The sequence below is a fragment of the Rosa rugosa genome, chromosome 2 (genome assembly GCF_958449725.1).
Source record: "Rosa rugosa chromosome 2, drRosRugo1.1, whole genome shotgun sequence".
NCBI lineage: Eukaryota > Viridiplantae > Streptophyta > Magnoliopsida > Rosales > Rosaceae > Rosa > Rosa rugosa.
In genome coordinates, this window is record NC_084821.1 from 5,177,543 (window position 1) to 5,307,580 (window position 130,038).

At 39.7% G+C, this 130,038-nt stretch overlaps 9 protein-coding genes and 4 long non-coding RNA genes across 21 annotated transcripts in view; 5 read left to right on the forward strand and 8 right to left on the reverse strand.

The window, feature by feature from the left end:
• Nucleotides 1–1,704, reverse strand: part of LOC133733197 (uncharacterized) — a 5,534-nt gene extending 3,830 nt beyond the window's left edge. Inside the window, exons 1-3 of the mRNA XM_062160826.1 lie at nucleotides 881–1,704; nucleotides 230–432; nucleotides 1–137 (exon numbers count right to left, since the gene is read on the reverse strand). The exon at nucleotides 1–137 is cut by the window's left edge and continues 61 nt beyond it. Coding sequence (XP_062016810.1) covers nucleotides 1–137; nucleotides 230–432; nucleotides 881–1,394 — 854 coding nt within the window. The 5' untranslated portion in view covers nucleotides 1,395–1,704. The remainder of the gene's footprint in view (nucleotides 138–229; nucleotides 433–880) is intronic.
• Nucleotides 1,705–14,064: 12,360 nt separating this feature from the next.
• Nucleotides 14,065–19,127, forward strand: LOC133734432 (uncharacterized). Of its 5 annotated transcripts, XR_009858269.1 has the most exons (7): nucleotides 14,065–14,790; nucleotides 15,238–15,315; nucleotides 15,986–16,235; nucleotides 16,730–16,882; nucleotides 17,669–17,725; nucleotides 18,551–18,607; nucleotides 18,856–19,127. It is a non-coding gene; the product is annotated as an uncharacterized LOC133734432 (long non-coding RNA). The 5 variants fall into 5 exon arrangements; XR_009858268.1 differs by having other exon boundaries at nucleotides 15,238–16,235; XR_009858266.1 differs by having other exon boundaries at nucleotides 14,065–14,566; nucleotides 14,649–16,235.
• Nucleotides 19,128–22,307: 3,180 nt separating this feature from the next.
• Nucleotides 22,308–25,931, forward strand: LOC133727916 (uncharacterized). 3 transcript variants are annotated; one of them, XR_009855435.1, is made up of 6 exons: nucleotides 22,308–23,005; nucleotides 23,079–23,150; nucleotides 24,005–24,087; nucleotides 24,253–24,555; nucleotides 24,769–24,853; nucleotides 25,527–25,931. It is a non-coding gene; the product is annotated as an uncharacterized LOC133727916 (long non-coding RNA). The 3 variants fall into 3 exon arrangements; XR_009855434.1 differs by lacking the exon at nucleotides 24,253–24,555 and having other exon boundaries at nucleotides 22,308–22,837; nucleotides 22,930–23,005; XR_009855433.1 differs by lacking the exon at nucleotides 24,253–24,555.
• An 840-nt stretch (nucleotides 25,932–26,771) lies between these two features.
• LOC133731516 (uncharacterized) lies at nucleotides 26,772–27,524 on the reverse strand. The gene is made up of 2 exons (XR_009856699.1): nucleotides 27,313–27,524; nucleotides 26,772–27,183 (listed from the first exon to the last, which is right to left on the reverse strand). It is a non-coding gene; the product is annotated as an uncharacterized LOC133731516 (long non-coding RNA).
• Nucleotides 27,525–31,127: 3,603 nt separating this feature from the next.
• LOC133729748 (uncharacterized) lies at nucleotides 31,128–37,379 on the reverse strand. The gene is made up of 12 exons (XM_062157311.1): nucleotides 36,144–37,379; nucleotides 35,488–35,690; nucleotides 35,197–35,394; nucleotides 34,994–35,065; nucleotides 34,523–34,618; nucleotides 34,109–34,188; nucleotides 33,842–33,917; nucleotides 33,346–33,556; nucleotides 32,934–33,130; nucleotides 32,572–32,677; nucleotides 32,364–32,453; nucleotides 31,128–32,249 (listed from the first exon to the last, which is right to left on the reverse strand). The coding sequence occupies exons 1-12, from the start codon at nucleotides 36,694–36,696 to the stop codon at nucleotides 31,495–31,497; spliced, it is 2,637 nt and encodes an 878-aa protein (XP_062013295.1). The 5' UTR covers nucleotides 36,697–37,379; the 3' UTR covers nucleotides 31,128–31,494.
• Nucleotides 37,380–42,446: 5,067 nt separating this feature from the next.
• On the reverse strand, nucleotides 42,447–47,462 carry LOC133729916 (uncharacterized). Its single transcript, XM_062157543.1, has 8 exons — nucleotides 47,322–47,462; nucleotides 45,331–46,700; nucleotides 44,940–45,129; nucleotides 44,717–44,820; nucleotides 44,514–44,616; nucleotides 44,111–44,421; nucleotides 43,126–43,431; nucleotides 42,447–43,027 (listed from the first exon to the last, which is right to left on the reverse strand). The coding sequence occupies exons 2-8, from the start codon at nucleotides 46,594–46,596 to the stop codon at nucleotides 42,659–42,661; spliced, it is 2,649 nt and encodes an 882-aa protein (XP_062013527.1). The 5' UTR covers nucleotides 46,597–46,700; nucleotides 47,322–47,462; the 3' UTR covers nucleotides 42,447–42,658.
• A 615-nt stretch (nucleotides 47,463–48,077) lies between these two features.
• LOC133733470 (uncharacterized) lies at nucleotides 48,078–52,301 on the reverse strand. Of its 3 annotated transcripts, none has more exons than XM_062161095.1 (8): nucleotides 52,047–52,299; nucleotides 50,733–51,921; nucleotides 50,391–50,580; nucleotides 50,176–50,279; nucleotides 49,983–50,085; nucleotides 49,608–49,897; nucleotides 48,640–48,945; nucleotides 48,078–48,552 (listed from the first exon to the last, which is right to left on the reverse strand). In XM_062161095.1, the coding sequence occupies exons 2-8, from the start codon at nucleotides 51,675–51,677 to the stop codon at nucleotides 48,193–48,195; spliced, it is 2,298 nt and encodes a 765-aa protein (XP_062017079.1). In that variant the 5' UTR covers nucleotides 51,678–51,921; nucleotides 52,047–52,299; the 3' UTR covers nucleotides 48,078–48,192. The 3 variants fall into 3 exon arrangements, with proteins under 3 accessions (XP_062017079.1, XP_062017080.1, XP_062017081.1); XM_062161096.1 differs by having other exon boundaries at nucleotides 52,039–52,299; XM_062161097.1 differs by lacking the exon at nucleotides 48,078–48,552 and adding an exon at nucleotides 49,152–49,263 and having other exon boundaries at nucleotides 48,693–48,945; nucleotides 52,047–52,301.
• A 10,778-nt stretch (nucleotides 52,302–63,079) lies between these two features.
• On the reverse strand, nucleotides 63,080–64,799 carry LOC133730210 (uncharacterized). The gene is made up of 3 exons (XM_062157841.1): nucleotides 64,308–64,799; nucleotides 63,919–64,098; nucleotides 63,080–63,835 (listed from the first exon to the last, which is right to left on the reverse strand). The coding sequence occupies exons 1-3, from the start codon at nucleotides 64,797–64,799 to the stop codon at nucleotides 63,080–63,082; spliced, it is 1,428 nt and encodes a 475-aa protein (XP_062013825.1).
• An 837-nt stretch (nucleotides 64,800–65,636) lies between these two features.
• Nucleotides 65,637–66,699, forward strand: LOC133729147 (uncharacterized). The gene is made up of 3 exons (XR_009856251.1): nucleotides 65,637–65,759; nucleotides 66,202–66,297; nucleotides 66,395–66,699. It is a non-coding gene; the product is annotated as an uncharacterized LOC133729147 (long non-coding RNA).
• A 411-nt stretch (nucleotides 66,700–67,110) lies between these two features.
• On the forward strand, nucleotides 67,111–67,722 carry LOC133730211 (uncharacterized). The gene has a single exon (XM_062157842.1). The coding sequence runs from the start codon at nucleotides 67,111–67,113 to the stop codon at nucleotides 67,720–67,722; it is 612 nt and encodes a 203-aa protein (XP_062013826.1).
• A 6,617-nt stretch (nucleotides 67,723–74,339) lies between these two features.
• Nucleotides 74,340–77,023, forward strand: LOC133730212 (uncharacterized). The gene is made up of 4 exons (XM_062157843.1): nucleotides 74,340–75,207; nucleotides 75,757–75,809; nucleotides 76,009–76,094; nucleotides 76,696–77,023. Exons 1-4 carry the CDS (start codon nucleotides 74,340–74,342, stop codon nucleotides 77,021–77,023), a joined length of 1,335 nt encoding a protein of 444 aa, XP_062013827.1.
• Nucleotides 77,024–92,801: 15,778 nt separating this feature from the next.
• On the reverse strand, nucleotides 92,802–94,237 carry LOC133731644 (serine/threonine-protein kinase UCNL). Its single transcript, XM_062159032.1, has one exon. The coding sequence runs from the start codon at nucleotides 94,190–94,192 to the stop codon at nucleotides 92,972–92,974; it is 1,221 nt and encodes a 406-aa protein (XP_062015016.1). The 5' UTR covers nucleotides 94,193–94,237; the 3' UTR covers nucleotides 92,802–92,971.
• A 19,499-nt stretch (nucleotides 94,238–113,736) lies between these two features.
• Nucleotides 113,737–114,681, reverse strand: LOC133729254 (protein INCREASED RESISTANCE TO MYZUS PERSICAE 1-like). The gene is made up of 2 exons (XM_062156751.1): nucleotides 114,280–114,681; nucleotides 113,737–114,150 (listed from the first exon to the last, which is right to left on the reverse strand). Exons 1-2 carry the CDS (start codon nucleotides 114,549–114,551, stop codon nucleotides 114,003–114,005), a joined length of 420 nt encoding a protein of 139 aa, XP_062012735.1. The 5' UTR covers nucleotides 114,552–114,681; the 3' UTR covers nucleotides 113,737–114,002.
• Between the last annotated feature and the right edge of the window lie 15,357 nt (nucleotides 114,682–130,038).

Sequence of the window (130,038 nt, forward strand, 5' to 3'; positions counted from 1 at the left end):
AGATAATGTTTTGCTATACTGTACTTCGATATCACATTCTGAACACGTTTGTAAAAGTACTCAACCATCCATTTCATCATACTAAAAGCTTGATCACTACCAGCAAGTGTATACTGATCCAACAGGCCTGCCAAGATCTGTCAAAGTAGACAAGTTGAAAATCTAAACATATGACTCTCTGAATCAAACTGAAGTATTTACTCTAGTGAAACAAACCATTAGATTCTACCTTGTGAATGGTATAATAAGGAACCCAGACAGGTGTATGAGCTTCAACGCGATCAAATTCCTCAGTTGGAAAAGCCGAAAGATATCCACTGCCAATTTCCTTCTGACAAAGAGAAAGACTCGACACAATCCCGGACATCTTCTCTTTGAGAGTATCATTATGAGTGCTGGCCCACATCATTGCTGAAGCACTCAAATAATGCCCTTCAAGATACAAAAGCAAGTTCCTTGGTATACACTATACAATATGATTTTCAGAAACTAAAAATGGAAATTTAATAATCCAAAAGGCACATAACCATTTTATCTTTGATGGTATCATTATGAGAGTCTGTTGCATATTATTCATTCTCTCCATAATAATCCCAAAAAAAAAAAAAAAAAAAAACCACCATTCTCCAAAGTAAAGTGGACGTACTCAGAAGTACGTAGCTCCCTTTCTTAAATTGTATACAACATATGGAATCTAATGAAGCTTGACACAAAATTGAAAGCAGCTCTAATAAAATCACAATCAGAGTATGAGAACACAAGGTCAATGAAGAAGACCAATTAACATGTAATGAAATGAAAATTACAGAAAAGCTGTAATGAGCCATGCAAATAATGTTAACGGAGAAAACAAAACAATGAGTTAGCAAGTATGACTAACCTACAAAATGACCCCGCAGTTCACTAGTTGACGCCTCCCACGAACTTGTAGCATCATATGGTTCCCCAGGGGTTTCTAAACCAGCTGTCTTTCGAAAGTTCCAAAGTAAATTATCCGAATCCAACATCAACAGGTACTCTAGATTTGTTTGCTGTGCCTTCCCATGTTGTGAAGTTGGATCCAACCTCACATCATGCAATGACACTTCCTTGAGAAGACCTCCAGGGGCCCCAGGACCACCACCGGAGGTTTTCATCTTCCGGTACATCACTGACCACTCATATCCATCTTCCTCCCTCAACATCTTTCTTGGGTGCAACTTCAACCGAGCAGAATCATCACTTGGTGTCAAGTGATAGTGTGAGAGCACCATATTCTTCAAAGTTTCGTTTTTGGAAGCATAAACAGCGTTTGTACACTCCCTAGCCTCAGCCAAACCACATCCACATACACATACCAGAAAAATCACAAACACAGATGACATATTAATAAACCCAAAACCCTTCATTTCCATAAAAAAAATACTCCAAATTCCCAAATGTGATTGAAAACAGGCAAAACAAGTACAAAGACAACAACTTTATAGCCAAATATTGTTCAAATCCAACTCCCAACAATCAATTATTCAACTTTAACAAAAACCCAGAAAGCGTAATCTCTTGACACTCGAAAAGACATCAACTTAATTTGAGTTCAATGTGTCTGAGCAAAACCCAGAAGACAGTGAAGTGACGTCCAAGTACAGTGAACTAGGGAGAAAAGCACTACAAAACCCACAAGAATTGAACTGAAACGAGTATAAGAGAAAAATGAAAGACTATGAATAAGTTAAAAGTAGAAGCACATGTGAGAGTGAGAGTGAGGGCTTATATATATACATGCATACCTACATAAAAGCACAGAGAATGGGATAAGCTAAAATCAAAGATAGCAACTTATCCGAAATCAGTTAAGTATGGTTTATCGTGTAAACTAGAATTTATCCACAATTTTGTTTGAAGTTATTTACTGCATCTATATGGAGATCACAGAGACAGAAAGATATGTGAGAATCCGTATACGTCATCTTTTGAGGGAGCTGACCAACAGAGATTTCGTGGTTGAAGGAAGATGATGAGAAGGAAGAGACAAAGCGCGGTGACATCGCTCTTTGTTTTCGCTCCTCTTTTAACTGAAATTTGTCTTTTTTTTTTTTTTTTGGGTGGCTAGTGTATGTCGATAGGTGTTAAAAAAAATGATAAAACTTTTACTTGACCCAAAAAAAAAGTGATGAAAACTGATTGCATTCTTCAATTATGTGTCTTTCTCTTTGTATTGGGGGTTGTTAAAAGGAGCTTCAATTTCATGGTCACGATGTAAAAATTTAACAGTATTTTGCTCAGATAGATAATCACTAAGAGAAGAAGAGTGGATCTCAAAATTTTCATCAAAATGTGGATCACAAAATTTTAATCAGAATAAATATTTGTTACTTGGTCCATGTAAGAGTCTCATTTACCTACTCAATCTGTTATACTCAATTGTATCCAACAGTAGATAATAGTAAGGAAAATTAATAGATTAAAACTGTTTTTTCATTATCCATTATTCCATTATGTGATTTAAAATAAATGGCAGTTGAGCTTATGTAAGATAATTCAAACTGTTTTTTCATTATCTACTATGTGATTTAAAACAAATGGTAGTTGAACATAACTGATCAAGATAATTCATTGAGTATGTTAAGATAATTGGTCTACGAAGAGCTTATAATTTTCAAATCTCACTTACTAATCTGGTTAATTTGGTGCACAACAGCTGAAAAAATGGATTCCGTACACTTGCAACATCAACAAATTACAATCTCCTTAAAGAAAACCTAACGAGTTTAGACAAATAATTAGAAGGTTTTAAGAAATCAGTTACAATATAACAGTATAAGTAAAGTTGCAACCTATATTTAACATCCTAAAAGTTGGATTAACCAAAACTATAACATACCTTGACCTGTGGGATTTATGTATTTTTGGTAAAGCAACTTTCTCTTATTTCTATAATATGTCCCATCCATTAAGATGTATAGTCCATTCAGTTGCACAAATGCGAGCTATGTATCAAAATATCAAACTATAACATACCTTGTCCTGCATGCGGGATTTGAGTTGCGCTTTTTGTAATTGCGCGTTTGAGGAAGACCTTCATACCAGCAGTCTTTGGGTTTGAAAGTGAAAAGGGTGGCTGGAAGTAGTTTGGGGTGGTGGGTGCCGAACGTTATTGATATGCTGCATGGTGGTCAATGTGAGATCTTCCTCGTGCAATTGTGGGTATGCTTGGGATTTCATAGTCTCTTGATGCATGCTTATTACGTACTTGTTAATGCTCAAAGTTTGGCGGTAGCCAAACCTTCGTTTAACGCGGGTCCGATGGGCGGACCCCTACTCTGTGGACTTGGTGATCTTCGCTAACTGTCAAACGAAGGACAGGGCGTCAGAGGGAGACCGCGTTGTGCGGTCTTCACTTCTCCGATGCCTAAGTCAGTCAATGCATATAGACAACATAACAATAAATGAGTAGTAAATGCGTAATTAATGAGGAGAGAGGAGAGAACATTTTATAGGTGAGGAGGAGGCTGATCTTCTCCTTGTTTTCAATATGGGACTGATGTGCTTCAGTCCCCAGCGTCAGGAGCTTCTGATGCTATCTTGGCACGGCGCGTGGCGGCGCGTCGGCTGTGATCTGGGGGTGATCCGAGGCTCAGGCTGTAGCTCGCCTGGCTATGTATCCGTACGCTATTCCTTTGGCGGGAATCAGTACCTCTGGCGGTACCATGAGCATAGCTCATTATAGCTAATTATGCTTGTAAATGCACATGTATGTACAGTACTCATACTCTTGCATGACTTTCGGGGTACTCATATCTCAAAACACACTCAAGAGGCTAGGTGAGTGTTGTGGAGATCCACACAAGGCACATATATAGTTGAAAGGCATGTGACTTTGGGTATTAGGCTCACATTGTTGATAAGTTCACTCCGACTAGACACCCTTCTACTGTCGGACCAGACACCCATCTACCGTCGGACTGGATTTTGGGCCCGAAAAGCCTGAAGACCGAACCGACCCGTTTAGGATCGGTTTCCACTTTTGAAAAAGCCCGAACTAGCCTGGACAGATTGTTTCGGGCTCGGTCTCAATCTTACCAAATTTAGGGCCCGGCCAGACCCGAGCCCATGCCTACTCTAGACTGCATCCAATACAGATGAATCTTTTTTGTTAATTGCAATACTATGACTCCCCTGCCACATAATTTCTTTCCTTTTCAGGTTTTGTCTAATTGATTGTATAGTTTTTCTTCCTATTATACTCTTTCGTGAGGCAATCCGTCTGCATCAAAAAGTCTATTATACCCTCACATTCCTTTTTTTTTTTTTCCTTAATTTCTTTTTTCTTTTTTTTCTCTATTTTTTTATTTTATTTTTTTTCTTTCACTTATCGAGACTTCTCTCTCAACCCCTCAAATCTCGCTGCCCCAAACTCTAAGCCACTGATTGATCTCACCTCCCCTTGAAGCCCAAGGAACCCGCCTAGCTTCAACCTTATCTCCATCTATCCCACCTCTTTCAAGCTCAACCTCCGGATCCTCGACGCCGACAACTTCGAATTGGTGAGACGAAGAACATGGATGCAAGGAAAGGTCAGAGAAGTAGAAAAATTACCAGGAGATTTCCAGATTTTACGAATTTGTAGACTTGGTGTTTTTGCAGAAGCACTCGAAGATCGAGACCCATATCAATCTTCTTGATCAAAAACATAGATTGAAACGCAGCCGGTTGGGACTTGATGGCTTGCGCTCAGATCGAGTCTAGAAATACGGAGGCGTTTTGCTTCTCGATTTGCAACAACGTCTCTGACGAGTTCTTCAAGGTTGGCGCCTCGATTCTCTGGTGAGTTCTTATGCAATGTGTGATTTTCTTTTGTTGTTTGATTGTGATTTGAGTGGTCAAGTTTTAATCTTGATTAGAAGTTGGATTGTCGTCGCTGCGTTGGAGGAGGAGGAGAGAGTGGATGCCGAAATGGGTGAGCTCGGGCTTCTTCTCACATGAAGAACAGAGGTGGGTTTGTTGTTGACGAAGCCGTTTTTGAAGAACAGTGGTGGGTTTGTTGCTGAAGCTGTCGTGCTTTGACCTTGTCCTCTGGCAATGTCCCGTTGCGCTTGTACTCGATAATCTCGTCCATCCAGCTGGGATTGACCTCAATGCTGAAGATCTCCGCCAAGGTGTTTGTAATCCTATCAAGACACTCCACTCTTGTGTCCGCTGGACTTTGATGTGGCTGGGCGGTTGCCAGTCTCGCCAGTGAATCAGCCTTGGTGTTCTTTTCCCTGGGGATTTGTGTGATGGTGTGAAATTTGAATTTTTTGAGCAGTGTCTTGACGTACCCCAAGTATGCCGCTAACTGTTGGTCCTTGGCCTGAAAGCTGTCATTGACCTGGTTAACGACTAACTGAGAATCGCTGAAGATGTTGACACTGTCAGCCCCTGAATCGATGGCGAGGAGTAAGCCGGCAATGCGTGCTTCGTACTCCGCCATATTGTTTGAGGCTTTGAAGTTGAATTTCAACGCGTATTCCACGCTCAGCCCCCCTGGTCCTGTCAAGATGACCCCGGCGCCGCTGGCCTTGGCACTAGCGGAGCCGTCCACATGCAGGTTCCAATCTGACTGTAGGGGAGCTGGTTCTTCAGCGGTTACCATTTCCGTTCCGGGCTCTGTCTCCATGCCGGGTTCTGGCTGACGCTCGGTGAGTTCAGCAATGAAGTCCGCCACCGCCTGACCCTTCATGGCTGTTCTTGGTTTGTAATCAATGTCGAACTCGCTGAGCTCAATGGCCCACTTGCTGAGGCGCCCCGAATGTTCAGGGTTCTGCATTACCTGCCTCAGCGGTTGATTGGTTAACACATGGATTGTATGGGCCTGAAAGTATTGGCGGAGGCGTCTAGCGGCAACGATGAGTGCGAGAGCGAGTTGCTCCAAGGGAGGGTATCTTGTTTATGCCCCGTTCATGCCTCTGCCGGCGTAGAACACTGGGAGTTTCTCCTGGCCTTCACGCCGGACAATGGCGCAGCTTACCGCTGACACTGATACCGCTAGGTTTATGTACAGTGTTTCTCCTTGCACAGGAATGGAAAGGAGTGGTACTGCCGCCAGGTATTCTTTCAAGCCTTGGAACGCCGCCTGACACTCTGGGTTCCAATTGATGACTTTCTTGTGAGTCGTTTTGAGGACTTTGAAAAATAGGGCACACTTGTCAATGAGTCTGGAGATGAATCAAGAAAGGGCGGTTAACTTGCCCTGGAGGCACTGGACGTGTATTTTCCACTCAGAGTCCTTCATGTCGAGGATGGCTTGTACCTTCTCCGGGTTAGCCTCGATGCCTCGCTCGCTGACGATATAACCCAGAAACTTGCTGGCGGTGACACCAAAGAAACATTTTTCTAGGTTGAGGCGCATACCATATGCCAAGAGAATGGTTACTATGATCTTGAGGTTTGCCACATGTCCGCTGGCTTTTATGCTCTTGACCAACATGTCGTCCACGTAGACCTCGATTATTTTTTCGAGATGTTCCGCGAACATGGCATTCATCAATCGCTGATAAGTTGCGCCGGCGTTCTTCAGACCGAAAGGCATAACATTGTAGCAGTAGAGGCCCTTGTCGGTGGTGAAGGTGGTGCACTCCTGGTCGCCGGGATGCATCTTCATTTGATTATAGCCGGAGAAAGCGTCCATCATGCTAAGGAGCTCATGTCCGGCGGTTGCGTCAACCAGTTGATCAATGCGGGGTAGCGGGAAGCTATCCTTTGGGCATGCCTTGTTAAGATTTTTGAAGTCAACACACATTCTCCACTTTCCGCTGGGCTTTTTGACCATAACCAGGTTGGAAATCCATTGGGGATAGATGACTTGGCGGATAAACCCAATGCCCTGGAGCTTGGCAACCTCCTCTCCTATTGCACGGTACTTTTCTTCATCAAAGGCCCTCCGCTTCTGTTTGATAGGATAAAAAGATGGTTTGATGCTCAACTTGTGCGTGATGATTTCAGGGGAGATACCTGGCATGTCCGCGTACGACCATGCAAAGACGGCAGCGTTATCACGTAGAAATTGAGTGAGTTCCGCCGCTACCTCTGGGTCCAATTGGGCTCCTATGCGGACTGTCCGCTCAGGGTGCTCGTCCGAGATGCAGACAACTTTCAACGATGTTTCTGGGTTGACTGGCTCCTTCTTTACATACTTCTTCTCGTCATCTCTAGGGTCCTCGAAGATATTTGGTGGCGGTGCCTGATTTCCCACCGTCAAGATTTCATGGCTGCGCGTTGACCGTGCTATAGTCGTTGAATAACATTCTCGTGCCAACTGCTGACTTCCTCTCACACAGCCCGTGCCGTTGGGTGTGGGGAATTTCATAAGAAGCATGTATCCGGCGATGATGCATTTGAGCTTGTTGAGTGCCGGTCGTCTGATGATGGCGTTATACGAGCTGAAACAATCGACGACTATGAATTCCGTATTTATCTCCGCCATGCATGGACTAGTGCCAATAGTCAGCCGCATGTAGTCAGAACCCAGCGGTTGCATGACGTCACCAGAGAAGCTGAGCAGTGGCTCATGATCCTGGAGTAATTTCCTGTTCCGCTTGAGGTGGTTGTAGCAACCGCTAAATATGACGTTGACAGTGGAGCCACTATCCACCAGGATTCTCCCCACTGAAAATATGCCAAGAATGGCGTCGACCAAGAATGGGTCGTCGTGGGGTAGATGCACTCCGCGTTCCTCCTCCTCTGAGAAGGTAATGGGCTCCCAACCAGACTTTGGGAGTTTGGCGGATCTCTCATAGCGGATGTTGCAGACTTCTTTTGGGTGATTAGTGCGTGCATAGCGCTTCCTTGCCCTGTGAGACATGTTGGTGATTGGAGCACGGCCGTCGATGGTGTTGATGCGGCCCAAGGTCTCAATGTTGGCGATCACAGGTGGCGGTTGGCGCACCTTGAATTGCTCCATCTTGCCGTCACGGTACAAGGTCTCAATGGCCGTTTTGAGACCATTACAGCTGTTGGTATTGTGACCGCTGTCCTCGTGGTATTTACACCACCTGCCGGTGTTTCTTGGTTTTCCCGTTTTTGGGTATCTTGCTGGGGGTGGCGGTGGGATCTGATCCTTGCACTGATTGTATATTTCCTCATACGAAGCTGTGAGGACTGTAAACACTGCATACCGCTGAGAAGATTCCGTTTGATTGCTGCGGTTATCCCCATGGGATGGGCGGTTGCCCTTGTTGTAGTGTTGGTCCTTCTGCCGCTTGTTCTGGTAGTGGCCCTGTTGCCACTCCCTCTTCTTGTCAGTTGGTGGCGCTGCAGGGGTCTTGTTAGCGGTCTCTTGATGACTGGAGGAAGGTTGTGTTGACTTTTTTGGTGTCGCTGGTGGCGGTGGGGTTTCTCCGTATGTGATGAATTCTGCCTGGGCATGAATGACCGCCTCACTCCTGACGTGGTCATATACCGCATTTGGATGGTTGTAGTTGAGGTGATAGAGGAATGGCCCCTTGAGGAGTCCCTGCTTGAAAGCCGCTGATGCCATTGTTTTGTCTAGATCGCTGCACTGAGATGCTGCCGCTCGCCATCTTGTGACGAATGCCTTCAGTGATTCGTCCGCCCCTTGCTTGACGCTGAACAGCTGACTTGTGTTGTGATGTCCGGCAGATAATAAGATGAACCGAGAGAGGAAGGCGTGTGATAGTGCATGGAATGAATCAATGGATCCCGGCGGACACTCGAAGAACCAGTTCATTGCCTCATCGTCCAACGTTTCGCTGAACAAGTGGCACAAGGTGGCGTCGTCAAATCCTTTGTTGTTGGTGACCTTCTTGAAGGTGTCCATATGGACGAAGGGGTCAGACATGCCGCTGTAATGTGACATCTTTGGGGTTTTTGCGTACGCTGGTCTGATAGCCTGCAGAATCGCAGCGGTGAATGGCCCTGGTCTGGACGCGAAAAGCGGGTTTGGAGTTGGTGCCGGGGCGCCCGACTCCGCCCGGATTAATCTCTGCTCCAACTGATGCATCTTTTCCAGTATTTGGGCTGTTGCGTTGCCGGTAGGACCTGCCTGGATATTCCGCTGAACATGTCTGCGCCTTGGGGCAGGCGGATTGCCCTCAGTCCTTGCCCTGGCTTCCGAGCGGTTGGTGTGCGGTAGTGACTCCGCCTCCTACTCCAACATTAGTTGGGGGACTGGCGGTGGTCCCATCCCTAATAGTTCAGGTGGGTTCAGCGGTACCTGCATCTGTATTATTGGTCCCGGTACCAATGTTCCAGTGTTGGGCCGACTACGCCCGGTGCTCCGTGACTGCTCGCTCTGCGCTAGATTGGCGTTTGCCTCCAGCGTCCTCTTTAGTTCATCAAAACGTGACATCAGCGTAGCCACTTGTTTTTGGGCCTCGGCCTTCTCTCTGCGCTCCTCTTCACGCTCTCTGTTTGCCTTATGCAGGTCCGCCAGTGCCAGCTCGTACAGAGCGGTGAGATCCTGGCCCGATGGGCGGCTGCTACTTGAATTTGCCTCACCTCCGGGGTTGTCTGGGGTGCTGAATAGTGCGCGGTTAATGCCTACCGCTGGGTTGGTAGGTTGGGGAATGGTGAATTGGTCCGCATACTCTTCAGCGTTTCCCCCTTACCGTTAGTCATGGTAGTTGTGGTGGGATGACCTTTTGTTCAAGGGTTCCCACAGACGGCGCCAATGTTAATGCTCAAAGTTCGGCGGTAGCCAAACCTTCGTTTAACGCGGGTCCGATGGGCGGACCGCTACTCTGTGGACTTGGTGATCTTCGCTAGCTGTCAAACGAAGGACAGGGCGTCAGAGGGAGACCGCGTTGGGCGGTCTTCACTTCTCCGATGCCTAAGTCAGTCAATGCGTATAGACAGCATAACAATAAATGAGTAGTAAATGCGTAATTAATGAGGAGAGATGAGAGAACCTTTTATAGGTGAGGAGGAGTCTGATCTTCTCCTTGTTTTCGATGTGGGACTGATGTGCTTCAGTCCCCAGCGTCAGGAGCTTCTGATGCTATCTTGGCACGGCGCGTGGCGGCGCGTCGGCGGTGATCTGGGGGTGATCCGAGGCTCAGGTTGTAGCTCTCCTGGCTGTGTATCCGTAGGCTATTCCTTTGGCGGGAATCAGTACCTCTGGCGGTACCATGAGCTAGCGTAGCTCATTATAGCTAATTATGCTTGTAAATGCACATGTATGTACAGTACTCATACTCTTGCATGACTTTCGGGGTACTCAAATCTCGAAACACACTCAAGAGGCTAGGTGAGTGTTGTGGAGATCCACACAAGGCACATATATAGTTGAAAGGCATGTGACTTTGGGTATTAGGCTCACATTGTTGATAAGTTCACTCCGACTAGACACCCTTCTACCGTCGGACCAGACACCCATCTACCGTCGGACTGGATTTTGGGCCTGAAAAGCCTGAAGACCGAACCGACCCGTTTAGGATCGGTTTCCACTTTTGAAAAAGCCCGAACTAGCCTGGACAGATTGTTTCGGGCTCGGTCTCAATCTTACCAAATTTAGGGCCCGGCCAGACCCGAGCCCATGCCTACTCTAGACTGCATCCAATACAGATGAATCTTTTTTGTTAATTGCAATACTATGACTCCCCTGCCACATAATTTCTTTCCTTTTCAGGTTTTGTCTAATTGATTGTATAGTTTTTCTTCCTATTATACTCTTTCGTGAGGCAATCCGTCTGCATCAAAAAGTCTATTATACCCTCACATTCCTTTTTTTTTTTTTCCTTAATTTCTTTTTTCTTTTTTTTTCTCTGTTTTTTTTTATTTTATTTTTTTCTTTCACTTATCGAGACTTCTCTCTCAACCCCTCAAATCTCGCTGCCCCAAACTCTAAGCCACTGATTGATCTCACCTCCCCTTGAAGCCCAAGGAACCCGCCTAGCTTCGACCTTATCTCCATCTATCCCACCTCTTTGAAGCTCCACCTCCGGATCCTCGACGCCGACCGGTTCGAATTGGTGAGACGAAGAACATGGATGCAAGGAAAGGTCAGAGAAGTAGAAAAATTACCAAGAGATTTCCAGATTTTACGAATTTGTAGACTTGGTGTTTTTGCAGAAGCACTCGAAGATCGAGACCCATATCAATCTTCTTGATCAAAAACATAGATTGAAACGCAGCCGGTTGGGACTTGATGGCTTGCGCTCAGATCGAGTCTAGAAATACGGCGGCGTTTTGCTTCTCGATTTGCAGCAACGTCTCCGACGAGTTCTTCGAGGTTGGCGCCTCGATTCTCTGGTGAGTTCTTATGCAATGTGTGATTTGGTTTTGTTGTTTGATTGTGATTTGAGTGGTCAAGTTTTAATCTTGATTAGAAGTTGGATTGCCGTCGCCGCGTTGGAGGAGGTAGAGAGAGTGGATGCCGAAATGGGTGAGCTCGGGCTTCTTCTCACATGAAGAACAGAGGTGGGTTTGTTGCTGACGAAGCCGTTTTTGATGAAAAGCTCCTCGTCTTTCTCTCTTCTATTTCTTGGTTCAACTTTCTTCAAGCTTGGTTCAAATTGCATCTGTTTTGCCTTGTATATGAGATGAAGTATGTTTTGCATTTGTCTCATATCTTTCTGCAATGCTCTTTCAGTTATTTGTCTTGTATCAATTGGAATTTTTGATTGTGAGTGGAGACGATTCTGCTCCTGAACGTCATCTGGGTAGGAGACGATGAGGCGGAGGTAGATGTAGATTGGGGAGGAGATGCCGAATTGAGTTTGAAGTTGTGGAACTTGACGGCGAAGATTTCATGGAGTTGGAAGAAGAAGAGATAAAAAGAAAGAAAAAAAAAAAAGAGAAAAAAAATTATTAAAAAAAAAGAACTGAGGGCATAATAGACATTTTGGTGTCGAAGAATTGCTACGTCAACTACTTAACAGAGGTTTTCGATGGAGAGTAATGGAAATGACCTATTGGTCCGAAATTTTGAAGTACAAGGACTAAACATGTGAAATTAGAAGGGATGAGACAGTATTTAATCCTTAACATAATTAAACAAAAGTCAAACAAGATTTCATAGAATAATAAACTTAGTTTATTTTCTAAACAAGATTTCCTAAAATTATTATTTTTAATCAAAATTAATTATTACTGCATCACCTTTTATAAACTTCTTATACACTGGTTTAAGCGCCCAACAATCTTAATGTTTCTTTCTTTTTCCTACTAAAACCGAATCATTTCTTTCTTCCTCTCATTCTTCCATGGTTATTTTTTTTCCAACACATACTTCTCATTTCTTTGTTTCTTTCTTTTTCTCTCGTGTATTTTTTGTGTGGCTTCTCCCTTTTTAGTTCATTTTTGGATTTAATTCAGTTTAGTTCCTTGAACTTTAGGGTTAGAATCTGTTTGGTCCCTGATTTTTTTTTTTTATAATCACGATGGTCCCTGCTCTTCTAAATTGCATCACCCTCGTCCAAAATCTGAATTTGGCTCAAAACATGACGTTATGTGCTGAGTTGGAACCGATATGCGGATCCACTTTTCAGCCTTTGACCCTGTAAGAAGGGTAAATTCCCAAAATGACCTTTCAGGCTAAATTAATAAAAAAAATTAATAAAAAAATTGAGTTATGCCCAATACCATTTGGTCTAGTGGCATAGTCGTCCCTTCGTAAGTGAGAGGTTGTGAGTTCGACTCACAAAAAACTAGTTGTAGCATTTGAGTTGTTTATCTGATAAAAAAAAAAAAAAAATTGAGCTCTCTCTTTCTCTAACTCTCGGACAGAAACCCATAAAGCCCCTCCTCCAGTCCTCCTTGACCACTTCATCCCCACCGCTGATTCCTCTTCACCTTCAAGTAGTAGTGGGTATTATCGAAGCTGTTTTCAACGTCGGCTGTGACGGTGCTGAATTGGGCTGCGATGGTCAGCAATCTCCATAGAACCCATCTTTAGCTAGCTTCCCATCAATTTTCAATCACCCACATCAAAATCAGAGGCTCTTTCTTCAAACCTAGATCAAGAATCAAAAACCTAATACAAGAAACAATGCTGCTGACATAGTGAACTAATTGAAAACTTGAGTCTTTTTCAGGATAGAGTGAGATCCAACTCCTTCTCCTCCTTCTCATCTTCTTCCTTCACTTTTTCTTTGTCACTCTTTTGTCTTCCGCCCTTGTCCTTTGAACTTAAAAGACTAGCCCCAAAACGGAAAACACCAACTAGTTATGACCACTTTTCACAAGAAACAGAGAAACCCATTACAACAAAACCATAATTAAAGCTTCTTGCTTTATGAACCTGCAGAGGGGCAAAATGAAAGAAACCCAGTTGGGGAATTGGAACAGAATGACAGAAAGTGAAAGAATTTGTGGTGCTTTCAGAAAACCCAAGAATAAAGAGGCAGAGACGGTAAAGAAGAAGAAGCAGATTGAATTGAAGGTTTGGATGAGGTGATACTGGACCTGGGTGGAAGAAAATTGAAGAAGTAGTGGGAGTGATCAAGCTTCACAGCTGCTTCGTCCTTGGCCAACGGCCACTGAATCTCATCTTTGACACGCGCGAACACCGCGACTATGTTATTGCCTTGCCGGGGACAGACTATGGTGAGTTCGCCGCGTGCCAATTCAATGTTGCAGTCCTTCTCGATGCTCGTGGTTTGGGTCAATGGGTAGTCCGCCGTGGCGGGAATGGGTTGGCGGAGGCCGTGATGTTTGGGTTTGAGCCGAGATGGATTTTGAGGCAGGGCAACACCTTTGCAGTATGTTGGAGGAAAAGGTGAAAACAGTCCATCTCATCTCTGTTATTTGTATCTTTATATATGTCATTTTATCCTTTTTGGTGTTGGTGATGGCTTTGGTGATGGGGGAGGAGGAAGTAGTGTTCCTTGAGATACGTTGAATCACAAGAGGATGGCGGTGGTATGGAGGAGATACGGAAGAGGATGGCGGTTTCTGCCTTTGAGTTCTTGGGTTTGGAATTGGGCTAGATTTAGCGTTTGGAATTGACAGATGTCCATTTTACCCTTGTTAGGGAGTCAATGGCTGAAAAGTGGGCCCTCATGTCAGCTCCAACTCAGCACATGACCAAGTCAAATTCAAATTTTAGACGAGGGTGAAGCAATTTGGAAGTACAGGGACCATCACTACAAAAAAGAATTCCAACGGCTTCGCTTGATTGCAACGGCGTGGTTTTGCTGTCGCTAAAAACTGGCAATTCCCTTCGGCAAAGTTATGCCGTCGCAAGATTTGCAACCGAGTTGATGCGCCGTTGCAATGGGGGTAGCCAAACACTATGATTCTACTTCAGCGAAGGATAGCCGTCGCAAAATAATGAAAGTTTGCCACTGACTCTACATGCCGTCGCACGAATAAGCAACTATGCTACCCCATTCTTCTACTAGATCTGTTTTCTAATTTAAAAGCCCTATTTCCCTCAACCCTTTTCCCCCACAACCCCTCTTTCTCTTTCTCTCTGATCTCGATGTCACCCACCAAATTGAGCTTCGATGAACTTGGTGGCCACTGGGTTGACTTGGATTCGGGAATTATTCTTTTTGGGTATCTCAATTCAGTTCCCTCTCTTGTCGAACCCGATTCAATGCCCGTTTGAGTGTGACCCGGCCGTTTTGTGGTTGGAGTTGTGGTATAGGTAGAGGAGCTTTCTGGGTTTGGTATGATTTTTGTTTTTCTGATTTGGTGGTTCTATGATTTCGATCTTGGTGGTTCTGTAGGGGAGAATAAATCAAGAACTGTGGAGGAACGATGATATGGGCGGCTGTTTCTGCTCTTACTCCTTATAGACCAAACCAAACCATCTTCCTTGCTCGTCAAAACGAGGGTCGGCCGTCGGCCGAAGATCAAGATCAGAAATTGGTTCGTCTTTCATTTCATATCTCACATTCAAATGGGTTCTCTTGCCATATGTATTCCATTCGTTTTTCTCTTTGATTTATGTACCATGGTCAATCCAAGTTTAGCTCATACTACGTGCTCAACCTAGTTTTCTATGTACTTGGATGGAACAAATCTTACGAACCTAGTTCTACTGCTCTTTATGGTTCTAAAATTTTCAGCCTGTTGAAGTAATAAAATTGCTAAAGCATACTGATTGTTATTGTTGGTGGGAAATCTGAAACAACTTTTTGCATTGTTGGAGACCTGATTATGCTGTCAAGTGTTTATAGTATCATGCTGTCATTTTTTATTTTGATGGGTGTGTGGTATAATTGTAGTCTTCAAGTGGGGTGATTTAGTTTGTGGATTTTATTGTGCTGTGTTTACGTAGCTTTGTTGTTATATTTTGTTTCTTGGTGGCTACAGGCCCAAGGACTGAAGAATCATTTTACATATGCTTCTTGTTGGAGCTTCATTCCCTTCTTGATCTTTTATATACTCAAGGTTTGCAGCTTTTCCAAAGTGACCAGTGTTTGCTATCCTCGACCATTACTTCTTGCTTTTCAATAAGTAATCTTGAATGATAAGTAATTCCTACAAACTAGTAGAAGCTATTGCTAATTGATTATTTACTTTGCTATCGAATCTTTTACATTGTTACAAAACTAGCTCTTGATTTTTGATTGCTGGAAATTTTAAGGTGCACATGAGAAACCATATTGGTAGTCTTGCTCTCCTTCCAAAGTTTTGGTTGCTGCAACGAAGCTACATATATATTATAGATGTTTATATCATGTGCAGCTTTGCTATCGAAATCTGATTTTCTTTCTTTACATGCATGCTATTAAGTTTTGAAACTACTTTTCAATTATGAGGTTACTTGGAAGCAAGGTTCCACTTTTTGATTACTCAGTCGTTTCATCTATGAGTTAATGAATTCAGACTTATACACCAATTTGATGGTGTATTTCTGGGAATATATTTAAACTGTTGTTATGATTTCAATTTAATCTTTATATATATGGCTGTTGAGTCCACTTCTTATCACTTGATTGTTGTTTAATGGTGTTCATAATTCCTTGACATTTCTTTCAAAAAGCTACAAGTTTTACTGTACTTCCAAGGTATTGGATTATGATTTTAATGAACTTTTCTGCTGCTGATTCATTGTTAGTCCAATTTTTCTCCATTGGTCATTGGTATGATAATTGAAAAATGGCTATGTCCTGCACGGATGGTAAAGGAGTAATGAATAATGGCAAGTATGTGAGGTACAAACCTGAGCAGGTTGTTGAAGCCCTTGAGAGGTTTTATCATGAATGCCCCAAACCCAGTTCGATTCGTCGCCAACAGCTCATTAAGGAGTACCCAATTCTCTCTAACATTGAGCCTAGCCAAATCAAAGTTTGGTTCCAGAACAGAAGGTATTCTTGTTTCATAGATAATTGCCTTTTCTTCATCTATAGGCTTTGTACTCTATTTCATTTGTGGCTCAGAGAATCTAAGCGAAAGAAAAATGAATTTTTTGGTTTGGATCTTGAGTCTATGATTCTATGAGCATGATGAAAGTGTACAGGTTTGGTGTGAAGATCAATAAATCTGGATTTCAATTTTCTTCTTTTATTAATTTTTATTAATTTTTGGAGAATGTTTGGTTGGGAAGAAAATAGAACTGGAAACAGATTGTTTTCAACCCACGATATATGTGAAGCATGGTATATATAGGTGGTGGAAATTGCCTTTGTATTGTGTTTTGTGAAAGATGTTGACAAGTATTCTTGTATTGCATCTTTCAAGCTCATTCTTTTGTAAAAGATGCATAGGCATATGAACCAAATCAGTGTCTTTTTCCTAGTATTTAGAAACAGACATCTTTCTCGTAGTATTTAGAAAATTGATTACTATAATACTGCTGCAGATGCAAAGAAACTAACATGGAGGGATCCACTTTGAAGTGTTTGGCAATTATTTTTGTTCATTACAAGTGTTTGGCTTGTTGATTACTTTGGTGTGATTATCAAATTTATTCCTGTATGTATATCAAAGCTAACCTGGAGATATCCACTTGAAGGTAAATATGTGTTTATCAAATTTATTCTTGTATGTGTATATATATATTTTTCCTCTTGCACTACTGTCTTTGTTCCTAAGATTGAAAAATGTTTATCAAATTTCTTCTTCCACTGCTGCCTTTGCACTAGTAATTAAGCTAGAATCTATATCAACAAGGTATCTATTGTTGTATGTATTTATATTGACTGCTGCCTGTGTGCATCTTTCTTAGCCAAATTCTAAATCCAAATTCTAAATCGTTTTCGTGATATAACCAGCAAGGCATCAGTTATATATATCATAGTGTCCCTTAGTTGCAGTTCACAACTCATGCTTAGTGGAAGTTTTCCTTTGGGTACTATAAAGTGCTAAATATCATCTCTGAATGTAAATGTCTACAGAATTTTAAGCTCTTCTCCTTATACTCTGACAGCATTGGTCTCTATTCGTCTTTTTTTTTTTTTTTTTTGTTCTCCGGCTGTAAAAACCATGCTCGGATGATGTGGTATTTAATCAATCTTTTAATCATTTGCCTCATTAAATGGCATGTCTCATTATCAGCCTTTGGGCTTCTTTTCAACAGCTTGGATTCAAATCCAAGCACAGCCAAGCAATGCCTCTTTTTAAGCTTAGCATCCATGTCCTTTGTTAATATACCACAATGTTGAATTTATTTTGAATATGTTATAAGAATATTGACTATATATCAATGATAGTTACTCATATAACAGTGGCTAATTTAGTTTGTGTGTATCCTGTAATATTGAAAAACCTGCTTACTTTCCCGGTTGTTACTGTCTTGCAGGTGCATGTGTACATCAAGTGGTGTGCGACTAAAAAAGACATCGACCAATTTGCTCAGGTTGTGCTATAAAACTGATTCTTTGCCTATAGTACTTGTGTCTATGTATCTTATTATGTCAAGATAATTTATTGATGACTTGTGCATCTATTGTTTTTAGTTGAGTTGAATTGGGAAGTAAGCTAGGACAATGTATTAGCATATTCAATGGATTTCCGCATGGATTTTTATAGGATTCAATAATTTTAGACTGGTAATTTTCATCCCAAGAAGACTTAATAAAAATGAGAAGGAGTATCCATCGAGTAATCATTTTAAAGTCAGAACTAGTTGCAATTTCCCCATAGGTAGTTAGTAATTGTCTGTTTATGGTATTTTTTTCTGACTTTTTCTATGATAGTTATGTGAACAAAATGAGACCATCATTATGGGTTTTCCCTTCATCTATAGTCTACCCTTATATTATCTGAACTCTTCATATGATTTCTGGATAGTAGTGAGGAACTGCTCAATCAATGGTTCAATCCCCAAAATGCATTGGTCAAATGACATCTCTAAAGTACTTGTAATTTCACTTTGTTTCACCTGTTTGTTTTTCCTTTTCCCTTCCTTTGTTTGAGTTGCCATGTTAAGGATTGATACTAGGCACAGCAGGTCTATTCCCTTTAAAGAACATTAAATCATCTAGCTTGAACTACCGCAAGTGTCTTCCATTACCTCAAAGCACCTTCTAAACTGCCTTACTTAAAATGGTCTGTTTACTAGGATATTGTTTTAGACTGCTCTTCCTTTGTAGTGTTTAAACTGCTCTTCCTCATGAACTTGGGTGTCATTCATTCATTTTTCATGTTCCTTCAGGATTACTCACAGCTGCCCATTGTGCAGGAACTAATTGCAACGGTCTTCATGATAATGAACGGAAATTCAGACATATATTTCGAGGTAAGTATGGATTTAGCATTCTTCAAATCAACTACTCTATCTTTAATGTCGACGAAGTAAGACCAGCTAGTGAACTACTTCTTACTCTTCCTGGCACAAAATGTCAAAAAGTTAAAAAAGAGTTTGAGTGAAATATTGTATTTCCTGGTATGAAGTAATATATGTGTCATGCATGTACATCTCCCAATGATTTTCTAGCTTTTTGTTTCCTTAATGAGTGCTTGAAGATTTTTGACTTTCTGTTGTAGGAGACTTGTAGCAACACTAAAGTAATTGGTACGTGAAGTAGATCAAGGAAGATCCGTGCAAAGTTTATCTTGAAGTAGAGGAAGATAACTACCTTGTAAAAGTTAATTATCTTGTAAACTTTGGTAGAAGCATCATTCCTTTGTGACATCCATGACAAAAATTAAAATGTAACACTTTTTTTATATAAGCTTCATTCCTTTTTGTATAGCTTGTATTAAAAAAACAAAACAAAAAAAATTGGCATGCATATTTGCATGCCAGATTTTTTTTATTCATAAATAACACTTTTGCGACGGCATTTTTGCCGTAGCAAATGACTTTTGGCGACGGCAAAAAACTTCAGTAGCGGTTGGTGGCGTCGCCATTGGTATTTGCGACGGCATTTTTCAGTCGCAAAATTCTTGCGACGGCAAACGTTTGCCGTCGCTAATAGTCTTGCGACGGGGAATTGCCGTGGCAAATAACATTGGCGACGCCACCAACGGCGTCGGAAGCATTGCCGTCGCAGAGCCGTCGCCAATGCTCTTTTGCGACGGCAAAAGAGGCTTTTTGCGACGGCATTGCGCCGTGGCCATTGCAATTTTTTTTTGTAGTGCATCGTGATTAAAGCTGATCGGATGATACTGACTTATTCTGCTATTCATGAAAAAGCTGGCTGCCTGCTTGAACGTATTGTTTGACGATTCTGAACTGCAGCCAAGCATCAAGGTTGCATTAACCTTAAACTCCGAACTTCACTTCAATCTGTACTTTTAATTTAGTCAGAAACATCCCTGCACTTTCAGTTTTGATCCAATATGTCCAATCCGTTAGTCTTCTATTAAGTCAGTCCATTAATTTGCTGACGTGGCTCACATGAGGCCCATGCTTTATGATATGACAATGAGGTGGCATGCATGCCTAGTCAACTTAGGAGTTTACATGAACTTGATGAGCTCATTTTTGATGACATGTCACCTTATGATTGAGTGAGTTGGTCACACAACAAATAAAGTTGCCTAACAAATAACCCAACCATTACTTGAACCTGTGACCCCTTCAATACAAGTCACACAACAAACCACCATTCTACCATTGCATTGTTATAAATTATCCTTAATTTTTATATTTATACCACGTCCCTTTAATTTTCTCTTGGTCAAACTATATCTTTTGAAATTTCAAACAAAAATTCCTTAATCATTTTTATATATTTATGAGAATAAAATAATTATTTTTTAACAATAGATAAAATATTCATTAAATATATTGGGTTTATTTTTGGCTCAAGTATTCATTTATCTTTTTTTTTTTTTTTGAATCTGGACGACAATGTAACTCCCCACCCCACCCCATCCCTAATGTCAGTGAGATTTGAACCCGTGACCTCCACAGTGTTAGTTAGGCTGGCTAACCAACAGGTCACGGCTCACCGACTAGTATTCATTTATCTTCATCCAAAGTACTTAGAAATAAAACAAAACAAAAACCTTAATGATAAAAATTTTCAACTACTTGAGTTTTTTTCAAGGAATATATTAGTATAAAAACTAAAGGTTAAAGGTTATCATAATTAAAAAAAATTGTTTGAAATTCTAAGAAATATAGCATAAATATAAAAACTGAGGATGATTTATAATATTGCAAGGTTAGCATGATGACTTGTTATGTGACTTGTATTTAAGAGATTGTGAGTTTGAGCTATGGTTAGGTTCTTTGTTGGAAAAAAAAATTATTTGATAGATTTCTAATAGTGGTACCCACTCTTAAGCTGACTAGGCATATCATCTCATCACCACATCATAAAACATGGGTCCTGCATGAGCCATGTCATCTAGTTAACGGACTCGCTTAACAGAAGACTAACTGATTAGACCTATTGTATCAAATTTGAAAGTGCATGCATATGGATGTTTATGATGAAATTAGAAGTGCAGGGACTGAAGTGATTTTACATCTAAAGTTCATGGTAATAACCAATATTTAGCCTTTGACTTTAATTCCTAAAGTTGAGGATGTTAAGGAGGCACATCATTAGGTCTATTGCTTTGTGCAATGTGCTCTTCAGAATCAACTCAAAAGTGATAGCTATTAGGCTCAAACGCATACTATCTAAAATTATCTCACCTCTTCAAAGTGCTTGTGTCCTTGGTAGGCTAATTTTAGACAACATACTAAATGCTACTAAGGCTACACATTTTATGCACAACCTTAGAAACCAAGAATGGAGTTTTTTTGGAGGTAATGCTACTTAAACTTGGCTTTTCACACAAATGAATTTACATTGTTATGCAGTGTATTACTTCTGTGAAATACTGAAATATGCAATTTCAATAAATGGTGAGATTATTGATTGTTTCACTCCAACTAGAGGCGTAAGATAGGGTGACCTTTTGTCACCTATTTAATTGTTTATTCTTTGTGCTGAGGTTTTCTCCTCTTTATTCTCCAAGGCACTTGAGACTCATCAGTTGAATAGTTTGAAAATGTGCCCTGAAGCTCCCACTTTGCATCACCTTTTCTTTGCAGATGATAGCTTCCTTTTTAGAGTTTCTATAGAAGATGAGTATTAGACATATAGAGCTATTCTCAATCTGTATGAAAAAACTTTTGGACGGAAAGTTAACTTTCAGAAAAGTAGTGTGTTTTGTTTCAACAGAAATGTCACTCAGGAATTGCAATAAAAATTGGCTGGCGTGCTTGAATTCAAGTTGGAGACTGAACATGACAGATACTTAGGGCTCCCTCTCAGAGTTGGTAGATCAAAAACAAAAATCTGTGCTTATATTAAGAAAAAAAATGACAAAGAGACTGCTAGGCTGGAAATCAAAAATACTAAGTGCTGCAGGCTAGAAATTGTTCGTCAAGGCAGTAGCACAAACTATTCCCCTCTATGCCATGAATTTTTATTTACTGGCTAAATCTCTATGTGATGACCTGCACCAGTTGTGTGCACAATTCTTTTGGGGTGACACAAAATAAAAAGAAGATTCACTAAAGGACGTACATGAGATAGACTGTGTTTAACCAAATAGAAAGGAGGAATGTGTGAAGCCCCAGAAATTTTATTTAATTTTCGAAGGTAAATTTTCGAAAATAAGATTTTTGCACAAGGTGATTTTAGTGAAGGAATCGATTTTGGACATTTTTAGGTACCGAGACTACCAATTGGGCTATTTGAATTAAGTTTGGGGCAATGTCCTTCCTATTGGGCCTAAAGAATTACTAAGGTTTATTGAAGCAAAAGATTGTCGGGATTATTATGAAAAGACACAAATTGAATTTTTAGTAATTCGAGTTCTGAGCCCGACGGGGTCGACTAAGAACATTAGTGACAAAAAACGAATAAAGAAGCAAGCTCAAAACCCGACTCAATTATTGGTTGAATTTGTTGCAGGGGTAGACTTGTCATTTCACATGTACAAGTATAAATAGGAACAAAAAAACCCTAAAATCCCAAAACACTCTCGGCCGTACTCTTCTCTCCCCCTCTCCCCGTGTTCTCTCTCTTCCTCTCTGCCATCCCCACAAAACACAGTTTCCGACCACCACTTCACGTCACCACCACCAACCGATCCAACACCCAAAACCGACCAAAGCCCAAGAGAAATCGCTGCCATGCACCGCCTATAGCCACCACAAGCGACCACCACAGTCCCCGTCGCCTTGTCTAGCCGAAACTTCTATTTTTCGGCAGTCTCTTCAACACACAACCACCATCGCTTAGTCCAGCTGACATCGATCATCCTATTCTAGAAATTCCGTCTCCGATCGACGCTGTACGCTCATCGTCGGAGCCCACGGCTCTGCATGTCTTTGCTTTCCAATCTCCAGTCAATCTCAGGCTACACGACTGTCATAGATGAAAACAGCACGCCTTCTTCTACCAAAAACTCCATGGTTCAGACCTCTAACTCCTGCCAGAACCACCGCAGGCGCCACCGCCAGTGCGTGAGCTACCCAGCGCCGCTGTGGGCGCAACCGGCTTACTCCTTTCATCTGGTAAGCTGGATTTCTCGTCACCCGCTTCATTGTCAAGGCTCCATTTTTATTTGGATTGAGAACCCTAATTCTATCGAATTGGACTGTGTGAGGTTTTTGAATCTGTGATTGGAAGCTTTGGAATAGAGAGAGAGCTATTGGGACAGTTTCGATTGATATCGAGGAAAGGTAAGAACCTCGAATCCTACTTTGGATATGAAATCTGTTGAGAGTTGAGTATTGATCATGTTTTGTCTGCTAGGGAGTTCGAATGGTCAGTGATGTTGAAATGCTGCTATGACAAAATGATCTCTACTTTGGGGAAAGAAGAATGGTAAGGGCCCGGTTACTCTGATTTGTGAAATTGATGGTGCTATGTCTCTAATTGTCGTAAATGGGTGATTGGAGTTATTTTGGTGGTTGAAGTTGTTAAAATCACCTGAAAGTTGTTTGTAGTCTCATGAATGGGAAAGTGTTAAAATGGTGATATTGATATGTTGTTGAATGGAATAGGTTAGATACGAAACTGTCCTTGGTTAATTTGATTAATGAAAGAGATTAGTGTTGGATTGGTGATGAATAAGAGTAGTTTGCTCAAGAGGGTAAACAATGACAATGTCTATAACTATCATTCCGGATACCACAAAAAAAGTGAGTTGGTTATTGTTAACAAAAATGTAAATTGCTCAAGTTCATAAGGAATGGGTATCCGAAATGAAGTTATATTCGCTAATGATCATTCGGCCGAACTTAATAAGAAGTTCGTTTAGTAAATACTTTGACGATTTAAAGGGAATTAAGGAAGCTAAGGTATACCAAGAAAATAGAAAGGTTTAACGAGTTGACCTAAAATTCAATTACGGATCATTGCTTTGCTAAATTATCCATGACCCTAAAATTGAGATAAATTTATTTAATGGAATGTTCGGGAATGGAAATTGTCAATTTTTTTGTTAAAGTAAAAAGGTTAAAGAAGTGAAGGTCAAAGTGTTAAGTATAATTGTCATATCTTAAATGGTTTAAAACTTCAAATGTCATATCATTTGAATTATTTGGGAATGGATACTATATTTTATCTATTAAAGGGGAATTTGTTAGACTTCAAAGAAATTAAATGAAAGTTGTGGTTGTTCGGTTAGTACGCTATGATAATGTGAGGTTACTTATTAGTTTGAATTTATTTCAAAGGACTCGAGCGTGTGCACATGGAATTAGACGAAGTATCCAAAGTCGGAAACGAAACTAAGTTTGGGCGAGAACTCCATATCCAGGTAGGGTGAGCTGTCCCTTCCTTGTTAGAGGCTTTTCTATATGTGGAATGCTCTAGTATAATAATATGTTGCCTGCAAGTACGTTTTTGGTTGTTCATTAGTCGATACCTCGTGATATCCGTGTTTCCATAACTGATGATTGCTGATTGTGAAAACCGAGGCTAGACTTGCATGTTGAGATACTGTACCCATTGTATGTTTGTGCTTGTGACCTAAAAGTGAATGGGACCTAGACGCGTTGATTCCTAGGGATCCCACGGTGTCGATAACTGTGAACTTCCGGAGGGGGCTGTGCTCCTATGTTTGTCGAGAAATGGTGAGTACCGACAGTGAACCAGTCATATGACACTCAGGGCTATGAAATGGACACTTTCGCTACTTGTAGTCACAAGGACTACAGAGTAGTTGGCCGATTCTCAAAGGATGACGAACCGGGTCGGTCACCGATTGTTTTAGAGTAGCAGGCAGGTAAGTATCTCGAAGCTCCAAGTTGTGTGAAGCATGCTGTATATGTTTTATAAAAGAGAACAAATGTTTGTGGTTGCCTCTTTTTAATGTATTTTCGATAAACGTGCACAATATTATGTAGTAAATATTTTCAAGTTTATTATTTTTCAAACCTAGCATGGTTGGGTCCGCCCTTACTGTGCATGCAAGGACGAAAGCTCACTCCTACAACAGTGTGCAGGTTTCGAGCATGTGGTTGGGGAGCGTACAGAGGAGGCACATGGCCCGACTTGGCGCATTTGGTCCTGGCTTTTTATAGGTTTGTTTCTTTTCCTTCATCCTTTTGTGAAGTGATCAAAGTCAAAATCTTTGAGTCATGCACACACCTAAGGTGTATCACAGTCGTCAATCAATGTTATGTAGGCACCCTCAGAGAGTAATTAGTATGGATTCTTCAAAAGAATATGGTGATGCTGCCTCTGGTTTGGAGATATAGTCCCTAGTTACCATCATCATGAAATCTTTTGCTGCAACAGCGGGTGGTTAGGTTGTTGATAGGTTGAAGCAGTGGGAAGAAAGGATCTAATAAGAATTTTTTTTTCAAATCAGTGAAGATTTTTTTTTTCTCTGGACTAAATCAAGAGAAAGTTTCGTAGTTAAATCTCTTCTGGACTCTGTAAATATGTCAACTGCTTCTTCTCACATTTTCAACTGGATGGTGTGACCTCAAGCCACTAGTTAAAGGAAAAACAAATAATGTGGTATTGGAAGCTAGTTCATTCTACATTTATACCATGTGAATTGCAAACCAAAAAACTCGAGTTCTAGGAATCTGAAAGTTAGAGGGAGGTTTTAATCTCTCACTTTTTGTGGTCCTTCTTGTTTTCTGTATATGTGGGATGTATACTAGTTATAATTTTGTTCATCATGGTCCTCTATTTTTGTTTCCATTGGATGATTTTTATTTGACTAATTTCATTTTGTTTATGTAGGTCAGGGTACAGTTCCTGTCTGCTGAAGGCAAAACCCTTGCCAGTTTGAGCCATCCATGCATGTTATATTTTAAAAGTGAGCCATCCGTGCAGAATACAATCCTAGCGTATTCCCTAAATATACGATGCATCCATGACCCTTGAATCAGAACTTCCCCTGTTTAAAAGGATTATATGGAACTGGAGGAGAACTTTATTTGTTTGCTGTAAAAGTAGGAGAGATACTAATTCAACCAGTTACTTGAACAAGTTGATTAGTTAGCTTAAATTCTTTTCTGATATTTGTGTTGGATGTACCTGTTGGGAAATATGAAATTCTTATTAAATTGATCGTCTTATCCTGATTAGATGAAACTTGATAGTTTGTACTGAGGAGAAGAAATAATAAAGTTTGTTTTTGTAGTTTGTACTGAGGAGAAGAAACTTGATAGATTTCAGAACTTGTTAGTCGCATAAAAATAGACTAGCTTAGTGGGATTTGAGGCAACTGCTATGTACATACATGTACATTTGCAAGCATAATTAGCTCTAATGGGCTACGCTCATTATACCGCCAAAGGTACTAATTCCAACCAAAGGAATGACATGCAGACACACCGCCAGGCGGGCTACAGCCCCAACGTCGGACCACCTCCAGATCGGCGGCGACGCGCCGCCACGCGCCACGCCAAGATGGCATCAGAAGCTTCCATTACTGGGAACTGAAGCATATCTGTCCCACATCGAAAACAAAGAGAAGATCAACCTCTTCCTCACCTATAAAAGGTTCTCTCCTCTCTCCTCATTAATTACGCATTCAATACTTACCCACTGTTACTTTGTCAACATAAATACATTGACTAACTTAGGCTTCGGAGAGTCGAAGACCGCCCAACGCGGTCTCCCTCTAACGCCCTTTGTATTTTACTTGACAGGTAACGGAGGCTTTGGAAATATCACAAGTATCGATCCGCTCACCGAATCAGCGTTAACTAAGGTTCAGCTACCGCCGGACTTTTAGACATTAACATGCTACTTCATAACTCCTCGGCCACATTTCTGATCATGTATGAGCTGGTTGAGACCAGTTTACTCATCTTTTATCAGTTATAGTGGCTTCAGGATGGAGAGGATTAGTTCATTCTTCCCTCAGTAGTTAGAGACGAAATCTTCTGATTCGCCTTACAATGAATCAAAATATCTTTTTGCTTCATCTTTGCTTGGTTCTGAGTTGACACGTAAGAAACTTGTAGGAGGAAGTAAGGATCAATCTAAACGCCAATGACAAGGCAATTTTATTATCTACGTGGCCCCTAAACGTATAGCATATCAAAATTAGAGAACAGAAAATAAAAGATAAAGTAAACTAGGTACAAATATGATTTAAGAATAGAATCTGTTCTAATTAGAATACAAATTTTCCTCCACTGCAGAAGCAGTGGGAGGTCTCAGAGCTATGCCACCAAAAACAGCAAATTTGTAGATGTCGAGGTACTGTTGCTCATTCATTACTATACTCTGATGCACTTAGATACTCACCATGCTCCTTAAAGTACTCTATCAATCGCTTCAAGAATGCATCATTACTCACTGTCTCAGTGTCACAGACAAGACAACATTGCCTTGTTGCTCGTGTTACAGCCATGTTCATTCGCCTGTGATCGCTCAGAAACCCAACCTGAGTATATATTTTGAAAAAAAATCCCAAATTCAGTTCGTTTAGGTTATAGAATTCAGTTATAAATTGAGACATCTACCATCTAACTTTTTTTATGCATTAGCAATGGAACCAGAGACATATGTATACCTCTTTCTTTGAGTTTGATCGAACCATTGAAATAATGATGGCTTTCTTTTCCCGGCCCTGGAAGCCATCTACTGTTGAGATTTCCAAATCCTTTAGCTTTTCTTCATTGCTTTTCAACTTCTTCAGTATGAAAACTTGCAATACTAGATCAGATATAGTAAAGAGAAGAGAAACATCTATTCTACTATAGTATTTGCATAACGTAAACGACCCGGAGCTATTGGAGCATCCTCCTCCACAGGCCTCCCAAAACAATTTCAACTCAGTATAGAGTCCAGGGCTTAGCTAATTCCCAGGGTAGCAGCACCTGCCCCAATCTGCCCTTACAAACTAATTACCATACCATCCTAAACAGATTGGAAAGTGCCAATACTAAAGTTACAATTTCTAAAATGGTATATAGAAGGTTTAGTTCAACAGTGAATAGACCGAGACAATTTGAAAAGAATAATAAAGCATAAAAAGCAATTTCAAATTGCTTATCAATTTCAAGTGTTAAACTCAAACGCTACATCCCAGCACTAATTTAATTATAAGGACTACTTCACTTCCCCAAAGTTTCAATCACACATTCCACAAAAGAAAAAACAAAAAAAAAAGGAGCTTCTTAGTTATAACCGTATAGCTTATGGGCCCATGTAACCTGAACTGAAAACTCATCAAAACAACACCAAATTATCATACTCTGCCCATTCATCCCAGCAAATACGAGTTAAGCAATCAACTACAATCACCAAAATCATTCTTGACTTCCTAAACAAAAAGCATACCCATTTAAGCTCAAAATTAAGAAAATGAAACCAGGACAAAGAGTATTGACCTTTTTGGATCAATGAGGCTTCCTATTCAATGATTCAATCCATTCCATGGACAAAAAGTCGGGAAAAAAATTATTGACCTTTTTTCAATTTCTTTTGACCAACTCTATATCCCAGCAAAATCAATACTTGCAAAAGAATACCAAAATTTCGACAATCAAATCAGAACACCAGCAATGAAATCATCAAACAAAATACGATGGCTCCATGATTCACCAAACTACAAAAGGATTGAATCATTGAAAAAAAAAAAAAAAACCCTAAAATCGAGAGAGAGTAAAATCTAAGAACAATACCTTCAAGATAGACCAATCCTATGATGATGAGGATGAATCAAGAATGGTATATGGGAGGCTCTGAGGGATCCGTAGAAGGATTGAGAGTTGAGACGAGGGAGGGAGGAGGAACCGAGGAAGAACCCAAGACTGAACGTGGAGTCTTGGTTGAGACTAAACGGGATTGGGTAATGAGTTAAAAAAAAATTTATTTTAATGGTTTTCTATTCTATCCGTTGGATCAACTCAATTAACATCTAACGGCTGGGATGATTTCGTCCCGTTTTGTCCCTTTAATTTCGTCCCGCAGGTGAGTGGGCCTGGTGTAGTAATAAGGTGCAGGAGTCACAGAAAGAAAGTATTGGAAGCCTCCTATACATAACATGCTAAAATTGAATGTAGATGGAGCTTTCTTGACATCTTCAATCTCTGGAGGTGTTGGAGGTGTACTGCGGAATGCATCCACAAGATTTGCTGGTTTCTCACATCATTTGGACTGTGTTGCCTCCACACAGCAGGTTGAGCTATTGGTAATCAAAATGGGAGTGGAGCTACTACAACAGATGCAAATTTCCCATGTCGATCTGGATATGATTATTTGCTAGTGGTACAAGCTACTGCCATTGAGTTGGTTGTTTCTGAACACATGAGCTTGATCTTTGATATTCAAGCATGTTCAACTATCTCAAGAATTAGAAGTTGCTTATACTCCTAGGGATACAAATTGTGTTGCAAATTAGCTAGCATATATAGCTTATGAGTCCAAATGTCCAATATGAACAATTTTTGGCATAATAATGCTCCAACTATTGTGTTGGATGCAATTAGGGGAGTCAAATCTGCACACCTCATTTTACAATCCACACTTATTTTTTTTAGGTAACTTAAATTTTGTCTTTTATAAGAATTTTGACCAAATAAAGGAAGGGGTGGTTCTAGTTGGACCTCCAAATTTGCTACCTCCAAATTTGCTATTTGGACCTCCTATACTTAGTACACCTCTAATTTACTTTTTAGAATACTTGAAAAGCTAAGTGGACAAATACCAAAACACTCTTGAACAGGATATACAATAATTTATTACTCTACTTTTTATCTCTTTCTTTAATCACGAGAAGCAGAATAAATCAAAATCACATGATATTGCTCTCTTATGAGTAGGTCTCTCCTCCACCAAAATTAATCAGAGTGGTTCTCAATCTTGATATGTTGCTTCCCTTTGAATTTGCTAAAAGAAGGATTTCAAGGGTTTTGGGTTGGAAGATCAAGTAATAACTATATCATAATATTCAATTAATTTAGTTTAAGGAAATTTCAAATCAGATTGTTTTGAATTTATTTTGTATTAAATTATAGGCCATGTATAGAAATTATTATTTTTACTTAATTGTTTTAGGTAAATTATAAAACTATATGACAATATAAGGAAATTCCGGAAAAAAAAAACAATTTAATTGAATGTTATATTTAGGGGAGGTAAGAAGAGTTTTTTTTTTTTTTTTTTTTTTTTCATTTTTCTCATTTTGTCCTTATTTGTCTTTTCATATTGACAATTGAAAAAAAACTGGAGGTTAAAATATCAAATTTGAAGGTCCAACTAGAACCACCCTACAGGAAGAGAGTGTGGATTACAAATTAGGGAGTGGGAATTTCACTCTCTTGCAATTATCTATGTTTATAATCATCTAGCTTGATCAGTACAACTTTCACTTTTACTCAAAAAAGAAGAAGATATATTTATGTAGTTTTAAATGCATAGTTTGTTATAATTATTTTCCTTGAGTCGCGTACTCCGTTGTTGCAAAGTTGGTCTCGTCCAGCGGCGCCCGGAAGTTCGGGTGGCCTCCAGCCTCGCCGTCGTCTTGGGGTTTGCTGTCGGACGATGGATCCATATCTACTGCTCATAAGGCTCTGTCGGAGAGGGTTCCCCCGGTTTTTGTCAGTTTGGTTCAGCTGGGCTGGTGGCAAAGGCGATGATTGTGCTGTTACAAGCCTGTAATCGATCCCTGTGAATGGTTTCTTGGACCGGCGACGCCAACATGGGTATCGATTGGTGGTGGTGCGGGGTTGTGAAGATCCGAATTGGGGATGGTGTTGTTTGGTGGTGACGCAGGTCGGCGGCATGGCTCGGGACGATTGGATCGCTGCCATGATGATGTGGATCGCGACGAGGCGGGTTGGTGGCATGGGTCGGGCCGAACTCGGCCGGAATGTGACGTACAACGAAGGTTGGGAGAGAAGATGGTGGACTGGGCCCGAACCAGGATGATGGGCCTGGGGGATCTTCTTGGCTAACTACCCTACTGGGCTTTAGGTTGTTGGGTTGGGGTTTCTACCCTAGTCCATTAGCTTCTAAATTTGGGCTAGGGTTTTGGTCCTTGGCCTAACTCTATATATGTTTTTAGCTTTTTTGTCTAATTACAATAAGTTTCCTTGTATTAGGAACCTAGATCTCTAGCATCTCTGACGTAGTACCAAAGGAGGATCTCCGCTATCTCTATGGTCTAAAATGTATAATGAGTAAGTCTATTTCTAGGTACCACTGTGGATACTATCACCACCTTCTTGTCTGTCTATTAAGGCAATGACAGCGGAAAGATATGTAACGACTTATTCTGGCTTGTGATGGATATACTATTTCACCCCGTGGGCTTTCAAAAAAAAAATTATTTTCCTTGAGTAGATATGAGGAATTTGAAATTCAAAATTTAAATATTTAAACTGAAAAATAAACCCCAAATTATGGGATTTTGATTTGTTTCTTTTATTTACCTTGAGGGGCGAACAACAAAGAAAATGATTGGACCGCAATTAATAATAAAAAAGTGGCGGGACTACAATCAAAATTAATGTAGCAAATAGGACTTGATTAAAATATCTCTATACAAAATGAATAATACTACTAGTAATAGAAGAAAACATTTAATTCAGGAACTTGATCGACTCCTCAATGAGATAGGCCAGGAAAAAAAGACTCAGATTGATCCCCATATAGTGCCAAAGAAATCAAGGTAGTTGATGACTGTAGCCACAATGAGAAAGCCACCATAAATAATTTGTTCCCAATTCATTAGCTCTAGTCTCCAAAATCATGCTCGAACTTGAACAGTTGTAATGTTAAGATAGACAGTATAAAATTCATCCATGAAGCTTGACAACGGTTGTAGAAGAAAATTCCTATGCTCCCCTTGGGCAACAAAGCTAATAGGATGATACTGACTTATTCCACTCTTCATTACAAAGCTGGCTGCCTGTTTGAATCCATCGTTTGACGATTCTGAATTGCAACCGAGCTTCAAGGTTGCATTAACCTCCAACTCCGAGCTATACACAAAGCAACCATTGTCACTTTCTGACTCCAAGGAGGTCGATGCATTCTTTCCATCCAAACCTGGAACCAAGCGAAAAACTATGTTGTCCTTGCTACTTGAAGAATCTGCTATCACAAGGTTCTTGTCTTTCCCTTGATGCCCAAGAACCTTCCCAGGAAGATCAAACAGTTCTAGCATGACTGATTTACCAATAGCATCTTGCGCTTTGGGAACTTTTATTGACAAGTCATCTAAAATGAGTCTGAAAGTGGCATGAACAGCAGCAGCAGTGCCTGATTCCGGAAAGTTGTCTAGTTCAATCGACTGGTCTAAATTGGCCAAGGCAAAAGTAGAGTTTTTGTACTCTTGGGAGAAAGAAACCAAATAGTTATTGTACGAGGAAGGGATTGGAGTTATCCAGTCTGAAAGGGAGTTGGACTTGGTTTGGAGGTCCCAGTTACCACTAGTATGAGCCGCAAGCAGAACTGGACCATAAAGAATTGCTTGGAGTGAAGCATACTCTGTCCGATCATCTGGGTTTATTCAAAGGATATGGTCAGTTCTACATCATTTATGAGAGAATCTTTTGTTGCTAAAAGAAATATACTACAAAAAGTTTGTGTAGGAATGGATTTTATTAAGGGTACCTTTAATAGCTTCTGTTCTCAGAGTAATGGGTAGCTGAAGAGTTACTGTGTCACCATGGCTCCATTCATTTGGGATTGGTAAGAAACTACCTGCATCCCACAAATAGATAAAATCGATTATGTCTATAATATATACCTAAAAGTTGAAATGAAAATGAGCGTGAAGAGGATCAGAAATTAAAGAGGATATTATTATAGTATCTCATGCCTGGAGCTGATGGCTGCAGACTTCGACCATTCAATGCTGCCTTTGCACCATCTGAATCAGTCCAAATTGGCATTCGCAAGTTCAAGGTAGATGATTTGCCAGTCCCCTGCATCATTTAGTCCAACATAAGAACATGTTTTGCAGAAAAAAAACACCTGAGATTTTCTTTTTTGGATGGGACAGGCCACCAACATCTAGAGACCAAAATCAATCACACAGATGTAAATGAGGATTGAATCTAACCAATACAAAATATACAACACCTGTGCATGATTATTTTGTGGGCAAAATGATGAATTTCAACAATCGAAGATATGAACCATGCGAGTGTTACTGTTGAGGCCATAGTCAATGTGATGTACCTTCGTTGAAGAAAATGTTAACGTGATTCTAAGGTAAGGATCCCAGGAATTGATGTTATCAACTGTCTGATCAAGTACGACTTGCCCAGATTTCCAATCAAGCAAGCTTGATATATACTGGATAATGTAAAGACCAGGAGTTTCTCCTTCCTCTTCAAAATAAATGGAATCTCCCAACTTAGAGAACGATTCAATCCCTACAAAAGCATCAAGCAGTAATACAGTACTGATAGTTATTAGGCTGTACCTACTACAGCAGAAATGGAATAGCAGCCTAAATTGCTTCAATCAGAACAAGTTGGAAACGAGAACGCATATGAGGAGGATGTAAAGATCATGAAACTTTTAAAGCAAGTTGTTAGAATCTGAAATCCCTGAAAGAAAATGTTAGAAGGAACAAGTGATCTCATACCAGTGCCATAACAACACCAGAAATTGCCAAATGGTGATCCCCAACCATGATAACTCTTGGCCTTGGACTGTCCACGACCTAGTGGGAGCATGTAGATCATGACTCCAGGCTCAGTTCCTCTTTGGATACCTAGCACACCATTTGTTAGAGCTCGCTCGTAATAATCCGCATATGCTGTTTCTTTGGTCCATCTAAACAGGTTGCGAGAGACCTACAAGATGATTGCAAAGTGCCAAAGTTAAGAAGCAGTGTTCCTTTATGATAAATAACTTGAAAACTATAAAGTGGATGGAGAATGCACAAATTTTCCTCCCAGAATTTTTCCTTCATTGATAAACTAAAATCTGCTAGAGAATATCATGTAACGTATCAGAGAAGCCTTTGCATTAGTAGGGGGAACACACACCACAGCCAAGGTCTTTCTTTGTAGAAAGAATAGATAATTAAAGCAATCAGCCAAGGTCTTTCTTTGATTGATAATTGCAAAAATGCATACCTTCAGCATGTTATAAGTTGTGCACGATTCCTCATTCTCTGATTGTAGAGTGGCCGCCAATCTTTTAGGGTCTGACCTGCTCACAATTTCAGGAAAGCAAATCAGAACAATTCGGGAATAAAAACCTAGTCTGAAAGAAACAAGCATCCCTCGATAAAAGGATGCATCTAGACTTTCTAACTACTTGTCCTCAGGTTAGCATTGGAGATTCAAGCACAAGGAAGAGCTTATGATGAATCGAAACTTTAATTTGCTGAATTTTAGTACCAAAACTCGCTCACTGATGTCCCTCCTGTTGCATAGCTGTGAGAAGAGTTAACCATGTCCATAAAGAAAATCCCCATTTCCTGAAAATTTCAGATTTTTGAGAAGTGTTAGCATTAAAGTCATCCCTAATAAGCTAAAATATGTTCTGACATACGAATGGACAAGAGGAAATTTTTTATTTATTTATTTATTTTATTTTTTTGTTCTCTTTCTTGGTCAAGAGACATGATGGTAGTGTAAAGTTGAAGAACGCAAGTGAAATGCCATACCCAAAAGAGAAGTAACACACCTACAAACACACATGGAATGTGAGGGGAACCAATTTGCAAGCACAAATATAAACAGTACATAGGTACTCAGTTGTTTGTTGAGAACTGTAATTCATATACTCCACAATATAAATAAAGCATTTACCTTATAAAGTGGATCACCAGTGACTTCATACCGCTTTTGAGCACCAATGACAACTGGAATATGCGTGTTGGTGTGAAAACCAGATATGTCATCAGCCTACAAGTATAAAAGCTACTTGATGAGAGGCATTACAAGAGATGAGTTTTCTCTTTGATTGTCCTAGATATAGCAAGAGACAGAAAAGCCAGAACCAGTGAATCCTCTTCCAACTTTTTCAGATCATAATCATTCTCCAAAAGTCCCAAAAGTATTTCCAAGGAAATATAGATGAATTACATGTAAAAAATTTACCACTTTGATTCTTTGTATATCTATTATATAACTTTGTCAGGACTTAGGAGCCTTATTAGTTTCTCTTTGGTGCAAAAACTGAATTCCTCATTGTGTTTGTTCTCTGCTTACTAAATGAAGACAAAATATTTAAACTTTCTAAGGGATACCTAGAGATATTGAAAAGAAAACAATGGTTACCTGCACTGCCAACACTCCTAGAAAGCAGGGTTTGTCAAAAAGATGAGCCAACAATAAATGCTTTGTATCTCCCTGAGCATAGCAACATGAAAGGTTGACACAACCCAACATTCACATATTAGAAGTAATTAACAGCAATGAATTGTGTGCTATCAAAACGAAGATCTGAATTCGAGAAAAGGTGCTTGATAGTAATTACTTACCGTGATAGCATATAACTTATAAAGAATGTCATTCATGCCACCAGTTTCTTCATTTTGTGACAGATAATGGTGTGCTATACTGTACTTCGATATCACATTCTGAACACGTTTGTAAAAGTAATCAACCATCCATTTCATCATATCAAAAGCTTGATCACTACCAGCAAGTGTATACTGATCAAACAGGCCTGCCAACATCTGTCAAAGTAGACAAGTTGAAAATTTAAACATATGACTCTCTGAATCAAACTTAAGTATTTACTCTAGTGAAACAACCCAATTTGATCCTACCTTGTGAATGGTATAATAAGGAGCCCAGACAGGTGTAATAGCTTCAAAGCGATCAAATTCCTCAGTTGGAAAAGCCGAAAGATATCCACTGCCAATTTCCTTCTGACAAAGAGAGAGACTTGACACAATCCCAGACATCTTCTCTTTGAGAGTATCATTATGAGTGCTAGCCCACATCATTGCTGAAGCACTCAAATAATGCCCTTCAAGACATAAAAGCAAGTTACTTGGTATACAACTATACACTATACAAGATGATTATTAAAAACTAATTGGAAATCTAAAAATCCAAAAGGCACAGAACCATTATATATCTTACTTCATGAGTATTTTTTGCATATTATTCATTCTCTCCATTAATAATATCAAAGAAAAGAAAAAAGAAAAAAAACACACACACAACCATTTCTCCAAACTAAGGTGGACTCAGAAGTAGCTCCCTTTCTTAAACTGTATACAATACACAGAATCTAAGGAAGCTTGACACAACATTGAAAGCAGCTTTAATAAAATCACAATTAGAGTATGACAGCATAATGTCAATGAAGAAGACCAATAAACATATGACAAAATGAAAATTACAGAAAAGCTGAAATGAGCAATGCAAATTATGTTAACGGAGAAAACAAAACAATGAGTTAGCAAGTATGACTAACCTACAAAATGACCCCGCAGTTCACCAGTCGATGCCTCCCATGAACCTTCAGCATCATATGGTGCCCCAGGGGTTTCTAAACCAGCTGTCTTTCGAAAGCTCCAAACTAAACTATCCGAATCCAACATCAACAGGTACTCTAGATTTGTTTGCTGTGCCTTCCCATGTTGTGAAGTTGGATCCAACCTCACATCATGCAATGACACTTCCTTGAGAAAACCTCCGGGGGCCTCAGAACCACCAGCGGAGATTTTCATCTTCCGGTACAGCACTGACCACTCATATTCATCTTCCTCCTTCAATATCTTTCTTGGGAGCAAATTCAACCAAGCAATATCATCACTTGGTGTCACGTGGTAGTGTGAGAACATCTCCTTCTTCAAACTTTCATTATTGGAAGATAAAAGCGCAAACCGTAAAGTATGTGATGCCATCCCAGGATGAACAGTGTTTGTACACTCCTTACCCTCAGCCAAACCACATCCACATACACATAACAGAAAAATCACAAACACAGATGACATATCAATCGACCCAAAACCCTTCATTTCCATCAAAACAATACCCCAAATTCCCAAATGTGATTGGAAACAGGCAAATTAAGTACCAAAACAACAACTTTACAGCCAAATTGTGTTCAAATCCAACTCCCAACAATCAAGTATTCAACTTTAACAAAAACAAAGAACGCATAATCTCTTGAAAACTCTAAAAGAATTCAACTTTGAGCTCAATGTGTCTATCTGAGCAAAACCCAGAAGAGAGTGACCTCCTAAGTTCAGTGAACTAGGGAGAAAAGCACAGCAAAACCCATGATCCAAGTACAAGAATTGAATTGAAAACAGTACAAGAGAACAATGAAAGACTATGAATAAGTTAAAGTAGAAGCACGAGTGAGGGCCTATATATGCACATGTATACATACGCAAGCAAAGAGAATAGAATAGGATAAGCTATAGTCCAAGATAGCAACTTATTATCCGTAATCATCTCGTGGAAGCTAAGAATGGTTTATCTGTAAAGAATACCAAGTAGAATTTTTCCACAAACCCAATAATTTTGTTTGAAAGATTTTTATTTACTGCAGCTACATGGAGATTACAGAGAGAGAAAAGAGAGGTGAGAATCACGGACGGCGTCGTCTTTTAAGGGGAGTTGACCAACAGAGAGATTTGGGGGTTGAAGGAAGATGATGAGAAGCAAGACACAGCTCAACAACTACTGAAGACGACATCGTTGTTCTATTCAATTGCTCTTTCTTTTCGCTCCTTTTTCAACTGAAATTTGTCTTCTTTTTTTTTTACACGTCTAGTGTATATTGATAAAGGGAAATTTTATTCGCACATCCGTAAATACTTAAACTACCTGAATTTTATTCGCACATCCGTAAATACTTAATACACATCTCTTACTTAATACATCATCCTTTTGATTTATTATTCTATCATTTTATTAAATACACCACTCAAACTACCTGAATTATCCTCAAATCTCAAAATTCTATATGAAATCACTATATATAAATTAATATGAAAATCATCATGCCAATCTTTATCATAATCACAACATTCTATATATATCATAATGAATTTAAATGCGTTTAATTATCAAAATCATCATAATAATTTTAATTTTCTTTCAATTATTATCATGACACTCGTACAATCTTAACAATTTTGTTATTCAAAATTGCTGGTAGTCAAGATTGTTGAAAATAATCAACAACACATGATGAGGATCTCAACTAGGTTTATAACTACATTGTTGTTATTTTCTCTCCATTAGTTATCATGAAACAACATATACAATCATAAGGATTTTGTAATGCAAAATTGCTAGTAGTTGTTGGTGAGGAAAAATTCCGTAGAGGAGTTTGACGGGAACAATTGAGAAGTTTCCTTCGAGCGTTGACCTGGAGTTTGACCTTCGGCTCGAGGAGAAGAGGGGGGGCACCTGCAGAAAACCCTCTGATGCCTAAGTCAGTACGTTTCTTAGTATTTTGGAGTAAAACAAGTTGGAATCAGATATCTTACCTGGTCAGTATGCCCCCTATTTATAGTTATAGATGAGGGAGATCTTGCACCACAAGTCGCGTTTAATATCGTTTAGATCACTGTGCTTATTATCGCCATAATTCCACGTTATTGAATAACGTCATCACTCCGCATTATGGCGTTATTGAATAGCGCCATCACTCCGCGTTATGGCGTTATTGACTAGCGCCATCACTCCGTGTTATGGCGTTAATGTCATTATTCCGCGTTATTGAATAACGCCATTACTCCGCGTTATCACGACCGCGCCGCTTTATAGCCTTCTTCATTGTGGCATTAATAACGGTAATTGCCACCGCATTTATGATTGTCATTGTCTGCGTACTTATGGCGAGGGTCAATTGGCATAATAGTGGGTCAAAATCGTCGATTACCCCCACAGTAGTCAAGCTTGTAGAAGAAGATTCCAATTAGGGTTTATATATATCATACTAGTTTTTATTTTCTTTCTATTTATTAATTACCATGAAATAATATGAACAATCATAAGAATTTTGTAATGTGTAATTTATAACAATAGTAAAAGCTATTAAACATATTCCAACTATAGTTCCTTTTCGGACCAGCGGGTTGAGTTGATCAAGACCAACGGGTTTTCGGACAGCGTGAGGCGCGGCATGAGCTGTGGCGGCGTGTCTCCGGCATGAGCTGTGGCGGCGTGAGGCGCGGTGGTTTGGGCCGAAGCGGTGAGTAGTCACGGCGGCGTAGATCGGCGTGGCATGGATCGTGGCAGAGCAGGTCGGGCAGTGCTGCTAGGTTTGTGACGTACGGCATGTCGTCAGGCAGCTGAGATTGTGGCAAACGACACGTCGTCGAGGACGAATGGGCTGGGGCCAGACCAGCTGGATGGGCTCTGGAGTTGGACTTTTCCTTTGGATGCTCTTGGGCCTGCTATTTTGGACTAGGGTTGCCCTAGGCCTTTTCTATGTTTTAGCTTGTCTTTTACAATAAATTCCTTGTATTTAGGAACCAATGCACTACTGTGCACCCAATGTCTCTTTAGCGTCTCTGGAGTAGTACTGAAGGAGGATATCCGCTATCTCTACGTATTTAAATGTACAATGAGTAGGACTATATGTACGTACCACTTGTGGGTACTACCACTAGCTTCTTGTCTGTCTATAAATGACAGCGGAAGGGTATGTAACGGCCTATTCTGGCTTGTGATGAATATATTGACGCCGCCCTTTAGGTTTGGGTTTGAATTCAAAAAACTATAGTTCCTTTTCTAATATGGATGTCTTTTTTGTCATTTCATATACCCATATAATCTGATTTTAAATGTAGAAAAATTTCAATGTGTATTAAGTATTTAGGGATGTGTTGATAAAATTTATCATTGATAAATGTTAAAAATAAGAAATGATAAGAACTTGAAGAAAAAAAAAAAAACAGAGATGAAACTTATTGCATTCTTCAGGTACGTGTTTTTCTCTTTGTATTGGGGGTTGTTAAAATTTAAAAGGAACTTCACTTTCATGGTCATGATGTGAAAATGCAATAGTTTTTCGCTTAAATAGATAACCTTGAAGAGAAGAACAGAGATGAAACTGATTGCATTCTTCAAGTACGTGTTTTCACTTTGTATTGGGGGTTGTTAAAATTTAAAAGGAACTTCGCTTTCATGGTCACGATGTGAAAATGCAATAGTTTTTTGCTTAAATAGATAATCTTGAAGAGAAGAAGAGTTGAAGAGTGTATCTCAAAATTTTCATTAGAATAGGTATTCGCTGTTTAGTCCACATAGAAGTCTTTTTTTTTTTTATCGAGATCACACGGTTCCTCAAAGGCTTCCTAGGCCCAGAGACTAATCCGTGTCGGGGATCATGTCAGAACGCTTCCTCCCCCCCCCGGCCACAAGAATATATTGGGATTTAACTCCAATAAGCGTTGGCGGGATTCGAACCCGGGTGTGAGGGTTCCACACCTGGAGGCTCTTACCAACTTGACCACCTGTGGTGGTTTAGTCCACATAGAAGTCGCGTTCACATATTCAGTCTGTTATGCTCAACTGTCATTAAATTTGAATTAAAAGGTAGAGAATAGTAAGGAAAATAAATAAACTAAAACTGCTTTATTATTATCCACTATGTGATTTAAAACCAATAGCAGTCGAGCATAACTGATCAAGATAATTTATTGATCATGTGAACATACAGTGATGATCACTTGATCAGTAACTTACCATGAAAATTATGTTCAATCACCGTTGAATATAAATCTAACAGTAGAAAATAAAATAACTCAACTTATAAATAATTATTTGCACCGTTGGATTTACCTCAAAAAGTGGTTGAGCAAGATATTTTTGGTCAATAACTAACCACCTGGTTTTGTGAACATAATTGGTCCACACAGAGCTTATAATTTTCAAATCGCACTTACTCATCTGGTTAATTTAGTGCACAAAAGCTAAAAGAATGAATTCCACACTTGCAGCATCAATAAATTACAATATCCTTAAAGAAGAACCTAGATAGTTTAGGCAAATAATTTATAATTATAAGAATTTAAGAAATCAGTTACAGTATAACAGTAGAAAGTGAGACTGCAAACCTATATTTAACAGCGTAAAACAAGTTGGAATAACCAAAACTATAACATACCCAGGCGTGTGGGATTCATATCTTTTTTTTTTTTTTGAATAAAGGGCTGGTGCGGGATTCATATCTTTTTGGTAAAGCATGTTTGTCTTTTTTCTATTTATCTTATAAAATGGATTGAAGAATCTCTATAATATGTCCCATCTATTAAGATGGATGGTCCATTCACTTACGCAATTGCAAGCTGTAAGAACCTCCAAGAATTGATGTCTACTTGCTTCCAAAGAATTTTGCTTGCATTTTCAAATCACATGCTTAAGATAGTAAACCAAGTCTCTCTTTTACCAGCTAAACAACAAAATAATAATGTAATACTATTTCTCTTGCTCCTGTCCTTAAAGAGCCTACCGACTAAACTTAATCCACATTATAAGAGAGAGCAATAATTGAACTCTTAAACCTACTTTTGATTGATTTTGGATTGAATGCTTTAATTTCTATGACATGTAACGGATTGAGCCATAAATTCCTTTATTCTTGTCACATCTTAGATCAAAACATTAGAATAACTCCTAACCGCACCAGAAAGAGAGCATCATACGACTTGTTTATGGAGTACACCCTTTTTAACACGGGCAAATAATGACTCTTGTTCCCAACAAGGCAAGCATGACAAATTGATCGGAACCATTATCTGATTTTACATATATTACTTCCAGAATGAAAAAGGAACAAGCAGTCCATGTATGTACTGTGTTTGTGACTTACAAGTGATGTATACACATATACCAAAACAAAAACAAAAGCAACGGCTGGAATAGAACAGCAAAAGTAGAAAAACCAAAAATTTTGCTGAGGCAATGATATAGCCTTATCTGCATTACTTGGCCCGTCTATACCTGCATCAGCATATTCAGCACAGATATGTGGTTATGTGGTTGCTGAAATATAGAGACATAAAGAAGTGGTTGTTTTCTGTTGTTTTCACTCTCATAAATTTAATTGCTCAGAATCCAAAATAGACATACAAAGAAGTAGTTGTTTTCTATCGTTTTCACACTCAGAAATTTGCATATTGAAAGGGTAAGAATCATTAAGAGCGAAAAATTTCATATATGGGATCATAGAGAGCAGTAGCTGTAGCTCTCAGAAGTCTCTAATAAACACAGTGACCTCCAAGCATTGTGGGCTTGGATGGGAAATTTGACAACTGATGGAACTTCAATAGGAAAACGATATACACGGCTTAAAATTATGCACGTCGTGTTGATGTGGGCTACCCTGATTGTTACGGACATCAAGAAGAAACAGATTATCTTCCTCTGTGATGGAGTTAAAGAGGATTTACCTAATTAGTATTATCTTCCTCTTGGCATTTTGCCAGATTAGCTTACTTTGAAGAAACTGGGTCCAGATGAATGATAATGTCAATGCTTTAGAAGTGGACTGCTGTCGATTTGTAACTGATTGTTCGGATGATGATTCAGCTTCTTTCGAAAGCTCTGAGATGGCGGAGTAACTTGGAAGGTAATGAATCATATGGTTCACTTTCAAGTCAAGCAGCTCCCACGAGACTTGAAGCAAATGATTTCAGTTCACCTTCCTTCGTGAAATGAGAATAACAACGACAAGAGGTTTATTCATGTGTGCTTGATGATCAATACTCCATCACCAGAGGCACACTTGGAAACCAAAAAGCATCGCTCATAGAGTATCAAAATTGGAAGAAATGGCTTCAATAGTATGTACTACATACAGTACAGAAAACAAAATACAAAATCTGCATAAACTTGAACAGATGCACCCTTTTTGTTCTCCCTACACTTTGATAATAACCAAAATTCACACCATACCAAATCCAGGCAGTATATTACAATTTGTGAAATTCAAGGAACATTGAGATAACGGCAGTAGAGAAATTAATTTCTCCTCCTACGTTTCTTCTTGCGTCTTTCATCGCGATCACTTTCACTTTCAGAGCTTGATGATTCTGATTCTGATTCTGACTCAGAACTAGCCGACCCTGAGTCCGAATCCGATGAACCAGAACTGTCGGATTCTTCATCTGATGCTGCTTTTTGTTGTTGCATAATAAGGCGTGGCATGTGCTTCAAATACTCACGCAGGTTCTCAGTGATGCCGCCAAGCCCAATGGATGTGAAAAAGTTAATAGCAAATCGGGTGTTCTTGGGATTATCCCTTGGGAAAATAGATTCGTAAGAGTCTTGCATTGCAGGATCAGTCAACCGCTCATTAAGCAGACGGATACCAAGATGCTCTGACAATTCCTGCACCAGAAACAATAACATATTATATACTATTAACTAATCAATGGCCTACGAAATGAAATAGAAATGAAGTAAGAATCAGTTTCTTTTTTTGTTACCTGGAAAAGGATCTTGATAAAAATACGAGAAGAAGAAGTGGTGTCCTCTTCAGTTAACCGTATATAGGCTAAGCAATGCCACGGAAGGGCATCTGTTCCGAGTAAATGCGCAAAAAACTTAGCTACATTACGTAGCTTGTTTGTTTCAAGCCGGTGAATCATTGAATACTGCTGGACAAAACATTTCTCAAAATTTTCCTGGTGGATTCTGTTGATCATGCAGAACCGCTGTCCCAAGAGACCATAATAGCGGAGGTAGGTTCTCTCCTGACTGCAACATTCCAAAAGCATGACACATAGCTCCATCTGCAAAGGTCGTATCAAGAAATTATAGTTTATCAATGAAATGTTGGGCAACCCATTAAAAAAGCTCAAAGAAGCATGCATGTATACATATGAAGTTATCAACTAATATCAAAATACAAATCATGGAGCCGGAGCAACTAACTATAAGTCTATAACCTAGAAACAAACCCATGATAAACTAACCAACTGGCTAAAAGGGTTAACAAAGTGGATCTTCATAACAGGATCTACCTGTGTGCAGCAATGTAACTCTCTATGCACTCAGACAATTTCAAAAGCTGACTTGTTAAAACTATGGCAGCAAGATATCTAAGTTTTGGACTCTCACCCTGACAAATAAATGTGGTGGACCTTTTCACTGTCAGAAAAGGCAATAACCTTTGCACTGGACTGTAATTATTCATTTCTTAATGTTTCTAGACTATGGTTTTTCTATGTCAACTTTGGAAGAATAATCCCGCAATACAGTCTGAGTCTCGCAGGATTTGTATACACTTGTGGATTGTAATCCACTTTATATGAATGTTTATACTGTGCTTTACCTAATTAGTAGAAAACTAAAAGCAGTCTTAATTTACTAAAGTTTCCCGTCACAAAGAGTGGCACAAAATGCAACAATTTCATACTTATCAAGTGAAATGCAATAATATAGCAATCAAACATGAATAGTATAACTTACCTCTTGGCCTGGCTCAAGCTTAATCTTAAGGAGCTTATGACCTGCTTCCTCAAAATCTACACTGGACATGATAGTCAGATATATTGTCCTTCGAAGATTCACAAGATTTGTCTCCGTCTCATCTCTTATTTTCATTTCCTGCTCGTCCTCCTCATCATCATCATCTTCGTCCTCCTCCTCATCATCATCATCCTCACCATCTGAAGCTGCATCAGAACCTTCCTCTTCAGAGTCTTCACCAAGAATTGTTTTCTTCACATCTTCATAGCGCTTCTCATTCTCAATGAAATCAGGATCAGGCTTGAAAATATCTGAACAAACACAATCAAAATGTTAAATATCGCAATGATGTATAACCCTAGATAAGTTAAAAATCTACTCCATATTACAACGTAAAACATACCAAGGGTAATTTCTGGATTTATCTCCTCTTGAAGAGAAATCTCATGAGTTAACTGGTCTTCTTGCTCAACAAGGTCCAGTTCTGGACGAACAGCTGGGTGCCCCTGCAAATACATATACAGAGACGATATTGTGAATAATTGTGAATTCTGACTATTCATTGTTGCTATATAGTTTACCATCGCAAAGAAATTTAGACTCAACCTGAAATTTTGCTTTTCGTAATGCAAATAAGCCTTCGATCAAAAACTGAACTCGTTTGTCAATTTCTCCTTCATGAAGAATTCCACGGAAGCGCTCAAAGATGCCTGTAAAAATAAAAAATTATACGAGCAAAGTCAATAAACAGAAACACATATATATGAACCAATCAATAAATAAAACCAAAAAGCACATGAATGTTACAAAAATGAAACAGTGCGCGCACCATGGAGCCCTTTAGGTGAAAGGTCTTGCAGTATCGATCCACACTCTGTGACAAAGCCAACAGCAACTTCAACACTGTCATCGGTAGGGTTCTCCAGCAGCACAGTAAGCAATTCCAATGCTATAATCTCATGAGCCACTTGTTGGTTGACGAGATGCGCGATAAATTTGACAGCAGCTAGTAATTGTGGCTGATCACAAAGCAAAGCAAGTTAGAGGAATAAAAAAACCAAGTAAAAGCTCTCTTTATCTCAGCCATCACTGAGTTATAAAGGAAACACTCTTTTTTCTTTATTGGGCGTGTGCAGGGTTTGACACCCAGCAGGTGCGTCTGCAAATTTTCAAGCATTAAAAAAGAACCAGATGGTAAATAACAAAGGGAAGAAACACACCTTGTCGTTCCGCTTAAATGCTCTCTTAAGCTGCAAGACGATTCTTCCCAACAGAAGTTCACCAACCTCAGGAAACTTGGTGTTAACAACAGCAACCAAGCCAGCAAAGACGTCTGTAAATCCTGGAGATGCCATCTGTGACTTCATACAGGATCGACAAAAGAGACCTCTTCCACGAATGAGATTCTCTGCAAAAATTTCTGGAATTATATTTTTAATGTTTGCAGCATTGACCTTGTTCACAAGCCCATTGATACTCTTTCGGAGGGCATCCCATGTCAAGCGTTGATACTCGACGCTACTTTTATCTTCGACCTCTTTCATCATTCGGGCCAACTTATAGGGCGGAATATAAACCCCACCACTCTTTCCCAAATTTGCCACATTATTATTCAGATTTCCCTCCTGCAATGTTGACCGTCCTTGAGGTTTTGAATTCTCAAGCATCCTATCATCTCGCTCAGTGTCTTCTCGTCTTTCATTCACCTCCTTATTTCTGCGATTCTTTATCTCACCATCGTCATCCCGGTTTCTATGCCTACTTTGCCTACCATCATCTCTACTATCCCTTTTCCGTTCTGAAGTTCTGCGCTCTTCCCTTTCATCCCTGCGCTCAGAGTAGTGACGTGAATGCCTGTCCCTGTTTCTACGACCATCCTCGTCCTCCCGCCTTCTATGTCCACTCTCATGTCGGTATCTCTTCAGTCGCTCATCATCTTCAGAACTTCTATTTTCTCTCCCCCTATCACCATTCCCATTTTCACGTTGTCTGTTCCCATTTTCATTTTTCCTTTCCCTTTCTTGCCCACCCCTGTCTTTCTCGGCCAGCTCACCATCTTCATCAGAAGTTTGTACATCCCTATCTTGATGATCACCCCGCCACCTTCCATATCTATCACTGGGATCCCTTTCACGTTGTCTGTTCCCATTTTCATTTTTCCTTTCCCTTTCTTGCCCATCCCTGTCTTTCTCTGCCACCTCACCGTCTTCATCAGAAGTGTGTCGATCCCTATCTTGACGATCACCCCGCCACCTTCCATGTCTATCACTGGGAATCCTCTCACTGGACCTTTCCCTTTCCTTCTCATCATCCTGTCTCCCTTGTCTCTTTGTTCTATTATCTCTATCAGATTCTGAGGAATCAATCTCACCCTGCTCAAGATGATTGTTTGACCTCGACTCGCTTTTACTTCTATGCTGACGGTGCTTATCTCTTCCACCCCTCACATCATCATCACTCGATTCACTACTGTGCCGTCTAGCCATCAGAACCTATAACCCACAACTCCTAGTCTTACGTCAAAAGTTAATTCGCCAAACCAGCACTTCAGAAACAAAGTTCCAGTTCCGCTTACTCCAGATTCGAATCCCTGCCATCACCACAAGAAAATAAGACACCATATAGACAAAATTCAACATTGCTGGAGAAAAGGAAAAAAAACGCAAGTAAAACCCTAAAACAAAAGAAACCAGTCAACGTTTAGTAGAATACTAGTTCAACAACTTGATACCCAGGTTTGCGCTTCAGCATATGGTAAAATTCCAATTTCAAAGCTTTAATTCCTTTAACTCACTTTCAGATTCCAATTCAAACAACACAATTTCCTCTTTTCCAATTAACAATCCCGACGACAGTACAAGCTACTGGGCTGGATTCCAGGACTCAGCATCTAACTTACTCGCATCAAATTTGAATTTCCACAGAACAAAACGAAATTGCAGACTCGAATTTCAGAGAATCGTAAACAACACCCTAAATTTCGAAATCCATAACGCACCAAAACCTAACCTAAATCACGCGCGATTACTTAATCTACATCACAAACAAGCCTCAAATCCCTAAGATTGCTCCAAAGACCAAAATGCAGCGACCGCAGAGTTCAATTTTTTTCACACAAAAACCCTAACTCTATATAAAACCATAAATATGTACCTACATATATATATATATATATATAGAGAGAGAGAGAGAGAGAGAGAGAGAGGCATACCTGGAATTTAAGAGAGTGAAGAAAAGCTGCGAACTATGGGAGGAAGAAGAAGCTGCGATGGAGAAAAGCCCCAACTTCGTTTTTATTTTTTGCTTCTGTGGTTTTTTGTGGTACTGAATTATAGGACATGGAAAACAAGGGTAAGGCCCAAATAAAAAGGAACGAGCCCACCGACCCAAAAGGCTATTGGGCCGAGCCGAGCAAGCAGTTATTTACAATTCTGAAACCTAGTTAAACTTGAAAAATTGCATCCCAGCCCAAGTAGGAAATATGTAGTCCGTCCATTTATTGGTCAAAGCTCTCGAACAGCCTTCCGTATCTTTTCTTGTTTTGACTAATTTCTCTGGCGATGATGATGGGCACTTTGTATGTGCAATAGTTCCGGCGTCCTTTTATGGTACGACAGAGACCGGAGTCATCTTACAATCAGTAGTATCACTGAAGACGCGCTTTCTATAGCTAGCTTCTATTTGTTCGGATGATGATTCAGCTTCTGTCGAAAGCTGAAATGGCGGTGTAACTTGGAAGGTAATGAAGCACATGGTTCACTTTCCTTCGTGAAATGAGAATAACGACAAGAGGTTTATTCAAGTGTGCACTTCAAGATCTATATTCCATCATCAGAGGCACACTTGGAACAGAACCAAAACGCATTGCTCAGAGTTCCAATTTTTTTGGAAGAAATGGCTTCAATAGTGTGTACTACATTACAGAAAACAAAATACAAAATCTGCATAAACTTGAACAGGTGCACCCTTTTTGTTCTCCCTACACTTGGGGACAATAACCAAAATTCACACCATACCAAATCCAGGCAGTATATTACAATTTGTGAAATTCAAGGAATACAGAGATAACAGCAGTAGAGAAATTAATTTCTCCTCCTACGTTTCTTCTTGCGTCTTTCAGAGCTTGACGATTCTGATTCTGATTCTGATTCTGACTCGGAACCAGCCGACCCTGAGTTCGAGTCCGAATCCAATGAACCAGAACTGTCGGATTCTTCATCTGACGCTGCTTTTTGTTGTTGCATAATAAGGCGTGGCATGTGCTTCAGATACCCACGCAGGTTCTCAGTTATGCCGCCAAGCCCAATAGATGTGAAAAAGTTAATAGCAAATCGGGTGTTCTTGGGATTATCCCTTGGGAAAATAGATTTGTAGGAGTCTTGCATTGCAGGATAAGTCAACCGCTCATTAAGCAGACGGATACCAAGATGCTCTGACAATTCCTGCACCAGAAACAATAACATATTATATACTATTAACTAATCAATGGCCTACGAAATGAAGTAAGAATCAGTTTCTTTTTTTGTTACCTGGAAAAGGATCTTGATAAAAATACGAGAAGAAGCAGTGGTGTCCTCTTCAGTTAACCGTATATAGGCTAAGCAATGCCACGGAAGGGCATCTGTTCCGAGTAAATGCGCAAAAAACTTAGCTACATTACGTAGCTTGTTTGTTTCAAGCCGGTGAATCATTGAATACTGTTGGACAAAACATTTCTCAAAATTTTCCTGGTGGATTCTGTTGATCATGCAGAACCACCCTCCCAAGAGACCATAATTGCGTTGGTAGGTTCTCTCCTGACTGCAACATTCCAAAAGCATGACACATAGCTCCATCTGCAAAGGTTGTATCGAGAAATTATAGTTTATCAACGAAATGTAAGCTAAAAGAAGCATGCATACATATGAACTTATCAACTAACATCAAAATTCAAATCATGGAGGCGGAGCAACTAACTATAACCTAGAAACAAACCCATGATAAACTAACCAACTGGCTGGCTAAAAAGGTTTACAAAGTGGATCTTCAAGGCAGGATCTACCTGTGCGCAGCCACTTTCCCTTGTAAATATAATTCTCTATACGCTCAGACAATTTCGAAAGCTGACTTGTTAGAATTATGGCAGCAAGATATCTAAGTTTTGGACTCTCACCCTGACAAACAAATGTGGTGGAACTTTTAGTTGTCGGAGAAGGCAATAACCTTTGCACTGAACTGCAATTATTTATTTCTTAATGTTTCTAGAGTAAGGGTTTTCTGTGTCAATCTTGGAGGAATAATCCCGCAATACAGTCTGAGTCTCGCAGGATTTGTATATACTTGTGCACTGTAATCCACTGAGTCATATTATTGGGCTTTACCTAATTAGTAGCAAACTAAAAGCAGTCTTAATTCACTAAAGTTTCCCATCACGAAGAGTGGCACAAAATGCAACAATATCCTACTTATCAAGTGAAATGCAATTATATAGCAATCACACATGAATAGTATAACTTACCTCTTGGCCTGGCTCAAGCTTAATCTTAAGGAGCTTATGACCTGCTTCCTCAAAATCTACACTGGACATGATAGTCAGATATATTGTCCTTCGAAGATTCACAAGATTCGTATCTGTCTCATCTCCTATAAATTTCATTTGCTGCTCGTACTCCTCATCATCATCATCATCCTCACCATCTGAAGCTGCATCAGAACCTTCATCTTTAGAGTATTCACCAAGAATTGTTTTCTTCACATCTTCATAGCGCTTCTCATTCTCAATGAAATCAGGATCAGGCTCGAAAATATCTGAACAAACACAATCAAAATGTTATATATCACAATGATGTATAACCCTACATAAGCTACAACCATATTACAACGTAAAACATACCAAGGGTAATTTCTGGATTTATCTCCTCTTGAAGAGAAATATCATGAGTTAACTGGTCTTCTTGCTCAACAAGGTCCAGTTCTGGACGAACAGCTGGGTGCCCCTGCAAATGCACATACAGAGAAGATATTGTGAATTCTGGCTATTCATTGTTGCTAAATAGTTTACCATGGCGAAGGAAATTAGACTCAACCTGAAACCTTGCTTTCCGTAATGCAAATAAGCCTTCGATCATCCACTGAACTCGTTTGTCAATTTTTCCTTCATGAAGAATTCCACGAAAGCGCTCAAAGATGCCTGTAAATTATACGAGCAGAGTCAATAAACAAAAACGCATATGTATAAACCACATCAACAAATAAAACCAAAAAGCACATAAATGTTACAAAAATGAAACAGTGTGCGCACCTTGGAGCCCTTTAGGTGAAAGGTCTTGCAGTATTGATCCACACTCTGTGACAAAGCCAACAGCAACTTCAACACCATCATCGATAGGATTCTCCAGCAGCACAGTGAGCAATTCCAATGCTATATTCTCATGAGCCACTTTTTGGTTGACAAGATGCGCGATAAATTTGACAGGAGCTAGTAGTTGTGGCTGATCACAAAGTAAAGCAAGTTACAGGAATAGAATCAGAAGGAACCCAAGTAAAATTGTGTGCAGGGTTTGACACCCAGCAGGTGGCATCTGCAAATTTTCAAGCATTAAAAAAGAACCAGATAGTAAATAACAAAGGGGAAGAAACACACCTTGTCGTTCGGCTTAAATCCTCTCTTAAGCTGCAAGACGATTCTTCTCAACAAAAGTTCACCAACCTGAGGAAACTTGGTGTTAACAACAGCAACCAAGCCAGCAAAGACGTCTGTAAATCCTGGATATGCCATCTGTGACTTCAAACAGGATTGACAAAAGAGACCTCTTCCACGAATGAGATTCTCTGCAAAAATTTCTGGAATTATATTCTTAATGTTTGTAGCAGTGACCTTGTTCAAAAGCCCATTGATACTCTTTCGGAGGGCATCCCATGTCAAGCGCTGATACTCGACGCTACTTTTATCTTCGTCGACCTCTTTCATCATTCGGGCCAACTTATAGGGCGGAATATAAACCCCGCCACTCTTTCCCAAATTTGCCACATTAGTATTCAGATTTCCCTCTTGCAATGTTGACCGTCCTTGAGGTTTTGAGTTCTCAAGCATCCTATCATCTCGCTCATTGTCTTCTCGTCTTTCATTCACCTCCTTATTTCTGCGATACTTTATCTCACCATCTTCATCCCGGTTTCTATGCCTACTTTGCCCACCATCATCTGTATTATCCCTTTTCCGTTCTGAAGTTCTACGCTCTTCCCTTTCATCCCTGCGCTCAGAGTAGTGACGTGAATGCCTGTCCCTGTTTCTACGACCATCCTCATTCTCCCGCCTTCTATGTCCACTCCCATATCGGTATCTCTTCAGTCGCTCATAATCCTTAGAACTTCTATATTCTCTCCCCCTATCACCATTCGCATTTTCACGTTGTCTGTTCCCATTTTCATTTTTCCTTCCTCTTTCTTGCCCACCCCTGTCTTCTTCTGCCACCTCACCATTTTCATCAGAAGTGTGTCGATCCCTATCTTGACGATCACCCCTCCACCTTCCACATCTATCACTGGGATCCCTTTCACGTTGTCGGTTCCCTATCCTTGTCATCATCCAGTCTCCCTTGTCTCTTTGTTCTATTATCTCTATCAGAATCCGAGGAATCAATTTCACCCTGCTCAAGATGACTGTGTGACCTGGACTCGCTTTTACTTCTATGCTGCCGGTACTTATCTCTTCCACCCCTCACATCATCATCACTCCATTCACTACTGTGCCGTCTTATGTAAAAAGTTAATTCGCCAAACCAGCACTTCAGAAACAAAGTTCCAGTTCCGCTTACTCCAGATTTGAATCCCTGCCATTACCACAAGAAAATAAGACACCATATAGACAAAATTCAACATAGCTGGAGAACATGAAAAGAAACAAGTCAACATTAGAAATTCAACTAATAGGGTACTAGTTCAACAACTTTGATACCCAGGTTTGTGCTTCCCCATAAGGTTTGCAACAAATACCAAAAGCTGCCAACTTTGGGAGGAAGAAGACGCTGCGATGGAGAAAAAAGCCCCCAAGTTCGTTTTTATTATTTTGCTTCTCTGGTTTTTTGTGGTACTGAACTTTTAGGAGCCTTAACTAGGAGGGTTTGTGGTACTGTAGCTTAGGAACAGTTATTTTGCTTCTCTGGTTTTTTGCGGTACTGAACTTTTAGGAGCCTTTCGACCAAAAAAAAAAAAACTTTTAGGAGCCTTAACTAGGAGGTTTGTGGTACTGTAGCTTAGGAACAGTATCCTGACGATTTGGCCCTTCTATGTGTTAAGAAATGGCACAGTTCACCTGTACGATTTCTATGGCACGGAGTCGTGTTATGGTGGTTATACTGTACAGCTCTGTGTGTTTGCTCTGGAGAATCTCTGATATGTACAAAGAGAAAGAGTTAGGGAGAGTTACAGAGAGGTAGAGAGATGGAGTTCAGCTTATTTCTTTTCTTTGTCCTCAATTCAGTCTATTCCAGCTAATTTTACTACCAATTTCATCCTGATTAATGATTTTCCTTCAAACTGTTCAACTTTGTCTGTGGATTTTCTGGTTGTCTCGAATTTGTTGTTCAATTTCTGATGATGGATGTCTTGATATGCAGATAGTTGTTTGTTCATTAATTAGGAAAACAGAACAGAATTGGTAAGAAGAATTCTTCCAAGAGTTCTCTGACCTAGGCCGGGTTAGGGCCGGCCCTATCCTAAATTTTAGGGCTTAGGATCGGGCCGGGCAGGGCCTAGTCAAAGTCAACAAAATTTAGGGCCGGGTAAGGTCGGGCCGGGGCTTAAATATGCTAACCCTTACCCGCCCGAAAGGCCCGAGCCACAAGGATCGTAGGGCGAAAAGGCCGGGCCGACCCGGCCTTCCGAATAGGGTCGAAATGGGCCTAAAAGGGCCTTAATTTGTTTAACAAAAAAAAATATATTATTTTTATTTTTTATCTCAAAATGTGGCTCAATGGTTATATAGGTAATACAAGACTCATTGTTTTTTGTTGATCATATTTAATATATATATATATATTGGAATTAACTTATAAGTTATAATATTTATAAATATTTGTTAAGATGGTTATATTCAATTAACTATCTCTCTAAATCTCCCAAAATTAATTGTTGTTTAACAAAGGAAACAAAAATTAAAGAAAATAAAATTTAGGAAATCAATTACAAAAAAGAGATAAATTGTATGTTATAGACTAAAGAGAAACATATTTAAAAAATAGAAAATTATTAGGGCTTAATTTGGCGGGTTTAAAGGGCAGGGCCGGGCTTGGCCCTAACGGGCTCAAACGGGTCGGGCCATAGGGTAGGGCCGGGCTTTATTTGCATGACCCTTACACTACCCTATTTGAGAAAGGGTAGGGCCGGCCCGCCCTAATGCAAGGGCCGGGTCGGGCTTCGGCCCTATGGGCCGGGCGGACTTAGGGTCGAAGGGCTAAATGATGAGACCTACTCTGACCATTTGATTCTCTGGTTTTTTTTTCTTTTTTCTTTTTTTTGGGAAGTTTTTGCAAGTAGATAATAGTCATTTCAACTTAGTCTCCCTTCTTTGACCTTTGTGCAGCAGTACATTGACGGCCTTTGCCATGGAAATCTGTTAGAAGAAGCAATTAGCCTTTTAAATATAGTGAAGACATTTCCTGTGCAACAAAGCATGAACATACTCTCATTAGAGATATCAGAGTGAAGAACAAGTCTCAAACAAACTCTGTTAGCTGAGGTAATCATATTGAGTACACATAATACAACTCAACTTGTGAATGTGTTAGCTTTTTCTCTTGACAAGCCATGGTTGCTACTTGCTACTTCACCTCAGATACACGCAATTCCCCAAAACAACCTGCAAAAAAGCAAAAAGGGGGTTTAAATTTCATCATTGTTGTTAAAAAGTTGTTGTTAAAAAGAAGATGTGTGTCGGTGTGTCACTATACACTTTTGTATTTTCTATTATAGATTAAAAATTAGAGTAACTTACGCAATGATGGGGTCAAATTACTTTTTTTTTTTTTTTTTTTTTTCAATTTACTACTGAGATGTCATTTTGGCCATAGACTTCCATTTATTTCTTGGTTTTGAATGGGAAAACCTGAAATCATGAGTCCTTTTTTTTTTTTTTTTGAGTTACTCAATTTTTACTTTCATTTTATTCCTAGTCTAACATTTACTAATTACTACTATTTGGTTTGTGTTTGAACCCAAAATTAACATTTTTTCCCGATAAGGGGGACTCGAAGAAAACTGGGCCAATATTCGTGGTCCACGCCTAGATTTCAGACAAGTTCGAAATATATTATTTAGAGGCTAAGTAAAGCCTACTTGAAGATCAAGCAATCTCAGAGCATATCGTGATATTCCTTAATTTATTATCAAATATTGGATAATTGTTTGCTTAAAGATTATGCAAGAGGGGAGACGTGCAAGCTGCACTCATGCGACAATTAATATGGTGGACATGGACCAATTTAGGAAGGATTCAATTGTCTTATATATGCAAACAATTTCCCATGCAATGGATGTGAACAGTTGGGGAAGGAATCAACCACCTTAATTGCAATAATCAAGGAGTATATATGATTGCTAAGTGGTGGGCCAACTAAGGAAGATATATATACAAGCTAATTGCATGCCGCGAGCTACAGAGTCCTCGCGACGATATATTTGCAATTAAGATACGTGCATATCCTACCGCATCCGAGAATATTACGTCTAGGATTCCAAAAGGTAATTAGCATTGCCTAGAAGATTGCTACGACAGAGTTAATCTATACGATAGTTATCAAAACTATTAAGAGTTTTGATTTGATTCAAAGGCCAATAACTGTGGCCTAAAATATAGTATTTCATTCATATTTGGAAAGTGAATCTGCAATAGCCTATATATAGAGGCTAAAGACGATATAGAAAGGACACAACTCTCAAATCAACTAATCGCACAGATTATCAAAGCCTCTCCGGAGCAAACCTACCTGCAACCTAGTTGCAAACTAGCGAAGCAAAGGTAACGCTCTCGCAACCCAGCGAAGCTAAAGATACGCTTTAGCAAACCCTGTGCTTTCTCCCAACTTCCTAGTGATTGCTCTGCTTAGTCTACAACACTAAGTATCGATTCGGTGAACGCAAGAGACCATAACCAAAACCCTTATCCGTAAGGCAAGAAGTCCTTTTCCGAAAGGCATAGAAAAGAACCTGGTGACGAGGTTGGTGCTCTCCTCGTCCACAGCGTTTGAGAAGAAGTCAGGTCAAGGGACGCCCCGACGACTGCACCCCATGGTGCTGGTACGCTCGCGCACTCAAAAGAGACAGTTTGCACCAGACTGATTTTGGAGCCAAACAGTTTGTTTCTCAGAATTTGTTAGGGTTGTGTTGTCACTAACAATAGTATCATTTGATTTCAGATTGAGAAAGCTTTTCTGAAGCAGCTCAAACTGTTCCAGAGGTAATTTTTTCACATTAGCTTTCATTTTGTTATTAAGATTTGGTTGTATTCAATTTAATTATGATTTATATTCTTATGGATTTTGTGGCAATTGGTTGAAAGAATAGGTAATGGTAAGAGACTTAGAAAGAGAGGACTTCATACTTGAAAGCTTTGGAAATGTTATCCCCTTAAGGTATGAAATCCAGGATCAATCATTTTTTTCATATGGGTAGGAACATAGCCGATAATGAAACCAAAGGAGTTTATAATAGTTTCTTATTGAAAACTGTCCGAATTATATAACAGTAGATAGGCACAGATTTTGGTAGCTGTCAGAAAGTCATATATTTTCTTAGCTGTCATATTTTTTTTTTTTTTTTGGCAAAGGGGAAATGTATTAAGGAGCATAAACAGAAACCAACAGAAAAGCAAAGAAAGGAAGGCAGGACACACCCTACACAACCAAAATAAAAAGCTAATGGGGGCATGGAAGCCCATCATACAGTAGAATACTAACGAGAGAAGAAGGGGGATGAGCCACCCATGAAGATGGACACTTTCCTCCAACAGCTAAAGCAGCTACATGATCAGCCACTTTGTTTGCTGTTTGGACCCAAAATGAGCATTTTGGCCTGACAAGGCATGTCTTGGAGAAATTGAGCCAATGTCAGTGGCTCAAGCTATATATTGTCGACAAGTTCGAAATATATATTTAGAGGCTAAATAAAGCCTACTATGGAAGCATGGAAACATGAAAAGTCAACTTTAGCACATTTTCCTACTTCGGCTAGGAGAAACCGAGCTAAACAAGGAAGGAGGGGCGGCAGACTAACCAAATGAAATCTAAATGAGCTAAAACTTTCCAGATTAATTCTAGAAAGCCCAAGGATCATTTCTTATGCAGAGTTCCAGAGATATTTTTGAGTGGAAGGCCTTCAAACAATCGGTCCAATTTTCTACAGAAGCAAAACTGGAAAACTGGACCTGTAAGAGGTCCAGCAGCATTTCCAGCCCAACCGCATGGAATAAAGCTCTGAAAATTTGTCAGGATGATCTACACTCATAGTGGAACATTTTTTATGAAGAAGTCGAAGGCTCATTCTGAAGGCTTGTTGGAGAAATAGTTGAAGGAATAAAGGGGCAGAAACTGACCTAAAACCAGCTCAATATTCACATGTTCATGTTTCCTACCCACATGAAGAAAGCTAGATGCTTTTCTTTTTTTCCTTGGATATATTTTCCTACTACAATCTCTTTAATAGATCATCATCACTTCCATGTTTTTGCACCTTCATGCCTTGCTTTCATTTCATCATTTCTCTATCTTTTCCATATTTTACAAATCACTTTCATACTCCACTTTCATTATTTTTCTTCCACTCATCATTTCACTCTTCTTTTTCTTCCCTATATAAACACCTTCTCCTCTCATTCTAACATACACATTCACATACAACAACAACATCTCTAAGATGATCTAAGTTCTCTCTAGAGCAAACCTCTCTAAGAGCAACTCCTCTCCCTCTCTTTCTCTTTCTCTTACCGGTGATCACACTCCTAGTCCTAGTCTTCTCAGAAGCCGACTTTCAGTGCCACCAAACCTTCTGTCAACGTACTTCGGTCCTAGTCTCCTAGAGAGCCGATTGTAGTACCACGACCATACACAGACACATTCACATTCAACAACAACATCTCTAAGATGATCTAAGTTCTCTCTAGAGCAAACCTCTCTAAGAGCAACTCCTCTCCCTCTCTTTCTCTTTCTCTTACCGGTGATCACACTCCTAGTCCTAGTCTTCTCAGAAGCCGACTTTCAGTGCCACCAAACCCTCTGTCAACGTGCTTCGGTCCTAGTCTCCTCGGGAGCCGACGGTAGTGCCGCGACCACAACGGTTACAGAACCAGCCAAGCAAGGGTAACGCCCTAGCAACCCAGCCAAGCTAAAGTCACGCTTTAGCAAGATCTCAACATTTCCCGGTGATGTCGCTCTGCTCGATCTACAATATTGAGTATCGATTGTGTTAACAAGAAGAAACTTCAGCAAAGTCCTCGCCACGAGGCACAAAGAATCCCGCGACGAGGTTGGTGCTCTCCTCGTCTACAATCGCTCAACAGAAGTCAGGTCAAGGGACACCCCCGACAACCGCACCCGAACGGTGCTGGCACGCCCGCGCAAGAAAAGAGACTGTTGACCAGCTGCAGCAAAATTGGGGCCAAACATTTTGGCACGGCCAGTGGGACAAGGTTAGAATTTTTTTTCCTTTTCTTGAAGACATTCAACCACCGGGCTTCAAACCAAACATTTTGGCACACTCAGTGGGACTGCATCAGAGTCTTTTCTCTTGAAGCACATTCAACCACCGGGCTTCAAAACAAACATTTTGGCACACCCGGTGGGACTACATTAGAAGTTTTTCTCTTAAAGCACATTCAACCACCGGGCTTCAAAACAAACATTTTGGCACGCCCAGTGGGACAAGGTTAGAATTTTTTTTTTTTGAAGCACATTCAACCACCGGGCTTCAAAACAAACATTTTGGCACGCCCAGTGGGACTACATCAGAGTCTTTTTGTGTTCACCATCATTGGGATGCCAGAGGAAAATCTTTACCAAAAGAAATTCCTGAAGTCATGGCGATGATAGAAGGCTATGTGCCCATTCCCATTCCGGAGAATGCGAGCGTAGAGGAGCGACTTGCTATCTTTCAACAGAACACTGCTTCGTATTATGCGAATTTGAAAAAGGTCCTGGCGGCGCAGCAGAAGAGGATGGATGAACTTTTCCAATCAGCCCAACAAGATTCGTGGCAGACTTGGGAGCAGCTGGCCGACGTGACCCAACCAGCCCAAGAAAACCACCAGCAGTCGATGAATGTCGTTGCGACCCAGCACAAACAGACCTCATCGGAGTTCGCGACCTTGCGCAAAGAAGGTTCCAGCTTGGCTACTCAAGTCAGTTCGCATCAAGACAAATTGGAACATCAAGAAGCTGCTCGCGAAGAGGTCATTTCTGAGACTAACTTGCCTATAGGTGGCAATCAACCTAAGGGTCTCACTGGTGAGTCACAGCCTTACACAGAGGTTGTGCATGGAAAATGTCATCAACAAGATTGTTCTTCTGACAATACAATTGTCTCTGAACAAATATGTGATTTCTCCACTGATCAAGCCAAATACGTGGCCACTGATCAGATGCATGGGGGGCAAGATATGGCCCATGATCATCCCTTTGATCAAAAGAAGCAAGTTCATGATCATTTTAATTGTGACTCTGCTACTGGACGTCATGGGGAAGGTGATCAAAATCAGGACCAACTTAATTATCAATTAAGTTGTGGTCTACAGAAGCCAATTTGTGGCTTTATTAATCAATTCAACTTGAAGTTCTTCATATATTCTTCAAGGCCAAGCGGTGGCTTTGATATATGTGGAGGGCACATCTACAACGCACGTTGCATGAATGGCCAGAACAATTATTCTAGTGGCCAAGTTGTCCTTCGCAACTGTAAATTTGAGTATCATCAATACAAGTTAACTCTTGTTTATAATTATCCAACAAGTGAAGCTCTTGATGTGGAGAATTCAGACCAGCAAGTGGTCGTCTATAATGGCCAATCTGTGGCTAATCCTGAAGACACCATGTTCTATGACATGGTAGTTGGCAACAAAGCCGATCTTGGAACATCTTCATCGCCAAAAGTGCAATTGAAGATCATGTTTCGCCAACCAACAAAGATACTTGGGGGGGAAGATTACTCCTCCTACGAGCCAAATTTTTCCCAAGTTTTCGATGAGAAGTATCTTTGTTCTTTTCCTACAAGCTCTCACAAGAGGGATTTTTACCCTACAAATTTTGATACATCGGAGTGTGGAATGAAGCATAGATGGCCTCCCCCATGGTCTTCTAGAGGTTAGCCAAACGTATCGCTGCTAGCTCCTTGCTTTTTTGTTAATTTCCTATCAGTTTTCAGTTGTTTTTTACCTTTATTTTCATAGTTAAAAAAAAAAAAAAAAGAGTTGAATTTGGTAAGGAGTTGTGAATCATAACGGAATAGGTGAAGTCTCTTTTGTTAATATTGGCCTAAACTCCTTATTGGTGCCTAGTTCAGGTCCCTTAAGGTTAAGAGAGGTTTTTATTAACACTTGTTGAACTGTCTTCACACTTATGACCTTTCTCATCTTAGTAAGTATAGCCTATGTGAAATGGTGTCTAGAAAGGAGACAACGTTCATGACAGGTTCTTGAATCCAGAAGTGCGTGCAAATGGGCCTAAACCACTATGTGGGAGTAGCTCATGTCAAAATGGATTCTGCCTCTCTTGTTCGCCCTCCCCCACCTGGCCATTTCAGTAAGGTTGCCCAAAGGATTTGAAAGAAAATTTGTGTCTAGACGACTATACTTGGGCCGCATGTCTAAACCTTGATTCACAATGTCTTATTAAAATTAAAAAAAAAAATACAAAAATACAAAAATACAAAAAGAGTTTCAAATTTGTGCGTCGCGGAGGATGCAAAAAATTGTGTTCTTGCCTAATAGTGGCTGGAACTTGCTAATATACTTAAGAGGCCATTGGTATTGGTCTGGGCACATATACAAGAGGCATTTAATATGTCTAGTATGGTATTAGCAGTGGAAGAGGTCAAATCAATATTTTTGCCAATAATTGTGGCGAAAGCTGGGTTGCGAATTGTTGGCAGCGAAGTGGTTTTAATTACATGGTCTCGCAAAGGATGGTTCGCGAAAGAAGACTGGCGATTAATATATGTATACTATGTATAATTAAGAGGGAGAGAGGCTACTGTTCAAGTAATTTTAGTCAAGCCAATACAAGTGGCTTTGGAGCAACGACATTATAAGAGTAGTGTTGATTCAAGACCTCTTTAGTCAAGACGAAGACCTTTGACTTCGAGGTCTGGGGGGCAATGTTTGGACCCAAAATGAGCATTTTGGCCTGACAAGGCATGTCTTGGAGAAATTGAGCCAATGTCAGTGGCTCAAGCTATATATTGTCGACAAGTTCGAAATATATATTTAGAGGCTAAATAAAGCCTACTATGGAAGCATGGAAACATGAAAAGTCAACTTTAGCACATTTTCCTACTTCGGCTAGGAGAAACCGAGCTAAACAAGGAAGGAGGGGCGGCAGACTAACCAAATGAAATCTAAATGAGCTAAAACTTTCCAGATTAATTCTAGAAAGCCCAAGGATCATTTCTTATGCAGAGTTCCAGAGATATTTTTGAGTGGAAGGCCTTCAAACAATCGGTCCAATTTTCTACAGAAGCAAAACTGGAAAACTGGACCTGTAAGAGGTCCAGCAGCATTTCCAGCCCAACCGCATGGAATAAAGCTCTGAAAATTTGTCAGGATGATCTACACTCATAGTGGAACATTTTTTATGAAGAAGTCGAAGGCTCATTCTGAAGGCTTGTTGGAGAAATAGTTGAAGGAATAAAGGGGCAGAAACTGACCTAAAACCAGCTCAATATTCACATGTTCATGTTTCCTACCCACATGAAGAAAGCTAGATGCTTTTCTTTTTTTCCTTGGATATATTTTCCTACTACAATCTCTTTAATAGATCATCATCACTTCCATGTTTTTGCACCTTCATGCCTTGCTTTCATTTCATCATTTCTCTATCTTTTCCATATTTTACAAATCACTTTCATACTCCACTTTCATTATTTTTCTTCCACTCATCATTTCACTCTTCTTTTTCTTCCCTATATAAACACCTTCTCCTCTCATTCTAACATACACATTCACATACAACAACAACATCTCTAAGATGATCTAAGTTCTCTCTAGAGCAAACCTCTCTAAGAGCAACTCCTCTCCCTCTCTTTCTCTTTCTCTTACCGGTGATCACACTCCTAGTCCTAGTCTTCTCAGAAGCCGACTTTCAGTGCCACCAAACCTTCTGTCAACGTACTTCGGTCCTAGTCTCCTAGAGAGCCGATTGTAGTACCACGACCATACACAGACACATTCACATTCAACAACAACATCTCTAAGATGATCTAAGTTCTCTCTAGAGCAAACCTCTCTAAGAGCAACTCCTCTCCCTCTCTTTCTCTTTCTCTTACCGGTGATCACACTCCTAGTCCTAGTCTTCTCAGAAGCCGACTTTCAGTGCCACCAAACCCTCTGTCAACGTGCTTCGGTCCTAGTCTCCTCGGGAGCCGACGGTAGTGCCGCGACCACAACGGTTACAGAACCAGCCAAGCAAGGGTAACGCCCTAGCAACCCAGCCAAGCTAAAGTCACGCTTTAGCAAGATCTCAACATTTCCCGGTGATGTCGCTCTGCTCGATCTACAATATTGAGTATCGATTGTGTTAACAAGAAGAAACTTCAGCAAAGTCCTCGCCACGAGGCACAAAGAATCCCGCGACGAGGTTGGTGCTCTCCTCGTCTACAATCGCTCAACAGAAGTCAGGTCAAGGGACACCCCCGACGACCGCACCCGAACGGTGCTGGCACGCCCGCGCAAGAAAAGAGACTGTTGACCAGCTGCAGCAAAATTGGAGCCAAACATTTGCTTTCCTGCTTGTCCAAAGCCAGCTGATTTGCCTGTTTAGTGAGAGGTACCGGGATTTAAAAAACAAGTTAGTGACGGTCCAGTCCTGAGGAGGCTAGGGATACCGGACTTGAGAGCTTGGATTAGAGAGAGGGAATCAGATGCTAAAGTGATCGGCCCCGGAGGAAGATTGGCAATGAGGATAAGCCCCTCACAAATAGCCATGTGCTCTGCTGCCATCGGCGAAAGAGCATGCGACACTCCAGCGAAGCCATCGACTAACTTACCCACATGATCACGAACAACAGCAGCCAAACCCCCACAATTAGAGACAGCATTCCAAGACGCATCAGTATTGACTTTGAAGTAAGGAGCCACAGGGGGAGACCAAACATCAAGGTTACTTGGCAATGAAAGAGAGGGATTAGGAATGTGTTGAACACCTTTGGCCGGAATAGCTTCCAGAAATTCAATGGAAGCAGAATAGGAGGCCATTGCAATTTTTATTGGGTTAGGAGACTCATGATTAAACAAACACCTACACCTATGCTTCCAAATGAGCCAAAGAAAGAAGGATAAGTGGGTAAAGAATTCTTTAGGCACCTGAGAATTTCGAATGAGATCAATCCATGAAGCCAAAGAGCTGAGAGATTGCACATAAACTTTATAGCCAAAAGGGTGTGCAAACCAAGCAGCCACTACCCAAGGACACGAAAACAACACATGTTCTATTGATTCAGGGAATGAATTACAAAGAGGGCAAAGGGGACTGCGAGCAATATGACGACTAAAAAGAGCTTCTTTAGTTGGAAGGATATTATGAAGAGCTCGCCATAAGAAGAACTTTATTTTAGGAAGGGTTCGAATGCTAAAAATCCATTTCCAAGTAGAGGTAGGAATAGAGTGAGAGTGAGATGGATGAATAGAAGAGAGTTGATAGTTACGGGAGAAGGAGAAGATGTAACCTGATTTAACCGAATAGATTCCATTCTTTGCAAAAGGCCAGATAAGCTTATGAAGAAGATGGCTGTCTATGAGCTGGATAGCATTGATTTTGCTTCGCTGAACGGGGAAATCTCTGCTTCAATGGAGCTTAAGTCCCAACTATTATTATTCCAGTTGATCAAGGAAGACACCGGAAGATTAAGGTTAGCCTTTGCTGGGTTAAGAGGGGCAGGAGGCACCATGGGGATCCAACTATCAGACCAAAGATTGACGGAATTCCCATTACCAATGTTCCAAAGAGCACCATTTTGGAGAAGATCTCTGCCAGCAAGGAGACTAGACCATAGCCAAGAAGGGGAAGAACCTCTTTTAGCTTGAAGAATGGAGGAATTAGGAAAGTAAAGCTGCTTCAAAACTTGAGCACAGAGGGAATTCGGAGAGTGAAACAATCTCCAGACTTGCTTTGCTAGAAGAGCATCATTGAAATCCTGAAAATTATGGAAGCCTAAACCGCCATTAGATTTGGGGAGACCCAAAAACTCCCAGGACTTCCAATGAATACTAGAAGATTTTGAAGTGCCCCACCAAAAATCGCTGAGGATAGAGTTGATCTCTTTGCAGGTTGAAGCTGGAAATTTAAAACAGGCCTTTGTATACGCCGGAATTGCACATGCTACAGCTTTGATTAAGGTCTCTTTACCGGCATGACTTAACATAGCTTGCTTCCAACCGTCCACTTTGTTCTTCACTGCATCCTTAACAAAGGCAAGAGCTTTTCTTTTCAATCTTCCCCAAATAGTTGGCAATCCGAGATATCTGCCAAGGTCATCGACAACTTTCATCTGCAAGACATTACTGATTAACTAGACAATTGGCAGAGGAGTGTTAGGACTAAAGTAAATGGATGATTTGTCCATGTTGATACGCTGGCCAGAAGCAGTGCAGAAGGTATGAAGCAAGTCGGATAAACACAAGCAGTTATCCAAAGAAGCTTTAAAGAAGAACAAAGCGAGTCATCTACAAACAGTAAATGACTAACTGCTATCTGTTGAGGGCCAAGTCTAACAGGATGAATCAGATTGGAATCAGTGGTTTTAAGCATCATCTTGGACAACACATCATTAACAAACAGGAATAAGAATGGTGAGAGAGGATCACCTTGACGTAGACCTCTAGACGGAGCAAACCACTCTCCTGGCTTTCCATTAAGCATAATCGAGTAAGTGACAGAGCACACACAACTCATAATCAGATTGGTCCACGAGGAAGAAAATCCCATTTTCAAAAGACACTCCGAAGGAAAGACCATTCTACTCGATCGTAGGCTTTATTCATATCTAGTTTTAAGCCAAAAGCCCCATCAGATCCAGAGCGAAGAAGTTTGAGGTAATGGAAGACCTCATGAGCTACCATAATGTTATCCTGAATCTGACGATCAGTTACAAAAGCAGATTGGTTTGAAGAAATGAGGGAAGGCATTAAAGGCTTCAATCTGTTTGCAAGGATCTTAGCTAGGATCTTATATGAGAAGTTACAGAGAGCAATTGGCCTAAAATGGGAAGCTGTAGAAGGATTTTTGACTTTAGGAATCAATGCAATATGAGTTTGGTTTAAGGAGTGAAGGATATTATTTGTGGACTGATGGTGGGAAGCTGAATCCAAAACAACAGACTGAACTGTTTCCCAATGGGATTGATAGAAGGTACCTGAGAATCCGTCAGGGCTAGGTGCTTTTAAAGCTCCCAAGTCAAAGACTGCTGCTTTCACCTCTTCTAATGAAATAGGCATGGCCAAAGTCTGGTTCATAACTTCATATCATCAGTAACCAATGGATCAACAAATTCAAGGACTTCGGACCATTGTTGCGGACCCGTGGAAGAGAACAGGTGCTTCAAATAAGTGAGGAAGTTGGTACTGATATCAAGTTCTTTGTGAATCCAGTACCCTGAATCGTCTTGTAGACGGAGAATCTTATTGAATTGACGACGCTGGAGGGTGACTTGATGAAAGAATCTTGAATTCTGGTCTCCCAATTGAAGCCAATTAACTCTAGATCGCTGCTGCCAATACATTTCATCACGTTTCCAGAGATTGGAGATACTTTCAGAGATATCGATCATGAACTTGGTAGTAAATGCCAGGAGCATTTGATTCATAAAGAGCCTCCAAATCACGAATTAAGGATCGAACCTGAGCATGAGAAGTAGGGAATGCCGTTTTACTCCAACTCTGCAGGGATAGCCTAACCTGACCCAAATTTGAAATCCACGTGTGCATAAAAGGAATCCTTTAGCTGTCAGATTTTGGTAGCACCAAATTGTTTATAACTTTATATCAGTGATATCAATCAATTTTAGACTGACAGGAGATAGAAAATTTGGTAAAATTTATGTGTGCTGAAAGGAAACACAGTTTTTACATTATGGACATGAATAGCATTCAAAAACTTTTCAAATGCTTAAATCCACTCTTGATGATTCCATGCAGGTGGCATATGAACAGAAATGACCCTGTATCCCTGCATAAGTGGAACCAAAAAAAAAAAAAAAAATTAATACTGACGTAAAGATTTATTGCATGGATCGAGCTTGAGAATGTTTACCAGCTACACCCATGCATTGATAAAAAACGGTGGGGAGGGGGATTTGATACAGATGGATTTTGTCTGTACAGATCAGATTTCTCTTTTTACTAGACCTGTCTTCATTTATTTGTGTGCGGCTCCTTGGTATATTTAGTTTGCTGAGGAAGTCTTCAACATCAGCGGTAACTCATATCATATTTGTTGTAGGCTTGTAGCTAGCTTTCATTTGCTTCAATATAATTATATGAATTTACATAGCTTACATGCATTTGCAGGCTTTATGAGTATGTTGGCTTTTGATGTTTCCTATCTTAATAATGCAGTTTATGAAATGTTAGGGATAGGTGATTACTAACAACCTCCTCATTTTGCATATTCCTTTTATGTGTACTGCATATCATTCTACTTTTCTGGCTCAGTAGCTTGGTCCTGTCAATAGTCATTCTATAAAATTTGGCAAATTGTGGATATAGAGAGAAGGGATGAGATGGCACCATTTGAATTATTGTTTCAAGCTGCAATACTCTGCTGTAGTGTTTTGGGTCTTTCACAATGTGTACATGGTGATTAATGACAAGAATTAATTTAAATGGATCTTACTAACTTTCTGACCTCTTCATGCAGCATTGACGACACAGTTGGTATATCAAGTGGATTTAATTTTGAGGACACATCAATGGTATACCATGATAATACAAGCGGATGGAGTACTAAGTTCAAGTAAGATTTCATGTCTTATCTGGATTTGATTCATATATTGAGCTATTTTCTGAGTTTAAAGTTTCAGCATAGAAAAATGGATATGATGTGGTTGCAGGCTTATGGAATCTTAACAATGAAAGTGCATAAGAGTAGAAGCATTGCTGGGTAGTCAAGTACATGAGTATTGCTGGGAAGTCAGGTACAAGCAATGTTGCTGGGAAGTAGTGGCGGCGACGATTACAGCCTCCCTTTGTTGAAGATAGGACAACACCTATCCCTCCTAGCTGGAGACTCTAAATGGAGCCATCAAAATAATTTTTGCTCCTTGGCAATTGTTTGTAACAACCATTTTTTGATGAGACATGTTGTTGTGTACAAAATGCAGCTCCTAGATCTATGTTGATATAGTTTAACCTAACTCCTAAACAATGTCGCTTGACTTTATTTTATTACTCATATCTTTTGTTCCATTCAAAGACATCTTAGTTATTTTTATTAATCAAACCGCACTCGACTACAAAATATTGAAAAGAAAAACACAAAACGCTACAACTATCTGTCCATTGCATCGCACGGTTCTCCCCCTAGTTCTATGGAAAACAAGGATAAGGCCCAAATGAAAGGAAACAACCCCACCGACACAAAAAGATATGGGATAATTCTGAAACCTTTTTTTTTTTTTTGGTGAGAAGTTCTGAAACCTAATTAAACTTGGAAAATTGCGTCCCACACCGAGTAGGAAATATGTAGTCCTTCTATATATTGGTCAAATTAACCTCTCGAACAGCCTCCATATCTTTTCTCGTTCGATTAATTTCTCTGTCGATCGTGATGGGCACTTTGTGTGTGCAATCGTTCCAGCATCCTTTTATGGTACGGGAGAGACCGGAGTCGTCGGAGAATCAGTACTTCTTGATGAATATCAGCTTTGTGACTGATCCGAATTATGGGGGTCCTGCCTCCTTGCTCCATCTTCAAACCGGTGACTTACTGAGGGAGAAGCCAATTGTGTCGAGGACTGTCATTGAAGGCGCGCTTTCTAGCTTGCGTGTTCCGTGCCGGTATCACCATTCCGTTGTAGAAAAAATACTAAGCGATGCAAAGGCAAGTGCCAAAGCCAAGGGTTTGAATTTGTGGGTTAAAGTCTACATGGATATTTATGGTCTTGGTCATTCTGACATGGAGGAGGAGGGCACATATTCGGACACGGAGGATGACATGGATTCGGATACGGAGGAGGATGACATGGATTCTAACATGGAGGAGGAGGAGGAGTCTGTTTTCTGTTCCGTTTGTAACGAGGAGATTGTGGTTGGTTCCGAAGAAACTCGTATCCCATGTACGCACATGTACCATAGAGATTGCATTGTCAGGTGGCTGCAAAGTAGTTATTGCCTACCGTGTAGGTATGGTATAAGCCAGCAGTTGATGAAGCCTGAATAAAGATGATAGAAATAGGTCTAACTTTGATGCGATGTAATTTGATATATGTAAAATTTTGTCATTCATTAATCGGATATTGTTCCAAATTGCCAATATCGTTTATCATCTTCTTTCTTGCCCTCTTTCATTTGAGAACCAGTAACAAACAAAACTTAAATGTCGATCAGCTCTATCCCTTACTCATTAGAAACAAGACATGCATGCATTAATTTATTTTCATGCAAATTCAGTTTGGTAAATCATTGTAATCGTACTAAAGTCAAATACATGTAGATCCATTAATTCCTTAAACCAAAAAAAAAAAAAATTATGCTAAGGGTTAGTCAGGTATCCAAGCCTACATCATCATGTGATTCATGTCAACGCAAAACAGAAGAGTGCAGCTAGTAAAGCCTTGTTGCGCACTTGCTCTACTTGGATAAAGGTCTCCACATCGTCTCCTTGCCTACATCCATGACTGCAATCCCCTTTGTGATCAATTCAGCTCTGATCTGATCACTCTTTGCATATTCTTTGTTTTTCCTTTCTACTTCGATCTCTATCTTCGATCAATTTTGCCCAACACATACTCTTCCGTAAGCTCGCTCTCTTCAATGCTTTAACTTTCAATTGCTGCAAAACCTCTGACTATGTGAGGGAGGATAGCAAACCCAACATGTTTAGAAATTTTTTTAACTTCTTGCATGCATTGCTTCAACTAAGTGCATGTTAATAAACTTCAAAGCATTCTGAAAAGCACCAGTACTCAATATTTGTGCAGTACGTGTTCAAATATTCATCAGACCTTTTTATCTCGAACTCCGTTTGTAGCTTACTGTATTGAGGAAATATCGATAGTCCAAAAAATGAAAATTTCGAGGGAAATATCGAGGAAATTTCGATCTAAGTAAATTTTCGAAAAAAATGATGGACATCTAGAAAGTAACATGGAATTCATTAATGAATTTTCATGAAATGTTTACATTATCAGTTACCTATAATATTTCAAAAAAAAATGTTTGACTTTTTGATGAACTTAATTGTATAGTGATTGTAGTAATTTGGAGTATAATAAGATACACTGACATGACAAATATATGAAATTCGACATGAGAATTCTCAAAAATGATTTAAATAGGAGATTAGAAGAGTTAATTATTAATTATAATAATATTTTACAATTAAATACATATGTTAAAAAAAATCGGTCTTCACATAAACAGAAAAAGAAGTAGAAAATAGTCCATTGAAATACATAGAAAAGTTTTTTTTTTTTTTTAATAGAGCCAAATGTTTGCTAGTTAGCAAATTAGATAATTAGAAGATTTATAAGCATAGAGAGAAAAGACACAAAGAGCAATACATGACCCTATAAATTTTAAAGTTTTCCTCTATAGATGTTATTAGTTTAGTAGGGGTCATCATGGACTGGGCTAGGGCCGGCCCTACCCAAAATTTTAGGACTTAGGGTCGGGTCGGGCCGGGGCGAGCCTAGTCAAAGTCAACAAAATTTACGGCCGGGTAGGGTCAGGTCGGGGCTTAAATATGCTAACTCTTACCTGCCCGAAAGGCCCGAGCCACTAGGGCTGAAAGGGCCGGGTCGGGCCGGCCTTCCGAATAGGGCCAAATAGGGCCGAAATTGTCACGCCCCGGATTTTGAATAACAAATCCGAATCCGAAACATGAATTAATACAACTCACATAAATACAACCTGAATTTTTTTCTCAAAACAACCACACTTCACACCTCTCAATATTACAATAAATCAAATCCTCAAGTTAATTATTACAACACACTCTCACCAAATCAAATTCTAAGGCTCAATGAGCTTAACTCACCTCACTATTACAAATGCTGTAAAACTATAACAAATACTCTAACCCGCTCGATCACCGCCCTGATTCTCCTGACCTGCAGGATTACCCGCTACACCGTTTGAATAGTGTACCGGGATTGCAACAATACAAACCCGGTAAGCTTTTTGCAAAGCTCGTATGAGTAAACGAAAGGATTGCACGATTTAAAGTAACACAATCAACTCAAGCACATTTTAATTTTGTTTTGCATAAGAATTGAAGTGTACAACATCACTTCAAGCATCAATCAACTCACATCTCATCATGACTACTCAATAATAAACAACTTCTTACTCAATATATACTCACAGGCTTATGATTTATTTATATAAATCATCCCATGCAGTATATTATACTTACAGGCTTATGATTAATTATATTAATCACCCCATTCAGTATATCATACTTACAGGCTTATGATTAATTATATTAATCACCCCATTCAGTATGTCATGTCATACCCAAGGGCATATGATAACTCGTTTATCCCCCAAGCAGTATGACGGCAGACAGACTAGAGCTCTAACTGTATCGTAAAGTGTCACCTGGGCCAAGGTTCACCTTACGAATGACTGCTTTCCTCAATTCACTCGACTCCTCATTTAATTCATCTCAACGACTCAACTATCGCACTTTACTCAATTACCCATTATCATAGACAACACAACATCTAAGATAAATCACATATTCCAAAGGGTAATGCTCAAAATATAACTCAGTAAATCACATCAATACTTCACCCGATGTCACACCATCCAATATATATTCCACGTAAATATATATATACGTAGTCACCCACACAAGAGTGACCACTAATACCAACTATAGTTCACATGCAATAAAATCTAGAAATTCATTTTTATAGTTTAAATACATTTTACTTACCTATGGACCGTAGTCGATCAAGTCCATATAATTTAAAACAAATATTTATTTTCATAAAACAATTTCCACAATTTCCCAATTAAATAAAATCACCGAATTTCGGTTCGTGAATGAACCATGTGCGATTTACTCACCTCGATATTCCCGCTGCGTCTTCAATTCAACACAATACACACCAAAACCGCTCACCCAAGGGAGACCGTCAATCACCTAATCACACATGACCTTAACTTAGCCAATAACTCAAAAACATATTCAAACGACAATCCAACGGTCGGATCGAAATTAAATGATGATCCAACGGTCGGATCCTCACGGATCGCCCTTAGGATCACCCTCCAAAAATCATCACGAAGATCCAACGGTCAGATCTTCCTGAATCGTCCTTACTAACATCTTCACAAATTTATACGAAAATCCGACGGACGGATTCTCACGAATCGCCTCCCTAATCACTGTTTTGCATTTATACGAAGATCCAACGGTCGGATCTTCGCCCATGACCACACAAAGCCACTGGAACAGTCATAAGATCATCATATCAAAACTACAAGTCCATCTGACGGTCCTAACTTCACAGATCACAAATCTAACGATCGAAATCGATCGAAACTTAAAAATTCATAACTTAATCATACGATATCCAAAAATTGCGTATAATATATCGAAATGATCGTATTGAAATATAGAATCTAAAAATGCACAGAAACTATATTTTTGACCCCCGGAGGTGGCCGGAAAAGGGACGCCGGAGTTAGGGCAGAGCCGCCGCCGACCACCGCCAATGGTGTCGGGGCCGGGCCGCTCCTCTTCCTCTCATCATGCTTAACAACTTTCATAACTATCATGTAAGCTGAAAATGACCGGAAGTGGTTGAAATTACCTAAAACAGTCGAGGTGGCCGGAAAATTTCCAGAATCCGGCGAAATTTGCAGAATCCGGCAAGGCTTGATTTCGACGTCAAAACTTCAATTTCAGGCTTCGATCCCTTCTAGAGAGTTGTTAAGAACATCAAGGAGAACTCATTGGTTCAAGAATCAGTCAAAACGATGCACTACAGCTCGAGATATACCGATCGAAAGATTTTCGTTTCGGATTGAAAACTTACCGAGCTCCGACGAACGTGAAACCGGTCACTCTAGGTGCAATCCTCCTAGTATGATGATCAGCAGGTTGAGGGGAGTTCATGGAGCCAAGGATCGGAAGTTTTGGTGGCCGGAGCTAGGAGAAACCCGGCGTTGACCAAAATCGAGCTTAAATCGAAACCGGGCCGCCGCCGCCGCTAGGGGCCGTGCCGCCGTGCAAGGCTGCCACAGACAGGTGCGCAAGGACCATACGAAGCCAATGGAAGAAGTTTGGTGAGGATCGGTGGCCGGAGGAGGAAGAAATAGCCGGAAGAAAATCGAAGGCGATTTCCGGTCGGGGGAGGGGCTGCAGCTCCGAGCTTCCATTTTTGGAAATTCTGAAAATATTTTCGGAAATTTCCGAAAATGGAAGCTTTATACTAATTTGGAAACATTTTCAAAAAATCATAATTAATTCATACGAACTTCGATTTTTGCGTTCCGCATATGCACGGGATCGTGTCGACGAGCTCTACAACTTTCATGAAGGAAATTTTCCCAAATTTTGAACGTATAAAAAGTCAACTTTCGCGAGCCCCTAAATAACGTTCGTTTTCGAAAATTAATCGTTCGAACTAATTCCACAACTTCTCCGAGCCTCGTACTCGCTCCCACTATCGTGAAATCATTTCTAAAAAATCCACGGAATTTAATTTGGATTTTTCGGGGTATTACAGAAATGGACCTAAAAGGGCCTTAATTTATTTAACAAAAAGAAATATATTATTTTTATTTTTTATCTCAAAATGTGGCTCAATGGTTATAAAGGTAATACAGGACTCATTGTTTTTTGTTGATCATAATTAATATATATATATATATATATATATTGGAATTAACTTATAAGTTATAACATTTATAAATATTAGTTAAGATGGTTATATTCAATTAACTATCTCTCTAAATCTCCCAAAATTAATTGTTGTTTAACAAAGGAAATAAAAATTAAAGAAAATAAAGCTTAGGAAATCAATTACAAAAAAGAGATAAGTTGTATGTTATAGACTAAAGAGAAACATATTTAAAAAATAGAAAAAATAGAAAATTATTAGGGCTTAATTGGGCGGGCTTAAAGGGTCGGGCCGGGCTTCATTTGCATGACCCTTACCCTACCCTATTTGAGAAAGGGTAGGGCCGGCCCGCCCTAATGCAAGGTCCGGGTCGGGCTTCGCCCCTACGGGCCGAGCGGGCTTTGGGCCAAAGGGCTAAATGATGAGGCCTACAGTTTAGTCAGATTGGATAAGGACAAGAGCTAGTTTTCACGAGCCGCATATCACGAGAGATGGCAATAATCTCGGAATTTCGCTATAATTTTGAATATTTCAAGAAATATCGAGAAAATTTCAAATATTTCCAAAAATTTTGAGAAATTTCGAAAATTTGTCCCGATATTCTCTTGGTAAGTCAAAGATATATAGAGGCCCTAAAAAAACGGAAATATCGTGGAAATTTCGAGGATATTATCGATTTTTCAGTTCTTGATTCTAACTGCGATACCATTTCGCTATGTGCCTTCCTTCTCTTGAAAATGGAGATAAAGCAACTTCGCAGTCTTGCAAAGTCGATATATGTACACCACATATGATGCACTTTCAAAGTCATCTCCGTAAATGAGGAGACTATAGCGTGCACCTAGATATATATATATATATATATATATATATATACACACACACACACACTAGACCAAAACACACACTCTGTGTGTGAATTTAACTTTTAAAAATAAAAAATAATCATTGGAGAAAATGTGGGGAGTTTTGGAATATTTTTTTTCCCTCTTTTGCTGTGGAAGTGGGAAGTTATAACTTATAGAGAGAGATTTTAGGGGAAAATAAATTAAAATTTTATTTTGTTATTTTGTTTATTATGATTATGTCCTCTATTTTTTAATAGATATTTTTAGATAATCTATGGTCTAAGGATTTAGTCGTCTTTTCACTTCCACTTTGGCTAACAAAGCATATTTTCTTAATAATAGTGTGTGTGTGTGTGTGTGTGTGTGTGTGTGTGTGTGTGTGTGTGTATAACAGGGTGATACCATTCAATAATATACATATATCTCAAAGATAGTGGGTAATACCATTCAATATTCAATAATTTGAGAAAACGTGAAAATTTCTGAAATAATAGAAATACTCAATACATGTATTTTTTTTTTTTTTTAAGAAGTGAGTTAAGGGAGTAATTGTCCCCTTGCTTATTTGAAATTTTTTTATTTAATTCCGAAATTCCTAATCCTAATGAAAGTATGATCCTTGTTCTATAGATAGGAATCCTTGTTTAACTGGGAAAATACCCCATCTTTTTTAGGAAAACTACCCAAAGGTCTGAATATCCTAGTTTGATAAGGAAAATATGAATCCCCACCCAATTCGGGAAACAATAGTACAATACAAGGGTATTATTCTATATATTAGTTCTCAAACAGGTCAGCTACAATGATATTACACTGAATTGGCTAGGAGCATAGGAATACGAACCACGTCCCTCTGCGGCTCTACCCACCCTTTCAAGTCTCTTCATCTTCTTTCTCATCTCATTCTGCCAAAATCCAATCTTTTTTTTCTTTTTGGTGTCAACAAAAACCCATCTTTTCGATTTCTCAAATCTCATGCTTTTACCCGGGGCCCCGTAGGAGCAAATTAAGAGCCAGGAGGGTAGCAACCAAGTTCTTTTTTTTTTGTTTTTTCAATACGAAGCAACGGAGCAACCAAGTTCTTTGGTTTGAGAGTTTTTGTGGGTTTGGATTAGTTCTGTGGTTTACTAACAATGGCGGGAATAGCAATTGTCTTAGATCTGCTGAGAAAAAACCCAAGTCTTACAACCCAAAGCCTACACGCTTCTGGGTTTTTCTCCGCTAAAGCAGCCGCCACCGCCGCCTCCGTCACCGCTGGAGCTCCTTACGTTTACAAGTCCTTCTTCAGTAATTTTAGGGTTCCAGTTGCCTATTGTGATGCTGGAGCAACATTGTCTGAAGATTACACCTCTAATGTACGAAGTGCATCCTTAAAAATATTTCAGAATGAATCTGTGAATTTCGGTACCAAGGAATACACAATCGAGTTAAAGCCTCTATTCTCAGCTTTCGAATTGAGAGCTCTAACTCTGACGACTCTGAGGTCATTTTTGATGTTCTACTTACCTCTTCTGGAGCCTCGTAGAAACTTGCAAGAGGACGATGATGACTTCCTGCGGGACACTGAAGAAGAACAACATGTAGATTATGTTGCTCCATTCAAAAAATCACTAAAGAAAATTGCTCGTGATGCTACTGTCTCAACCACTAAACGGATTCTGGAAAGAATTTCTGTTCATTATGTGTCACAGAGAATGGCATGGAAACTTCTGAAAGATACCTCAAAGTCTGCGATGAGGAAAGCTGGAAGAAGAATGCCAACTTACGTTTTCTTCTTCAGTGTTAGCAAGATGACTATGAGAGGACACTTTCTAGATGTTGCAGCATCTTGGATCATCTCAGTTAGCATTGATATCTACCGAACTTTTTCTGGAATGACAAACTCTAAAGAAGTGGTTGATGAAATTGATACACCACAAAAGCTTAAACGTCTTGGGAATAAGGTTTGGGGCACTACTATCAGGTGTGGTGCATCACTGATTTTTGCTTCGATTGGGGCAGGTATTGGTGCCACTCTTTTTCGCCCTTCAACTGGCCAGTGGATTGGTCATATTCTGGGAGATGTGGCCGGGCCTATTATTGTCTCATATTGCCTTGAGAAGTCTTTCCATGTAAAACTTTAGGCGCTGGGAATAGTTTATCTGACATATATTTTTTGCACTTGCTTCAATTAATTTTGACTGCTGTATGTACAATAGCTAGGAAATCTCTGAGTTTGTGATTGTGTTCTTAATAATAATAATAATAATATAAACTCTCAAACAGGTCATATCATTCACGTTCGATCATCAACAGATCAACCCATAATCAAATATTACAAACCAGTTCAATCACCATATCGGTATGTGCAATCACATGTTACTGTACTCGAGGGAGAGGAGTTCTCATACAACCATTTATTCATGGATACCTAGCTAGCTCTCCTCGACGACGAGCACAATTATACAAGCCTGAGGGACGGTCTCCCACTGGGTGACTCACTGAAGAGCGTCGACGACCAAACCGTGACCAGGACTCACATTACTCAAGCTCTTTCTTATATTTGTATAGCGTTGCAATATCGCCAATCCATTGCAGATAGATTACTAGGCAGGGCCGGCCCTGTGAGTATGGAGGCTCAAGGCGAAAAAAATTTTGAGGCCCAACAAATTCAACAATTGAATCCCTAAAGATGTGGTGATGTCGGTGGCGGACGATGGCTGTTGGCAGTTTTGGAGGAGTGCTGCTAGTACGGTGTATTTGATTTTGATTTTGGGTGAGTGTTTCCATGGACAAGTGCAGCTCTTCATTTTGGTTTTGCAGAAATTCCAGAGTGTTGGAAGTCTGAAAACTCAGGAGGAGGTGAAGAGGTATTGGGGAGTTGGGAAGCGGAGGATGGTTGAGCAGATGTGAGCGGTGGTGGTGGATTGACAAGTGCAGAGGAGAAGGGAACAGAGGGCATTTGGATTTGGTTGCCTCTTAATAGTCATGGCTCTAATTACCAGTTGATGGAGCACATACAGTAAAAGTAAAGGAAATTTTTTTTTTTGGTGAATAAGACAATAAGTAAAGGAAATTGAAAGAAAGAAAGACAACGAAAATATCAAAAGCAATTCATTTCCTCTCTAAGCTTCAATGGCAACAGAACATGAGATATAAACTAGAGGAAGGTGTCCTTAGCATTACAGGTGACCAACACGTGTCACAGAACCACAAAAGGAAATTGGACTAGGCCTACGATCTACTGATGGACTAAACTAATTGGGCTTGAAGGATAATTGATGGGGTTGAAGGGTGTCCTCATCATATTGCGTCTATGCGTCTTCTGTTTCTTTACTTTTTTTTTTTTTTTTTATTGCAGACCAACATAAAATTTCTTTTTGAGGCCCTAGGCCCAAGGCCAGCACTGTTACTAGGGGATGCTAAGTTCTGAAGTTTGAGCTGTTTGGATATCAGGATTGCAAGTCCCTTAAAATTACTATGCATGTTTATGTTTATTATGACATGGAGGAATCAGATTTTGATGTTGGAGGTGGAAGACATGATGATGGGTGAGGTTATATTTGAGCCGGCGAGTAAAATGTCGATTGAGAAGTTGGAGAGGGTGAGAATAGTGGAAGCGTCAACCATGCGTGCGATTTGTGCAGAGGAGATTGTGGTTGGTTCCGAAGAAATTCATATGCTATGTTCGCATTTTTACCATGGCGATTGCATTGTCAAGTTGTTGGAGCAGAGCAAGTTTTGCCCACAATGTCAATATGTTGTGCCTGCAGCTTCTAAGGATGAAACAGGAATACCACTGATGAATAGACATGAGAGAAAAGGTGTTGATAATTAAACATTTCATATATTCTCAAGACTTCACAAAATTACCGTCAGGATATTACACACACTCTAGAGCTTAAGCTCTCTGAAGCAAAAAAAAACATTGCTTTGCCTTTTCAGCCTAACAAGGAAGAAAATCCCTACCATATAACACAATATAGAACTTCCATGCATGCTTTATTCAAAGTGACTAAACTAAATAAGAAGTGATTAAGAATAAAGGTAAATTTAAACTACATGCCCTACACACCTACGCAACTCACAGAAGACACAATAATCACCCGTCTAAGAATGCAATTGTTGTACAAGACTTCACTACATCCATCTGGGAGTCCGCCACAAAGAACAAGAGTCGAAAACATGCCTGCTAGCTCAAAAACGCCCTACAAAGAACAAAACCAAAAAGTAGCAAAGAAAGGGATTAATACTCCAGGCCCATAGACCTCAAGCCCAAACCCAATCCCTTACTTCCACACTAGCCCAAACTCAATCCCTTACTTCCACACTTGGGCCACAAGAAAGATAGAGGTGACATGGTGTAGGCCCAAAGACCCGGCTCATAGCTAGCCACACTATCTCCCTTGAGCTCATACTGGATCAACACCTCCAACTGACCTCCGGCGACAGGACTCGCCACTAGTCCATACACCGAACCGTGCACACTAATATTAGGAAATTAATTCCCCGCCACGCAAGTACTAGCAGTAGAGATGGAAAGAAGAAACAACCAAGCCAAGAAGACAACAAGTTTTAACGAGGTTCGGCCAAAATTCATGCATACGTAATGGGAGAGCTTTCATCTTCTCTATGAGAGAATTACAGAAGTATAAGATTACCCAACGCAACCCTTGTATCCAACAAGATAACCCTTCTACACCCTCTCTCATCCTAGAAGATCACTCTACCCCAAGAGCTATACACGCCCTTGAACATAACTCCCTCTATCTTCTACATCTTGAAGACCCTTCGAGTTTTTCTTGTTGTCTTGCTTGCCTCCACACAAGCTCCATTCATTCATAGCCATTGATAGAAGTCTCTATACTGACTTCATCAATGCTCATTCATGAATCATGCATTTATTCCCAACAACTTGACCATGCACTATATCCAATACATGCACTTGACTATGCACCAATTTTAAATACATAAGTTGTCACCATGAATGCACAGACCATAAATACTACGCATTCATGCATGCAAAATATCTCCACCAAGGAAGGATAGGCACCAACCCTAACAACTAAGACACCGTCTCTGAGAAGGCTTTCGATGAGAGGGGAGGTGTCAACGAATTAGCCACAAAAATCCAAATCAAACCCAACGTCAACCCTTGTAGCACCCGATCATCATGACACCAAACCATCACATGTCCTAACCACGCACAGAGGACTATAACCCCATTGGAGTTATAATAGTAGCAGCCATCATTGATGCAATAGCAGCATCCATAGGAAGACATTGCCGCACAACCAAGTTCTCACAGAACCCTAACCCTAGTAGAGCGTAAGGAGAGGGAGATAGTCGCCGTATGATCAAAACTTGATGTAATATTTGTTTTCATATATGCAATGCAGGGAAAAAGATACGAACCATACCTCACCTTCTTTCCATTAGTAACTTTGGTACCTCAACTTAAAAAAATGTCAGATTGGTACCTGACGTTCACTCCCCGATCCAACATAAGTACCTAGATCCCATTTCACCGTTACGCCGTTTGCCACATGGCAATTTTTTAGGTTATTTCCGTCCGTTTTAGTATTCCCGCCACTGAGTCTACTCATACCTGTTTTGTGGGCCCTTTAAAGCCTATTCCGCTCTAAATTTGGATAGAAAGCAAATTTTGACCAAAATTCATACAACATTGGTACCTGAACTTCATTCCAACTGCATAACATTCTGATAGCTAAGCCCAAAATAGCAAGAAATGAAACAACACATATTTTCATACTAGAAGCCATGTTCATTTCCACCAAAGTCATGAAATAAAGCATATGTTCCAAGGCATATTCAACAACTTAAAATGCCAATGTTTGAAGGCACCTAAACAACAAAAATGGCATGTCTAACAAAAGCCATTTCAGAACCAGTCATAAAAGTCTAGCATTAACAACATAAGCTGGTTCCTGCAAAACAACATCATGTACTCATTCATATAAACTTGGTGGGCTTGGGGTGCATTTTGAGGCTTGGGTCTTCTATGAGCAAGGGATTTGAACCTCCTAACTCTGAACTGGGGCTGGGATCCTCCTTTTGGGGCAGATGATGCAGTCTGGGACTGCTGGGTAGCCATATAATCCACTTGGGGCCCTTGGTCACACTGAGATTGGGGCTGCACAAGGTCAGCAGTTTGGGAAGGCATAGACTCTGGCTGGGGAGGCATATGCATAGGCTGAGGCTGGGCTTCTGCATTCTCACCAAGTTGGGCTTGTACATTCTCATTGGGTGCCTACAATAACAAATAGTTTAGCAACTGTTGCACATTCCACATCAAACAACACTTGATCCCCTTTAATTCACCTAGAAAGAACTCAAAAATGATCCCTAAACCATACCTGATTTCTCTTTAGGCAGGTCCTCTTATTATGGCCTTTTTTATGGTAGATCCCACATTTTACCTGAGAGTAGTAGACCTTTGGTAGCTTGGTTGTTCCAAGAGGTGGAGCCACCACACCTACAACCCAACAAAGAACTTGTGAAAGTTAGTAAAAGTGAAGTAACCAACTGAACTGAAATGAAACTGGACAAGTAAAACACCTCACCTGAAACAAAGAACTTTTCTTGAGCTCATGAGCATAGCTCTCAAGCAAATTATATTGGTCTTCATATGTGCCTTGTGCTTGTTTCCTGGCTCTCATCCTTACCCTATAGCACATATGGTATCCAACCTCCATCCCAAAATCCTTATTGATAGCATTTTGCATGCCTTCTCTAGACCAATTGGGATCAGTCATGAAAAATGATTGATACTCCTCTGCTATAAATGGAGCATGCATCTGGTATACCTTCTTCACAATGCCATTGCACTGGTGCTCAAGCTTCAATGACCTAATATAGATTGTTGGATTGTCAAGATCAGTACTTGAAGCATAAACCCTCCAAGGACACCCTGGTGAAGTTATACACCTTGCACACACCTTGTCAATAAACATGAAACAAAACCACAATTAAAGTTCACAAATTTAATGAAAAATAAAACTAGGAACATAGAAAATAATGTTGTTTCTTGCTCACCTTGTGTCTAGTGTTGGTTGGGAATCTGAGTTCCTTTTTTGTCAGAACAGAATGCTTCCTAATAGCATTCTTGAAAACCTTAGAATTGGCAAACTTCATTCCCAACTCAAAGCTAGGGTTCTTCATATCTTCATTTCCTTTGAACTCTCTCCAGTTGGAATACCTTTTCCTGCACTTCACAGGAAAACTCCCTCTATCTTCACCCTCATCATCTGAAGAGCCATGTAAACTGCCCAATTTATCACTTTCATTCCCATCCTCCTCAGAAATGTTCCCCTCAAAGCCCATATCATCCCATTCATTAATCCTAGATGGATCACCATCAACATTCTCAGCAAACTAGTAGTCAGCAGCCTCACTGTCCAACTCAATGTCAGAATCTCTGATCCCATCAAAATTGGGGTCATTAAAGTCAGTTGAACTTGAATCCCAATCATCCTGTTCTGGTTGGCTCCCACCCTTTGATGTCCCTTCCCCTTGCCTAGAACTTTGTCCCCCAGACCTGGTTGCATATCTAGGCTGAACAATCTTCCTTGGCCTGCCTTTCTTTTTCTTTGGAGTTGGAATGTCTTCATCTTGCACCTTCTATTGCCCTTTGTCTAAAGTTCTTTTTTTCCTTGATTAGCTCTCACAGCCTAGCCCATCCACATTTCGTGGCCCATCATCAGACCTTGGGCCATCATGGTTTTTGGACCATCATCCTTACCTGGCCCATCCACATCAACTAGCCCTTCATCATTTGATAGGTCCACAATTGGAGGCCCTTCATCATCCTCATCTTCACTAATGGACCCTTCTTCTACATCATCAATCCATCAGTTCATCCAAGAGATGTGATCTAAATCCTCATCATACTTCTCCAGCTCTTCCAAACTGAACTCCCTCCTCTCATTTTCACAAACTATGCACAACTCCAGCAGCTTGGTCCTAGGGGAGACATACTTGTACATGTCCACTGCCTCTATACCATTCATGACAGGTAGGTATCATGTCCCTTCCTTACTACAGGAATTCAAAACCAGAACTGTATTGGAGGTGCCTGGTATCCTATATCATAGGCCCAATAATGAAGGCCTGTCATTGAGACCTTGTCAGGGTCAACCCCATCAACATACAACATTTCCCCTCCTTTGTAACTCTTATCTAAACCCTTGTTACTGTAAAACCTCCCTCCATGATATATCTTCATGGTGAACAAAGTTTGATCTGCATTACACATTACATAGACAATTTCAATAATGAGAGCAAAAATTAACTGTAAATGTATTCATTTTAGATGCATTACACATAGTTACTCCCTAATTTGTCAGTCTCTAATTTAAGGTTTCACCAACCTTGGTATACCAACTTTCCTCTTTGACTATCATAAACCCCCAACGCTGCTGGAAATTTAAATTCCCCGCCAACCCAGCCATAAGCCCTAAACCTAATTCATTTAACCTCCTCAACCACCTCAATTCCGACATAAAAAAGACCGAGAAATAAACAATTTCACAAGAAGACAAAATCGGGGGAAAAAACCACCCAAACCCTAGACAAAACCGCATAAACCCACAAACCCACAACCACATTCACAACGAATAAACCATATAAAACCACAGAAAGGCTTAAAGAATCAGGGTAAAGTCATCGACTAAAAGTGAAAAACTTTTAGGGGGGGACCATTTCAGTTTACCTTCATATACGAGTCACTCCCCATACACACGAAAATATCTCCAAGTTCTGTCCATGGAATCGAATCAAATCTTCCTCAGCCTTCTTTTCCTCTGTTGTTCAGTGATGTCTGAAGCGAATCTCTGTCTTAGCAGTGAATGAGAGAACAGAGAGGGAAAGTACAGATGCAATTTGGAGAGAGAGGTTGAAAGTGATTCCAATTGGGGGGAAACGGAATGGATAAGTTTAGGTTGCCCGTGTGAATAGACTGAAATACCCTCCTAAATTTCAAATAGAACTAACGACGTAACGGTAAAATGGGATCTAGGTACTTATGTTGGATCGGGGAGTGAACGTCAAGTACCAATCTGACATTTTTTTAAGTTGAGGTACCAAAGTTACTAATGAAAAGAAGGTCAGGTATGGTTCACATTATTTTCCCTGCAATGTATGATTAAACCTTAATTAGCCTAGAGATAATTGAATGGGCATAATAATTTCATTCTTTCATTTTGTAATTTTTTTTTTTTACATTAATAACTGAAAATTACAACAATTAGTTTTCTTTAAGCTCCCACCGCTTACAAAGGGAAAGGCTAATGTCACTAGACCAAAAAGGGAGTAAATTTAATTAGAAGCAAAAAAGTAGAAGCCAGGTTTCGGAATCAATCAGAAACCATAGGTCATCAGCAAAAACTACAAAAAGAAAGATGAGAAACCCTAGTAGCTAAGAATCAAAGACAGCCACTGCAAGGTTAGGGTTATGATTTGCGGCTCTAAGTGCAAGGAGGGATCAGAAGTAGAAAGTGATTATGATCAAGAAAATTAGCAGCAGCACCTTTTCACTGTTTTTCAGAAGAAGATCTAGTACTCTAGCAACAAACAACAGTTGCGCTAGAGAAGAAAGGCAAGAAATTGAATAAGGAGAAGACACTATACTTATGTTTCACTGGGTTGAGTCGATGAAGTCATGTTGATTACTGTAATCAAGTTATTCGCCCCATCAAATTGAGCGATGTATTATAAAAAATGATTAAATTCTGCTTACTACCTTGTACTTTCAAGGGTTCATCAGTTCAGTCCCTGCACTTCTAATTTAATCAGAAAAGTCGTTGCACTCTCTAATTTCATCAAATCAATCCAATCTGTCACTATTCCGTCAATTTTCGCTGTTAAAATGCTGACGTGGGACCTTCTCACAGGGAAAATTTCCAAACTACCCATCGCTAGGCGGCCCGCCGACGCGTCAATGTTATGAATGCAGATGAGTAGTTTGGAAATTGTCCCCGAAAATTGACGGAGTGGTGACGGATTGGATCGATTTGATGAAATCAGAGAGTGCAAGGACTTTTCTGATTAAATTAGAAGTGCAGGGACTGAACTGATGAACCCTTGAAAGTACAAGGTAGTAAGCAGAATTTAGTCCTATAAAAAACAACAACAACAACCACTGATGATGATGATGCAGTGGAGTTACGCGAGGCAACTTATTATAAGAGGTCCAAGGTTAAATTGTTCTTCACGAAATGCAGTTGCTTCGGCTCCCAAATGCCTTTCAGCGTTGGGGCCAGAACACCACGACCAAACGTCGGGGGTCCAAGTATTACGCATAGAGAAATTTGTTGGTTTGGGACAAGCGATCCCAACCCGAAGTTCGAAGTTTCCTCCCCAACGAAAACCAAAATCAAGAGTTTTTCAACAAGTAATAAACAAAAGGTAGTGCTGGTGAGCTGGACCGCAAACTCTATTGCATCACCAACAACCCCACAATGACAACTACTCCCCCTCCCAAGCGAGGCTTTTGAGGTTTTCGACCTCCACGACAACCCGAAATGGAGGCACCTCCATTTATTGGCCACGAGACTGACAACTTCTCTGCTGCATTTGCTGAGAGGAACAACAAAATCCTAGGGTTAGACTAGGGATCATCATGGGCCGGGCTAGGGCCGGCCCTACCCTAAATTTTAGGGCTTAGGGTCGGGCCGGGGCTTAAATATGCTAACTCTTACCCACTCGAAAGGCCCGAGCCACTAGGGCCGGGTCGGGCCGGCCTTCCAAATAGGACCGAAATGAGCCTTAATTTGTTTAACAAAAAGAAATATATTATTTTTATTTTTTATCTCAAAATGTGGCTCAATGGTTATATAGGTAATACAAGACTAATTGTTTTTTGTTGATCATATTTAATATATATATATATATATATATATATATATATATATATATATATATATATATTGGAATTAACTTATAAGTTATAACATTTATAAATATTAGTTAAGATGGTTATATTCAATTAACTATCTCTCTAAATTTCCCAAAATTAATTGTTGTTTAACAAAGGAAACAAAAATTAAAGAAAATAAAGCTTAGGAAATCAATTACAAAAAAGAGATAAATTGTATGTTATAGACTAAAGATAAACATATTTAAAAAGGGGAAATGATCATTTACCCAATTTTGGAGTTAATTAACCCCACTTGCCCAAACACTGTAAGAGATTGCCCACTTACCCAAACACTCTAAGAGATTATTTCCCTAATACCTATTTTTTTTTTTTTTTTAATTTTTTTTTGGGACTTTTTTGCCCTCTCCTTCTTTCTCACTTAGAGAGAGAAGTCATCGGAGACCTTGCCGGACTCCGGTGACCAGTGGCCGGCCGCCGACTCCGGTGACGGACTCCGGCGACAGGTGACCGGAATCCCTAATCCGGCTACCAGACCGGTGACCGGATTCCTGCGTCTGATTTTATTATCCCCCAATAATACCCAGTAATCATATTATTGCCCCCCCCCCCCCCCCCCCGATAATCATATTATTGCCCCCCAATAACAAGTTTATTGGGGATCAATAATTAGTGAAAAATGAAGATGTTTTGAATTTTGAAAGCTTTCGGAGGTTTATCCGAATAAATAATTTTATTATTGCCCCCCAATAATCTTATTATTGCCCCAATAAACATTTTATTGCCCCTCAGTAATCTTATTATTGCCTTCCAATAATCTTGTTATTGCCCTCCAATAATCATATTATTTGCCCTCAAGTGAATTGCATAAACTCCCAAAACCAAAATGAATACACTACAGACACAATTGATCAACTTATATGTTCAATTGTACATGTTCACTTTTTTTTCTTTTTTTTCCCTTCCCCATTCCGGAAGCTCATAGTATACCAAAAAAAAAAGTGCTCTGGGCACCCACCGGAGTGTGAGGCCGGCAATTCGGGTCTCTTCTGATCGAGGCTCTGGGTTCTCTGAGGCGAAGGCTTGGAAGTTGACGAGAACTTTGAGGTGGAAATGGGGTTGGGCTTTGATTGGGGAGGCTTCGAGGCGAGGCCGACTCCTCCTCCTTCGCTGCCGTCCTAGAATTTGCTCTGGGCACCAGATCGGATCTACCGGGGATGAAATTGCTATGGGAACTTCGTCGACAGCCGTCAGGTGGGTGGATAAAGATGGTCGACGATGGCAGAGCGGCGATCGGAGAGGTCGATGGTGGGGATTGGTTCAACGTCGATGATGGCAGAGCAGCGATCGGAGAGGTCGATGGTGGGGATTGGTTGGGCGTCGATGATGGCAGAGCGGCGATCGGAGTGGAGGTCGGAGAGGTCGATGGTGGGGATTGGTTGGGCGTCAGGTCGGGTCGTTGGTGAGGGGGATGGAGGAGAGACCCGAGTCTACGAGGATAGAGAAATCGGTGAGGGGGATGGAGGGGGGGGGGGAGAGAGAGAGATGTGTAATTTATTAATTAAAATGAGGGTAATAATGTCAATAGATGTTAGATTGGGTAAGTGGGATTAAAAAACTCTTAGTAGAGTAAGTGTGCAATTTTGAAGCTGAAATTGGGTAAGTGGTCACGGCCCCATTTAAAAAATAGAAAAAATTGAAAATTATTAGGGCTTAAAGGGCCAGGCCGGGCCATAGGGTAGGGCCGGGCCATAGGGTAGGGCCGGGCCATAGGGTAGGGCCGGGCCATAGGGTAGGGCCGGGCTTATTTGCATGACCCTTACCCTACCCTATTTGAGAAAGGGTAGGGCCGGTCCGCCCTAATGCAAGGGCCGGGTCTGACTTCGGCCCTACTGGATGGGCGAGCTTAGGGCCGAAGGGCTAAATGATGAGGCCTGGCCTAGGTTAGACTTTGAAGTGGGAGCGCCAGGAGTGTTTTGCTTCAACGTGACACAACCCGAAGAGGGATGGATTGAGTCACCTTCCCCTTCCCTTTCTTCACTGGCAAATTTACTTCCATACTCATCATTCCACATAGAATTTTTGTCAAACAGGCTGGCGAATACATAGAATTTCTTCCATGATCATCTAAGCCTAAGAAATTGTCTATGTCTATGCGCATCTTTTTAAATTTTAACATTAATTACTAGGCTATATACGAACTTAAAAATTGAAATTGAAATTGAAATTGAAAGGCTATATATGAACAACTTCGAAATTGTTCCATATTTTAGACAATGACTTATATTAAACAACAGTACAAATGACCGAAACTGAGCCAAATAAAAACTTAACTATTAACAACAATTTAATTTTTACCATGAACTTTTCAACAGAAAGCTATGGTGAGCTATATATATATGTTTTGCCTCTGTTCGGCTGTTCGCAATTATCTTATCCAGTTTATATATGCTGATCGATGTTATTACAGGTAAATTACATTATAGAAGTAGGTTCTGTCTCTACCTTTTTTGCGTTGAAGCTTTGAAAGAGCGCCACTTCGAGGTTGAAAAGTTATTCAACTCAAGTTAAAAGATCTCATAATTAGTCATAACCTTTAATGTAGATTCAACGTACCTTTGGAACCGACTATGAAACAAAAGCTAGCTATATAGGTTGTTCAACCTTCCATAATATTGGAAAGAAACTCTAATTAACCATCATATATATATGGTGTATCATAAGCATACGATACTATATAGAAGAACGAACTAGTAAGCCAAGAAGCGACGAACATATTGATCGACCATGCATCAAATTCTAAAAGCTTACAGATGGACTCCATTCAAAAAGCTACGTACAAAGCTTCCCTAGAAAATATGGTGCGATTCGATTGTAAAAGATGCCATGTTAAACGTCAAACGGGAGGAGAATAGAATGATTGCGCAATGTCTCAGTTTTCCCATGTGGGATGTATATATTCTCAACACGCCCCGCACATGTGGCGAATTTTCAAGCCATACACGTGAACAACTTTTGGGTGACGTGGAGCCCGTGTGGCCGTTAGGCATGCACATATGAGTAACCTGAGGGGTTCACATTCAAAACCAATTGGCAATGGATGGAGTGACTCAAACTCTTATAAACTCATAGGCAATGTCCCATTTTTCTCATATGGGATGTATATATTCTCAACAACAACTCCATTGTTCAAAAGGTTATTTCTTCCCTGTATTTTTCTTCTGTTTTTAATGCAAGTTTGCTTTTCTGTCAAAAAAAAAATAACAAATTACATATAAGTTATTGACAAAATATAACTTAACAAATACATCCTCTAAAGATTGAATTAAACATATAAGGACTAAATCTTACAAATAAAGACAATGTGCTCTCCACTTGCCACATGTCATGAATTAATTTACTTTTTTACCCTTAACAACTTCTTTTAACTTCTAATCCATTTATAAGAATCAAATTTTACAAATAAGGACAATCTGCTCTCCACTTGCCACATACTATGAGTTAATTTACTTTTTTACCCTTAACTACTTCTTTTGACTTTTTTTTTTTGATATGGTCTTTTTTTGACTTCTAATTCTCTTATGTTACTTTCTTTTTTCTTGAGAATAATTCCTTATGTTACTTTTTTTTTTTTAGAATAATCCTTTTATGTTATTTCTTTTTTTTTTTGAAAATAATCCGTTTATGTTTTTTTTTTTCTTAAGAATAATCCATTTATGTCACTTCACAAAATCTCACTCTCTTACTACTGTCATCTCATCATCTAATCCTGCTACTGTACTCGTCCAATCCTGCTACTGCACTCATACTCGTCCAGTTCTGCTACTTGTTTTCTACTACTGCACTCGTCATCGCCTAATCCTGCTACTGCACTTGTCCACTCCTGCTATTGCACTCGTACTCGTCCAATTTTGCTACTACACTTGTACTCGTGTTCTGCTACTGTATTCTTCCAATCCTGCTGCTACCCTCGCTGCACTCATACTCGTCTAGTTCTGCTACTACACTTGTACTCGTGTTCTGCTACTGCACTCATCATCCCCTAATCCTGCTACTGCACTCATCATCCCTTAATTCTGCTATTGCACTCATACTCGTCCAATCCTGCTACTGCACTTGTACTTGTGTGCTGCTACTACACTCGTCATCGCCTAATCCTGCTACTGCATTCGCCCAATCCTGCTAATCATTTTATAATGATTAAATTTTACAAATAAGTGCTCCCCACTTGCCACATGTTATGAGTTAATTTACTTTTTTACCCTAACTACTTCTAATCCCTTTATGTTACATTTTTTTTTTCTGAGAATAATCTCTTTATGTTACTTTGTTGCCATGTGTCAATAAGACATTTACAATTATAACCTTCATGCATGGATAACTAAATCTGAATTATTTTCTTTAATCCAAACTCTTTTTTGTTCAAATCTTGTTGCTTGTACTCTTGTTCTGCTACTGCACTCGTCCAATCCTGCTACTACACTCGCTGCACTCATGCTCATTTAGTTCTGCTACTGCCCTCGTACTCGTGTTCTGCTACTGCACTCATCATCGACTAATCCTGCTACTGCACTCGTCCAATCCTGCTACTGCACTCATGCTAGTCCAGTTCTGCTACTGCCCTCGTACTCGTGTTCTGCTACTGCACTCGTCATCGCCGAATTCTGCTACTGCACTCGTCCAATCCTGCTACTGCACTCGCTGCACTAATGCTCATTTAGTTCTGCTACTGCCCTCGTACTCGTGTTCTGCTACTGCACTCATCATCAACTAATCCTGCTACTGCACTCGTCCAATCCTGCTACTGCACTCATGCTAGTCCAGTTCTACTACTGCCCTTGTACTCGTGTTCTGCTATTGCACTCGTCATCGCTTAATTCTGCTACTGCACTCATACTCGTCCAGTTCTGCTACTGCACTTGCACTCATGTTCTGCTACTCTACTTGTCATTGCCTAATCCTACTATATGATTCCCTCTGTCACTACCATAATTTTCCTCATTAAAAAAAAAAAAAAGACTTTTTGTTCTTTTTCTTTTACCACCGCAAACAGAGAAACAGATGCTTGAAAGATATGAATCACTAGCAGACATATGGGTCCCATCATCATCACTCTCTCCACCATCTGTCCCAACCAACCTCTTTCATTTGCATTTGCCGCCTTCATTTTCAGACTTTCAGTCTTGTTTCCTACAGCATTTCAACATATTTCCAGAAACTTGAAGATCACAGAATGATTGGATAGCAAATTTGATTTACCTCTCAGAAAAGTTTGATAGCAAATTGAGAAACAACCCCAATCTTCTTCTCTTCTTTTGTGAATACCCACAAACCATCTTGCCAAAATTGGCACGAAATTAAATTAAAAATCGGATCTTTATTTTCTCAGCTCCTGAACCTTAGATTCATCCCAAAACAAATAGCTTGCCTGCAAATAAAATCAGATCCAACTAAGAATTCAACCAACACCTTGACAATCCAACTAAAATGAATTATTAAGCAATTAACACATGCCAACCCAAGAGCAGTGGAGATTGGTCTCATCGAAGCCGGTGATGACCTCCCCGATGAAGTACCTCGTCGAACTGAAGTGACTTCTCTCCTAGAGCAGCAACAACGACTTAGCGCCGTCGTCGAGGCCTGGACCTTTCTCATTTTCCCTCGTCGGAGTCCATCGTGGCTCTCTCTCTCTCTCTCTCTCTGCAGGGAGTGCACACACCTCTGAAAAATGAGAGCAGCAGCGGTTCGTCCATTTTGCAAAGGCGAGTCGGGTCGGAGTAGGATCAGGATGCAAATGGGTAAAATGGTGGAGAGAAAAAGAGAGATTTTGGTCAATGGCATACGAGTAAATATTTAATCAAACTAAGCATTTTGGTCATTTTTTATTAAAATTAGGTGTCAGAGTTGCATCATTAGGCTTTTGGGCTTGGGCTCATGTCCTTATTTGTATAAATCTTTTTGAAAGTGGGTTTTCTGTGTTTACATCTTTGGTCATGTGCTACTATGTAATTTTCTAAAAAAAAAAAGTTATTTTTTCTCTGTGCATTGTTTGCTGAGGGAAAATAGCTACTGAAATTAATTATTTGTATCCTATATATATTCCTTTCACAGAATACACTACTACATAAGTGGCCTAAAAGGGCCGGGGCACTGTTCTGTTAGAGTACTATTTCGATCATTTGCAAAATTACTAAAATTGGGTCACGGGGAAGATGCTCGAAGAGATAATCACTAGATTTGGCCATAGTTTGCTAGCCCTACTATTATCCATGCCTGCAGCATGCATAGTCAGGCCAAGGTAGTGCAGAAGCTAGCTAGGACCATTCGTAATAAAACGCAATGAGCCAATCAGACCTAGGGCTAAGCTAGGGCTGGGCATGGAGACCCGGTAGATGATGACAAAGATTGCATTTGGTTTTCAGTGCACATGCATGTGAATCTGATATACACAGATCGAGAAGAAAGGAATAGTTCCAATATTAACATGTAGCTCTGAATTTTCCGACAAATGGAATAATATGTTCATTCATGTTATCGAATCCAATTCCAGAATTTGGTGGTAAGCATGCATATGTGGTTTGAGAACCAAATACGATAACACTACCACTACTGCCATATCTAGTGTGATTCCATTGATTGTCGTCTTATTTGATATGAATTTTCACTTTTGTTCTGCTCCATTACTCCGTCTTTGTTTTCGATATTTCGTTGCAAATGAAAAATGTATTCGATGATTTGTTCTTCGATGTGATCTTAATCTAGCCTATCCATAGGTTGATGTGATCTTAATCTACCCTATATATGCAGACACCACAAATGGATATGCTTAAATTTACCATTCATACATAAATATAGAGAAATCAATCATAACATGTGTTTTCGATTTTTTTTGCTAATGGCAATCTCTCATCTAGCAAAAAAAACAGTATGATATGTAATCTCCTTCGAATTCTATATATCAACTGCAAGCGTTGTGGTAACAAAAAAATATATAACAATTATATCGCTAACAATTTGTATTTCGCTAATCGATATATATTATCTAACTAGTTGATCTTGAGTCTTTTCCATTCATATATGTAGTTAAACTTAAAATGTATGCTTACTTTCGGCATCAAATCATTGATTTACATTACAATCTCCCCTAATGGTATGGGAATACTAAAAAGTTTGTAGAAGACCAACGGATCCAAACCCCGAAAGCATAATATCACCCACTATGTTAAAGAAAATCCTTTGCCAATTACCACTACCATTATGTAAAATTTGGGACCGCCATTATAAAACCTTGAAATTTATCCACTTGACCGTAAAAGCTAAGTCATACAGTCCCCAAAGCTGGTTAACTTTTTTTTATTTTTTGCAAACGGGTGGTCCCTATATTATTCCAAAATTATAAAATCACGTGCTTTTTGGGTTTTCCAGGTTATCCCCTCATTATCTAAATTCTATTCAATTGTACCCTTTAAAATTTTACGACTTTACATTTAGGTCCATGATGCTTTTGTAGCTTCACTGGCTCTGAATATTATGCCTATATAGAAACACACAGGTTTTGCGGTACTAAACAAATTAAAGGCCTACCTTATTTTCCTTTCCAAGTTAAAGAAGTTGCAATTTCATTTTTGTGGTGGGAAAGTTGTAATCATTGCTAAAACATCTTTCTATTGGGTACCATAGATGAAAGTCATATGAATTGTTTGGTAAAGTTGGAACTAGAGACGATAATCTACTATTATTCCGCGTAATTTAAGATCATTTTGTCTCCTAATGATAGCATTTTCATCCAAAGTAATCTTTATCTTTGCTACAACTACAAGTCTTGGTCTACTTCCATAAGTAAACTATCGTCGAAGCTAATGAATATAATACAAATGAGGTAAGTTCTACATGTTATTAGGGCTTATGTACTATTCAGGCATTTGCATGAAATCATTTTAATACAATGAGATGTTATGCCTGTAAAAAAAAAATAGCAATGAAAGAAGTTTAAATCGATATAAGTATATTCTTATGTTAAGACTCAATTCTACTTAAAGAACATTGATATGGATGAAGTAAAGTCACTGCTTGAGAAATTGAAGTTTAAAAAGAATCTTGCAGTGTAATCTAATGGTTTGTGCTTCCACTTGACATGTCGTGTTCGAAATTTTTCTCTAGAATGGCTAATAGAGTGCACTCCCTTTGTTATATGATCAATAAAATAATTCGTTGATAAAACAAATTGATAGGTTCATGAACACAAGCAATCAAATCCAATTAACTTTGAAGAAAAAAGAAATCCAATTAACTTGTTCACGTGTAATACGAATCCAAACCATAATTCCTACTTATGTTGATCAATAGCTTAATTTGCTATATTACCATCCTTCACGGCACAACAATAGTTGCTATCATTAGGAATTATCTATCGGTAAGTAATATGACGTAGATCATTTCTTAAACCCTACCAAAAATCTTTTCCACGAAGAAAGTAGCTTTTACCATTGCAACTAAAGCAGTCATGAACAAGTTAAACGAACCTTGCACAAAAGGTTTTCTTCAATTTCAAACTCAACCCATCTTTTGATCGACCACTTTTCTTTTTACTCAAACGAACAATTTTTTCGTGAACTACTCTGACCTTATGTTAAAGAAATACTTAACTTAATGAGATATTCCAAGCCCACCCATCAACAAAATTTTCGAGCCAGAAAACACTCACCGCGGTGGCCGGAGCATAGACAAAGCAACCAAGAAATTTTTATACACCGTATAAAAATTGCTATACAATACAAGTCTAACTAACTATAGTCGTCTATATATACTACCACAAATTCTACGGGTTATTCTATTTATACAACAAGTGTAAGTAAATTAACTTCCTACACGTGCAAACCTCCCACACGTGTGTCAAAACTCCGCTAACTGATAATCCGGCGACGGCGGCATTGACGGCGGAGGAGCCCGTAACTTTTGAAAGTACTCTCTCACGCTCGGCCCACATCTCGCCGAGGCGGCCCTGCTCTCCGTTACGTCTCCGTCCTCCTCCCTCGGCGGAATAAACGGAGCCCGTGACACCTCCGTTAGTAGGTCCCACCTCACCCCGCGAAAAAACTCATGCTCTTTGATCTCGCACGCTCCTCTCACGTACCCCAACCGCCTGGTGGGGTCCTTGTGCAGCAGCCGTTCGATCAAGTCCATCAGCGCCGTCCGTTTCCCCACGAACTCCGGCGTCTTCGTCAGCACGTTCCGGAACGTCTCCTTCCGGCTCTTCCCCTTAAACGGCGTCGTCCCGTAGAGGCACTCGTAGGTGAGAATCCCTAGGGCCCACCAGTCCACGGCGAACTCGTGACCCTCGCCGCGGACGACCTCGGGGGAGACGTACTCCTCTGTGCCGACGAACGAGTTGGCCCGCTCGCCGTTGTCGGAGAAGCTCGGCTTGCGGCGGCTGACCGGACTGACCCGGGCAGACTTGGCCTTCTTCAACCCGGCCTTGTTGTTCTCGTTGATAATGCTCATCCAGCGAGTGAGGTTCCTGCGGTGTTTGCGGCGGATCTCCGGCGCGTCGTCCACGACGGTTTTAACGGCCTGGTGTTTCAGGCTTCTGGAAAGGTCGAAGTCCGTGAGGGTCACGTGACCCGACTGTTGGATCAGCACGTTCTCTGGCTTCAAATCCCGGTAAGCGATCCCCATGCTGTGGAGGTGCTCCAGCGCGCAGACGATCTCTGCCAGATAGAAACGGATCACCGTTTGGGAGAAAACGCGGTCGTTTTGGCGGTAGCGGAGGACGTTGAGGTCGCCGCCGGGGCAGTAAGGGACGGCCCAGCCCAAATACTCGTCGCAGTCGAACGAACCTAGAAGAGAAGGCAGAAACGGGTGCTGGTTCGGGCCGGAGAGTCGGGTCAGGACCTGGACCTCCCACCGGGCTCGGCGCTCGGCGTCGAGCTTGGTGCGGAGCAAGGACTTGTCGACGACTTTGAGAGCGAAAGGGAAGGTGGCGGACGGGTCGGATTTCGGGTCGTGGACCAGGAAGACGGTCCCCATGGCTCCCTTGCCGAGGACTCTGATGGCCTTGAGGGTGTCGAGGTTGAGCTCCGGTGAGAAATGCGACGGTGATGGAATCTCCTCCATCGCTCCAGAGAGAGAAAGAGAAGAGAGAGAGAATGAAGATGGATTTGAGCGTTGGTTTTTGGCTTATATAGGGAAGATTGTACGTACGTCTCTGTTGCTGTGATGCTTCTTTTTTGTTTTTTCGGTTTTTTTTTTTTCTTTTAACTTTTTTGTTTTGTTTTTTTGTTAGTATTTTTGGGTGATTGATGGGCGTGGGTTTTTTCATTTCCCTCTTTTTCCCTATTTTTATTTTCCTTTTTTAGGTGGAGTTGGGTAAATGAGACTAATCCAAGGATTGAAAATAGGAGGGATATCCATGTGGGATAAGGATAATTACATTTTGGAGGATCATTCGTAAATAGCAGTTGTGAGATCTGGTGTACGATCAATGGTTAATCAAAGTGTGGAGTGTGAGATCATTTGTTACTTCAATTGTGTGACTAACTTTTTATATAAAAATATAAAGTGATTATTTATGGATGAGATTAATTTAAATTGTGCTCGAATGATCATACCACAATAATGCGTTAATCTTTTCTTTTTTTTTTTGTTGCATTGAAGATGAAGTTATAATTGCTTGAACAATGAAGTGCAATGTAAGAAATAATTTGTATTGTTTTTTAATTATAACATACATACATGGTTAAAATATAGAAAAAAGAAAAAAATTAAAACAAACTAGTTACCAGCTTTAGCTGGTAATTATGTAGAACATTCTATGCTCTTTTTAGTTGGTATTTTTTGCTTTTAGTAATGTAACTAAAATTAGAGTGTGTGAATTTGTGTTAACTAAAATTTAGTCCAAGAGGACTTGGGTTTTAGCAAGGCCGTAAACATCAGATGAATACTTAAAAATGATACAATCCATTAATTTATTTATATGTAAAGAAAATAAAACTTAACAACTCATTCACAAATATCGTCATAAAAATTTAAGTCACAAGAGTCAATAACCAAATTATGAATAAATCGATGTGAATGATACTCGTAAAATGAATCTCTAGCATATTGTGCCAAAACCAAATTCGACGTGTATTCATTTTTATTTTGTTTTGATCAAATTGAAATGCTTGACTAAGCTGTCATTGACTAATCTCTTTACTCTACAAGCCTAATGGATAAAGGAAACTACATAAAGGACCGAGCTTAACTATTTACTTTAAGAAACTTTTCTTAATTTATCTTTACTAAAAGCAACAACATACTCTCCCACTTATTTTTTTTCCTTGGAACAAAAAAGGGGGTATAAAAGAATATAAATGGGAAATATATACAAAATCAAAAATGAAAACTAATTTGTCTCTACTCTTTAGTTTCTTTTTCCATGCATTCTTCTTCATCATTCTTCCTTCCTCTCTTAAAAAAATAATAATAATAATTATAATAATTCTTCGTTTCTCTCATCTCACCTTTTCTTCCTTTTTCTTTCACTTAAGAAATGAATCTAATAACCCAAAAACAAAATGCTATAAAACGAATCCTAGCTCGTAAAACTACAAAATCCTTTTTATATAGATGGTGGAGTTTTAATTTCTAGTAAACAAATAACTATAACTTGAATTCCAAGTTTCCAACCTATACTTTTCGGCTATCATAGATACATATTATATTTATATATAGCTTGCTAGTGTAGTAGATATATAAATATTCCCCAATAGCTACTAAATATATTCTAATATCAATTAGCTATCCTAAGGTGTTTTTGGTGATTTGCCATTAGAATTACATAATGCTTCGTACTACAAAATATGGAGGTCTCGAGTGTAATGAGTTGTTTAAAGTGGATGGAAGCTTTTGTTGAAGAAAGTAGGGCACACGTGTAACAAGAAATAAACAAATTAAAATGATGCATAGAGCCAAACCCAATGACAACAAAATTGTTTGAACGTACGCTCTTCACATGGGGGCATCCCATTCCCATGATCAAAGGGCCAACGTGCACCTCTCTATTCTCTTCTCTAGGGTTTCTTGTTGGAATGTCCTCGCTCACTCCCTATCAAATTCTCATATTTATTTTTATAAATATAGATTCTCTGTTTTTAATTTTTCTTAATCAACTGAGATTTAATTAATTAAACACATCCCAATCTAGAATATTAGTTTTCTCTTAGAATATTGATCTTTTGTTTCTTACATTATTAAAATGTTCATGTGTGTTGCACTAACATAAGATAACATGAATTTGACCTTTAGTTAGCCAACACTTAATGATTTGCTTAGAGGAGAGTTGGTAAAATTGAGGGACATGTCGCGTTATGGTTTTGGCCCCTAGAATTAAGGCAAGCCCTTCATGGAACTATATATATGGCCCCTAGACTTGATCGCAGGTCAAGCTAGCTATAGCCCTTTGTTTATTTCTGTAGTTCAATTTTTATGGAGGCTATTGATGTTCTCTAGTACTGCTGCTACTACTACTACTGTCCAATGGCTTGGGGTTGGACACTGTTCATACAATACATTTTAATCTCCCGGCTCCTTAATCACAGCCACAATTTTCTCTTGGATTAACCGCTAGGGATGTAACGCAGTTACCTACACACTAACGTACGTAGCTTCCCGTCAAGGATTTTATAATGCAATGAGTATGTGTTTTTTTTTTTTTTTTTGAAAGGATGAGTATGTGTTTCTAGGAGGTGGGGAAACTGCAAAGAAGTTCATTAATGTTAGTTTTGTATTTACGATTTTGTTTTTGTTAGAATTTCAAAATTAAACGACAAAATTCATATTTCCCATTTTGGTGTAATTTTATTTTTATTTTTAGAAAAGTTCCTATACACCCACTTAAGTTCTCAAAAAAAAAAAAAGGATTTTTAAGAATCAATTTGTAAAAAACTCTGACCCAGCCGTAAGAGCATAGTCAGATAACCAGGTCTGCAAGGGAACCCAAGATCCTTCATCTCGTCCGACAGTGGTCTGCTGTTAGTGCTGGCGCTAATCTTGGGCTGCTGCCGGACGGAGATGGTTGCTACTGTCCTTTGGCTTTCAGGATTGCAGTACTTGTGGCTTTGACGATGGTTGGGCGGTTTGCTCGGGTTCGGCCCCTCTGAGGTTTGGGTGGTCGTGGGCGGCAACGACAACGCGTTCTGGGTTTGGCTTGGCTATGGCCAAGAGGATTTGCTGGAGGATTGGGGCATGTGGGATCACAATCTGTTCTGGTTTGATCGTGGCTGAAGGCGCCGTGGCGGTGAGGGTGGTCCAACGTAGTTGTGGACGTTCCGTTTTCCGGTGTGCGTGCGACTAGTCAACTCGGAAGGGTGGAGGCTTGAACTGGACCAGGCTAGTTGTGTTTGGGCTTTGGGTGCTGTTATTCTTGGGCTATGCTCGGCTATATTTTAAGTTTTATTTACTTTGTCTTATTTAGCGTAAGTCTACACTGCTATAGTTTCTTTTTACACCAAGTTAATGGATCTCCTGGAGTACCGCAATTGAGTGCATTGACGAAGGGAGATTCAAGGTAGTTTTCCTAGTGTAAGCTGGGATTTGTAGTTCTTGAATATTTGAGCGACAATGTACTAGTGGATGGTGTTGACAATATATACATCCCACATGGGAAAAATTGGACCTTGCCTATGGGTTTATAAGGGTTTGGGCCACTCCATCCATTGCCAATTGGTTTTGGATGTGAACTTCATATTACTTTATCATGGTATCAGAGCGGGTTACCCACGTGTCCATGCCTCACGACCACACGGGCTCCACGTCACCCAAAGTTGTCCACGTGTATGGCTTGAAAATTCGCCACACGTGCGGGGGCGTGTTGAGAATATATACATCCCACATGGGAAGAATGGGACCTTCAACCTTGCCTATGAGTTTATAAGGGTTTGGGCCACTCCATCCATTGCCAATTGGTTTTGGATGTGAACCCCAAATTACTTCATCATGATATCAGAGTGAGTTATCCCACATGTGCATGCGTCACGGCCACATGGGCTCCACGTCACCCAAATTTGTCCACGTGTATGGCTTGAAAATTCGCCACATGTGTGGGGGCGTGTTGACAATATATACATCCCATATGGGAAAAATGGGACATTGCCTATGGATTTATAAGGGTTTGGGCCACTCTATCCATTGCCAATTGGTTTTGGATGTGAACCCCAGATTACTTTTCAAGCTATACACCCGCTCTGATATCATGATGAAGTAATTTGGGGTTCACATCCAAAACTAATATTTGGCAATGGATAGAGTGACCCAAACCCTTATAAACACATAGGCAAAGTCTCTTTTTTCCCATATGGGATGTATATATTCTCAACAGATGGTACCCTCCCTTACTTGCTTGACCACTGAGTTAGGATACAAGCATATGAGGTTTATTTGTATGTGTCTGGCTTTGGGATTAAATTGCTCTGTCAAACAAAAAAAAAAAGTTCTAGATCTCTTCAAGATACGGATGATATTTAGGATACACCACTGCCTTCAAATAGGATTTTTGAACTATAATTAATCGTGATTTCCTTAATCACTACCATATCATATTGTTAAGTCAACCACTAGTAGAATGGATACTCGATCATAGACTGATAGGCACGATAGTTATTGGCATCTCTAACCCAATCATTTGGAAAAACATTTTGATTTGCAAATCTGTTACTGGATATCAGTACGTATGTATACATAGACGGTACATGGATAGGGGTATTTTGTATACCGAGAAGTATTGGGAATGAAGAACTGTTAGTATTATAATTCATGAAATGGTGATTTTGGTTCTAATTTGGTGGTGCTGGTAGAGCAAACCCTTGTTAACCAGACCTCCCAAAAGCTATTACTGCGAGAGTTGGTACGTAGCAGCGTATCTGCTTATCAAACTGCTTGGTTTTTAACTTTTTATTAATTCATTATTTTTTTTTTAGCAAAAATAAGTAAAATAAAACATTGGTCATGCATCGTTTTTCTTCATTCATTCATGAATGTTTGCATATACAGGTTATATATGATCGATCACTATAGTTGAACCCACCTACCCATATGCCTGTTGTTGTTCGATATTTTGATGTTGGTTCATTCCTCTAGCTATATATAACAAATAGTTGGAAAAATGAACGCACTCCAATCCAAATTTACACCAAAACTTTCAAAATATGGAATGATTTTGTCTACCAATAAACGAAATGTGTATTGTCTATTTGTCTTCTTCAACAGTTCGTTTCTGCAACAAGTTTGTCTTCAGAATTATGGAATATGAAATCTATCGATCCCCATCTAAACTATCCACATCACAATTAATTAGCAACAAAATTTGATGAGCTCTTACTCCACATTACCTTGAATATATATGATGTATAGTAGGGGTCCGGAAACAAAATTGCTTTATCTTCATTCAGTGCCATGCATATCCGAGCCACATGTTGTGTTCCAATGCACCAATTAATAATCCATTGTTCGAGTCTTTCTTGTCGACTAATTTTGCATTGAATGTTTTAATATCAATAACCGAGTAAATAATCATTCCAAGCATAGTGCTAGACTTGATTTACTAGGTTGAATTGTGGTAACATGTGTCACATATGGATGACCTAATTTGATGTTGGAATTAGTTGTAGAAACTCAATTTAAAGAGTTTAATCAAATGTATGACTTGAAATCTGATAGTAAGTGAGGAAGTTGTTGAGAATATGAATCTCATATAGAGAAATGGAGACTTTGTTTATGGATTTATAAAGATTCGGGTCAACTCCATCAATTGTCAGTTACTTTTGAATATGAATCTCATATTATTATTATTATTATTATTATTATTATTTCTTTAGAAGATAAGTCTAGATTACTTTATCATTGTATCATAGCGGATTATCATACGTGCGCATGCATCACCGCCTCACGGACTCCATATCACCTAATATAAGTTGTCCACGTGTATGGCTTGAAAATTCTCCACTCGTGGGAACACATGTGGTGTGTTAGAAATATGATTCCTATTTGAGAAAGTTGAGACATTGCCTGTAAGTTTATAATAATTTGGGTCAACTTTATTCATTGTTAATTGGTTTTGAATGTAAACTCAAATTACTTTATTAAAGGAGTTAGAAATATAATTTTTTTTTTACTATTACATGATGATAAGCTCTAGTTCATACTTACCTATTTTAAAGTTGAATGTTCAAACTCTAACATAGTAAAACCTAGTCGTCCATAGGTCTCCATTTAGTGGCATATCCCTATCAAAGCCACATGTCGTGTTCCAATGCAGCATCAAGAAATCAGGTTAATTGTACGTGTATGGAGAAATCACTCTTTGATATGAATGTTTCAATGTGACAAAAAAGATGTATAGGAACATATATGAAAATGACTTAGCTATATGTGCTATTAAAATTTGATGCACATCACATGCTGCATTCATTATAGTGATGCTTACCTTGCAGAAGCATGAATTAAATTTGGTCCTACCAACCTGGTAGATAATGCCATCCGAAGAACAAATCAGACTCCCTGCAATTTACATATTATGGACTGTTTTTACAAACTAAAAACATACAATGCGCTAGGAATATTAGTCCATAAAATGTAATGTTGCATTTTAACAACGCATTATATACACCTTGATTTAAAGAACAATCTGGCAAGTCATTACCAGAGTCATTAGTCGTTAATTAGCTTCAAGTTTCCAACCTTTTGCCCATTACCGTACCTTTAGCTATTATTCTATTAATGACTTTAATTAATCAAGATTAACCAGTGCTTAACAGCTCTTCGAGGTGACATAATATTCTTGTTAATACAACAGTATCTATTAATATGACTGGAGATTCGTTTAATCTTCAACGTTTTCTGCATAAAAACACAGTAGAAATGATGTCATTTATTTGATATATGATGGCATGCCTAGGCAAATTAATTGCTAATTTTTTTTATGTGCTAATTTCTTTTTAGGGTGAAGTGTGACTGTGAGAGATGATGGTGGATTTAGATGTTAGCGCATAGCCAACAATAAACAAGGAATTCTTTGGAAAAGGGATCCTCATGAGCTCCCACCTAATATGTACCCCATTTATTCCTACTTTAGGTTACACAAAATCTTGTTCATGACTGGTTTTCTTTTTGGAATAGCTATATATAAATTGTCTTTGGAGCCTAACTAGCTATGGTATTGGGAACATTATAACCCCACCAAGAATTGTTTTCAACCCCTCGCAATTTTTTTACCTTTGAAGTTTCATAAGATGTGTTCCTGTCTGCCATCATTTGGTGGGAGAAAATGTAAGCTTCCACCTAAGTTCAAAGTGAAAGGAATTGAAAGGGGAAATCTACTAATTATATTCCCTCCACCACACATGTCAAAGTTCGGAACATATGTAACTTTAAAGAAATTAGCTTTATATGCTTGGTCATGATGCCTCTGTCGGCCATGATTCCACCATCAAAAGTTAGAAACCAATTTTCTCATTTCTTTATTTGACTACAAAATTGTTGCGGGAGGGGGAAGTGGCTACTGGCTATCTGAGCGTGATATTCAAGTACTTTGCTCTTGAATTGTTCGTGGAAGTTCATTTAAGTAATCAAAATGTAAAACACAAGCGGAAAGTTAGGGAATTTGTAGATCAATTTTAAAAGTTGTATAAGTGCCATTATGTGTATGACTATATGCATACTTACAACACGCACTTAACTATTTTGCGTGCGCATCAATTCGGGTGTAAATTAATAAATAGTCACTCATATTGCGAATGTCAGACCAAACTATATTGTCAATGTCATACCAATATACATGATTATTTTTTTAAGAGAAATTAATAAATAAAATTGAAGAGACATATATATACATATATATATGTATATGTATGTATGTACTCATCTGTATTTAAAAATAAAAGGAACAAGAGTAAATGAGAAAAAACATTGAACAAGACACTACGAAAGTCAGTCGTGCAGTAAAATAGTAACTGTAACCGATGTGAACCACTTGATAGTTCTAAATGACTAAACGAGTCATCTAAAACATAAAAAAATAATAATTTTTTCACTAAGAAATTGAAGCAGACCAAGAGTGTCAACCTAAAACTTGACTTGTGTAGGAAGAACTTGCATTCATAAGAATCATGAATTTGGGTTCAATAATCAACAACAGTGAACTGGAGCCATATCCAATACAAAATACAAATCCAAAACTATAACAAAAAGGGACCCGAATTCTTGATTCAGATATGGAAGGATATAAAAATAGATAAGATAACTGTATTGCATCTTGCATCCAAGCAAATTTAACTGCAAGCCCTTGATGAGATATTGATTTCAAAATTACAAGTGGGTGGTTTTTGGTGATCAATTAATGTCAGACAGTACTCATAGGGTACAGCCATCTTTGCATGCTTTCTTTGGGCACTGACCATGACAACTCTGTAAAAATCGATATGCATGTCTTTTGCAGCTGGTTGCAAATGCATATCCAGCTTAGGCATTTTCATGATGGACGGACAAAGAAGAGAGTCTTGTACGTTTCTGTTATACTGCCATCACACTACTATAGAAAGTAGAAAAAGCTAGGGTTCGAGTTTTTGCTTTTGGTAGCCTTTTGTTTCTTACTTTTGTGTTTGTGGGTATTTAATTATTATGGTTATTATTGTGGAGGTTGTGATAACATGAATGAATTCAAGTAGAATATCATTACAAGCGATTAGGAAAGATTGCCAATGTAGTAGAGAGCATGATGAGTCTACAATCTACGTGCTATTTTATGATGGTATATATCATCCGCCTAATCCTTACCTTTTACAATTATTAAAGTAGCAATGCCATTGCTTATCATGTTAATAGAAGTACTACAACCTCTTGTTATTAATTAATTAATCAAAATTTCGTTTGAAGTAAAAGTGAATGAGGAGGCAAGGGTACAAATAGTGATTCGAATTTCCTTTGTAATGAAGGAATAATAAGCTATATCTTTGTTATTGCGAATCCAAAATACTTCTTTGATGGTGTAGGAATTATCTTTGAAGTGCAAGCGAAGGTAAAGCAAAAGAGATGTGTATAGGATACAGAGAAAATAATGGTCGGATTAAACTAATTTCATCTAAATCAAAGTCGGTACCATCTTAATTACATGTATTTTAAGATAGAAGTCTTTGAACAAACGTAACTTTCTCTACTGCAGATTAGTTTTAAATTAAATACACTCAAACTTTGATTTGATTTTAACGATTCACGTAGCATCAAATTGCTCCATGTTCTTAATTAAGGACTACATTAATCTTGAGATTCATACTTCTCTGATGGATTCGTGATGCACAAGTCTACCAACTCAGTCAATCTTCCCTTTCCAAATTAAATGCAGAAATAAAGGGGTCTTAGGTCTATGCATTAAGAGTTGAACTTGATCGATTACGCTAACCCTTAGCTAGTTTCTTCTTAATACTTGCCTAAACCGCACGCAAAAGTTTGTTTTCAATTAATTCGAGAATATATAATACATTCTTGATGCTACAAGTTGAAGTAACTTTGACAATGTCGAGATCATTTCTTCTCTGTTCGATCGTACTCGTGTTTTCGGTTGATAAATGATGCGCTTAATTGGTTGTTTCAACACTAATTGGGCCAAGACATATGTTCATTATCGTTAACCCAAACCAAGTTTAAGTTGAATTTTGATATTGGATAACAACACTTTTCTTAATGGGCTTATCTCTGGTAGTCTAAAAGATCCCAGAACCAGTAAACAAGACCCAGCCAGTATCAATTATTATTATTAATTTTTTATTGGAAAGGGTTTGATTCTTTAGCCTAATCCTAACTATCTCATCACAACACTTATAAGTTCTAACATGTATTACCAATCTTCTGAGTCACAAGTTATTGTATATTTATCATACATATTATTTCTATACTGATGAGAATGAACTAATTGAGAATGTTTTTGTGTTGGAGGACTAAGTTTTTGAATCACAATCTTGACATCAGCTGAGCTCATTGATGCAACTCCTGTGTTTATAAGTATAAAGTTATACAGCCTTTTTCGATCGGCTCTAGAAAATTTTAGAATGGTTGGACAGAAATATGGTAAAAAAAAAAAAATTTATTTAAGAGGTTTCGGTTTTTCATGATCGGGTCCATGTCCACCCGTCGTTTTTTTCCTTGATCATTTCTTCGACAGAATATTAAAAGTTAGGAATTGGGTCTATGAGGTTTTCATCTTGATTATATTCTGTTAGGCCTGGGCACGGTTCCAGCCCGCAACCAAATCATAGGGATCGGAACCAGGACCGGGACCGGATTAAACGGGCAGGGCCCAAATTTCACATTTCAGCTTTAGGGACCGGAAAAAGCCCGGACCGTTTAGAAACGGGCCAATACTTGAGGGATCGGGAAAGACCCGGACCAGATAGAAACGGGTCGGTCCTTACAGAAATGGGCCCGAAAATCATCAATTGGTAAATTTCCAAGAAAAAAAGAAGAAAAAACATGTACAACATTGTTCTGCAGGTGTAAACATTGCCAACTATTTATTGGCATTCATCTGCAGTTCTAAAATTAAGCCAACAAATTACATAGCAGCTGTAAACATTGCCAACAAATTACGAGCATTACAAGCCAACACATTGCCAAGTGCCAACAAATTACAAGCATTTAAATTATAAATAAGAACCAAGACCTGCATTCTATAAACCAAGACCTGCATTCTAAAACCAAGACTACAGGTCTAACAGAAACAGAGATGCTGTGCAGTAAATAGAGCTGCTGCGCAGTAAATAGAGCAAATAAATAGAATAATTCTGTTATGTTGTTTTTGCTTGACTAAATTGTATGCATTTTGAAAATGGTTATTATCACAAAAGGTACCTGAAGTTTTTTTTTTTTTTTGCTATAAAATACAGTCGGGAGGATTAACTCTCCCTTTAATTTATTTCTGAAAAAAAAGAAAAATAACTAAAATACAGTCGGGAATATTAACTTTCCCTTTCATTTTTTTTCTGGTAGAACGATAAATGACTACTAGTACCTGAACTTATCCTCTATCTTATCGATGATACCTGAACTTTAATTTTGATCACAACTAATACCTGAATGTTGAGTCACAAATTACTTATGCAATTGTGCCCCATAATTATGAAAATTGATTTGTCTTTCATGCTATTTTACCTTTTTTAATCCATTTCCTTTTATTTGTAGAAAACCTTGCATTGAGAATAAAATGACTATATGAGGCTTGAAATGCGGAGATTTGAAGCTAGGGGAAGAAGATACGGAGATTGGAAGAAAATTGCAAGTCGACTTTTCCGGTGACTTTCCGGAAAACTTTTCCGGCGAGCCGCCACTCATGGAGGGTTCTTTCTCCAGCAAAGGAGGACCATGGTTGTGAGAATCTCCCATCACTTGAGATTCAAATATCTCCCTACACCTTGTCCTTTTGTCACCTTGCCAATTTGGGACCATTTGGGGGACAATGGTGTAAGAGCATCTCTTGCACACTTTGGGACCAAGGAGAACACACATACCTGATCAAAGTGAGGCCAAAGACCAATTATGCAGCATTCTTGACTCCATTCAATCATCTTCATCCTATCCAAGATCCATTTTCTCTCTAGAGAAGACACCACCATTTCCACCACTAAAACCACCATTTCCACCTCTAAAACCTCCATTTCCACCACTACAACCTCCATTTCCTCCACCATTCAACACCACAACTCACATTGGAGATTCCAAATTTCACTTTTCTTACCAATATCAAGAGCTTGGAGCAAGGAGAAGGAGGTGACTACCACCACATCATGTTCTTGGAGACCCATCTCTACCACCTCTTCCGGCATCATCAATAGTCACCCTTTACTCTCTATCTCTTTATGTATTTGATGTTTAATATAATGTTGAAGCTTGTGTATCTAGCTATGTGTGATTAGTGAACTAGTTGGGGCTAGGGTTGAAAGCCCTAGCCAAACTTGCTTGTATTGATGCTTTTGTTTATAAATTGATGCAAATTCATGTTGTCATTCTCGCATGCTAAGTCAATAGTTGAATGCATTACTTAGACCTAATCAATTTGAGTTATGTGTTTGCCATGACATGAAGTTTTTCCTAGAGATTGATTACATTTAGGCAAAAAGGGAGCATATGAAAGCACACCATGTGTGCATGTGAGGGTAGTGAGCTAAAATCACCTAGAGATAGGATTGGTTTGCTTGCTTGGTTACCTAAACCCTAAGCTTTATGCATTTAGGGGCAAAGGATTGAGACCTATCCGGTAATTGAATTTGTCTCTAGGTAGTTAGCTCTAGACTTATCCGGTTAGAGTTAATAAAATAAAAGGAGTTTAAGCCTTAGTACTCCTATCCAGATGCTAAGAGGGTAGTTGGACAATTAGCTTTGCATCATTCATATTCAATTGCTCTAATGCTTGCAAGGGAGGCAAAAGGTGAAACCCGATGCCCTAACTCCCATCCATTTGATAACAACTTGTTTAGTTTAGCTTAGTTATTATTACTTGCTTTCATTGTTTCAATTTGAATAGAAACCAATCTCAAAATCAAAATCAAATCCCTACACACCATCTTGCACATACTCACCATGAACTTTGGTTCACTTGTGAGCCTTTGTTTGTGATTGTACATTTGCATATTCTTCTAGTTTTTCCTTAGGTTTTCCCTAGCTAGGAAAGGATTTACCAATCCTCGTGGGTTCGACATCCTTACTTAATCCCCTATTCTATAACTTGTACCTCTTGCACTTGAGGGTGGCTTCAATGCTAACACTGAACATTTCAATTTCATTTCAAATCATACCTATCTCTAACTTCCGTTAATGTTATGTTAAAAACTGACATGTGCAAAGCACATGACCTATATTCAGGAGTTGTTTGACCAAAGTACCCATTTAAATAATTTTGTTTACTAAAAAATCGTAAATAATATTTTGGTCAATTAATATGTTAATAAAATAGAAGTTCAATTAAAAATAGAAATTAAAATGTATCTCTACCCTCTTATGAAAATAAAAATTTAAAACAACTTGTACAACTCTGATTCTATGTCTTGTAATCCTCTATATAAAGAGGTCCCTATTATCAATGAAAGTACGACTTAATTCTCTCCCAATTTCAGTTTTCCTTAAACACGTTATCAGCACGAAGCCCTAACCCTGAAATTCGAAAACCCAAAAACCCTAGCCACCACCGACGCCTCTTGTTGCCCGTGCTAGCCTCGCCACCACCCGTACACCCTCGCTGCCCCTGCGCATCAAGGACCCCTCCTCGGCCCCTCAACCCTCGGCAGCAGCTCCGCACGCAATCTGCTTCGCCATCTGCGGCAACCAGGATTGAAGCAGCTTCTGCAATCCCGTAACCAGGATTGAAGTTCGCCTGCACGTAACCAGGCGAAGTTCGACTGTACGTAACCAGGATTGAAGCAGCCTCTGCAATCCTATAACTAGGATTGAAGTTCGACTGCACGTAACTAGGATTGAAGCAGCCTCTGCAATCCCGTAACCAAGATTAAAGTTTGACCGCACGTAACCAAGATTGAAGTTCTACTGCATGTAATCAGGATTGAAGCAGCTTCTGCAATCCCGACCAAGGATCGAAAGCTCGTCTGCAATCCTACAACAAGGATCAAAGGCACACTGCAACCCTAAGAGGTATTTTTACTAAAATTCCCATTTTTGAGTTTTTTCAATTTCTCTTCTTTTCTCGGGACTTGCAAACTCCCTTATTCTACCCCCCTTTCTTCATCATAGGGGAGACCTAATTAAGCCGAACTGTGGGGGTTTGTGCTCACTCCAAGCATGGAGCTTGTTGAGATCTCCAAACTTAGAGTTTATAGAGAGTTTATGATCAACCACTTACGTCGTTGTTTCGATCTAATCCAATATCTCTTGGAAGCGATTACGCTCAGAAATTTTATATGTTTTCGTGGTAGCTTGTTCCGCTCCGAAACTAACCCTTTTTTTTTTGTTCTCTTTCAAGATGAGTAACCTGAACAAATTGGACTTTGCTCCATTGGGAACAACTGGCTCTGGATATCATAGGTGGGTTCGTGATGTCCACCAACATCTCAAGGCGATGGAATCCTGGATATGATTCTCGAGCCTAGCTAGGACGTGCTAACTGTTGAGCAAGCTCAAGCTTTGTGAGGAGAAAGAGCAGCCTTAGAGGCAAATAAGGTGAAAGTCATCATCCTAATGACTCGTCATATGGATGATTCGCTCCAGTACGAGTGTATGAATGAAGAAGACCCCAGAAGGTTGTGGGTCTCACTCGACAAAAGATTTGGCAATGTCTATGATTCCCTGCTTCCTGACCTAGAAGTGAGATGGTATAGCCTCTGCTTCTGTGATTTCAAGTCAGTGCTTGACTACAACTCGGAAGTACTTCGCATTATATCCTTAATGGAATTCTGTGGTAAAGAGATCACAGATGCGATGTTGATTGAGAAGACTCTCTCTACCTTCCCTGTCTCTGCATTGATGGTTGCTAAGAACTATCGAATCGATGTTACTGCAGGATGGATCACAAGGTTTCATGAGCTTATTGGAGCTATGAATGTCGCTGAAAAACATGACAACATCCTTGTGAAGAACTATAATTCGAGATTTGTAGAAACAGAGCATATTTCAGAATCCAATTATAGTTGCGCTCCTAAGAGAGGGCGCCAAGAGCGAAACCCTAATCTTAGGGATACTTCTGGAAGTTATGGTCCATATAATCGCTTTATTAGGGAAGGTAACCGCCAAAATAGGTGAACACGGAACCGAAGAGGTCAACATGGAAAGAGGGAGGCAACGCCCCTGGCCATGTTGGTGGCGCCACCAGTACTAAGAGCCATCTAAATGACATTTTCAAAGCGCCTCAATCAATAGAGTCTGAGCAAAGAGATGTATGTTCACGATGTGGAGTATCCGGTCATTGGGCACACATTTGTAGAGCTCGTGAAGAAATTGTCACCGCCTACAAAGCATATTGTGAAGCAAGAGAAGCTCACTATGTGGAATAAGAAAATCAAGAAGATGATCTAGAGTGAAGGGTTGAAGACTACAAATCTGGCTGGGATCAATAGATCGCCAATTTTGTTTAAGTCTTTATTTTTCCAAGAGATGTAATAGGCAATTGCCATATACTTTGTAGTAAATGCCATTAGTTTAGTTTTCTTCACATAGGCTCATCCAAAATGAGTATGATGTCTAGGAAGGTTTTGAGATAAGTGGTACTTAAGCGAGCCTTGCTCCATCGACATCTCTCTACTCACCTGGTCATATTTATTTTGGAGTTACCGAAAGAAGTCAAACGACTACCTTGGTTTTGCATTAGCTAGCATTTGGATTAGATTCTCTTAATAGTTAAGAAACAATGATGTACTCCATTGGCTTATGAATAAAATTTCGAGTTCTTTTCATGACTCTATTTTGATTATGAGCATATTACTTTGTGACTACGATGGCTGGGCCATCAGTATTAGTTTAAGGACATGGAATAGCCCAGGTTCCCTTTGCCAAATGACACCCTATTGAGTTATTCAAGCCAATGGATTCCATGCGAAAATGCATGTAGAGAACGAAAATGAGTTCCTTTGCAATACCTCAAATGATTGCGAACAAAGGCGCGTCTTAGAGAAGTTTATGTGTCTCTCTAGTGGACTCTATGTCACTATTCGAGCTATTAAATCCAATAAAATTATGAGAGAAGATCTCTTGGATTTAGACACATATTGGCTTTGTCACGACAGGATAGGTCATTCTGACCATGATATGATGATCTGTCTACTAAAGTCTTCACACAGATATTCATTTTCTCGAGCGAAACGAAGCATGAATCAAAAGTTGATTCCTGGACTAAGTGTGACTGCCGCCGCTGCCTCTGGCACAACCACCGTCCACCACCAGCCTAGGGCTAGCACAGTACTTACCCATGACGTCATGGATGGCGTCCATCATGGTGATAGCGCCCTAGGTGAGGCTGCAATCACCAACTTTGCTTCAAATAGTGTTTCAAACGCTCAGGCCCAACCAAAATCCTCATTGGTTGCTTCTAAAGCCTCTCCTCGTTTTACAAAGCTTGTTCCTTAGGGAAATTAGGACTAAGACCGTCCTATGCAAAGGATATAAAAATACTCATTCTGTTCTTACATAGAATCCATGGGGATTCTGTTGACTGATTCAACCAACTTGCGGACGCTTAAATATTTCATAATGTTGGTTGATACGAAAACACACTGGTCACGTATTATGCCATTGTCCACCCGTAAATGCTGCTTATGCTACACTCCTAGCAAATTTCATATGACAACGGGCTCACTCCCCGGATCATCCTATTTAGTCAATTAGATTTGACATTGTTAGAGAGTTTACATCAAAAACTTTCAATGGTTATTGCATATCACTGGGACTGATGTTAGACATCATATTCTCATGTACACACCCAAATGGTCTCGCGGAAACGACTACGATGGTAGCCCAGATATTGGTAATGCGCACCAATCTCCTTATATCCGCTTGGGGTGATGCAATATCGCATGCAGCTATGCTAATTCATCTATGACCCACCGCCACTCAATCTACCTCTGCGTTACAGCTAGTGACTGGGTACCATCTCATACTTATGCAAATTTGAGTGTGCAATTTATGTGCCAATTGCGCCACCACAGCGCACTATGATGGGTCCTTACAGACGAATGGGCAACTACGTTGGATTTGAGATTCCAACAATCGTCCGCCACTTAATGCCCTTGCTAGGCGATCTCTTTACCGCATGTCTTGCGGATTGTCACTTTGATGAGACAGTCTTCCCGTCGTTAGGGAGAGATAAGAACATGAATGTTCAGCAGGAACGACAGGAATTGTCGTGGCCTGTCCCCACTATGTCTCATCTCGATTCCTGTTAAAGTGACGAGATCACACATATCTGCTGCAAATATGCCTACAAGGAAGGACATTCCTACGAGAGGACGTAGCGCCACCCTACACGGAGGTAGGCATGGCGCCACGCCAAAGAGAGTGGCACTTTGGCGTTATAGGCCATATGGCCCCAGATAGGATGCGTGGGAGGCCCGGTTCGAAGGATATTTTGGCACATTCCAATCCTTTGATCATCAACACTCAAAATCCGTCTCATGAGATTCTTCCGGATTATGGTTATCGTTGGGGGACGGCTCAACGCCAGAACCTATTCCTGAGAATATAGAGCTCTTTGAAAATTATACTAGTGTACATGAGATGTGGGATAGAAACTCCATCAGAATTGATGATGTAGTTGTGCATTTCGTTGCGCATGAGTTTGTTAAGTCTGATGATAACGAACCACGCTCCGTTGATGAATGAATACCAACGTAGAGAAATTTGGCCTAAATGGAAAGATGCGATCCAGGTTAAGTTGGATTCTCTAACGAAGATGAAGGTTTTTGAGCCAGTGATGCCAACACCTCCTGACATAAAACCTGTTGACTAATAGGTCTTGGTTAGAAAGCATGATGAGAAAAAGAGATAGTAATCTCGCCTTATGGCACAAGGCTTCTCCCAGAACGCCCTGGAATCGACTACGATGAGACATATTCTCTCGTAATGGATGTCATTGCACTCCACTACCCTGTCAGTTTGGTAGTTTCTGAATAAATGAACATGCAGCTTACAAATGTGGTCATTACGTATCTCTATGGGGATCTAGATACGGAATATACATGAAGGTTCTTGGTGAACTTCATTTTCCCAAGTCAAGTGGCTCTAGACCACGAAGTGCGTTGACAATAAGGTTGAAACGCTCACTAAAGTGACTACTTGATTGGGAAGGGATATGCCCGTGCGTTTCCATAACAAGTTTCGGATTCTATCGCGGTTCATGTTGGACATTTCTTCATTGGAAGCCCTTAAAGAGTTAAGGAAAACCGCTGAACACTTGAAATCTGATTTTGAGATGAAGAATTTTAGGAGAACACGATTATGTCTCGGTTTGGAACTTGAGCAATGTGTTGATAGATGCTTAGGCATTTTGACAAGGTCAAGCCTTCAAGCACCCCCATGATCGTCAGTAGTCTTAATCCTGAAAAGAATACTCTTCGTCTGAAGGATGATGGCGAAGATGTGCTAGAGGCGGAAGTGCCCTACATAAGTACAATAGGCGCATTATTGTACTTAGCTCAATGCACAAGACCGAACATCTCATATGCTGTGAACTTGTTAGCTAGATATAGCTTTGTGCCAACGCGACGTCATTGGATTGGTGTAAAAGATATCTTTTGGTACTTGAGATGTACGATTGATACAGGCTTGTTCTATCCCTATAGAGGGACGATGGATTCGGACCCATCACACTCCGGGAAAGCCGCCAACGCTGGCTTGCGTTCTCTATCCCCATCCCAAAACGACATGTGTTTTGGAAGGTTTTGGTGATGTTGGGTATCTCTTTGACCCACACAAAGGTCATTCCCAAACTGGATATGTGTTCACTATGGGTAAATACCGTGATATCTTGGAGGTCTACAGGATAGACCCTAATCGCTACTTCTTCGAACCATGCAGAGATTTTTGCTCTTCACGAAGCGATTTGTGAATGTATATGGATTGGATCCATAATTACGCATGTTCGAAGCAATTGTGGTTTGAAGTCTATCACAGATGAGCCTACGAGCATTTAGGATAATGCTGCTTGTTTTGAACAAATGAAGCAAGGCTACATCAAAAGCGACAACACCAAGCATAATCAACAACAGTAGACTCTCCTCAAGATCAAAATGAACTAGGTTTGATCTGAGGACAACGTGGCAAACTTGCTCACTAAGTCAGTGCCTAAATTCCACTTTCGAGAAACATGTTGGTAGCATCGTTTGCTGAAGTTATCCGAACTCCCATGACCGTAGTCATCAAGGGGAGATGCAGACATCAGGGGGAGATGTCTACATGTATGGTCTCAAAAAGTGAAGGGTGTGTTGTGCTCTTTTCCCCTTCAACAGAGGTTATTTTTGTCCCACAGGTTTTTGTTACTCGGCAAGGTTTTTAATGAGGCAACGAGAGGAGCACCATGTTTGGGCGACACAAGGGGGAGTGTTCAAGTAAATCCAGAATATGTGTCTGGCCCAAACTCTAGGTTACTTGACCTTGTTGTAATAAGGTTTTGAATTAGAGATATTCTCGGAGATATTCATAGATATCTGATTAATTGTACGATTATCTTTCCTTGTACAACTCTGATTCTATGTTTTGTAATCCTCTATATAAAAAGGTCCCTATTATCAATGAAAGTACGACTCAATTCTCTCCTAATTTCAGTTTTCCTAAACAGAAAGTTTAATTGAAGTTGAAAGTTTTTCTTTTTGATTATCTCATTTTTTATAGCCACAATATAAGTGAAAGTAAGTGATATTACAAAAAAATAAGGGAAAAGAAAAGTAATTTTACAAGCTTATCCTTGAAAAAAGAGTCACATGTTAGTTTTCAACGGAACATTAACGGAAGTTAGTGATAGATACCATTTGGAATGAAATCGAAAAGTTCAGGTACTGGTTGTGATCAAAATTGAAGTACAAGTACCATAGATAAGATAGATGATAAGTTCATGTACCATTTGTGATAATAACTCTTTTCAAAATGCATTCAATTTAGTCAAGCAAAAACAACATAACAGAATATAATCAACTGGTTAGGCTTCTATTGAAAATTGAAATGCATACAATTACTGTAGATGACGATGGCTACAAAACTTATTAGTGATAAATGCTCATATATTCTATTGATCAATGTTCTAACTGGTTCGGCTTTGTGCTACATTAACTGTCACATGAGGTGAGATGCATGTGGTACCTAAAAATGTGGTCCACCTAACACTACTCATTGCAAAATATCCTGCCTTATCCCAAAAAACTGACAAAACGCTAGACAGGCTCTGCATGCAGATATATGGAGCTTTTATTCATTATAACCAAGTTATCTTGAGATTGTTGATCATCTTCTGATGCCACGCAAGGGCTTCCGCCGACTGCCCACACATCATCATCTCCCTCGCCTTGTCATCAAGTATCTGTTGGATTCGGCACTCAGAGCTACAGAACGCCTGCAACGAACTGCCATATCGCAACGAAAAGATCGAAAACATTAATAATACTCATTATATTTGATATGTTTCTACCTATCTAAAAAGTAGAAATTATTCACTTTAATTAATCTGCACCAAGACATGCGACAAGCTTCACCTGTACATGTAGATCTCGTCTTTGTCACCGATCCTCTTGCTACAGTAGTTGCATTTGTCGAGGAAACTCCCTTGAGTGGCAGGACTTGACCACATCGCGAGAGTTGCGGCCGGTTGATGATATACCTTGGGAGTTTCTTTTTCTATCATAGTCTCATTGCTGGGAGGCTTCATCTGTTGTCGCCGCTCCTGCGGTGGCAACTGGCCATCCAAGGTGGTCATGTCGTCAAAACTTGTCTTGGAACGAACTAAGCGCATGCGTTTCCCTGTCATTGTAGGTCTTGGTTGGGTTTTCTCTATTCTTTGGTAACTTTGCCTCAGGGTTTTAGACAAAGAAAATAAGGGTTAAGTTTGTTTCCTTATTTTCTTTGTCTAAAACCCAGTTAGCACCAATAGTTGGAGAGAAAGATCAATCTCAATGCAGAATATTGATGTTTGGAATGGTTGAATGGTAGAGGTATATATCGTACGATTATCAAATATTGTAAGGGCTAAAGTTAAGTCCTCAACTACAACGAAAATCAACTGTAAACACGGGTAATACACACAGATTACTGATATAGTAATTTCGTAAATTGGGGGTTGAAATTAATTTGATTAGTGTGGGTTGGAAGTTCTCAATTAGAACATCAAACCGTTAACATCGTATCTGTTCATCTCTATATCACATATTCACATGCGATCATGAGTAATACAGACACATGTTACTGATTATTAACCACAAAACGAGAGGCATGATCTGTTATACATTTAGCAGTTATAACTAACTAGCATTTCAGGTGCTCACGAGCATGTCAAAGATTTTTTTTTTCTTCCAAAATAAAATAATAATAGATAAAATAAAATAAAGGGACTTTGAGATTTGCCTAATTAAGTAGAGAGATAGCGCTTTTTTTTTTTTCAAATAAAAAGTTATATACGAACTCTATATTTGTTGACCTATTTCTGTTAAGGACTTAAAGTTTACTTGTTCATGGCCGTCTTTGACAAAATTTTCCCAAACCTAATGACATGCGAGACCGCTAGTCTTCAAGTTGCTTTTTTGATTCCCTCTCCGACGAGCCCTGAGTTGATTTCGGACTTGCAACGTTGCTCCTTTGCAAGATACCCATCATTACTTAGTGGGGAGCCTCTTCACCTGCAACTCAAATGTGTGTTATTTTGAAATTCACATGTGTTAGGATGATGAGCTTAGTATTCCTAGAACATGACTGTTAGAATATGCTTGAATTTGTGGAACACTGAAAAGTCGAATGGCATGGATCGATATTCTTACTTTTCGACTTTGAAAAATCATTACAAAAAATCTATTAGAGATTTTGGTATTCCGTTAATTGGGGAGAGAGAGAGAGAGAGAGAGAGAGAGAGAGAGAGAGAGAGAGAGAGAGAGAGAGAGAGAGAGAGAGAGAGAGAGAGAGAGAGAGAGAGAGAGAGAGTGTGTGTGTGTGTTCTTTTTCAAATAAAAAGTTATATACAAACTTTATATTTGTTGGCCTATCTCTGTTAGGGTTTACTCGTTGACGTCCATCTTTGACAAAACCTAACCGCTTGTCTTCAAGTTGCTTTTTCGATTCCCTCTTCGACGAGCCTCAAGTTGATTTCAGACTTGCAGTGCTTCTCCTTTGCAGGATACCCATCATTACTTGGTGGGGAGCCTCTTCGCCTGCAACTCAAATGTGTTATTTGAAATTCACACGTGTTAAGAGCTTAGTATTCCTAAAACATGACTATTAGAATATGCTAGAACTTGTGGAACACTGAAAAGTCGAATGACATGGATCGATATTCTTGCTTTTCGACTTAATTTGAAAAATCATTAGAAAAAATCTATTAGAGATTTTGACATTCCGTCAATTGGTGAGAGAGAGAGAGAGAGAGAGAGAGTTCTTTTTCAAATAAAAAGTTATATACAAACTCTATATTTGTTGGCCTATCGATCTTTGTAGGGTTTATTCGTTGACAGCTGTGGGGGTAATCGACGATTTTTGGACTCATCATTATGCCAACTGATCCTTGCCATAAGTACGTGGACAATGGCGGTCATGAATGCGGTGGCAATTACCGTTATTAGTGCCACAATGAAGAAGGCAGCGTGGACGTGATAACGTGGCATGATAGCGTTATTCAATAACGAGGAATAATGGCGTTATTCAATAACTCGGAGTAATGACGTTATTCAATAACGCCATAACGCAGAGTAACGGCGTTATTCAATAACGCGGAGTAATGGCGTTATTCAATAACGCGGAGTAACGGCGTTATTCAATAACGCCATAACGCGGAATAATGACGTTATTCAATAACGCGGACGTGGCATGATGGCGTTATTCAATAACGCGGAATAATGACGTTATTCAATAACGCGGAGTAATGGCGTTATTCAATAACGCTATAACGCGGAGTAACGGCGTTATTCAATAACGCCATAACGCGGAGTAACGGCGTTATTCAATAACGCAGAGTAATGGCGTTAACGCGGAGTAACGGCGTTATTCAATAACGCCATAACGCGGAATAACGGCGTTATTCAATAACGCGGAGTAATGGCGATATTAAACGCGACTTGTAGTGCAAGCTCCCCCTCATCTATAAATAGGGGGCATACTGACCAGGTAAACGATCGAATTCCAATTCACTCTACTCCACTACTGAGAAACGTACTGACTTAGGCATCGGAGGGTTTTCTGCAGGTACCCCCTCTCCTCCTCAAGCCGACGGTCAAACTTCGAGTCAATGCTCGAGGGAAGCTTCTCGATCGTTCCCGGTCAGCTCTCGCTTCAGTCCGCATTAATTGGTGAGTCAAACTCCTCAACGGAATTTTTCGACACCAACAAGTGGCGCCGTCTGTGGGGAACACTTTTCCCTAAAAAGTAATGGCGGGAGCTGGCCCTGACGGGATCCCATTTTTGTCACTGAGGACTGGAAGTGACTAAATTTTGCCCTACCAGCCCTCAAATGGGTCCATCCCGAACCCAATTGGCGTTCTGAACTTGCCTCCGGTTGACGAGATGCAAAGTTTGAGACAAGAGCTCGAGCAACTCCGGAAGGAAAAACTGGACCGCGAGGCCCGCCGACGGCAAAAACTAGAAAAAATTCTACAACTTGATAGCGACTCGTCAGATGACGACATTGGCGGTGACCATCCCCAAACCAACAACGTAATAGCAAATGTGGGTGCCAGCGGCGTCAGAGTCACCGGGGGAGTCTCTGGAGTGCCCCTTGTCGAGGGGACGAGAGACACATCGAATGGGGGACAAAACGGCAGAGCCAGACTAGGCCAATCCAAGAGAACACGTGACGAATCGTGGCGCGAAAAGATGGAAAAAAGGATTGATGCATGCAAGCATGCCGACCCTCTAGAACTCGTGGCCGAAATCGCTAGAGACGTCGGTGCGTCTCCATTCACCACTGACATCCTTAATGCGGCGAAACCTCGCAGGTTCATCACCCCCGTTTTCCAAAAGTATGACGGGACTACCGATCCTGTAGACCACATCAAGGGGTACAAACAACAGATGTCCATCGAGACAACCAACGAGAAACTGATGTGCAAACTTTTCCCTTTAAGCCTCACAGGGACCGCATCGACATGGTTCCAAGACCTCAAGCCCCAATCAATCCCAGATTTCGAAACATTGAGCCAAACCTTCATCTCTCAATATTTCTGCAGTCGCAAGCAAAAAAAGGACATGGCGACCTTATTCAACACCAAGCAAAAAGTAGGAGAGAAAATCGAGTATTTCTTCAAGAGATTCAAGGCAGAGATGATGCACATCAATTGTGACCCTCAATGCGCGGCAATCGCCTTTCGAGAAGGACTCTTCCCAGGTACACCCCTATATGAAAATCTATTACGCGACCCGCCAAGAGACATGGATGATATTATTATAAGGGTCGAGGGTGAAATCCGGGTCGAGGGGGCAAAAACCAGGTAACATAGGCTGATGGTCTTTCTTTTAATAATTATTTGTTTGATTTTCACTTCCTTTTGTATTTGAAATGTATTTGTGGCCAGTGGCCAGAATAAATAAAATATTATTTGCTTAACTCGTGTGATTTGATGGTAAACCTTGCCCGCCGAACAAACGGGGATAGTTATAACCGAATCTCATTTCATAATAAATACATGAGGCCGGTAGCTGGAATGTAAGCGCAAGGCCGGTGGCCGAAATAATGGATGAGGCCGGTGGCCAAAGTGTATGTGTGAGGCCGGTGGCCAAACAGAATGTATGAGGCCGGTGGCCAAAATGTATGTGTAAGGCCTGTGGCCCAAAAGGAATGTATGAGGCCGGTGGCCAAAATAAATAATATATTGTTTATTGGACTTGAAGGAAAATGGGGGCAACTTTGTGTCCCATACAAAAACTACTTCTTTGCCTTGAGGGCAATCCATGAGTTCATCATATACGGTTTGATTTCGAACTCTTGTTGCCTTGAGTAAATTTGTGTTTTTTTCATTGTTATTGAACTTTTCTTAAGCACCGGTTCTTGGTAAGAACGACATTGATATATAGACGACAGACTATTACTCTTCCTATGTTTTTGAGTACGCAGCAAAGAAAAACATGGGGGCAATGTGAGGAGTACAAGGACTATCGATGAAGGAAAAGCAAGCCCTCGATAAGCCTTTAGTGAAGAAAAGATGTCTTCGACGAGGAGGGCCTTCGTCGAAGGAAAAACACCATAAACGAGGAAGATCTCTTGACGAGGAAAGCTCGCAATAAAAGAAAAAACACCGTCAACGAAAAAAGCTCTCGACGACGAAAAGGCTCTCGGTAAGGAAAGCTCTTAGCGAAGAACAATGCTCTCAATGAGAAAAAATCTCTTTGCAAGGAAAAAGGCTCTCGACGAGGGAAAAAGCTATAGCTGAGGAGGTGAACTCTAGAGGATCCGTAAATTCAAAAAGCAATAAGCGTCACCTCGTCGAGGTTCAAGGTGATAACCGCATCGAGGCTAGTAGGAGAAAGAGATCATACGGCGTTGACAGAGGGAACCTCAGAGTTGGGCTCGGGTCGGGGTCGAGGCCAGATTTTAGAAATTTCCTCTTAGGACGAGTGTCCAAAGAGAAAATTTGGGGGCATTGTGGGGGTAATCGACGATTTTTGGACTCATCATTATGCCAACTGATCCTTGCCATAAGTACGCGGACAATGGCGGTCATGAATGCGGTGGCAATTACCGTTATTAGTGCCACAATGAAGAAGGCAGCGCGGACGTGATAACGTGGCATGATGGCGTTATTCAATAACGGGGAATAATGGCGTTATTCAATAACGCGGAGTAATGACGTTATTCAATAACGCCATAACGCGGAGTAACGGCGGAGTAACGGCGTTATTCAATAACGCCATAACGCGGAATAATGACGTTATTCAATAACACTATAACGCGGAGTAACGGCGTTATTCAATAACGCCATAACGCGGAGTAACGGCGTTATTCAATAACGCGGAGTAATGGCGTTAATGCGGAGTAACGGCGTTATTCAATAACGCCATAACGCGGAATAATGGCGTTATTCAATAACGCGGAGTAATGGCGATATTAAACGCGACTTGTGGTGCAAGCTCCCCCTCATCTATAAATAGGGGGCATACTGACCAGGTAAACGATCGAATTCCAATTCACTCTACTCCACTACTGAGAAACGTACTGACTTAGGCATCAGAGGGTTTTCTGCAGGTACCCCCCCCTCCTCCTCAAGCCGACGGTCAAACTTCGAGTCAACGCTCGAGGGAAGCTTCTCGATCATTCCCGGTCAGCTCTTGCTCCAGTCCGCATTAATTGGTGAGTCAAACTCCTCAACGGAATTTTTCTGCACCAACAACAGCCCCCTTTGATAAAATCTTCCCAAACCTAATGACAAGCGAGACCGCTAGTCTTCAAGTTGCTTTTTCAATTCCCTATCCGACGAGCCTCGAGTTGATTTCAGACTTAAACTGCTGCTCCTTTGTAGGATACCCATCATTACTTGGTGGGGAGCCTCTTCATCTGCAACTCAAATTTTTTATTTGAAATTCAAATGTGTCATGAACTTAGTATTCCTAGAACATAACTATTAGAATATACTTGAATTTGTGGAACACTAAAAAGTCGAATGGCATGGATCAATATTCTTGCTTTACGACTTTGAAACATCATTAGAAATAATTTATTAGGGATTTGGTATTCCGTTAATTGAAACATGTTCATAGATCATGCTTTACCAACGATGAGATAAAGAAACATAACAATTTCAATATAATTGACACTTTGCATGGTTTGACTCACTTTGGCACGTTGCGACGTGACATGAGGGCACCCATGAAATACAATGACATGCCAAAACATATTAAACCTCATTACTACAATTTAACTTGAAATTCTATTGTACCATAAACTCACCATTCGTAAAACATAATTCTTAGAACGTGTTACAATTGATGGAATCCCAAACCCCGAACAATTTTTTTTTAATGAACTTTATTGTTTTTCGATTTTGGAAAAATTGTTAAAAAACTTACATCGTTATTTTTTTTTTTTTTTTGTTAGGCCAAAAATCATGTGCTATCATCCACAATTTCATGTAGACTTAATCAAGGTCTCAAAGAAGATTTTTTTTTAAAAAAAAATTATTACTTATGGGGTTCAGTTTTCATTGAATTAGGGAAGAAGGGCACAAAATTGTAGTTAGCTTATAACTTTTGAATTTTTATTTTTTATTTTTCACCTTGAAAATAAATAAACAGTTTTATATTTATTATAACATACTAATTAGAGTCGAAGTAATAAGTTAACAAATTGAAACTTTAAGATGACACCAATAATTATAATTTATAAGGGGGCGGATCCGTGGCATCACAAATTATAGTTAAAATCATACTTCAATTACCAACCATTAGATTAAAAGACTATCAATGGATGATATTAAATTAAAAATTTTCATTTAAAATTTTTTTCCTCTCTCATTGAATTAATTTAATCATAACTAAAACTCATTACTTAAAGAAAAATAAAGAAAGACAATCTTCAGAGGAATTATTTCCTCTTCTTTAATGTTATCTCTCTCGATGGTATAATCAATTGAACACAAGAACATCCTCCAATGCCATTCACTTTCAGAGTCATCTCTGTGTTGTGTTCAAATTCTCTTAATTGCATATAAAGAGTGATAATCCAATTATCCAATACAAACCCAATTTCCCAGATTCAAGAGAAGTTTTCTTCTCTATCTAATATCAGGTCTATAGCTCCACCAATCGATCCCCAAAAATGTATTTTCTTCTTAGTAATATCACTCTGCCAAAGGAAAATTCAGAGTCACTATGAGTTGTAGTTCAATCGTTTTGCCTAAGTAACACTGGAATTTGTCGCATCTCCAGGCTCCAGTTCGCGGGACAACGTTCTTTTATTTGATGAGGAATGCTAGCAACCTTCCCCTCCAACCTTTCCCTTTCTACATTTCTCATTCATTGCATGCCATGTGTATTCCACTATCTCACAAATTTAAATAATTAATACAATTAAAAGACAAGTTTTCACTTCCCCTCTTTACCCTTATTTAATTTCACATGCAAATAATTAAGTAATTAATTTCAGTTTCTCAACTTTTTTTTTCTTTTGTGAATCCTTTTTATTTACAATTTATATTACTCTTGTGAGCTTACGTAAGTATTTATATTAGAAATACGTACATATATATATATTTAAGAACATATTTCAAATTTTTGTAAAAAAAAAATAAATAAAACAGAATTGAAACTAAAAAAAAATAGCCAAACGTTTGCTTTTCTTATATACATATATCAAAGAGAATATATATATATATATATATATATATATATATATATATATATATATATATAAAAGAGAGAAAATTTATATAATCATCTAATCTAACATGTATTTTAACGAAAAGGAAAAAAAAAACGTTTGCAGCTGCCATGTCAGTGAGCTTTACCATTTTGTTTGTTTGTTTGTTTTTTTTTTTTGTGGGTTTTATATAAAAAAAGATGTCAAAAAAAAAAACTCAGTATTATGGAAGATGACCAAATAAATGAAAGAAAAATTTTGGTTGAAAAACTTAGGAAATAAAAGAAATGAAAAAAACGTTAGAAAAAAAATTAGAAAAACAAAAGAGTCTAGAGATTTTTTTCATATTAATAGAGAGCATTTAATAAGGTCAAACATAAATAAAGGGTAAAACATGGAATGGAATTAGTTGGTTTTTCAAGACAGTAAATGTATAGATTGTAATCATAAATAAATCCACATGGCACAAGATAAGTGGGGAAGGTAGAAAGGAAAAGGTTGGAGGGGAAGGTTGCTAGCATTCCTCTTGAAGGAAAATAATTGGAAGATTTGTTTCGTTAATTGTATTCCAAATTAGAATAGCATTTATTGATTTTTATTATGTCATAATAAATAGATTTGATTAATTATAGGTAATTGAAGTATAATTATAACTATAATTTGTGATGTCACATAACAAGAACCATCAATATATCAAAAATTTCAAAATTTTTTTTTTAAAAAATTTCAAAATTTTTTTTTTAAAAAATTTGCTCAAATATGGCCATACCTTAGTGGGTCATGGCCATCCCAATTTTGTGATCTAATGGATATCTATCGTGTTAGTCCATAAAATCTTTTATGTTATACTTTCACCCCTGTACAATATTTTTATATTTTGACCCAACATCGTCTTTAGGTAGATTACTAAACTTACATCGTAATTTATAGTATTATAACCTTTTGAATTCGTGTATATATAATGTGAAATAGAAGTTTCATGCATGTTCTTAGTTGGATTTAAATGATTATGTTCGCTCCTTTATAAAAAAATATATACTACTATATGGGTCTAGTTGAATGAATCGATGAGATAGTCAATTTTGAGAAGATATCTTACCCCCTCCAATCTAGGATCCCTAATTATTTATCCTCAAGAAATTGCATAATAACATTACTTGTTCCTTTATCTTAGATATAAGGTTATAATATGCTTTCATTGCTTTGTTAGGTTTGCATAAAACAAGACAATGCCATGCACATGCCATATTGAGATCTCATTAGCTCAATCAAATGTGTTATATTTCTTTTTATCCCATCTTTTCACTTGCTATCGATATTGAGAAGTTCCCCCATAACTTACGAGGTCTTGTCCAGAGTATGCAACTGGCTTTCATTAATACGCTGTTTTTATATCTAACAAAGAGAATAGACAAGTAAATTAACTAGTTTATTAGTAGAAGCATGCAATGCACCAATATTGTGATCAAGTTGGGCATGTCTTCTTATGGTCCATGGCCAATACATTTGATGGTGAGTATTTTCTATATATGTAAATCTGTAAACTTCACTATCGTGGCCATGCCATTTGACACCAACAGCTCACGTGTGCATCAAATTGTTTGTTTGGGTCTTCGAGAAGCAAGGTTCTAAAAAACGCTAGGCGCTAGTCGGGCGGTAGCTCGGAGCCTAGCGCCCAGAGGCCTAGGCGGGAGCCTAGGCGGGGACTAGGCGGTTTTTTTATTTTTTAATTTATTTGTACTTTTATAACATATAATTGTATAAATAAATTAGTATCCAAGGAATTAATGATAAACATGTGTTGAGATTAATAGATATCCACGTGCATGACTCACCAATTTGAACACCAACTACTTTTATATAATTTCTTTAAACAATATAATGATTTTATAATGTTGTTTTTGAAAAGATAATGACTTTATATTTGCTGGGCAGCTGCCCAGCTAATCTAGAAAAGTATGGAAATATGTGCCGCAGTGCTCTCTCTCTCTCTTCCCCCCTCCTCCCCGGTCCGATCTTCCAAATGAGCTTTGCCACTGATCTGAAAATTCATCCACGTATAGCCCCATCAACGTTCTTCAATTCTGCTGCAGCGCTCCTAATGACATTCCTCTCGCCCTCCTCCTCCTCGTCTCCTAAAGTTCTCTTTCCCCGATCCCGTCAACAGCGAAGCCAAAAGCGAAAGTCTACTCTTCCAAAGCACAACCCATCGATCTTCGTTGCTTTGATCAAGTCAGAGGATTGGGTTTTTAGTTGAGAGAATGAATCTTCATTGTTGAGTTTTGACAAGGATTAAAAGAAAAAAAAAAAAAAAAGGAAGCGCCTAGTCGTCCAACGCCCAGCGCCCAGCCCCGCCTAGGCGGCCGACTTTATTCCCAGCGCCCAGCTCGCTCGACTAGGGGAGAATCGGAACGGTGTTGCTGCGCCTAGCGCCTAGGCGGAGCTAGGCGCCGATTTTTAGAACCTTGTCGAGAAGTAATATGCAAAGCTTTGGAACTGGCAGTACTGCTATACATTTTGATTTCTTGTTACTATATATGTTAAAGGACAAAATTCTACAAGATCAGCAATCTAATTCATGTCATTGACAATTAGTTTGCTGTATATATCCTAGGTATTTAATTGTGCTTGGTTATAGGCTAAGGAATAGGATCTAAATGTATAGACCTGTGTATGACTGTGTAACTTGCTTTTGTGAATAATCAAAAAATATTCTTCACCATATTACGTTTTTCTTTATGGTACCAGAGCATTGATCCGGGAAATACTGTGAAACACAAAACACCACTACAATCAAAACAGCCATGCCTGGCATCGAAGATACCAAGCTAAAGCTAGTTAAATTAGGCATGACTTCGAACCCTTCAAAACCATGGGAAAACTCCATCATTCAGATCAGCTGGGCGCGGTTCTTGTGTCACAGCCTTTGATGGAAGACAACTACAACATATGGGCTTAATCCATGAGCATGGCCTTGATGATCAAGAACAAGAAAGGTTTTGTGGATGGATCTCTTAAAAGGCCAACTGAAGACAAGACTGAAGAGCTGCAACAATGGGAACGCTGCAACACTCTTGTCAAAACATGGATATTGGGATCAATGTTGAAAGAAATTTCTGGGAGTGTCATTCACTGCAAGGACGCTCGACTTATGTGGCTTGAGTTACAAGAACGATTCTCTCAGACCAACGTCGTTCAACTTTTCCACATCAAGAATGACATTCAAGATTGTGAGCAAGGTAACAAGATTGTGACCTCATACTATACCAAGCTCAAAAGTATCTGGATTGAACGAGACGTGCTTTGTGAAATTCCTGCCTGTAGCTGTGAAGCGGCCAGAGAGATTAAATTATACATGGAGGCCCATAAGACAATGAAGTTCCTCATGGGACTGAATGAGTCTTATGCCATGGTTTGCAGCAACACTCTTATGATTGATCCATTACCAGGTGTCAACAAGGCATATTTAATGGCCCTTCGCCATGAGAGACAGGGAGAGGTCTCAAGTGGCAAAACCTTGGTACAACCAGAAGCAGCTGCATTTGCTGTGAAGAAAACAAATTGTGAACTTGATCCTGAAGAAGGTGAGACAAAATGTGGGAAGTGTAACAAAACAAACCACAACACCAAGAACTACCGTGCACATCTTAAGTGCACCTTTTGCAACTGAAAGGGTCACACATATGAGTATTGCCGCAAGAGAAAAGCTGCAGCAGAAGGAGCACAACACCGCTCAAAGGGGAATCATGTATCCTACATGAATGCCAAAAGGGAGGTTGCATCCAACTTGCCATTTTCCCAAGAAGAGTGTCAACAGATCCTGAGCATATTGAGCAAGAACAAAGCTTCTACAGCTAATCAAGTTGGTAATATTTCAAATAATGAAGAGCTATCAGGTAAAGCTTTCTCATTCATTCAAAATGGAAAGGAGAACATTTGGATATTGGACAGTGGTGCTAGTGATTACATTGTTTGTAGTCCTTCTCTCTTTACCCATTCAACCCCAGTAAACAATTGTTTTGTTAAATTGCCAGATGGTACTTCAGCTAAAAGTCACCCATATTGGAAAATTTGTTTTCTCTCCTAATTTCATTCTCCATAATGTCTTGTGTGTGCCATTCTTTTACTTGAATCTGATTTTCATCAGTAAATTGGCATTTGATCCCTTCTAATCACCATATTTCTCAGCCAATTTTGTCTCAAACAGGACCTACGATTGGGGAAGATGATTAGGATGGGAACTGAATGGGAGGGACTCTACTATCTCAACCAAGCAAAGAAAGGAACATGTAATTTTGTGCGCACCCACAATCGCAACCTTTGGCACCAATGCCTTGGACACCCTTCCAGCAAAGTCTCTACATTATTTCCATTTTCTACAAATAAATCTTGTGATACAGACAAGTGTTCAATTTACCCTTTGGCCAAGCAAACCAGATTGTCTTTTCCCTTAAGTTCTATTTCAAGTGAGTCATGTTTTGATTTGATACATGTTGGTGGTTATCATAAGCCTACACTTTTTGATGCAAAATATTTTCTAACCATAGTTGTTGATTACACTAGGAGTACATGGGTATACATGATGAAACACAAATCAGAAACGCGAATCCTTTTAGTCAGTTTCATTCAGATGGTTGAAAACCAATTCAATACCAAGGTAAAAATTGTGCATAGTGATAATGGCCCTGAGTTCAAACTAGAAGATTTTTATGCCACCAAGGGAATTATTCATCAATCTAGTTGTGTCAACACACCACAACAAAATGGTGTTGTTGAGCGCAAACATAGACACTTGCTCAATGTTGCACGAGCTTTGCAATTTCAAGCAAATCTTCCTAAACATTTTTGGGGGGAAGTAGTCCTTACATTAGTCTATCTTATCAACCGCACACCCACACCTCTCTTTCGTGGCAAAACACCATTCAAAAAGTTATTTCACAAGGCACCCAACTATTCCCATTTACGAGTCTTTGGTTGTTTGTGTTTCATATCCACACATGCTACAAAACCTATCAAATTTGACCCTCGTGCAACTCGATGTATTTTCCTTGGGTATCCTTATGGTCAGAAAGGGTATCGAGTGTTTGATCTCAAAACTCAAAAGGTTCTTGTCTCTGCTTAAGAGTTCAGCCGCGCGCGCAGAGAGAAAGACTCAGAGCGACGAAGAAGCTTCCGATCCGATCTGCTTCAGAGTTCCAGAGTTCAGCTGCGCAGAGACTAGAGAGAAAGACCCAGAGCGACGAATCAGCCGCGCGCGCAGAGAGAAAGACCCAGAGCGACGAAGAATCTTCCGATCCGATCTGCTTCAGAGTTCCAGAGTTTAGCTGCGCAGAGACTAGAGAGAAAGACCCAGAGCGACGAAGAAGCTTCCGATCCGATCTGCTTCAGAGTTCCCATCTGGTTCCAGACTTCCAGAGTTCAGCCGTGCAGAGAGAAATAAAGAGTGACAGCAACAACGGAAAAGAAGGTCGAGCGAGAGAGAGAGGCTCACCAGTCACCAGCTACTGAGCTGAGGAGAGACTGAGCTGAGTAGCGGCGTTTTGGCCTTTAGGACGAAGTGACCCGATGAATTTGAATTTGGGACATTAGGTCTTAATCGCGAATAAAATAAAAATATAAAAAAGCCCAGCGAGCCGCCCAGCAGCCCAGCCGCCTAGGCGCCCGCCTAAATCACAAACGCCCAGAAGCTCCGATTATGCATTCCTCGAGGCGGAGAAGCGCCGCCTAGGCGGCCGCGTTTTAGAACACTGTTTTTTACCCATTTCTGTTTGTTGGGTTGGTTGATCACCTTCACAATTTGACACTGTGAAGCCGCGCCTTTACGCTTTACAGGGTTTTGGGATTGGTAGATTACTGGGCCTGGATGATGGAGTTGGGGCAGGACCCGAAGCTGCCATTATTGATCTGGGCGACGTTGGGGTTATGGTGGGAGAATTCGACAGTAATTTCGGAGGGGGTGATGAAGGAGAGTTTGTGTGTGAGTTTGTATTTATACTTGTATGGTTATTTTGGGAATTTACCTTGTGAGAAGGTCCCGGAGAGTGTGAGGACTTTTTTGATTAAATTAGAAGTGCAGTGACTGAACTGATGAACCTTTGAAAGTACAGGGTAGTAAGCAGAATTTAATCCTAAAAATTAAAATCAAAGCACCATAATTTTTTTTTTTTTAATTCACATACTAAAACATATCTCAATCTTACAAATGAAATGTTTTGATATAAAACAAGTTAAACCAAAATAGAGATGTAGGAAGTCTGGTTGTACTGTAGGAAGTTTCTTTCTACCTTGTGATGGTACCGAGGCGTGGGAGGCCTGCACCAAATCATTGGAGTTCATAAGCTATTCTTAGATATTCATTTACTTTATTTTCTAGTTTTTATTAGGGTTTTCTTTTTTGGTTTTTAGTTACTTTAAATAAGTCTCTTCTTGAGCGACATAGGATTTGGTTTTACTGCAGAGCTATGATCATACTGTTATTCTTAGGGGACTAATCGTATTATCATCAGTATGATTTATTTGTTAATATTATGAGGAGCGGCCCTTACACGTGGTCTAGTCCTAAAGAGAGTTCAGTCTTTCTTGCCATTGGCTATGAGAATTTGTCAAGATTCTCAAGACTTGTTCTTAGTAGTTTGTGGAAATGAATGATACTTGTGGTTAGGGTTTGAATCTCTTTAACTCATGCATGGTGTCTATAACCACTGATTTTCTAAGAGTTTGGTCTTGTCTCGTCCAATGTATAGTTGAATGAAAATTCTATCTTTCTTTGAAACAAATGAAATGTCAATGGTATTTGGTGTTTTGAAATGTTAGCCATATGAACTTTTTATTATGTTGAACCACACTCATGTCAAATAAGTATGGATTGTCTAATTAAATTTTTAGTTTTTTTTTAGGTGAAGGAGGTCAGACATTTTTATTCATTATGGAAGAAGTAATATTACACAGTGACCCGCCCCTGTGGGGCCGTCAGAAAGAGACACCGCTAAACGCAATACCACTCCACCTATTGAGTGAAGCTCAGGGGGGAGTAAACTAATCAGAAACTGACAATAAAATTTTTCCACAGAATCCGTTAGTAGACTCACTGACAACCTCAGACCAATAATCCCTGCAGTTCCTCGCGGGTATTGATCCCAAAAATAGTACACAGGTAGATACCGAAATGAAAGCCGTCCCGGATCCCAAATTTTGATCGAAAAACCTCCTGGATCCCAAATCCGCATCCAAAACTTGGTGAGTCCATCTTCCTCCCTTCCAGACCACCCAATCAGACTAAGGCCCAAGTCCAGATGACAAACTTGAGCCCAAGCCCAACGAGGTCTTCTCCTAGAATTCAGGTCAACGCAACAAGCAAACTTTCCATCACCTGCGCACCAAAGCACCGCCGCTCCACCATAGGATGAACAGTCGCCTACACCACCACGTCCATTGCGCCTACGTCGGAGGTCACTGCTTGCCTTGAAGCCAACGGAATCCCCACCAACCGCCAACCCACAAACATGCTGCCGCGGTCTCGGAAGATCCGATCGGAGAAAGAATTAGCCCAATCTTCTCAACCACAGCCTGCTCATCGTGCCATCATTGCTGGGATGATTCGATCCGCTAAGACCACCGTGAGAGAAAGGGAACAGATTCAACCCTCTACCCGGATCCCACTCCTTCCAACAACCACCGCCGCCCTCCTTCGCCGATCCAAAAGTCCTTTGGCTCGCCATCATGACCACACCGACGCCAAAACTCTCCTCAACCCACGCTCTGCCATCGAGAACAGCAAAAGCCAACACACAGAGACCGAAGCCTGAAAATATCTCCATGAAAGGAGTAGGTTTAGGATGCGACGGCCAAGAAACGCGCCGCTCCACAAACCCTAGCAGAGTGAAAGCTTTGTGTGAAGAACAGAGGAGAATAGAGAATTTAGAGAGAGACAGAATTTCTATTGATGAAGAATAAGGCTCTGATACAATCG

Coding starts and splice junctions, on each gene's coding strand:
- LOC133729748 (XM_062157311.1), bottom strand. CDS start 36,696: ATGGAAATGAAGGGTTTTGGGTCGATTGATATGTCATCTGTGTTTGTG. Junction 34,619..34,993: donor TAGGAGTGTTGGCAGTGCAG/GTAACCATTGTT, acceptor TTATACTTGTAG/GCTGATGACATATCTGGTTT. Junction 32,678..32,933: donor TAACATTTTCTTCAACGAAG/GTACATCACATT, acceptor TAAATGATGCAG/GGGACTGGCAAATCATCTAC.
- LOC133729916 (XM_062157543.1), bottom strand. CDS start 46,596: ATGGCTAGACGGCACAGTAGTGAATCGAGTGATGATGATGTGAGGGGT. Junction 45,130..45,330: donor CATTTAAGCGGAACGACAAG/GTGTGTTTCTTC, acceptor CTTTGTGATCAG/CCACAATTACTAGCTGCTGT. Junction 44,422..44,513: donor AAATCCAGAAATTACCCTTG/GTATGTTTTACG, acceptor GTGTTTGTTCAG/ATATTTTCAAGCCTGATCCT.
- LOC133733470 (XM_062161095.1), bottom strand. CDS start 51,677: ATGATGACAAGGATAGGGAACCGACAACGTGAAAGGGATCCCAGTGAT. Junction 50,280..50,390: donor TTCACCTAAAGGGCTCCAAG/GTGCGCACACTG, acceptor TATAATTTACAG/GCATCTTTGAGCGCTTTCGT. Junction 48,553..48,639: donor TTATCAAGATCCTTTTCCAG/GTAACAAAAAAA, acceptor TTTCTGGTGCAG/GAATTGTCAGAGCATCTTGG.
- LOC133730210 (XM_062157841.1), bottom strand. CDS start 64,799: ATGAACCAGACTTTGGCCATGCCTATTTCATTAGAAGAGGTGAAAGCA. Junction 64,099..64,307: donor TGAATAAAGCCTACGATCGA/GTAGAATGGTCT, acceptor GTGTTGTCCAAG/ATGATGCTTAAAACCACTGA. Junction 63,836..63,918: donor CTGCACTGCTTCTGGCCAGC/GTATCAACATGG, acceptor AATGTCTTGCAG/ATGAAAGTTGTCGATGACCT.
- LOC133730211 (XM_062157842.1), top strand. CDS start 67,111: ATGGGCACTTTGTGTGTGCAATCGTTCCAGCATCCTTTTATGGTACGG.
- LOC133730212 (XM_062157843.1), top strand. CDS start 74,340: ATGGCGGGAATAGCAATTGTCTTAGATCTGCTGAGAAAAAACCCAAGT. Junction 75,810..76,008: donor TACTAGGCAGGGCCGGCCCT/GTGAGTATGGAG, acceptor TTGGTTTTGCAG/AAATTCCAGAGTGTTGGAAG. Junction 76,095..76,695: donor CGGAGGATGGTTGAGCAGAT/GTGAGCGGTGGT, acceptor TATGACATGGAG/GAATCAGATTTTGATGTTGG.
- LOC133731644 (XM_062159032.1), bottom strand. CDS start 94,192: ATGGAGGAGATTCCATCACCGTCGCATTTCTCACCGGAGCTCAACCTC.
- LOC133729254 (XM_062156751.1), bottom strand. CDS start 114,551: ATGACAGGGAAACGCATGCGCTTAGTTCGTTCCAAGACAAGTTTTGAC. Junction 114,151..114,279: donor GACGAGATCTACATGTACAG/GTGAAGCTTGTC, acceptor GCGATATGGCAG/TTCGTTGCAGGCGTTCTGTA.